The 144,179-nt window shown below is 31.2% G+C and overlaps 1 protein-coding gene across 1 annotated transcript; it reads right to left on the reverse strand.

The window, feature by feature from the left end:
• Positions 1–24,223: 24,223 nt before the first annotated feature.
• Positions 24,224–111,558, reverse strand: LOC142320972 (uncharacterized). Its single transcript, XM_075358969.1, has 4 exons — positions 111,439–111,558; positions 47,844–48,012; positions 42,091–42,296; positions 24,224–24,761 (listed from the first exon to the last, which is right to left on the reverse strand). Exons 3-4 carry the CDS (start codon positions 42,286–42,288, stop codon positions 24,648–24,650), a joined length of 312 nt encoding a protein of 103 aa, XP_075215084.1. The 5' UTR covers positions 42,289–42,296; positions 47,844–48,012; positions 111,439–111,558; the 3' UTR covers positions 24,224–24,647.
• Positions 111,559–144,179: the final 32,621 nt, after the last annotated feature.

Below are 144,179 nucleotides of genomic sequence, written 5' to 3' on the forward strand. Positions count from 1 at the left end.
GATCTTTTTTTGACAGAATGTAATTTTTATTACTAATGTACGCTTTTAACTTGCCCGCTGAAAGTTTTTCGACCTTAAATTGAGCGTAACTCAAGAACCACTTCATCAAAGTTTCATATGCACAACGTCAGATACATTACTAACAGCTTATCTAGATTTCAATGAAATTTATCCAGTAGTTTTGGAGATTTTTGAGCCACAACATTTTTAGATAGGCATATATATATAAAAGGAATCCCCATTTAAATATATCCCTTTTATATATATATATAAAAGGAATCTCCATTAAAAGTAAGTGACATTTTCGTACTCCTCATACCTCAAAACTTAAAGAAAATCCATTTTCACCCTCCCGCACTTCCACCATGCGACCGAAAGAAATACCGTACTTTTCTTCGAAAAGTCGGTAAAAAATAATATATTTAAGTACACAACGGGATAAAAAATTGTACTTGTATTTATACATTGAAACAAAAACGATAAATTAAAATATAATATACTCGCCGAGTCAAAATATAACTTGAAAGGTTGCAGTGAACATTTTTTTGGAGTCCTTTGAAAATGTTCCTTTATTCTTACTTAATTTTTTAAATTTGTATAAAATTATCAGTTATTTGTAATTTCAAATGAATTCAAATTTTTTAATGATAAGTATCACTATGCCTATGATAATGATGCTGATGAACAACCGAAAAGAGTTTCTGAAATATAGCTCAGTTAAACTGATTTAACAAACGTTCTTAAATACAAAATTACTGGGTACGATATATGCACGTGAAGTTCTGGGAACTCGGTATTTTCAGGTAAATCGACCTCATTTTCGTAATATAAGCTGCTTGGTTACATTAGGGAAGTCTTATCATAGACGAAGTAAATTTGTTCTGTCTCAAATACATATGCTAGGTTATACAGGAACAGGATATTATATAGCAGAATAATTTCACTGAAACATCGTCTACACCATAGTTCTGCACGTTACATACAGGTCTCTTGGTTAAGTATATTCCCTTATTATCATTAATTACGACTGTAATTCGGCCTTGATCCTTCCGCGTGGAAACACAATCCTTTAATGAATTGACCCTTTAATTAAACATCCACATCTGGCGCATATCAGAAAGTACTTGAGCAGTATTAGTATATTTCCCAGCAAACACAATTTTTAAGTAATAATTTTTACATCATTTCTATCATGCAATGGACCAATGGATCTTTATCGATAAATATTGGAAAATGAGACTTATTTTTAAATTTTTCGATTCTTAACATCGTAATTTGACTTTAATAAACATTAGATATATGTAATATCTCAATTATGATTTAAAAGTATCTTGATTAATTATTATCAATTGATGGTTATTTATATTTAAGCACTATTAAAAAATAACGAATTTACTACGATTAACTTGACTCCTTATTAATATATACTATTATTTGATTAAATGTAACGCTCATTAAATACATGCTGAAATACACATGACGAATTTAAAAAAAATTTATTTAATCTTCCCATTTTTATGCCTTTTATGGAAACGTGATATTTTGGCAACTACACCTTTTAGAAATATGGTTTCTTTATGTATTTAATTACAAATTAAATTGCCGACCACCGTGGCGGAATGGTAGCGTCTCGGTCTTTAATTCGGTGATCCCGGTCAGGTATTGGATTTTTCATAAGATGCAAAACTCAATTTCCATATCTCACGTAAAAACTTCAAGCTTATGTGGTAGAGATCATAAAAACGAAATTAAGTGAAGTTACAATGAGCAGACGTTTAGTTTCCTGACTGTTGAAAAATGTAATAGAGGAAACTTATGAGTATCATCTCAAAATACTATCATGATCCATAGAAATAAATGTACTTTGTAACTTATAAGATGAGGTACGTCGAGATGAAATAAATAAACAAACAAACATACAAATAAATGAAGAAAAATTGACAAGAAACATTTTCAACTTCGATAATCTCAAAAGTAAAAGCAGTTAGGGATTTTAGTTACAGGTAGAAATAAGAGACGACGAAATTTTAGACAGGAACTTTCAAGAAAAAAAACACATGAGTTTAAAGGATTTTTTAAAGTGACTCAAGACGGAAAAGGAAACAACAGGAGAATCACAAAACGCAGAGAAAAAATAAGAAAAATGATGACAGGGAGGTGGTGTATGATTACTTCAAAGAGGAAAAGAAAGTTTATTTCTACGGTCCAGCGAGGGCAATTCGAAAACGAATGTGAGTGTTTGAGTGTGTGTGTGTGTGTGTGTGTGTATGTGCGCGCGCATGCTGGTCATTAGTTTTGCTTAACATCTCGGTGATAACTTATATATATTGATTCCGATATTAATGGGTATTGATTTCATTAAATTAAAAAAAAAATTACCGAGTCGTTGAGAGACAAAATAATTTGAATATTAGATCTCGATAAAAATGTTAGATTTTTTATTTACTTATTTATTGTTTCTACTTTCGAAATATGTAACTAACCTCACAAAAAAAAAACACTTACAATTAAGCATCTAATAGAAGAGTGTACAATATATAAGGACCTCAGAAAGAGGTTCCATCTAACATTACTGCTGATCTGGATAATGGAAATAAAGAAAAGATAGTTTTGCTTATTTACACGCCAGTGGACTTCTTAGAAGTCTGTAAAAGTGAAAAAATTAAAGCTGTGTTAAAGAGTCTCTAAGAGGTAGTTTATTTGTATATGGGAGTCTCGAAGCGTGACACGTTTAGTGACGACGGGAGGTAGCCCTCTAGCCTAGGCCACCCTTGCTCGTCTGCATTCAAGAGCAGTGAGTCGGGGTGTGTCCAATGACGTCATGGGGGACCCTCAAGGGTGGACTGAGGGCGCGAGGCTATGGGTAAGCGCAATGGGTGCCTGTAGTCTATTAATAAGGAGGAGTCAACTGCTACGGCATCCTGGCGCGACTGATATACTGCTCAACGGCGGTTCTGGTCGCCCCGAGGGTGCTTACTAATTTAACTAATAAACGAGACAGGTAGAAGAAGGAAATGGTATTGTAGACATATATTTTTATTTTCATGTTCATTGAGAATTTTATCTCAATTTTTAATATCGGGGCCCTTTACACCCGTAAGTGTTGTGTTTGTCTGTTGTTTTTGTCTTAATATATTTTGTGAAGTTTATGCTTTTAAATAAAATGTAAGGGCCCTTTACACCCTTACATTTGACGATCCAGATGGTGATACTAATTTCTTTTAAAGAATGTTACGAGGGCTAATGACCTTAGTAGTCGATGCCGGTAAAAATACAAGGAAAAAAAGAAACTACTTTTTCACCATATATTTTGAATATATGAATTTCAATCAAAACAGGTTTTGTAAATGCTATTAAAATTGAATAGCTCATTATCAGTGTAAAATATGATTTCTGAGGTGCTAGATTTTAATTTGATGAATTTTAAAGGTAATTTTAAGGTAAAAAATTCATTTATTGCTGATGTCTCTGAATTTCGTTAATATAGAAACTTGAAGTTTGGTATCGCTAATTTTATATAAGAGACAACGGTATCATTAATTTTTAATTTAAAAGTAGTTTTGGTAGGACGGGAAAATTACCAAAGAAATTTGCAAAAGCAAAGCAAATTGTACGAGTAACTTTCATACGACTACTTTCAAGGAGTCTGGCAAAGTTGTTCTTATTCCCCGCTGCGCTTACCTTGCAGTAATGAATAAAAATAAAAATCTTCACATTATAATTTATCTTTTCATATTTTATTTAAAACAATAAATTCATAAGAAAGCTACGAGTAACAAATTGTTGATGTATCGGATATACTATCTCATATCTCAACAATCTGTAGTTAAGGGTATAATATAGAAATAAATTCAGAAAAAGTATGAAAGAAATGGTAAATTACACAAATTTGTAATTTAATATTGATCAGACTGATTGAAACGCAATGACGAATAATATTTAAAAATTTGGTAATCTATTTCGCGAGTTATAAGAGCTTGACGTCTGAAGGTTGTTTTTTTTAATTTACATAAGTATTCGCTTAAATAAAGTTAAATATTAGACAATGAATACCGGTGTACTTTAGTGGTTTAGGTTCAATTAATTACACGTCTCAGGAATGGTCGGCTTGAACATGTATAGGACTACATCTCATTTCATGGCATCCATATCATCCTCACCTTCTTGGGCCATGGGAGGGTTGTTTGTTGTATACTAGATGAACAGATTGCAACTTGAAAATAATAAGATAAAATAAATTTGCTTGAAAAATTTTAAAAGAAAACAAATGTAAAGCAAAACAGTCTTATAGATATTTTATCTGAACATATCTGATATGTATTAAAGTTAAGAGATCATTTTTGAGAGAGTTATCTAAATATCAAATGAATGTAACTGGGACAATGGATAGATTTAATTTGCTTTAATTTGATACTATACGACTGAAAGGTCGAATTTAGTTTGTTGGTTTTCGTAAGATCAATAACATTCATCTACCGATATAAAAGCGATCCAAACTTCTGATATTGAGTCAGTATAATACCGAAAAAAAAAATTTCGAAAGTTCTAAAATATCTGTATTCATATTATAATTGTTCATAAATTTTTTAGAATGTTATTTAATATACCGAAATGTAGAGAGCTTAAGTAAATTTTTGGTAAGATATTAGAAATAAAGTGGTATTTACTTTACCAAAACTGATTAAATTTCTCAAGAGGAAGCTCAAAAAATAACTTTCGTTAAACAAAGTTTCATTATAGATAAAACTGCTGCTAAAGAAACTTTCTTTTGCGTAAGAATCCAAAGCCAACCCTTCCGTTCTTTTTCATCCTGTGGCATAACAATATAAAGGCTGAAATTTCCTTTAATTTTCTGATAGCTGTAGCATTATTTAAACTAAGAATACTTTTTCGCTGTATGTAATGTTATCATAAAGTATTTTCGTAATTTAAAGTGTATAAAATCATTATCATTATAATTTGATGAATCTCTTAAGGTTCTAAATTAAACCCTTGGCGTTTTTGACGCCCTATAAAACTCATTTCTCTTCATTGTTACCTGAAATTGTGAATGTATTTCTGTAGTTACTTAAGAAAAGTAACATTGCGAATAACAACCAACATTGTATGTCAGAACTGAAGTTATTTTGAGAGTTTCAAATGATGCTGGAATTAATTGACTGATGTTAAAACTATGTATTCTAATTTATTTGAATTTTTAATCAGCTTTACTGAGTACATTTTAATAATACCATGCTGAAAGATGTAGCAAACAGCACTCGTATCTGCTTACGAGTGCTGTTTAGAGAAATAAGATTATAATATTATTCAGGGTTTTAAGGTTAATTATTATCATAAAATTAAATCTTTACTTGCTAGCTACTTATTTAAAAATTTACTATGTTGTGTTAATTGAAAATTTTCTTTAGTTTTTATCGACTTACATGGAGTAGTCTATCTAGATTACTAATTTCGTTTTTTTTTATTTACTAACTAAAAAAAGACTGCTAAAAATCTCTCATGTAGTACCCAGATTTATAAAATAAGATGTAACATATGAGAAATATTATACGAGTGTAAAATTATTCATTATTATCCAAGTGCCAAAAACTTTCAATATATGTCCAACCCCGATTAATATCAGATAATCTACACTGACATTTACTATTGTGAAATAATTAACTGTTAATGTAATTAACACTTATGGCGATCTCGGTGACGGTGTGGTGGTGTCCTTGGAGTCTTCATCCGGAGATCCCCGGTTCGAATCCCGATCAAGCATGGCATTCTTCATATGCTACAAAGATTTCCATTTCATATTCCCAATCACAAGCTTCCAATTTATATCGTGAATTAATAAACCAAATATAAAATTTATTATATACTGATATTTTTTCTGAACTTATCTATCAAATAATTCTAATAAACCAAATGAGTAGAAATTTTATTTTAATTTAAAGTGCAAGATGAACTAACATGGGAATGCTCGCTTAAAAGTCTATATATTTAAGCTCTGAAAATATGTTATATCTCCTATATCTTAATACCTTTCCTAACCCAACATTTTTATATTTCCAAGTGCTAAGCATTTTTTTTAAATTTGTGTTTTTTTTAAATACATAAAGGAAAGGAACTAAAAACTTATCTAAGAAGAATTGTGTGAACTTAAACGATAAAGAAAAAAGCCAATTTTATCAGTTTCCCAAGATATGAGTTTTTATAATACAAAACAATAAAGCAAAAATCATAATTTCTTTAATCACTATGTTTGCCAAAATATTTTAATGTCACATTCGTCTAATTCCAGACTATATTATAAACATTTTAGTTAATTTTTACTCAAAGCAACCCATTTCTAACTAAATTTGAGACTTTTACAAGGAAAAACAAGCAAAGAAAAAGATGTTAACTGTCGGCAGTATCGAGAAAACATGACAACTCACAAGTTTATTGTTCATAAGTACGTATCTTTCATATTCATATAAAAAGAACTTTTATATTTAAAGTTCAGGAGGCCGCAAAGGAAGAAGAAAGAGTAATCAGTCCCAAATGGTCAAACTATTAGCTGAAATACGATATTAGATGCAACTTTATTTTAATGTACGAGGGTTATTTTTTTTCAAGATCCGATCGGTCGCGAAATAAAAACCCGTGCAAAAATCGGATGAACCTTTGCGCATATGTGTTGCGCAGCGTCTCTAGTATGGTCTTCAATCACGTCGCGTCACTTCGTTTGGTTCTGAACATGCAGCTACCACGTAAACGTGTCTACAACAATAGCATCTCCCGCCAAGTGTGAAGTGAGTACGGTAATTCGATTTCTTCAGGCTGAGGGGTGTAATGCAGCTGAAATTCATCGACGAATAAGTAGTGCACAGTGAAACTTCAATGAGTGACAGCAAAGTGCGACAATGGTACAGGAATTTTAAAGCAGGACGTACAGATGTTCATGATGGAGGCGGTCAGGGAAGGAAGCGAGTGTTAACCGATGATCTCGTTGAGTGAGTGGATGAGGCAATTCGAGAAAATCGTCGGTTCACAATTTCTGTATCAAGTGATTCGTTTCCTGAAATTTCGAGGTCAGCTCTCTACACCATTGTGAGTGAGAGACTTCAGTACCGCAAACTGTGTGCGAAATGGGTTCCCAAGATGCTGTCCGACCATCACAAAAAAATGAGAATGGACGCCTTCCTAACGTTTCTCCAGCGCTACCACTATGAAGGAGAAGATTTTTTGAACAAAATTGTCACAGGGGACGAGACATGGGTCCATTTCGAAACTGAAGAAACAAAAGAACAATCCAAACAGTGGATGCATTCTCATTCTCCCAGTAAACCAAAGAAGTTCAAGCGAACCTTCTGCAACAGAAAGTGTATGGCTACTGTGTTCTGGGACCGGAATGGAGTTCTCTTGGTGAAATTCATAGAACGTGGCACGACCATCACTGGAGCCTCATACTGCGTGACTCTTCAACGTCTACGAAGGGCAATTCAGAATAAGCGGAGAGGAATGTTGTCATCAGGCATTGTCTTTCTCCATGACAATGCTCGGCCGCACACTGCAGCTGTAACAAAGAAGCTCCTGCAGCGTTTTCGTTGGGAAGTGTTTGATCATCCACCATACAGCCCGGACTTGGCCCCATCCGATTTTCACCTCTTTGCTCACATGAAACGCTGGCTAGGAGGACAACATTTTGGCATAGACATCGAGCTGCAGACCAGCGTAGAAACATCGCTGAAAACACAGGCGGCTCCGTTGTATGACGAGGGTATTGGAAAGTTAGTACCACGCTACGACAAATGTCTAAATCGGAGTGGCGACTATGTAGAGAAATAGCGTAACTATGTAAGTACTTGTTACAAATAAAACATTTTTTATTTTCACTGTGGTTTTAATTTCGTGACCGATCGGACCTTGAAAAAAAAATAACCCTCGTATAATGATTAGCTACCATCAGTGACAAAAAAAGGTCAAGTAACAGATGATAGGTAACGGGAAAATGGGTAAAGGTGAAACGTTCAAAATGTTACTTTAATTTATTAATCAAATGATATGGCAAAGTTTGATTTAAAAAAATCATTTAATCATTTTTACTTCCTTATACGAAGTAAAGGAAGTATTGTGATCGCGAAAAATTTCAGTTTTCAGATTTCAACGGAAATATCCATTTTGACCATCCCTGAATCCATTTTCACTCCTTTTGGCGTGACGTCTGTACGTACGTACGTATGTATGTATCTCACATAACTCAAAAACGATTAGCCGTAGGATGTTGAAATTTTGGAATTAGGGCTGTTGTAATATCTAGTTGTGCACCTCTCCTTTTGATTGCAATCGACTGGACCAAAAGTATTCAAAAAAGCCAAAGATTTTGAACTTTTTATTAACTGCAGTGATAAACCCTCATTGAGAGCCTTTCAATGATATTTCATAAGTACTGCTTATTTTCATTAGTTCCAGAGTTATAGCCAGATAAAACTTTAATTAATGAAATATTTGTATCTTACAAGGGGAAGGCACGTTGGTTCGAATCCGACTTCATCTCCTTTATTTAAAATTTTTTTTTTAGTTTAAATATATTGATTTATTAATAACCTGATTGTAACAAAAATTACAGTAAATAATAATTCAATAATAACAATAAAAAGAACAAAAATATGAAAAAATATCAGAAGTTATTAATGAAATAAAATTTTATGTACTTTTCATTTTATAAAAAATGTATATATGTAATTTAATAGGCGTACAAGGAAATCATGTAGTGTCTACATAAAAGTTTTTATATAAAAAACACATCGTTTGTATGGTTTTTTTTTATATTTGAGTGGTAAAAAATATTTTACGGAAAAGAATGTAATCGTTTGAATCCTTGAAACAACTTGATTGTGTTACTTCAAACATACTTTTAAATGTTTGTGTCTGAGTTGTGAAAGAAGTAAAAAAAGTGACTTTAACTAATAAAACTAAAGTTTATTATTGTGTAGTATTTCAATTGTAATACTATCTTATGACTACAAAATGTAGTTTTGAGTTAAAACACATTCTCGCTAAAGGATTTTATTCACTTTCTTCTAGTAATGAAGTAAAAACTTTAAAAGAAAACTAATCCACATTTCGGATCGGGTAATATGAGTATAAACTATATACATCTGCATTTTTTATAACAGCAACTAAAGATAAAAATTTTTACAACCGCTCCAGTTTTTTCCTTACGATTTATGCTTTTATATTTTCAGGAAAGCCTGTATTTCTAGAACTACTTCGATAAATTAAAAACCATTTGTATATTAATCGTAATATTGTATTAAAATACTTTTCGTTGTTAGAAATAACTGTAAACTCATGAAAAGAACATGTTTGTAAATATTTTATCGTAGTTTCCATACAAAGTCGCTCCCAAAAATGACATAGGCAACTCAAAAATAATAACCATTCTACGCAAGGATTATAAGAGAGACGAGTGGGCTTTCCCGTTGTCTTATTCATGAGCCATATATTCTGTTAATACAAAGAATATGTCAAATCCATTGAAATGCAGAAAAATATTTATTTGTAAAAACATTTTTTTCGGACTGATTGGTTACCAAAGTTTGGTGATTTCATAGAAAACGTACTGCATTCTTAAAACTTCATAAACATTTTAAGTTGTTTGATATTCTAAAACAATTCTAAATATTAGCTTTTCACTTTCCTCCTTTGTAATAATTAAATATCAGTAAAAAATATAATTTAAACATAACAAGGCAAAATAATAGAAATAATTACATGCATTTTGCACAGAAATAATTATAGATGCTGGGATATTTTCACCCAAACTCGTTTCATATTAATTTTAAAACACTTTTCCGTTACCTCAGTGAAGCGCGTTAAAAATTTAAAGCAGGGAGCAACCCCCTATTGGTTAAAAAATATCGTCCTACAAATCTCTCGTTATGAATGATTTTCTGTCTTTATACACGACTGCTTAAAAAGGAGTGTTGTACATTTTAATGTATTTAGGATGTATGTATGTCTGTTTGTTCCACCATTCCAGTTCAACAGCTGAACCGATTTAGATGTATGAGCCCGCGTTGGAATCCTTATGTTACCGGAGATGTCATAGGCTATTTATATATATGTAGTAGGGAAGATTTGCCGGTTGGAGCACAAATTTTAATGAAATGTGAACTGAGAGCCTCTATCACTGTGCGACCTGAGTTTGAAGTAAATGATTCGAATTATAAAAATATATTTTAAATCACACGTAATGTTAAGATAAATTATACCTATAAATCTTATTTTAAAATAAAACTCTACAATACAATAACATAATTATACCAAAAGAGCAACTAAATAATTTATATCAAGTTTACAATAGGAAAAATTGTATGTTATACAAAAGCTTTACACAGTTTCATTAAAAAAATTATAGATTACCACGATAAAAGTTTATTATTATTTTCTAATTATATTTCAGATAAAAATTGAACATATGTTACTTCAAAATACAAAAGTCATTTGTATCATTCAGTTTTTAATTTTTAATTACTAAATTTCATTTACATCGTCTATTAGAAAATTAGTAACAAAATTAGCTTGTAATATTCTACCTAATTTAATTACATGAAATATAATTAGATGTCTAATCGGTGATAGCATTTGAAATTTTTCTTTTACGATGGTGTTTCCTTGGTAAAAAAAAATTCCGTTAAATGGATTACAAAGTAAACCTTCTAAACTGGAGAGGAAAGGACTTTTGTAACAAGCAACTTATTTAATAATGTTTAACTATTCTGTTTTTTCAATTTCCAAATGACTAGTGACCTGAGAAGTGAACGTTGAAATAAATAGATTGCAATATTTATCTTAAGCTGTGTAATAGATTGTAGTAAGGCTTATAAGATGACAGATCGCACAATGGCATCATTCCAATATTTTCCCCTTAACCTTAAACCTGTGTAGATAGAATTTATTCGTTTCATGTACAAAATTTCAAGTATTTTCGTTGGAAGTGAAACGACATACTACTTTTATATTTATTTTTTACTATTTTTCGACAATTTGACTCTAATACAAAAATATTAGTTTCACCAATATTTTAAATGAAAATAATGTAAATTAATATTTTTAAATTTACATGCATAATCTGCATTTTATTACCTTCAAATAGTTCTGATTATTATTTGTAAAGATTTAAGGAGAATATGAGAAATTGCGATTATCATACAAGATTTGCTATTATATCCTACATATTATGGGGAGACCTTCCACAACAATTTGGAAGTAACAAGGTAATTTATATATCTCTTTCTAGTTTATTTTGAAACATCTCCACATAAACTATAATCTCTTTTTAAAATTCCTAATAAATTCAAAACAATAATGAGTGGCAGATTTAATGGACTTCTACACAAGGACTTCGACCACCTTGTGTAGACAATATTTTTCGAAATTCACCCAAAGATAATTTTCGTTCCTTTTGTGCAGATTATTATTATTTTTATTTCAAATTTTTACTTTCATTGTTTTTATTATTTCAAATTTACTTTTATTATTTACAATGGTTATCATTAAAGATTCAATAAGAAACTTGAGAACAACTTTGATAGAAATAAATTGCAAAAGTAAAAAAGAAAATAGCTTTGATAAAGATTTAATATTTTCTAAATATATTTCAGAATGCTATTTTTTAGCTAAAAAACACAGTTTAAACATAAAAAGAAAAATGCCTGGATTACTAAAGGAATTGTAAAATCTAGCTCTATTTAAAGAAATCTTCTTGAAATGTCTAAATATAATTGGTCTGATAACATCTAGAATTATTTAAAATGTTACTACTAAATTTACTGTAAAATTATTCTTATTGCTGAAAGGTTATATTATAACTAATTAAAATAATAAATCTAAATCTACGTGGTCAAAAGTGAAAGTGAATTTGAAAATAACACAGGTCAGTGACCAAAAATACAGAACTCAACTTCCGTTATCTCATTTCCTTTCATGTATTCGATGTGCTTTCCCCTTATTTCATTAATTAAAATTTTATTTTGCTATAACTCCAAAACCAATGAAAGTAAGTACCACTTTGATATATTGTTGAAAAGATCGCAATAAGGGCATATTTCTGCAGTTAAGAAAAAATACAAAATTCAAATTTTTTGTATTTTGAGCTTTTTTGGACACTTTTAGTTCAGTCAATTGCAATCTGAAGGGGAGGTGCACAACTAGCTGTTACAACAGTCCTAAATCCAAAATTTCAACATCCTATGGCTAATCGTTTTTGAGTTATGCGAGCTACATACATACGTACGTACAGACGTCACGCCGAAAATGGATTCAGGGATGGTCAAACTGAATATTTCCGTTGAAACATGAAAACTGACATTTTTCGCGATCACAATCCTTCCTTTACTTCAAACTAGGAAGTAAAAGTAAAACACAAATTTAATTTTAATATTTCATTTTTACTACACCGCATAAAGGGTTATACATATTTGACAACTTGTAAACACAAATGTATTTTTTTGGTTTGTTAAGTCTAGGATTTCTGGATTGGTAAACTTATGTCTGAAATTTTAAGTGAAATTGAGAAAACTGGTATTACTAAAAATCAATATAGGAGATTACATACGTTGTTTATTGTCATGTAGAAAAATCGTAAGTGTTTGAAATTAATCAAGTTGATTAAAAAATATATTATTTAAAAAGAAAATTTCAAATGTGTTTATATTTTTGAGCTTCCTTAAAATATTTATGTAACATAGTTACCACATCAGTGATCTTTCGTATCATGTCTGATAATTAGTCATATCCCTCTGACAATTTCCCGCCATAGCTCATGGTCCTCTCCCATTGGAATCAATGTACCTAACATTTTCCCGTCACATCTTCAAATTGATCCAACCATCTTTTCGGCAGTCTTAGATCGAGAACTTGCTGCTTTCGATGTTTCCCTGGTAAGACTAGTTTCTCAAGATTTTTGCCGGTCCTACGGACTATATGGCCGAAAAAGCGGAAGTTACGCTGGAAAAATACTGCGGGCAACCTCCTGTGCATACCCAGCTCGTTTATAATTGAATTACTCTTCCTCCCGGACATATGATGCGACGCATTCTTCTTTAAGCCCTCATTTCGAATACATCAATTCCGGTCTTCCTCCTTCATGATCCATGCCTGAAAGTCGTACACGACTACTGAAGCAGTCTCAAGTTAAAAAATAATTTATAAATTGAAATCATCTATCCAGAGGACTTCACTCCCTGGACCCCCGCACTGTACATTATCATCATGGTTGTGAGAATAATACTGATAACTAATAATTGTAGTAGTCAGGCTTTATAGAAACCTGAAAAAGAACTAAATTACAAAAGATAGAATAACAATAATCTTTTTTCCCTACACCCCTGGGCCAAATCTGCAGTCAAGATGACTAAGTCCAGGGACTTAGCGACTCTAACGGATCTCCCCGCCTGCCAGCAGTAGGTCCGGCCCACTAGTTGTGGATCTTCTTATTTTAATTTGCCTGCCTCTAACTTCAGAAGCGGGGGGTAACCGGGCCCGGCTATGACGTTCCCGGGACCCCCGTCCCATCTGCCGGGACTACGATTTTTCTCCATTTTCTTTTTGACCCAGGGTCGGGAGTCCTCACTGCCGCCCACCCGTGCAAGCACGGACGAACGGCAGCTCAGCAGGGGGCGGTCCTTCCCCCAACGTCTTTTACCCGGGCATTTATCTGCCCCCCATTCTCTGTAATCCTTTTCTTTCCTCTTTAGGATGTCTGCAATAAGCTTCTCCATGCTCAGCCATTTTCTTAAACCCTTCAACATGTATGGGACAGCGGTTTCGGATGATCCATCCGAGATTACAATTTAACTTGGTCCCATCCCACCGAGGACATTCAAAGAAGATATGGAAGGGGAGTATCCTGCAGCCCGTAATATATGCAATTCTGGAACATCCTTCTACCAAACCGGTAGAGATATTCCTCAAGTTCGCCGTGACCGAAGAGGAACTGTGTGACATATCCAACCACCCCATGTCCCCTCACCAGACACGGCTCTAACCTGGGTTTGAGTCTGCGCGTCCAGGCGCCATTCCTCGCCGTATTCCATGCCTCCTGCCATTCTTGAGTAATTAGTGCCGCCGCATCTTCTTTGGTCATTCCCTGATATTGCCTTTTTCTCTGCAAAACTCTCAGACGAATCGGGGAGACCCCAGCGAGTACCCCTACCACCTCTGCAGACACCGTTCTGTACGCACATGTAATTTTAGAATAACATTAACTATGGTAACTAAAGTAGGCACACCTTTGAGAATGAAAAATTCATAACTTATTTCTCTGTCATAGTTGCAGAAATATAAAAATGAAATAAAAGGATTAATTTTTTTTTTTACTTAATGAATATCTTCAATTCACAACTTCACCCTCCTTGGTGGCGAAGAAATAATGAATAATTTTAATATTTTAACCTTCAAGATTAAGGTTCAGCATAGAAAAGTGAAATTTAGCAAATTTTTCTACCTCCAAATAATTTTTTTTTGTATGAGACCACCACACTCAGGGGAATAGCACGGGGAGCAACTCAAATTGATTTAAAGTGAAATAATACGACAATGATACACCAATTTAAAGGACACTGGAACCCAATAATTTTGACATAAAACAATATCACATTACAACAACTAAAAGGATGGTCATTTAATATTTTCCACAGGTAATCTCAAAACAGATTATTACACCTTGGATATAAAATTATTGTTATCAAGAAATGGTCATAGAGAGATTACATCTTGAAACTAAACCTTGGTAATCTTGACGAACCATAAATATTAATTTTTTGTTATCAATGAAGTTGGTGTTCATATTTTTATCAGGCAGATATTGACCAGAATTTGAGCAGATTTTCATGATTTAGCTTCCCTTTAATAAGTTTCTGTTACATAGAGTTATATTAATTGTTTATGTATGTGTAGGTTTTAATATAAATACTACATCTGTATTATTACTACACATAAATTTAGGTTTAATTAATTTTACGATAATAAATGAGTAATGTTTGTATTAATAATTATTGTTTAGTTTTTTTTATTCATAGTCTTTGTATTATGTATTACAGTATTAGATGTTAAAAAAATTAGTGAAATGAAGAGTAATGAAGCTTTCTTGATTATGCTGGTGAAGATATGTTATATCCATATCATGGTTCAAACGGATATCAATATTGGCAGAATATGCCGAGGATAATGTTTTTCCACGTAACAGTATAGATTTTGATCGTAAATCATTAATTTATTTTTATTGATGTTTTCTGAGTTAATCCTTAAATTTGGATAATACTTTCTAGGACGCGCTACGCATATATTTATAGGAATGTTTGTACGTACTTATTTTATAAAGAAAAATTACTTTTGAAATTTTATTTTATTTTAATTACCTGACTGAAGCGAGATTCTATTAGTAATTTTTAGCATTTCATCTCTTTGTGTTTTATAATATAGAATTTTTTCATATGCAATTTGAAATTTTAACAGTAATCATCTTTGTTATTATTAACTACAATGATGTAAATACACGTGTAAGAAACTTTCATAAAATTGTTACAGCATGAGATTCATTAATCGGTGGTGACTAGAACAGATAATTTAAAAGATCATTTCTTAACGAATGAGAAGGTAAAATTCTTGAAGCTCATTTGTAAAATAGAGAACTACATTCCCTACAAAAAACGTATAATAAACATGTGTCCTTGATAGTCAACGGTCACTGATGAAATTGAAATTTTGGACTTTTTTAATTTGGAATTAATACAGTAAGATTATTTGTGGTATTGGCTAAATTTTACACTTTTAGTTTAAATCAATAATTCTGTTTTTTTGCAGTAATAATTAAATTTGTTAACCTGGAATAAATTTATTGACATCTACAACCACAAGAATGTATCCGCGAGTTAACATTTTAAACTTTTTTTTTCAAATTAAGGATAACTAATTTAAAATTGTTATTTTAAAACTTTTTTGGTTAATGATGTAGACAAAGGTTTTCAGTATCTGGACTAGATCAAAAACCAAATTTGCAATTATCTAGGGTAAGTACCTAAGTGCTTTATGTGAATAGTAAAACATGTATACTCTAAATAATAATATTAATTCAAAGTATTTACAATTAATGTAACTATGAAATCATTATAAAATCTGTTTCTTAGCAACAGTACAAAAATTTTGAAAGTACAAGACATTATACATAGTATATAACATGGGGAAGTATGGAAAATAAATTCGAAGACAGTGAATAACAGCGGATAGCAGTGTATAATTACATTTTCCAACATTTTAAGTTTTGGATACAGAAGCTAAAATAAGGTAAGTTTCAAAATCCTTTATTTTAATTTACAATATTTTCTTTCGATATTTTAAGTTTTTTTTCAGATATTTTTTTGATTATTTATAAAAAATATTTCTTGACGACATATATTTTTTAAAAAACAAAATTTATTTGTTTTTGTCTTTGATTATTTATTTTATTTATTTATCTTAATTTGCTGACAGAATTTCTTGTATTCCTCTATGATAAATATCTATATGATAATTATTTATTATTCCTTGCGATTCTTCTTCGTTGCTGATATCTAAAATTCTATTAGTACATATTACTACTAACTGCAATTGGTAACTCTTAAAATATTGGGTTATATTTATTGAAAATTTTTCAGAAAAATTATTTTCAAAATACAAACCATAGTTTACATTAGTAACTAAATATTGTTTTATAAAATAACACAAAAATTTTATTTTTAGATTTTTCTACTGTTAACCATTATTTTACTATTATCAAAAAAGTTTTGTGTTTTAAATTTATGTGGATTATTTTTTTACTAATTTTAATGTCTGTGATGAAGTGAATAAAAGTAGCAAATAAACAAACACTACATCTAGGTAGTTTAATCAACACTGCCAGGAGGGGTATCTGGAAAAACGGAAGGTACAACTATGGGTAGTTATAAAATACATTGCAGCAATAACTATCATTCATGTTGCAACTTGTTCCTCAATCCCTCTGCGTCCCACCACGCACTCCCACCTTGTCAATCTTAGCTCAGGGTGCAGCCTTAGCTCATAAGAGGAAGATTCATTTATTGTTCCAGAACACTCATCTTATTTTAATATGTTGTCAAGGGAAGATAAATGGGTTGTTACGAACGCTGTTGATAGATATTTATTCGTCAAATTACTAACAGAACACTCAGTGTTGTGGAAAAGTTAAGAGTGCCAAAAGTAATTAATGAAAAAGATACGGCGTAGGAAGAATGAAGCATATATCCCCAAGGTACTGGAAGTGAAATCTTAGCAGCCCAAATGAAGAAAATGCTATAAAATTTGAAGATCAAAATAAAAAAGAAAACTGATAAAAAAACAACGGGAAACAAAAAGATCAAACTTAATGATTGGCGAAAAATGTTTTTAATAATATCGGGTGTAAATTTGTAAAATAATAATTTTTATATTTCAACAAAAATTATTGGTACAATTGATATACCTTAACCAAAATAATAGGTTTGATTGAAAAATTTATTTATCATCTGTCAATAAATATTTAATGACTTATAATAATTTAATTATTAATTTACTTTAATTATTATTAATTTTTTCATTTGTAACAATTTATTCTTAAAAAATATCTGTAAATTACGTCTATATATATATAATACGGTAATTTTAAAATTTCATTAATTGAACAATACCAATTATAAATTAGTATATTCTTGCACCTAATTTGAACATCATTAAATATGATATAAAAGTTGCACTAAAACTTTTGTGTTAAATAAAATAGAATAATTATTATTCATATGTAAATATGATAAATTGTAAAGGAAGTTATTCGCAAAGAAGAACCACCCCATGGAGCAACGGATGTATGGAGAGAAATGACTCATCCGAGCCACTCAAGGATGGAGAGGACGCGACACACCGGAATTACACCAGGGCATTGTGGAGCAGACATATACAAGTCACAGAGTGAATGTGTGAGTGAATGGGTGCGACAGTGGGTGTGTGTATGAGTGAATGGGTGTGTGTATGAGTGAATGTGTGTGTAGTTGGGGGCGTGTATGTGTCAGTGAATGTGTGTGTGAATCTGTGGTTGTGTTTGTGTGAGTGAATGTGGGTGTGTGGGGGGTTGTATGAATGTGGGGTGCGTGAATGTGTCGTCGCTCGGGTGTGCCTCTTCCACTCTGTTTCTGGATGTTCTTCCGTGTGTGCCATTTCCGCTTTTTTCTTGGGTCGCTCGAGTGTGTTACAATCTGCTATTATTCACAACATCTTCAATTGCAATTTTCGACATGATCTGAAGACAGCATTTCAAGATTACGCTTTATTCTATCTACTAGTTCTAATACTATAATTTAGTGAATGCTATTACTAGTGATAATGACTTGTAATCACTGATGTTAAAACTAAACTGCTTAATTATATATTTTTTTTAATCAGTAAAAAAATAATTTTTATATTACATTTAAACTACTGGTACAATTCATTTACTTTAACAAAAATAACAGGTTTGATTGAAAACAATTATTTATTATCATGTGTCAATAAATATTTAATGACTTATAATAATTATTAATTAATTATTATTAATTTACTTGAATATTTAATAATCTTTCATTTATAACTATTTATTTTAAAAATATCAGTAAATTACTTCTATATATATGTATATACATATATATATACATGATACGGTAATTTTAATATTTCATTAACTGAACAATACTAATTATAAATTAGTATATTCTTGCACCTAATTAGAGCATCACTAAAAATGATATAAAACATGCACTAAAACTTCTGTGTTAAAATAAAATAGAATAATTATTATTCATATGTAAATATGATAAATTGTAAAGGAAGTTATTCGCAAAGAAGAACCACCCCATAGAGCAACGAAGTACGGAGAGAAATAACTCATCCGAGCCACTCAAGGATGGAGAGGACGCTAAACACCGGAATTACACAAGGGCATTGTGGATCAGACATATACGAGTCACAGAGTGAATGTGTGAGTGAATGGGTGCGAGTGGGGGTATGTGTGTATGAGTGAATGTGTGTGTGGCTGAAGGCGTGTATGTGTGAGTGAATGTGTGTGTGGTTGGGGGGTGTGTCTGTGTGTGTGTTTGTGTGAGTGAATGTGGGTGTGTGGGGGGTTGTATGAATGAGGGGTGCGTGAATGTGTGGTGGCTCGGGTATGCCTCTTCCACACTGTTTCTGGATGTTCTTCTGTGTGTGCCATTTCCGCATTTTTCTTGGGTCGCTCGAGTGTGTTACAATCTGCATATTATTCGCAACATCTTCAATTGCAATTTTCGACATGATCTGAAGACAGGATTTCAAGATTACTCTTTATTCTATCTACTAGTTCTAATAGTATAATTTAGTGAATGCTATTACTAGTGATAATGACTTGTAATCACTGCTGTAAAAACTAAACTACTTAATTATATTTTTTTTGTAAATTTGTAAAATAATAATTTTTATATTATTATATAAAATAGAATAATTATTATTCATGTGTAAATATGGTCAATTGTAAAGGAAGTTATTCGGAAAGAAGAACCACTACATGGAGCAACGGCAGTACGGAGAGAAATGACTCATCCGAGCCACTCAAGGATGGAGAGGATGCGACACGCCGGAATTACATCAGGGCATTGTGGATCCGACATATAAGAGTCACAGAGTGAATGTGTGAGTAACTGGATGTGTAATGCGTGTGACTGGGGTGAGTATGTATGAGTGAATGTGTGTGTGGTTGGGGGCATGTCTCTGTGTGTGGATCAGGGTGTGTGTGTGTGACTGAATGTGTGTGTGAATATGAGTGTGTGTTTGTGTGAGTGAATTTGGGTGCGGGTGTGTGGGGAGTTGGATGAATGTGGGGTACATGAATGAGTGGTGGCTCGGGTGGCCTCTTCCACTCTATTTCTGGATGTTCTTCCGCCTGTGCCATTTCCGCTTTTTCTTGGGTCGCTCGAGGGTGTTACAATCTGCATATTATTCGCAACATCTTCAATTACAAATTTCGACATGATCTGAAGACATCATTTCAAGATTACTCTTTATTCTATCTACTAGTTTTAATACTATAATTTAGTGAATGCTATTACTAGTGATAATGACTTGTAATCACAGCTGTTAAATCTAACTACTTAATTATATTGTTTTGTAAATTTGTAAAATAATAATTTTTATATTTTAACTTAAACTACTGGTACAATTGATTTACCTTAACAAAAATAATACGTCTGATTGAATCATTAGTATATTCTTGTACCTAATTTGAACATCATTAAATATGATATATAATTTATACTAAAACTAACGTGTTAAAATAAAATAGAATAATTATTATTCATATGTAAATATGGTAAATTGTAAAGGAAGTTATTCGCAAAGAAGAACCACCCTATGGAGCAACGGAAGTACAGAGAGAAATGACTCATCCGGGCCACTCAAGGATGGAGAGGACGCTACACACCGGAATTACACCAGGGCATTGTGGATCAGACATATACGAGTCACAGAGTGAATGTGTGAGTAAACGGGTGTGCGTGGGGTGTGTGTGTATGAGTGAATGGGTGTGAGTGGGGTGTGTGTGTATGAGTGAATGGGTGTGAGTGGGGGTGGTGTGTATGAGTGAATGTGTGTGGTTGGGGGTGTGTATGTGTGAGAGAATGTGTGTGTGGTTGGGGGCGTGTATGTGTGAGAGAATGTGTGTGTGGTTGGGGGGTGTGTCTGCGTGTGTGAATCTGAGTGTGTTTGTGAGTGAATGTGGGTATGTGAGGGGTTGTATGAATGAGGGGTGCGTGAATGAATGGTTGCTCGGGTGTGCCTGTTCCACTCTATTTCTGGATGTTCTTCCACCTGTGCCATTTCCGATTTTTCTTGGGTCGCTCGAGTGTGTTACGATCTGCATATTATTCGCTACATCTTCAATTACAATTTTCGACATGATCTGAAGACAGCATTTCAAGATTACTATTTATTCTATCTACTAGTTTTAATACTATAATTTAGTGAATGCTATTACTAGTGATAATGACTTGTAATCACAGCTGTTAAAACTAAACTACATAATTATATTGTTTTGTAAATTTGTAAAATAATAATTTTTATATTTCAGCTTAAACTACTGGTACAATTGATTTACCTTAACAAAAATAATAGGTCTGGTTGAATCATTAGTATATTCTTGCACCTAATTTGAACATCATTAAATATGATATATAATTTATACTAAAACTAACGTGTTAAAATAAAATAGAATAATTATTATTCATATGTAAATATGGTAAATTGTAAAGGAAGTTATTCGCAAAGAAGAACCACCCCATGGAGCAACGGAAGTACGGAGTGAAATGACTCATCCGAGCCACTCAAGGATGGAGAGGACGCGATACACCGGAATTACACCAGGGCATTGTGGATTAGACATATATGAGTCACAGAGTGAATGTGTGAGTGAATGGGTGTGAGTGGGGGTGTGTGTGTATGAGCAAATGGGGGTGAGTGGGGGTGTGTGTGTGTATGAGTGAATGGGTGTGAGTGTGGGTGTGTGTGTATGAGTAAATGGGTGTGAGTGGGGGTGTGTGTGTATGAGTGAATGTGTGTGTGGTTGGGGGTGTGTATGTGTGAGAGAATGTGTGTGTGGTTGGGGGGGGTGTCTGTGTGTGTGAATCTGAGTGTGTTTGTGAGTGAATGTGGGTGTGTGAGAGTTATATGAATGAGGGGTGCGTGAATGTGTGGTGGCTCGGGTGTGCCTCTTCCACTCTATTTCTGGATGTTCTTCCGCCTGTGCCATTTCCGATTATTCTTGGGTCGCTCGAGTGTGTTACAATTTGCATATTATTCGCTACATCTTCAATTACAATTTTCGACATGATCTGAAGACAGAATTTCAAGATTACTCTTTATTATATCTACTAGTTTAAATACTATATTTTAGTGAATGCTATTACTAGTGATAATGACTTGTAATCACTGCTGTGAAAACTAAACTACTTAATTATATTGTTTTGTAAATTTGTATAATAATAATTTTTATATTTCAACTCAAACTACTGGTACAATTGATTTACCTTAACAAAAATAATAGGTCTGATTGAATCAATTATTTATTATCATGTGTCAATAAATATTTAATGACTTATAAACAATTAATTATTAATTTCTTGAATATTTATTAATTTTTTCATTTGTAACAATTTATTCTTAAAAATATCAATTTACTTCTATATATATATAATGCAGTAATTTTAATATATCATTAACTGAACAATACCAATTATAAATTAGTATATTCTTGCACCTAATTTGACCATCATTAAATATGATATATAATATATACTAAAACTAACGTGTTAAAATAAAATAGAATAATTATTATTCATATGTAAATATGGTAACTTGTAAAGGAAGTTATTCGCAAAGAAGAACCACCCCATGGAGCAACGGAAGTACAGAGAGAAAGACTCATCCGGGCCACTCAAGGATGGAGAGGACGCTACACACCGGAATTACACCAGGGCATTGTGGATCAGACATACACGAGTCACAGAGTGAATGTGTGAGTGAATGGGTGTGAGTGGGGTGTGTGTGTATGAGTGAATGGGTGTGAGTGGGGTGTGTGTGTATGAGTGAATGGGTGTGAGTGTGGGTTTGTGTGTATGAGTGAATGGGTGTGAGTGGGTGTGGGTGTGTATGAGTGAATGTGTGTGTGGTTGGGGATGTGTGTGTATGAGTGAATGTGTGTGTGATTGGAGGCGTGTATGTGTGAGAGAATGTGTGTGTGGTTGGGGGTGTGTATGTGTGTGCAGTTAGGGGGTGTGTCTGTGTGTGTGAATCTGAGTGTGTTTGTGTGTGAATGTGGGTGTGTGAGGGGTTGTATGTATGAGGGGTGCGTGAATGAATGGTGGCTCGGGTGTGCCTCTTCCACTCTATTTCTGGATGTTCTTCCGCCTGTGCCATTTCCGATTTTTCTTGGGTCGCTCGTATGTGTTACGATCTGCATATTATTCGCTACATCTTCAATTACAATTTTCGACATCATCTGAAGACAGCATTTCAAGATTACTCTTTATTATATCTACTAGTTTTAAAACTATAATTTAGTGAATGCTATTACTAGTGATAATGACTTGTAATCACTGCTGTGAAAACTAAACTACTTAATTATATTGTTTTGTAAATTTGTAAAATAATTTTTATATTTCAACTCAAACTACTGGTACAATTGATTTACCTTAACAAAAATAATTGATCTGACTGAAACAATTATTTATTATCATGTGTCAATAAATATTTAATGACTTATCATTAATTTATTAATTTCCTTGAATCTTTATTAATTTTTTCATTTGTAACAATTTATTCTTAAAAATATCAATAATTTACTTCTATATATATATATATATATAATGCAGTAATTTTAATATATCATTAACTGAATAATACCAATTATAAATTAGTATATTCTTGCACCTAATTTGAACATCATTATATATCATATAAAAATTATACTTACTCTTCTGTTTTAAAATAAAATAGAATAATTATTATTCATATGTAAATATGGTAAATTGTAAAGGAAGTTATTCGCAAAGAAGATCCACCCTATGGAGCAATGGAAGTACGGAGAGAAATGACTCATTCGAGCCACTCAAGGATGGAGAGGACGCGACACACCGGAATTACACCAGGGCATTGTGGATTAGACATATACGAGTCACAGAGTGAATGTGTGAGTGAATGGGTGTGAGTGGGGGTGTGTGTGTATGAGTGAATGGGTGTGAGTGGGGGTGTGTGTGTATGAGTGAATGTGTGTGTGGTTGGGGGCATGTATGTGTGAGTGAATGTGTGTGTGGTTGGGGGCGTGTATGTGTGAGAGAATGTGTGTCTGGTTAGGGGGTATGTCTGTGTGTGTGAATCTTAGTGTTTTTGTGAGTGAATGTGGGTGTGTGAGGGATTGTATGAATGAGGGTTGCGTGAATGTGTGGTGGCTTGGGTGTGCCTAGCCACTCAATAATTTAATTATTAATTTACTTGCATATTTATTAATTTTTTCAGTTGTAACTATTTATTCTTAAAAAATACCAGTAAAAATATCATACTTCTATATATATATATTTAATACGGTAATTTTAATATTTCATTAATTGAACAATACCAATTATAAATTAGTATAACTTGCACCTAATTTGAGCATCATTAAATATCATATAAAAATTATACTAAAACTTTTGTGTTAAAATAAAATAGATTAATTATTATTCATACGTAAATGTGGTAAATTGTAAAGGAAGTTATTCGCAAAGAAGAAATACCCCATGGAGCAACGAATGAAAGGGGAGAAATGACTCATCCGAGCCACTCAAGGATGGAGAGGACGCGTCACAGCGGAATTACACCAGGGCAATTGTGGATCAGACATATACGAGTCACAGTGAATGTGTGAGTGAATGGGTGTGGGAGGGGTGTGTGTGTATGAGTGAATGTGTGATTGTTTGGGGACGTGTATGTGTGAGGGAATGTGTGTGTGAATCTGGGTGTGTGTTTGTGTGAGTGAATGTGGGTGTGTGGGGGGTTGTATAAATGTTGGGTGCGTGAATGTGTGGTGGGTTGGGTGTGCCTCTTTCACTCTATTTCTGGATGTTCTTCTGTGGGTGCCATTTCCGCTTTTTTCTTGGGTCGCTCGAGTGTGTTACAATCTGCATATTATTCACAACGTCTTCAATTGCAATTTTTGACATGATCTGAAGACAGAATTTCAAGATTACTCTTTACTGTATCTACTAGTTCTAATACTATAATTTAGTGAATGCTATTACTAGTGATAATGACTTGTAATCACAGCTGTTAAAACTAAACTACATAATTATATTGTTTTGTAAATTTGTAAAATAATAATTTTTATATTTCAACTTAAACTACTGGTACAATTGATTTACCTTAACAAAAATAATAGGTCTGATTGAATCATTAGTATATTCTTGCACCTAATTTGAACATCATTAAATATGATAAATAATTTATACTAAAACTAACGTGTTAAAATTTACCTTAACAAAAATAATAGGTTTGATTGGAAACAATTATTTATTATCATGTCTCAATAAATATCATGTGTCAAATAAAACCGCCGCCGATCCATGTCCGTCGTCGTCGGCGGCTTCGGTAGTCTCCGACACGGAGACCGGAAGCCTTACAGGCGACGACCTTCTCCGCGAACATGCTGCTGTTCGCAACATGGAGAAGAAGCAAAAAAAGGATGGCCGAAAGGAAAACCCAGACAATATTTTAATTAAAAATTAGTGAGTCGATAGTACAGTGGAACATCAATGGATGTTTTTCAAACATCCATGAGCTCCAACGCTTGGTACATGATGTAGACCCGATCTGTATATGTCTGCAAGAAACACATTTCCGCCGAAATGAAAATTTTAAATTAAAAGGATTCAATATATTTCGGCGAGATCAACCGCCAAATATAAGAGTTAGAGGTGGAGTAGCTATATTAACATCGACTAGAGCTACCACCGGTAGTTCTAAACACAAAACTACAAACGGTCGTCGTTAGAATGAAGCGTCCGCTCCAGGTCACTGTCTGCAGCATATACTTGCCGTATTTTGATTGGAATAAGGATGACATAGCAAGACTAATTTCCGAGCTTCTCCACCTGTTTCACTGGTGGGTGACTTTAATGCTCATAATTCTCTTTGGGGATCAGATCGAGTAGATCCCCGTGGAAGAGAACTGGAAGGGTTCCTGATGAATTCAGAACTTATTATTTTAAACGACGGATCAGGAACCTTTTTCAATGCCAGAGATGGATCGACGTCCTGTATAGATCTTGCACTTATAAGCGGATCGATAGCACCGAGGTACAGCTTCTATGTCATAGACGATCTGCATGGAAGCGATCATTTCCCGGTGCAAATTGTAACTGATGTTACAAGAACAATATATCCCATCCCTAAAAGATGGTTATTGGAAAAGGCAGACTGGACGAGCTTCACAGCTAGAACGATACTCCCAGAAACAACTGGAGTTATCGGAGACGATGTCGACGCCATAACAAATGCAATAATTGAGTCGGCATCGAGATATATTCCCAAAACATCTGGGAAACTTACGAAAACACCCGTTCCATGGTGGAACGATGAAATAAGTGAAGCTATTAAAAGAAAGAAAAGGGCGTATAACGCCTTTAAGAAGCGTCCTAGCATAGAAAATCTTGTTACCTTTAAGAAATACAGGGGGTATGCAAAACGTCTTATGATAGACTCGAAAAAACGATCCTGGCAGCAATACGTGTCATCCATCGACAAAACTACTACTGCATCAGATGTTTGGAGGAAAGTGAAGGCGATTTGTGGGCGTAATGATTTTGCTCCCATAACTAGCCTTCAAGATGAAGATGAAATAAAAGACACTCCATGTGAAATTGCAGAGCTGTTATCCAATCACTTCGAAAAGGCCAGCAGAACGGCCAACTACGAGGAAGGTTTTCGAACCAAAAAAGAACTCGAAAATCTACTAAATTTTAGAACCGAGTATAATTACTCATATAATGTACCATTTAAAATGGAAGAATTCGCGAAAGCGTTGGAAAAAGCAGGTAACACAGCTGCTGGTCCGGATGAAATCCATTATAATATGATCAGGCAGCTGAATACCACTGCAAACGCAGATTATTAGAACTTTATAATAAAATATGGCGGGATGGAACGTACCCGCGGCAGTGGAAAAAAACTCATGTTGTTCCAGTACCAAAGAAAAATAAAAATTTAACAGACCCCAATAGCTATCGTCCTATTTTTTTGACGTGTGCTATGGGAAAGATACTGGAAAAAATGATTAATAATCGACTCGTCTGGGTTTTGGAAAAAGAAAACCTGATATCACCGTATCAAGCAGGTTTTCGGCAATACCATTCTACCACTGATCAAATGATCAGCATAGAGGACATTATATATAACAGCTTTATTAAAAGGAAACATTGTGTCGGAGTCTTCTTTGATCTTCAGAAGGCTTTCGATATGACCTAGCGTCATGGTATAATGCTCCAGATACATGAATGGGACATTCGTGGCAATCTGCCTATACTGCTCAGCAACTCCATGAATGACCGTACCTTCCAAGTACGTGTCAACAATGAATATTCATGTGAAAGAATCTTGGAAAATGGCATACCGCAGGGTTCGCCGTTGAGCGGTACCTTGTTTACCATTGCCATTAATAAATTGATACTTGCCATTCCAGTAGAAATCAGCAAAAGCGTCTATGTTGATGATCTGGCAATTGTGTATGCCAGCAACATGACTGCTATGGTGAGGTACAAATTGCAACGAGCGATCAATGCTCTAAATGAGGTTGCAAGGAATAACGGATTCCAATTCTCACCAGAGAAAACGTGCGTAAGATATTTAGGACTAGTATTGGATAAATCCCTTACATGGGGATTACATATACAGGACTTGAGTGATAGATGCAAAAGAGCCCTAAACATTATAAAATGTTTATCGAATTTAAATTGGGGCTCAGCCCCAATTATTGAGATGTACATTATTGAGATTGTATAAAGCATTGGTTCAATCTAAACTAGACTACGGATGTATCGTATATTCATCCGCTAGAAAGTCGCACTTAAGAAAGTTAGACGTAGTACATAATAGCGGAATAAGATATGCAACAGGCGCTTTCCGCACAAGTCCGGCGGCTAGTCTGATGTCTGAAGCCGGAATAATGCCACTACATTATAGAAGAGGTATCCTTTTGTTAAGATATGCAGCAAATGTATGGGCTTTCCCTGCTCATATAAATAATAAATTGTTTACGAATCATCCTATGGCTGCAGTATATGAACATCGTGCTACCTATTCCAGACCAACCGGAATTAGGTACCACGAATTAAGAAGAAAATATGAAATTGCTATACCAGAGACACTAGCAATTTCTACTAGAGAAATACCGCCATGGCTCTTGCCAGCGGTAAATACAAGTTTGGATCTCTCTCAAGGAGAAATAAAAAAGAAACCAGCAGTGATCATCCAGCAGGAATTTTTAGCAACCGTCAGTAGTTACGAAGAACATATTAGAATTTATACTGACGGTTCTAAAACCGAACATGGTGTTGGATGCTCGATATATGTAAATGAAGAAGCCCACTTTTGGAGACTGCCAGATGTGGCCAGTGTCTACACGGCAGAACTCACTGCAATTCAGCAAGCTCTTCGCTACACTGAACACTATTGCGAAGAGAGAGACACTATTGCGAAGTGGTGCATTGCGAAGAGAGAGTGCTAATATGTTCCGATTCATTCAGTGCACTCGTCGCAATTCGGAACAAGAACATTAAGGATGTCTTAATTGCAAACATCCTGTCCATTTTATACGTACTAAAACAACGAGGACAGCGATGCGTATGTGTATGGACTCCAGGGCATGCTGGTATTACAGGTAATTAAATCGCAGACGAAGCTGCCAGAAAGGCAACAGTGTACCATATATGAGGACCTCAGAAAGAGGTTCCGTATTACAAATTATATTAGTGCTGATCTGGATAATGGAAATGAAGAAAATATAGTTGCATTTTTACACGCCAGTGGACTTCTTAAAAGTCTATAAAATGGAAGTTTAAAGCTGTGGTAAAAGATACTCTAAGCGGTAGTATTATATATACATATAAGGGAGTTCGAAGCGTGGCACGTATAGTGATGGGAGGTAGCCCTCTTGCCTAGGCCATTTTGGCTCACCTGCATTCAAGAGCAGTGAGTCGGGGTGTGTCCGATGATGGCATGGGGGACCCTCAAGGGTGGATTGAGGGCGCGAGGCTATGGGTGTACGCCGTGCATGCCTATGGCCTGATATAAGAAGGATTCAACTGCCACGGCACCCTGGCACGACTGATATACTGCTCAACGGCGGTTCTGGTCGCCCCGAGGGTGCTTAAACAAACTATAAATGAGACTTCGTAGAAGAAAGAAAGAAAGATATGGTATTGGGACCAAATTTTAATATTGGGACCCTTTACACCCCGTAAGTGTTTGTGATTGTCCTTGTCTTTTATGTTTTAATGTTTATTTTGAAGTTTGTGTTTTTAAATAAAATGTAAGGACCCTTTACACCCTTACATATGACGATCCTGATGGCGATAATAATTTCTTTTAAAGAATGTGACGAGGGCTAATGACCTTAGCAGTCGATGCCCATAAAAATTTAGTTAAAAAATAAATAAATAAATATTTAATGACTTATAATAATTTAATTATTAATTTACTTGAATATTTATTAATTTTTTCATTTGCAACTATTTATTCTTAAAAAATATCAGTATAATACTTTTATATATACTTTTATATATATATATATATATATATATATATACATGATACGGTAATTTTGATATTTCATTAATTGAACAATACCAATTATAAATTAGTATATTCTTGCACCCAATTTGAGCATCATTAAATATGATATAAAAATTATACTAAAACTTTTGTGTTAAAATAAAATAGAATAATTATTATTCATATGTAAATATGATAAATTGTAACGGAAGTTATTCGCAAAGAAGAACCTCCCCATGGAGCAACGGAAGTACGGAGAGAAATGACTCATCCGAGCCACTGAAGGATGGAGAGGATGCGACACAGCGGAATTACAACACCTGCGCATTGTGGATCAGACATATACGAGACACATAGTGAATGTGTGAGAGAATGGGTGTGAGTGGGGGTGTGTGGGGGTGTGTGGGGGTGTGTGCGTATGAGTGAATGTGTGTGTGGTTGGGTTCGTGTATGTGTGAGTGAATGTGTGTGTGGTTTGGGGGCGTGTCTGTGTGTGTGAATCTGGGTGTGTGTTTGTATGAGTGAATGTGGGTGTGTGGGGGGTTGTATAAATGTGGGGTTCGTGAATGTGTGGTGGCTCGGGTGTGCCTCTTCCACTCTGTTTCTGGATGTTCTTCCGTGTGTGCCATTTCCGCATTTTTCTTGGGTCGCTTGAGTGTGTTACAATCTGCATATTATTCACAACGTCTTTAATATCAATTTTTGACATGATCTGAAGACAACATTTCAAGATTACTCTTTTTTATTGTATCTACTAGTTCTAATACTATAATTTAGTGAATGCTATTACTAGTGATAATGACTTGTAACCACTGCTGTTAAAACTAAACTACTTAATATGTAAACATCCATATGTAAAATGGAATCATATGCAACATATTACATGTGTAATATTTGTGTATGGTCTTAACATGTAAACAAAATCACAACTGATTAAGTAACAAATTTCTTTAAATTATATTTAACAGCTAAAACATCTGTATTTTATTAAAACAAAAAAAAATACCAAAACAAAAAGAAAAGCCACCAAGAAGGATGACTTGCAGTAAATAAATTAGAACACCCAACTTTCTTACAGCCCAGATAGACTTAAGACTGTGCAAACAAAAAAAGTCGATCGTGCATTAATTAATTTTATGTGCCATCCATGCAACCACAATGTGCCACAGCGAAACGTGGTGGGTACAGCTAGTTTTATATATGGGTAAAAATCCTTACTTTGCATTTTGCTGATCGCCTAAATCCCATTAATCATAACGATAGTATTTCTGTTGCTCACAAAGCGAAATTTCTGGGTGTTTTATTATGTGAGAAGTACTGGTGGAATGATTAAATTGAGTTCTTTTCTGCGTTAATAAAACGCTAAGCTTATCATCATTATTAAATATATTTTATGCCTATATATATTTCCGCATAAAGTTTAACGAGTTTTTAAGATAAAAAAATTGGCTATATAAAATAATCTGGCGCTTATAATTATTAATCGTGTAGAACAGGGTTACTAGGCGTCCTGATTTCACTAGGAATGTTCCGATTTGGTAACTGTAATGTCGTGTCCTGATATTCAGTCTATAATCCCCGATTTGCAAAGAAAACTTTAAAATCTAACTACAGACGTTATTAATACGACTGCAGTTTTTGAATGCTTAGCATGTAAGAATGGAAGTAGGAGAATTTCAAAATGGTGCGCGTGACGTATTTACACTGTTTCGGGATTTCCTTGCCCGTAACAATTAGCAACTCATAAATTAATTAATTCGTGATGTTTATTAAATAATTATAACTCCGAAATATAATATTTTTTTACTTATGCAATTGGTTCATATTTAAAACTTTTTTTTTACAATTAAAAATTTGTAAATGACTGCAAGAAAAAGGGTCATTTTATTAAAATTATTTATAAATGAATTTAGTAAAAAGAAAAAATTAATAAAATTGTTAACCGAATGATGAAAAAACAACTTAAGATTTAATAGGAGGGAATAAAGGGAAATTTTGCAGCTCATAGGAATTTGATAGGTAGGTAAGTGGATATACTGTTTAGCAACGCATTTAGTGCGAGATGACGATTATTCCGCGTCGTACAGTAGTCCTGCACGGATAGTCATCCTTCTTTTTACAGCAAAACATTTTTTTTTGTTTTAAAATCCCGATCCGAAAGGAAGTATTCTAATCACGAAAAATTTCGGTTTTCAGATTTCAACAGAAATATCAATTTTGACTATCCCTGAATCCATTTTGACTAGTTTCGGCGTGACGTTTGTACGTACGTACGTACGTACGTATTTCGTGTAACTCAAAAACGATTAACCGTAGGATGTTGAAATTTTGGATTTAGGATTGTTGTAACATCTAGTTGTGCACCTTCCCTTTTAATTGTAATCGACTGAACCGAAAGCGTCCGAAAAACCCAAAAACCGAAGAAATTTGAATTTTGAACTTTTTCTTAACTGCAGTAATAAGCCCTCATTGAGAACTTTTTAACGATAAATCATAAATGGTACTTATTTTCATTGGTTTCAGAGTTATAGCCAAATTAAATTTTAATTAATGAAATATTTGAATCTATAGGGGGAAGGTACATCGGTTCGAATCGACTTCATCTCCTTTATTTTTTTTAAATTAATTAAATTTAACTTTTTTTTTAAATTAACATTTAAAAAAAAAATTTAAATTAATTTTTTAATAAAAATTAAGTATAATTTTTACTAATATATAAATAATAAATAATATATAAATAATTAATAATTATATATAAATAATATATACTTAGTAGGAATAACAAAGATGGACCACTGAATGTGAAAATAGGAGGAGAAAAAATTATGGAGGTAGAAGAATTTTGTTATTTGGGAAGTAGAATTACTAAAGATGGACGAAGCAGGAGCGATATAAAATGCCGAATAGCACAAGCGAAACGAGCCTTCAGTAAGAAATATAATTTGTTTACATCAAAAATTAATTTAAATGTCAGGAAAAGATTTTTGAAAGTATATGTTTGGAGTGTCGCTTTATATGGAAGTGAAACTTGGACAATCGGAGTATCTGAGAAGAAAGATTAGAAGCTTTTGAAATGTGGTGCATCAAACCAGTCAAATGACTGAAGACAAAAAAAAAATACAAAAAAAAATTAATTTATTAATAATTATTAACCCGTGATTGTAAACGAATTTTTACAATAAACAATTATTCAATGATAACAGAAAAAAATATGAAAAAATCAAAAGTTATATGTGAAGTAAAATTTTATGTACTTTTAAAAATGTGTATATGTAATTTAATAGGTATTACGTTAGTGTATATGTATCAGAACTGATGAAACATCTGATTATTTAATATTAATTGAAAATTATAATTTAGAATCGTATTACTTTTGGAAAGAATGCTTAACGATTGTAAATGAAAAAGAAAGTGTAACTTAAGTAATATACAAGGGATATATTTAATAAATTCAAACAATAGTCAAATATAGTAAAAGGATAGCCCACTACAGTTTATGATTACCGAGTTTATGGGTATCCAAAATTTTCTGTCGTAAATGAATTGAATATGGACGAAGTGCAACATTGAAATATCAATAGACCCTAAGACGTTAGAATTAAAAAATAAATAAACTTAAAAAATTTGTCCATGGTCAGGACAAAATAATAGGGTCACAGGTAATATATCGATTTGGGTAATAATATTATATTGTACATTAATTGTAATTGTTATTATTGTATTGTTAATTGAAATATTTATAATTTTATAAATAAAGTTCGTGCTTGATTTTAGATAATTATTAATCTCCGATTGTAAAAAAAAAAATATGATAAATTAGAATTCAATAAGTTATTAACGAAATAAAATTTTATGTACTTTTCATTTAAAAAAAAGGTGTGTCTGTAATTTAATAGTTACAAGGAAGTCATGTGATGTTCACATCAGATTGTTTTTGGCATTTCGGCATTTTTATTTTTCAGATAAGTTCAGATAGGAGCAGCTAGAATCTAAATTTGGGTTTAATTACTAATAATTGATGGAAATTTTCCGAATAAGTCAAGTACGCATTAAAATACATGAATTTCTAAGGGAATAAAATACTGGTGGTATTTTAATGGAAAATTATTTACTACAAAAAAACTTCCGAGGTGTTAAGTACACAATATAAAAACAAGATAAGGAAGTATAAGAAAATATGCTATTTTAAACTTCACTTGCTAAATGAATCCAGTTAATTAAGTAGAAATTTCGATAACTCTAGCTGAAATTAATACGACGAACGATTGAATAGTATAAAAAAATCGCAAATTAAAAGTTTCATGAGGATTTCCTATCACTAAAAAATTATTTCTTTCTACCTTTTGATATAATATGTTAAAATGAGAATTTTTCATGAAAAAATAAATAAAAATCTAATGGTGACACCGCATTACTTCCTTGTACGCCTATTAAATTACATACACATTTTTTTTAAAGTGAAAAGTACATGAAATGAAATTTTATGTACTTTTCACTTCTGATTTTTTCTTATTGTTATTATTGAATTATTATTTATCGTGAAAATCTTTTTACAATCAGAGGTTAATAATTATTAATAAATCAATATATTTAAATAAAAAATAAAAAAAAGAAGCTTAAGTTGGAATCGACAAATCGGTTCGATTCCTCTTGTAAGATCAAAATATTTCATTAATTAAAATTTTATTTGGTTATAACTCTGGAACCAATGAAAATATGCAACACTTATGATATATCGTTGTGTAAAGCTGTCAATCAGGGCTTATTACAGTATTTAAGAAAAAGTCCAAAATCCACATTTTTTTGGATTTTGGAATTCTCTGGTCCACACAGATCCACATAAAAAAGCCCTTAGTAAGGTAAGATAATTAAATATTCTCATAATGATTTAATTTTTTTCGAACAATTTTTTAAATTTATTTATTATCTTTATTTAAAGAAAGGAGCACATGATGTCAGACAAGTAATATAAAGGAGGTTTACATATTTGTTTACATTTTTACTCAGACTATTTTTCTGCCTAATTTCTGTGTCGCTGTTTCTTGTGTGAGACTTTGATTTTTAATTTGAATTGGAATTTAACTGGATTAAATTGAATTTACTTAAATATATTATGGTCAGGTGACCCATAGGACTTTTCATCGCACTCACGATTGGGATCTGCCATTCGGTCGGAAAGAACTACAAAGAAGGCTTCCCGTGATACTTTATGGAGCACTAGATGGGAAGTGATCGCTGAAACGTGTGGCACCGCACGCCTCTTCAGAAGAAAGTGGGAAGAAGAGACATGTGATCAAGAATACCCACTCTTGTCTCCGGAACCCAGGAGAGGGACTGAGGTGCAAGATACTTGCTCTCCCGCACTGCTGGGAGGTCATACATCAACATCGCCGAATGAGGAGAGCAACGCATGTGGAGGTCGGCAGATGGAACGGGAAAAAACCGTGAGGATCAATTACGATCTGAGAGGGCCAGTACATCACATAGCCACCCGGCGTCAGTCTAATCCTTGGAGGACTACGCTTCAGGAACGACCCCTGTCCTGATATCGAAATGGAGAATGATTTTGTAGAAGAAATCAAACAGAGTAATAAACGCCTTACATCAAGCTCTCCACCGTTGACGGGTCCCGGAAGCAACGGGCAATCGGAAGGGGTTTCGTGGAATCTGAGAGGGAGTCCGGAGCTTATTTAACCGAGGAAGTTGATCGAAGCTACATGACACTACGGGGCAAGAAGTGACCAGCATTAGAGGGCCCTGCAATCTTGCCTGCTCTCTTAGAACTATTTACTAGAGTGGAGAGTTTGGATGGATTAGTGAAAATATGCCCGACTACAAAATGGGAGATTAAAGACACTCTCGAACTGATAGTATCTTTACGAAGAAAAATGGAGAAGGTGACCTGGATGGATCTGCTGACAAAATCCCCAACGGGGAAGGGGGAAATCCCCTCCATGATAAAAGCTGCTACTCAAACCGCGCCGAGGGATCATAATTTGAAGAATATCCTGTCCCAGACTCTTACAGACGACGAGTTAATTGAGGCAGTGAGCAGAAACGGGCCGTGCTGTGTGATGGTACGAGTGGAACACATCACGCAAGGCTTGGCTGTGAAGGCAGATGTGTGGGTATTCATTGATCTAGCTTCAGTTAATTCCGGTGGGGGTCGAGGGATGTATTGCGGTGTCGCTGCTGGAGACGTCAGATAGTTCCAGGTTTCTTGGGTGAGATATGACTAAACTGCCCTCACGGCGATTTACTGTTTTCTTTGACTCCGAGGCCGAGGAAGTCGCATCTCTAGAGATGATATTGAGAGCCGTACGAGGTATTGAACAAGAAACATCTACGCCTGCATTTTTCTTGCCACACGACAAGTTTGGACGATGTGTGGAACGGTTAGTCCTGAATTTATTTAGACGGACGAGTACGGGGGTCAAGGTAGTAGACTTTAGAGGCATCACTGGGAAACGGGATATAGTGACTCCATCTACTCGGCGTTCTACCCCGGCGGAAGTGGAGAAAGTGGCGTTCTATCCCGGCGGAAGTGGTGGAAGTGGAGTGGCACGATGGTTGTGCGGAACTCTGGGCAATCGTACGACGATTTAGTAAAAACAGTTAAACAATCAGTAGAAGGCCAAGTTGGAAACATCCTATCCGTAAGACAAGGCAAGGCAATGGCGAGGAATTGTGCATTAGAGTGAGAGGTGCCGAGAAGACTGCTGCCTTGAAAAACGTAATTCGAGATAATGCATCTTGAAGGTTGTCCTAAATTCGAAGGACAACAGGCGCACGGTAATGCACATTCACGATATTGAGAATGATGAGCCCGCGGCTGAGGTTGCAACAGCAGACAAGCGATCGGGGCGGGCGTAGACTTCTGGGTATCCTCTCTCCGTCCAGCATTCGGGAAAACTCAGAACGCGACGGTCATTACGTTGTACGGTGCGGTCAAACAACTGGTAGCATGAGGAGTAAGGATCGGGTGGCTATGTGGCTGTTGGACACCTTATCAACTGCAGCGATTGGTTTTGTTAAGACTGGGGTACCGGTAGTGGCCAGTGGCTCAGGAAGAGGCTTTGTGTGGGCAAACATAGGAGTTCTAGCAGTTTTTCCTGTTGCTTCCCGAATACTGGTACTGAAGAATTTATGTCGTTTCTGGATGGTTTGTTCATGGAGCTCCACCGCCATTGAGCCGAAACTCTGGTAATTGCCAGAGATTTTAACACGAAAGCAACTGATTTTGCTGGGTCGCCTGTGGAACTGGTGACAGTTATTCAAGAACTGGTGGGCATGCACGGCAGCAGGCGTATTTATCGACTGCAACCCCTCTCGTCATGCCTACAGGTGGAACGATGGGATTGCCCGCCTCAGACGAGAAGCATGGGCAGCTAGACGATCCTTTCAGCGGACTATGAGGAGGGACTTACAGGACGCTCAGCTCCTAGCACGACGTAATTTCTTGGTGAAAAGGGCGGCGTACAAGGCAGCAATCAAAGAGGTCAAGAACAAATGCTGGAGAGACCTTAATAACATGGTCGACCAAGATCCTTGGGGCTAGGGATTTCGGATTGTGATAGTCGAACTTGGAAGACAGCTCCGTTCCTTACAGAACAAATTATGGAGAGTGTGCGGGAATTATTCTCGAGTGACGATGACCCTCCGAGAGAAGAGATAGTAATTGACACCTCTTCTCTATTCAACATGGAGGAATTGCTGCTGGCCTGTAAGAAACTTAAACCACGGACGAGCCCGGGACCAGATGGCATTCTCACGGATGTTGTGGGCATTTTAGCGGAGAAAGCCCCAGTAGAATTTCTCATCATGAATGGCATGCTCTTGTCCGATCATATTCTGCGGGAATGGAAGGTATCCCGCTTGATTTTACTGCGGAAGCTGGGTCGTCAACTCGCCAACGTTTACCTGCTGTTTTGCTTGACTAACTCTTTGTGCAAATTAAAGAAAAATTGATTAACGCAAGACTGAAGAATAACATCGACCTTCACGGAGGATTCTCCGAACATCAATACGGCTTCCGTAAGGGGAGACCAGCCCCCGGTGCGATAGATTGTGTATATCATCTAGTTACAGAGTACCTGGCGTACTAGACGTATCCTAATTGTTTTTTTACTTGATATCAGAAATTCTTTCAACACGGTACGATGGAGACCCGTGTTTGACGCCCTGCGGGAGAAGCAGATCGACAATGGAATACAGAGACTTATTCAACGGTTTTTAGAGGATAGACATCTGACGTACAACTGCACGGATACCCAACTCCAATTCCCAGTTAAGTGTGGGATGCCACAGGGATCGGTAATTAGTCCAACGTTGTGGAACCTAGTATTCGATGGTGTATTTCGATTACAATACCCAGCGGGAGTCATGCCAGTAGTCTTTGCAGATGATCTTGCACTCGTAGTTTCGGCGAAAGACGGAAACTAGGTAGTTGCAATCGCCAACGAGGCTATTGGGCGAGTACAGTGTTGACTACAGAGTAAAGGACTTTCTGTACCTTCAGAAAAAATATCATTTGTATGTATGGCAGGCAGACGCCCCTTACCTCCGCTACAGATCAAGGTTGAAGACATGTTGATTTCCGAAGTACGATCTGTGAAGCATTTAGGAATCTGGTTAGACCATCGGAGTATACTTGCCGTGCACGTCAAGGAAACAGCGGAGAAGGCAGGGACGATGGTCAAGGCCCTAAGTAGACTCCTGGGTAATATAACCTGACCGCAAGCTTCAAAACGGAAAGTGTACAGACACTTCATTAACTCAATGTGGAATCGGTGAATCGCAATGTGGTGCGGAATCATGAAATGCTGAAGGGTATGCTGCGGATCGCACTCCGCGACATTTCCGCATACTCTTCCGTCTCGACCGAGGCAGCACTTTTCATTGTAGGTGTTCCCCCATTTCAACAGTTAGCCAGGGAGAAAATTGGAATCATCCAGGGTGCTGATAGAAACGAGATGAATAGATGTCTCCTCCGAGAGTGGCAAGTCCGCTGGGATCAAGCTTCTACTGGCCGATGGACTCACCGTCTGATCCGGCAGATTGAGCCATGGGTCAACCGCAACTTCGGTGTGGTATCCTACTGGTTGACCCTCTTAATGACTGGCCATGGCGTGTTCCGGGTGTACGTACATGACAGGAGGAGGACAGACAACCCCGTCTGTTTATACTGTGGAGAGTTAGATACACCGGAACACGTCGTGTTCGACTGCCGGATGTGGGTCACCGGTCGCCACGGATGTGAAATGGTCACTGAGCCCCTTGCAGTCGAGAACATCGTCGAGCGTATGTTGTCCGGAGTGAAGGAGTTTTGGACAATAACCAGTTTTATCACAAGTATTCTTCAACAGAAAAGTCTAGACGACGGAGCCGCGAGAGGATGAGGTACAGCCCCCTGCGGAGCTGCCGTTCATCGGTCCTTGCACTGATGGACGGGAGTGATGAGACACTGGGACTCCCTTGTCCCTTAGTGAAGAAGACCGACACCCTATGTGGGTCCCCTTCACGGATGCCCACATTAGAGTCTAAGGCGTCAGGACCGAGTATCAGCAAGGAAGGTCCACTGAAAGGCCGGAGAACGTGACCTGTGTGTGGAAGGGGAAGTAAAGGACAGCTCCCTGTGCAGCCGTTGTTCATCCGCACTTGCGCAGGTAGGCGGCAGTGATGGTGTACGGAGACTCCGGATTCCCCCTTGCCCAAAGGCACATCTTGGGGCAGTGCAGTACTTGATCGCGGATCTGGCCCCAGGATGGGGAGTTGATGAGATGGTTAGGTTTAGTCGGTAGAGCGTAGGCATACATACGCACTTTAATAACAACTAAACCTGTTGTGAGTCCGACACTTTGTCCGTAAATGGGATTCCCCTCTCCAGAAAAAAAGTAATATAAAGGGAAAAATGATGTAACGAATATTTCTGCAATGGATTTATCTGGGATTCTGTTGCTTTTTGAACATTCCTTATCATGAGATAAAAATATTGGAAAATTAAAAATTTTATTCTGGAGTCAGAATAATCATTGATCAGCTATTCGCAGGGCTTTAGTTCAGCCCCAGATAAGTATATATACTTTTTGAATTTTACCTGTTGGCTATTCTATATTTAAACGTCCTACCGCAGAAGTGTTCGGGCTGAGCTAAAAATGGTCCACTACTGAACTCTAAACAAGCTTGCAGCCGTTTTCAGGGGGAAAAATCTTAAAATAATATACTGCATTTTGATGCCAAGATTTTTGTTTCAAGGACTAAATTGGGCCGTAAGCATATTAGTTTGATATTATACGTTATATAGCTATAACGTAAGGTAATATAGTTATATTACCTTACAAATCTTTGGACTCAAATAAGGGTTAGACTAATAAAATGAGACGATATAGTTTTCTTCAACAAGGTGGCAGGGATTAAATATAGGCAAATTCTAATCCTTTCATTCAACTTATACAACATCAATTTTCTTTTGTCCAAGCAGCTATAAGTGATAGAGTTCATTAACTAGACCTTTTCTGAGTTCTGTTTAATTGTAGTGCGATGTTTGTGTATTCGTTTTTCCATCTAATGTACATACTGTATATGAGATGATTTCGATTTAGTTGGAAGATAATGTAAGAATGCACAATATCTTCCATAATATACATTATTTTTTACGTATGATTATAATTTGTGTGCTCCTTGATATAATGATGGAGAATCTAGAATAATACATTTTCAAAAATATCCTATATAATCTAGTGAAAAAATTTAACAGACGTCCAAATTTTGGTCACTGATTAAATCTGCGATCGAATATTTAATACATTTATATTACTGACTAAAATGGTCATCCGGAATACAATTTTGAAGTGAATTATTATTTTTACTTACATATTATTGCTGTATCCTCAGTTTTGCCTCTGTATTTAAACCGAGAAGATGAGATAGGAAATAGGCGAAAAACATTGCCAGATCCTGGTTGAGAATCAAATTCAAGACCACTAGATTAGGTTAGGTTAGAGCTCTAATTTTTAATACAATTTGTTGATACAGGAAGGATTTGAATACATGGTTCATAAGATAGGAAAATAAGGGTTGACAGAACAAATGAAGTGCCGAAACGGTAGACTGCCAGATTTAAAAATAAAATATATGAATATTTGTACGACATTTGCTTCGAAGCGATTTAAGAACGGATTCTAGAAGATGAACATTTTTAATGGATATTTAAAAGTCGTGGCAGAAAAATAACGATTTAATGGTGGTTGGTAACAACTGGAATAAAAAAATAAATGGCGCATATAAATTTTAAGTGGTAAATCTCTATTATATACTAAAACGTTGCCTGTAAAACATGGATGCAGTTTTATTTTAATCTGGTAAAAAATGTTAGTTTTCTAACTAAAATAGTTAAATTTAAAATATTTTGTTCGTCCTTAATTTATGTACCAAGAAAAGTATTAAATATTTTTTTAAATTTCAGTACTTTCATTTTCTTTTTTTCCCAAACAGTTACAAGGAATCTAAGTTGAACGTTTAAAAATATAATGAAAATATTATGCCACAAAAATAAAGATTTACCGAAGTTTTTACATTTCAAACTTTTATAAAATCCTTGAACAAAACACCATACAGCATTTTTTAAAGTTAGCAGAATATTTTTTAAGTTCTGTAATTTAAAATCAGTTCTGATAAGATACAAGAAACTTAATGTCATTACTTCGGTCACATGGAAGAAATAAATTTATTTAAGATACACTCGAGGAATTTTATACTAAATCAATGCCTGTTTATTTAAGAATCTCTCTAAGCAGTTGCATAAGTATTTTTTCTCCTCCACTTTAAACAGTAGAAAAAGAACAAATAAATATTAGCAATGAGACCAAGTTTTAATAGCTGAACCCGAGTTTATATCAATCATAACGGCAGACACAATTATGGTTTAAAATTATTTTTCAATTACTTCTTTTCATTTTAATAACATTGTTAAGAGAAAAATATCTGATTTAAAAAGTCTTAATACATATTAAAATCTTACGTCCATTATGAGATTTTAAATCTATTTTACTTTTTTGCTATATTATACTGCCTCGCAACAGGATATAAGTCTTTCTTTTTCCTGTTTTGTGAATGAAGTGTAGTCTTGTATATTCTCAGTTTGACCATACCTGAGATGTGTGGATAATTGAAACCCAACCACCAAAGAACACCGTTATCCACGATCTAGTATTCAAATCCGTGTAAAAATAGATGGCTTTACTAGGACTTGAACGCTGGAACTCTCGACTTCCAAATCAGCTGATTTGAGGATATAAGTCTAAATAATTACAGTCCTCAGTTGATCTTGTCTAGTCTCATGCCAACTATTTTAGAGAAAGTACTGTTTAAATACTAAAAACTGAAATTATAAAACTAAACTGATATTGAAATCCACAACATTAAAACTCAAATCTGAAATTAAAGTTATACTATCATTATTTGAATTTTTTGAATTAGAATTTAACAAAATCAAAAAAATAACAGCTGATCGGAGGTGATTTTAACTTCTTTCCCAATTGGTCGTAATACTTACCTTTACCTTTCTATAGTCGATGAAAAAAATTAAGAGTGCCCAAATATAAGAGTACCTTCAGGTTTTACGAAAAGCTATAACACAATCTGAAAATATAATGTATATTAAGAGGGGAAATTATTTATGAAACATATCTTCTAATATACACTTAGATATTTTAAGTAAAATTTACTTACCCCTGTAACATTTTTATGAGCCTTCAAGGACTCATACCGTTGACCTCCCACAGGAGGGCTGAATAAAGGAGAATAATGCGATATAGTTACATTATAATACAAAGGCGCAGCTGGTGGTTTACCCCAGAAGATGAAAACGTCACACAAATGTTCATTATCTTTGTTCTTTACTGCATGAGCTGACAGCTTAGTCGGCATTTCAGGCGCTGAAATAATTAAACCAAAACTTTTGAAAAGGTTCAATATTAGTCTAATATTGTGTAAAATAAATATAGATTATCTGTATAACATTTACTGCCATTAATAAAAAAAGGGAGTATAAAGTTTGAAATATTTTAAACTCTCTCTCTCTCTCTGCTTGCGTTTGCGTCCGTTCGCGCCCGCGTGTTGTGTGTGTGTTCTGTTTTTAGAAAATTTTACTTACAAAATCAGTTTACACAACATAATAATGAGATCTTAAGAACTCGCATCCGCATGTCTGTCTGCGTGTTCATCCCCATTAGATTAGCACCGGTATGTACCGATTACTGCGAAAAATCCCGATTCGTTAATACATGTCTGGTAGCAGTCAGGTGTATACTTCTTATACTATAATATATATCGATATATAACGAAATACATATTAATGATATATATTTTTATTAATGTGACTGTTTTTCTTCATAAAATAATGAACTATAACCAAAAAGTACGCACCGGAATGTACCGATCATTAGCGGGAAATCCCGATTTGTTAGTATAATTTTCTAGTCAAATTTCTAATATAACTTTCGTTATAACAATTTTCATTATTAAAAAACATAAAAATGTTTTTACACAAGAAGTAATCAATTTTGGATACCTAATAATCCCATTCCAGGACGCCACCCGTCCGGAGGGCGTGTCTACGGCACGCCTCTGCAACTAGTATTAATTATAAATATTTGTAATATTCATTAACATAAATATTAATATAACAAGTATTATTGTTTATCTATCTTATGTTTACAGAATGTATCACGAAATTCTTGTGGGACTTTCATAATCTATTCTTCTTTGAAAATAATTGAAAAGTTTCATATAAAATATATGGCCTAAAATGCTTCGTTTGCGAGTTACGGCTAGTGAAAGATTTCGCTCAGATTTCCGCTATCCCGGTGAAATAAGGTCGTAATGAAATTTTTATGACGTTAATTATCAGAAAAAATTAGTAATTTCTTATGGTCTTTGACCTGAAATGTCGAATAAAATAGGTCGCAGAACCGTATCTGTGCAGTAGTTTTTGAGAAATCTGAAGTGAAAACCAATAAAACCCGGTTTTTTATGTTTGACGTACAATATTTAACTTTTTTAAATGGATAATAAACACTAAACTTTTAAACAAAACTTATGGAGAATTTAATTCTGAACAAAATGTAAGTTAAAATGAGTAAAACAAAGAAAAGTTAGAAAAATAAAAATTTCATTTAGAAACATCACACTAGACCAAATTGCATTATACGTACCAGTTTATCATAAATGTTCAAAAATGAACATTGTTGAAAATGAACCCCTCATTTTCAACACATTTCTTGGCAAGCTTCTGTAGTGGGTTTTTTTGCTCTTTTTAGTTCTTCAGGGCTTTCCTTAAGTTGAACAGCCGCATCCATTATGCAGACAATTAATTCCTCACGAGAATGTATTTTTGAATACAACATTTCTCATCCACCTCCAGACGCAAAAATCTAAAGTTGTTAGATCAGGTGATCTTGGTGGTCAGGAATGTGAACCTCTACGACCGATCCATTTCTCAGCGAAATGATGATTTAAGTGAGTGGAAACAGCACAAGCGAAGTGGGGAGGCGGGCTATCATACTGGAAGTATACTTTGCGTCTCAGTGCTAGAGAAACATCTTCAAGCAGCTGTAGCAATTTTTGAAAAAAATTGCAAGTAGGCCTCAGCATTTAAGCGGCCAAGTAATATGAACGGTAATATTAAAAATATTAGCGGTAATATTAGGTAATATTGAAAATGGTCTTCCACCGTTTCATGAGGATTTACTTCTGGCCACGTATGCTCATTGTGTAAGTTGTCGACGCCATCTCTAGTGAGATTTACCTCACCGTTAAACAAAACACTAATTTTAGAGTGTCTATCAGTTGTAAAACTCCTAGAAAAGCGGACCGTCTCCTGGATGTAGATGTAGAACTAGCTGTTTATGATAAGGATAAAACTCGTTTAAATGTCCTCCAAATTATCGAATGCGAAACTACGATTTGCTTAGAAAGACGATGGGTAATGACATCTGGACTGCGCTGAATTGCATCGATATCAATTTTATCAATAACAGCGTCATGTTGTTATCAATACCAGATCGTTCGTAGTTGTACGAATATTAGGTAGTGAACCCGTTTCCCGAAGATTGTGAAAAGTCGACTGTTTTAGAATCTGGAATCCTGCGATTCAGAAAACGTATTTAATATTCTTCTGCAGCACTTCCATTATACAAATCCAAAATGAATACCATATCAGCAAACTCCTCTGTTGAAAATAAGTGCGGCATTACTTCAATGGCAAACTGATCACGTTCTACCTAAAATTTCCAGGAAACCTTCCCTAACGACAACACAGTTCACAGTACCCGATATACTTTATGTACGTTACATAATGAACTAAATATTAATATAGTATTGCACATTGTTGATCAGCTGTTGTTATTTTGTTGCCAAATTTGATAATAATCTTTTAATTAGTTTATTGTATTTCGGTCATTAATAAAAAAATTATTATCTAAGTAATTTTTATTTATTTATTTCTATTTTACAGTTGTTTGTATTACCAATTTTTAAAGTAAATCTTGTAAAATAATTTGGTTTTTGGTTACATAAAATAAGTACTTTTCTCACAGTTATGAAAGGTTTGGGAGGACTTCATGATACACCTGTAAATAATTATAATAGAAAATAACAAAGTTTGGCATTCATTTTCATTGCGCATTAGAAAGAATAACATGAATATTGACGATCTAAAATGAATCTAAATAAGAAAAAAAAATTAATCGTATTTTCGGCTCGTAGCAGAAATTATTACATCGTACCAGAACTTATACAATTTTTGAGTTAGATGGCTTGTTTTTGTCTACCTTCTGATGGTATAAGCATGTGGTCTACGATAGTGTAAATGTAGGTCAGATAGAACGCGATAGTATTTGAATTATGTAATCCGCTAGCAATCTAGACAGTGTATAGGTTAGCAGAGCGCAGTACTGATGGGTTTTTCTTCAAAGATTCAATTTAAATAATAAATATACTTTTAATGTAATGTATATACTTTTATTTAAATAATAAATATTTTAGGAAACGAATTTTCATTAAAAGATGTCTAAGGATGGAGGGAAAGAAAACGATAATACTTTTTCTCTGTTAGGTACGATTTTTCAGTCAATTCTAGTTTTAACGAAAAATTTTAATTTTAACAAATTTTTAATTTTCTGTTAAACTATGATCTTAAATATATTCAAAAAGGTATTAAACCTAATTTAAAAAACTGAAACGATAATAATTGGATATTAAAAATACCTTTCGGCATGCCGGAAGGCGGAGGTAGATTTCAACGGTGCTAAGTAGGGGATAAAAAAGATTTCCACCTTAAATTTAAGAAAAACTTCAAATTTATTCAATACGACAATGACTGCATGTGAAAAATTTCACAAGTTTAGCATACGACAACCTTCACCTTCTTACAATTCCAGCAAAAGTTCGGTCATTTTTGCTATAAGGGTTGGTCATATCAAAAACTGTTTCAGACAAATGTTTTAGGTAATGTTTAGAGGACTAAAGACCACTTTAAACCGATGCTGTGCCTATTAAGGGAGGTACGATTTTCTGTCTTCGAAACCCATTTTTTCGACCCCCTGAGCCAATGGTTGGTGATATCAAAAAACTTTATCCAAAGAATAGGCCTTTATCCAAAGAATAGCAGGAACTTTAAAACGATTCGATATTTTACGTAATAGGAAAGTTACAGCAATATTTTGTTTTTTTCGAAAAAGCCCCTCCCCGATTTCCACCTTCATGGACTGATTTTACCCGTTAACGAGCTCAATCGAGATTTTGAGTCGTTATATTTTATGTATCAATTTGGTAGTAATTGGCACAAAATTACGGCAGTTATCGTGCCCAAAAGAAAGTGTAATATTTTATATATATATATATATATATATATATATATATATATATATATATATATATATATGTACGCGAAGATCTATCGAAATTTTCCGGAAGTAGAATCATGGTACGCATTACAATAAGGTAGCTTTCTACCTAATAACATATTCAAACGGTTCTATTTAATTAAAGTCTTATTCTCTTTTTATGAAATTGTTTTACTAATATGTATATATACATATGTATTTCTAAGGAAAATATTTGACTTAAAAAATAAATGCGATTTTTTAGTAATTAATATACGAGAAAACTCTTCTATAAAATACAATTTTTTTTTATAAAGCACAATTTACAATTTTTTTATGTTTAAAAAATGTATCTTATACATATATAAAGCCGAAAGTTTGTCCGTTTGTTCTTGCATCATGCTAGAACCAACTGACCGAAGTATACCAGGGAAGTTTGTAAGCTAGATGGAAGCCTTAGCCCCCTTGGGGATGAAGTTGTCAATTGAAAGATATTCATTATGAAGAAAAAATGAACAATTAACTAATAATTAAAAATTAAATTAATCTCTGTCCCATGGCAACAGAAATAAGTTGTGAGGTTTACCTCATCGAAGGTCTGTGTACTGCAGTTACCATCGTTACTACTATTTTGTCTTGTAATTTAGTTTCTTTTTCTATAAAGCCTGAATACTTTAACTGCTATTTATCAGTATTATTCTCACATCATGAGGGTAACTAGCAGTACGGGTGGGGAGGGGGAGTTCCATTCCCCATGCGGGAAATGGCTAGTGAAGCGAACTGTGCGACCCCGCGGCCGGCTCTGGGGACCCCTTGGATCAGCCCCGGGGCTCGCCTGCGGATGTCCAGGTGGCTCCGCCCCTTGGCTAGACGGCCAGGGGCTTGCTTCGCTCTCCCGATCGGCTAGTACATATAAAAGTGAAAAACAATCATAAATGTGACAAGAGTCACATTTATGTATATGGAAATTTCATTCAATACAGTCAGATTTAAAGCTTGAATAAGAGAAAATTTTACGTAATATTTTGGTAGAATATGGTTTTGCTGAAACCATAAGTTTCTGTCTGAAAAACATAAGTTCTAAGTTACCTATCCAATGAACTTATAAACATCAGTTAAGCAAAAAATTAATTCTATTGTTTTCTTTAACATGCTTCAGAAAAAAAATTTACCTTGAACTTTTTCTTTTTAATCTAACTTGTTTGTTTAGTTATAAAGATGAAAGCAAGAAAAAACTCAAAAATGACCTAATCAGCTACACTTCAATACTTAAACCATTATTTCTTTTTCCTAAACGTCTTTGTAAATTTGTTCTTTCCTTTCTTCTGTCATTTCCAGTCACTCTCTTGTTCTATCCATCTCAGGCTTCATTCACTGCTGCCCAGCAGAAATTTGTGCCAGAAAATCAAGGGATAAATAAAAAAGGGAGAATGTGTAAAGGAATATTTTTTTTAATAGATTTGTATGTATTTATAGTATATTAAAAGAATATATCTATAAATAGTAAACCATGTAACTTAGATAGTAGCCTACAAAATATTCATGTCAATATAATTTGCTATAATTAAATTAAATTTTCTTATAATTAAATTTACTTACCACATAATGAAAGATTCCAATGGTATTCTTGAAGACATGAAGGCGTCTGGAAGAATAACCAAAATTGTTCACTTTCTTTTGTCCCGTTATCGTTTTTTGCCCGAACTGCTACAGAGTAGTTAGTATCAAAAGAAAGCGACGGTAGTGTCACTTCAAAAAGTTTTCTGGGCTGTTAAAAAAAATCAAATATAAAACTATGTCTTTTTATTAAAAAGTATTCTGCATAAAAAACGTTTAATACAACATGCAAAATCTTAAGACAAAGCAAATCTAACAACTATTAAATATTTTTGTGAATTTTTACCGTGCAAGAAACAGAATATTTAAAATTAAAAAAGTATTATATTAATAAAACCAGTAAATAATATTTTGTAGAACAGTTGTATAATAAAATTATAAAATAAAGCCGTAATCTTCAGTTTTAGAATACATTTTGCCTGAAAAACAAAAATATGTAAATTTATGGTGGGATTATTAAACTGACTTAAATTTTACTGCAGTTTTATGAACACATAATTAGTTTAAAAAGTTCAAAATATATTATAATTTTGGATTTTGTTAACGTAAGTTTTCATACTGCACTAAAATAAGAAATATTGCTACTATATATACATATTTACTTCTCTTAAGCTTTATTCAGAATTTAAAATACAGCAATTATATTTGAGAAAAATTAAATTGACATTAAGAAGCTTTTAGAAGAGCATTATCCACTAACAGCATTAGAGCGGCGATTAAGGTTTAACTAATTTCGATAAACGAACGCCTATTTTAATGAGACATTTGTTTAATCTTTGAGTAGAGTTAGCCGGTAATTCGGATGAGCCTATTTTGAGAGACGGTAAGGGTTTCGATTTAGTTTATCCTTACATCCTATTTGTGCACGGTAAAATGTTCGTTGACATACGGAATTAGTCTAAATGCAGTGTTGCATTTGTTATACAAAAAGACCCACATTACCTTAGTAGTTTTAAATAAAACCATATGTTTTAAATATTACAGATGGTTTATAACTATAATAAGTTTACTATTATACCTAAATGAATTTTAAAAAGGATTTATAAACCTGGAGTAGAATTAATAGAATAGAATATCAATTTTATTGAATATAAAAGATAACCATAAATTAGATTATTTAAATATTAACGATATAAACATGACTTTTCTAGGTTGTCTATATCAGAGACAATAAATTGATAATCAATAACCAAGTAGAAATCTAATTAGATTTTAATTACAAAAATCGCTAACACTTGAACATGTTGCACTCAGATAATAATAACACGAGAACTAACGAGATATCAATCCAATAACATGTGGTTACAGAGGAGGTTATGCGAAGCACAATGCTGCCAGCCGCACGTCACCAAATATTTCCGTTGGCGCGTAATTATAAACTTCGGTGTTATTTTTAATAAACCTTGTATATACCAGTGAAGTCTTTTCTTAAAAAAAGTTGCTTTTTTAAAAAAAAACGTTTATTTTATTTATATATAAAATTTACGCATATAGATATTATTTCTATAATATTATTTTGAATATATCCTCTAAATACAAATTTATTATACAATGTTCTGCATACGTGCTAACAGTATAGGTTTGAGAGTGAAATTTTACATTAGATATTTCTTCTAAAGTAGCGAATCTAGACTGAATAATAATTATACAACAAATGTCTCAACGATAACATTTCCTAGAATACTGCATTTCCAAGAATACATTCCAGTAATAGTGCTTTTACGTGCTAAATACTATATTCCAACTTACATATTAAATTCATATATTATATATATATTTAAACACACTCGTATTTTAATAAACCAAATAGGTACAACAGTTAAAGTTCTAATGGGAAAACAAACAAATAATTTATGTCATCATTATACAATACACAAAGACAAATAAATATTAACTTAAGAAGCTCATGGAGTTAAATGAAAAGAGGCTAGGCCCCTCTAAGAGTCACTCAGATTCTCCCAAATCCAGCATAAGCAGGCATTTCAGTCGCCGTACATCCTTGAAGTTATCTAAGAGACTGACTATTAGAAGGTTTACATGATTATCTAACCGCTGTCTGTAATTTAAATCATACTGATTGACAACTTCGCGAAGACAAGGCAATTCTAGGTAGTAGTGAATTTCTTCGTTTCGTGTGAACCACGGTGCCTCTACAAAGGATTTTGCAAACTTACTCTGGAAACGTATAATCTCAATATTACTTTTGCTCGTGGTATGCCATACATCCAAATCGGTCTTAGAATAACCTTGCATATTAAGTATGGATGGCGGCAAGTGTAAATTCCTGCCTAATGAACAATAATGTTTCTTATACCACGTGTTTAACCGTTTCCTCTTTTCTTTTGCGTGGTAGTTCCACGTCAAACGACGATGAAGGTGGAGCCTGAGGTACCGACCTACATTCTGACCGGGTAGAAAATGTCGTCTAGGTGGATCCGGAGACAGTCACTCTTTCTCATCGCAAATGTAATATGACTCTTACTAATTCTGATTTACATTTATTCTCCATTTTGTTAACCATACGCTGATCAAGTCTAATACTGATTGGAGCATCGTTGAGGCCAATTCTGGGTCTTCGTCAACAGTTAAGATTGCTGTATCATCAGCAAACGAGGCGAAGATAACATGGTCCGGAGCCGGAAGATCCGCAATGAAAAATAAGTGCAGGACTGGTCCTAAAATGGAGCACTGTGGAAGTCCTAATCTAATATCAAGGAATGAAAATAATTCATCGTTACATCTGATCTGGGAGAAATGTGGACCGATTTAGATCCGCAAAACCAAGTAGAAGGGATGAGAAAGGCTGCATTTCAGCTTACGGAGCAGACCAGGCAGCCAGACCTTGTCAAAGGGCTGCTGAACATCCAAGAAAGCCACCGAACAACCCCTCTTCTATTTTAGGTTCTGCATGATAAAATTTCCAGCCTTATGTCTTTGTTCAATGATAGAATATCCACTTCTGAATCCAAATTGATGATCTGGTATAACCTTTTGCCGCTCCATGTCGGCCACAGTCTTCGAAAAAATAGTTTCTCTAACAACTTCAAAAAAATTGATAAAAGAAGTCAATACTTCTTTTATCAAGTTTTTAATAAAAGTCTTCCTACAGGCATTGGCCTGTAGGAAGTCACGTCGTGCGCAGGTTATCTGTTTTCGGGATAATCACTTCTTGAGACTCCTTTTACTCTGATGGTAAGTACGATATTCGAAGGAAGCCATTGGAAAGGTGAGTAATGTACTTGATGGCCTTGAATGGGAGCATAACTAGGATTTTATGAGTCATCAAGTCAAAACCTGGAGCGTTCTTTGACCGTTTCCTTTATTTGACTACCTGTAGTATTACATTCTCCACCACTAGTTAGTTTTAAACATGGCCACCTCCAAAGCAGCCAATGAATGAGCATTCTGAGGTCACATGACACAACAGCTGGAATGATGTTTTGTAAAATTATGTTTCGTTTTATTGCTGTGAAGTTGGCTCAGAAAATACGTCTATTGTTTTGATTAAAGCCTATAGTTTGGTTTAAAGTTATTTGAATTATAATATGGAAGAATCAGTAACAGCAGTTTCTCCAACGAAAGCCTGGAAGAGAATTCGTCAGTCTGAGAAGTGGAAGAGAAGTGTGGCAAAACAATTGAGGTTAGTTAGGCTGTTATTTTATTTTTGTGTTGCTTCAAAAATAACAATTAAGATGAATTTTTTAATCTTTTACAGTGGTCAAAATAAGGCGTGTTAGTACAAAATGGCTTGATATACCATAAGTAGGCCTTATTTTCTTTTTCTTTACAGGTACTCACCAGCATTCTTGCCTCAGTACTCGACGTGTAAACATGGGACCAACGCGTTCAACTGTTGTACTTTAACAATGAAAGACATTTTATAACCGTTTTTATAATACTAAAGACAGATCAGGATAATTTTTTAATTAAATACATTTATACACAAGATGTTAAAAGAAGGAGGACAAGACTCATTCCGGTTCCCTAGGAGTATACAGTTAAAATTTTATGTTAGAATAGTGAACAAAAAGCACACCCCTGTGTGTAAACCTACATTTCTTACTGTTCACAAAATTACATGAGCTACGGTCGATTATGTTGCTAAACAATTTGTTGCAACGCGCAATGTGGCTTCAGAAAAATATGGAGATGGTAGAAAAACAGCCATATAGCGACCTAAAAGGGATACTAATAAAAAGTTTATCTGCTCACTGACATGTATCGAGTTCCATTATTGCCGAGAACGCTCTGTAACAAAATATTTGTCATCAGATCTGAGCACAAACAAACTTTTTAAAATGTACGTTGCACAAGTATCTGAAGATTTAAAGACGAGTCCTGCTTACATCAGACACACATTTAACGGATGTTTTAAAAGTTCCAGGTCTGATATGTGTTCAATTTGTATTGTGATCATCGAGCAAATGAGGATGGAAAAAAATCCTAATAAGAAGAAAGAATTGATAAATACTAATATAGTCCATAAGTTTAGAGCCAAGGCTTTTTACAAGCTATTAAAGTATAGTGATCGCGATCTTCTTATTCTATCTTATGACCTACAGAAAACTCTGTAGGTAATTTTACGATTGTGGAAGGTCATTCGGAAAGTAAATTAAACCCTGAAAATTGTTCAAGCTACTGTTAGACGGAAGATACTTTTGCAAAAGACTCAAACCAGATTTTATCTACAGCATTTCATAAACTTTATAGATATGAGTCCGTATAAGCGAATAAGACTAGTAGGAGATACATATCGGGGACAGAACAATAATCGGATAATTTTTGTCTGTGCTCCAAATGGCTGCTTAATGCTCCACAAAACATTGAAATTGTCTTTCATGTCGGGGGCATTCATTTCTTCCCTCTGACAAAGTTCTTGGTAATATTGAAAAAGAAATTAAAATGAAGGATTTTTTCTCCATACCAATATAAAAATATAATCAGCATTTTTTCTTCCTTTCAAAAGTGTGGTAATGATTGTTTAGTAAATGACTGGATGAGGGTGTAAGAGTATTCAAGAACACTAGTTCATGGCAGTTTACGCTTTTTTCTGAAAAGGTCAAAGGTTTCACGTACAGTTTTAATTCTAGGTGAACAGTTTTATAACACATCATGTGGTCGGTACAAATCCATTTATAAGAAAGACTTGTCAACTGATGATATCCAGCCTAATGAAATAACTACAGGAAATTTAGAGAACATAAAACCTGCAAAGATCAAAGACGTGAAGAATCTGTGGAGACGCACTACGGGAAAATTGGCGAGAAATCGAAACACTTCAGTACTATGTTAATGTTGAAAAAATTATCTACTTCCTTCAGAAGAACAATTGTGTGAACCGTATAATGCAGATCATGAAGTAAATTGCCTTCATATTTAGATTCTTTACAATTAATTATTTCTCTTCCAGTATTAAGTTTTACTGTTAGTTTCTTGTTTTTCTTTGAATAAACAAACAAAATAAATCTCTTGAATATGTTGTTCCTGGTTTATTTTCCTGTGATTTTATTTGACAATAATTCACGGAATATAGAAAGTAACTCTTCCGTGGTGTAAATTGTGTTTAAGTATTATTAATAATATTAACTATTAATTTAAGTATTATTTGGTGTAAACCTTCTTTTGTTATTAAACAAATTTATTTTTTCAAAGTGATAAATTTGATGAACATTGATAAGGCGTACTGGTACTACATCTTCTTTTGGTAGTCTGATGAATTATTCTGTCTACCTGCTATTCTGGAGAATTTCTTCTATATTCCAAGAAAGTAGCCGTTAAACTAATGAAAGTAAGAAAGAAACATTTAATTTTAATCACATGTAATATTTTAAAACATATTTACTTAGTGACGAATTAGTATTATTGAAGCCATATGATTGGAACAAAGTTCAGATCAAACATGCGTAAATCCATGAGTGAGAATTAAACATGACTATGATTATTTTCATAACTTAATCTGTATTCCTACATTAACTTGTCAAACTAATTATGCAGATGTAGGTGATAAGTTATCAATGACCATAGGAAAAACTATGGCTAAAATTTCATTGTTTTGTATCAGCTGCTTAATAACTAAATAGTTTTTATGCTCTCCTGAAAAATTCACTTGGGTGGAGATAGCCAAGTTTGATAATAGTAGTCTCATTTTGGCTACGTCAAAAAGTTTTTTCAAAAAAAGAATTTCATAACTTGATTGACGTAGCCGGTAAAGGCTAATGTAAACTTTACGCTAGGCCTAGGCCTAGGCTAATCTAAATTTTAATTTTTTCTGAATTTTAATATTTCTCTCTCTCTCTCTCTCTCTGTGTGTGTGTGTGTGTGCGCGCGCGCACACACACACACACACACACACAGAGAGAGAAAGAATATACATATAAAATTTAATTTACCAATTACACTTTAATTACCACTCAGAGGAAATAAAAAATTGCATAATTGTTTTTACTAAAAAGAAAACACAATTACGAAAAAATTGTGTGTTTAATTAAATCAAATGGAATAAATAATTTTTCACCATATAATTCGGGTTTTAACTAACTAGTAGCACAAATAAAATGATCAGTAAAAAAATGTAGGAGATTTAAACGGTTGATGGATTTATTTTGAATTAAGAAATAAAATCAGACCTTAAAATTGTTATTAAATGATTAGTTTACCTTTAATACTAGTATAATTCAACATAGTTCAACGATTAAGTATGCTAATCATGGAACTAATGATGTACGATAAGACTGAACTGGAATTATATTGAAAATCTTGACAATATATATACTTTCAGAAAAATCCTAATCTTCATTTTAATTTAGAAAATAAAGAGGTTTGGGTATTTAAGTATGGAAATATGGTAAGTAAATATGCATACATTAGGTGGCGATTATAAAAGCTGTGTTTGATACAGACATAAAGGTATTAACACGATAGTGAATCGATCGGCTTATTTCTTTTTCGGATAAAAGAGTCGAGTCATGATTATATATGTAAAATAATTAAGAAAGTAGATTTCCGACTTCACAATCATACAAGTGTTAAATATGTTGTTTGGATATTAAAATGTCATACTCTAATGTGTATGTATATGTATATATATATATATATATATATATATATGTATGTATATATATTTTTTGGGAGAAAAAACGTATATAAAAATAAGTCCGGTAATGCAACTTATTATTTTCAAATTTTTTTTATAAAAGACAGATATAAAAATTTATGGTTAGGGATACCAATATATATATAGGAGTGGCTGGTGTAATATTCTTCTATAACATCAAAAGTATTTTGCTACCTAAAAAAAGTATAGGTACACAACCTCTATGAAGACTATGAAATTGTGTACTGTAGTGAAAAATTCTTTAAGAGTATTTTTTACGGGCTTCCTGTAAATTAGATAGCAACCTAATAACACAGGGTAGTACCATAAACAGGTAAAAATAGTAAAAAAAAAAAAAAAACTCAACTCTTATTATAGTAAAAAGAACCTGAATAACAGCATAGCAACAAGCTGTTTTATTCAAATAACTCAACATCAAAACACAATATCTCGTTAGTTGACTTGACATAACAGTAACAATAATATCTGTTAAGTGCAAACAACATTCTGTATGAATACTGACAAAACATCTATGTGAAATTACAATGGCTGTATTACGGTCCAGATTTTACTGAATAATTAATCAATAAGTGACCATATTTTAGTTTATTTCATTTATAAGATGGATTTCATTACAAAATATTATGAAATTCCAAATACAGTATATTATTTTAGGTTCAGTTCATTGCTAAGGGGATATCTAAAATAAAAGTTAAGATACAATATTTGTAAACATTAACATTTTATCTTATTTATTATTATTACTATTATATTTTTTATTGAATATACAGCATAGTTGCCATGATCTATGTTATGTACTGATAAATTAAAGAATTGATACGTTTATTGGAGATCGAATTGTTAAGAAATGCCTATGAATTACGGTAACTTAGCGTTACTGTTTAACAATGGTGTTATTTTTCTAGTAATACTATTTTCATACTCAAATTCTTACTCATCTAAACGTATCAAGAACTTGAATCGTTTCTTAAAGAAGACATTCTATTTTTTGGCTAAACAGAAATATAAAACATTGCTATGAATCATCTAATGAATTTAACAATGTGTCTTAAGTCACTATAATATAGCCTTATTGTTAATCTTTATTTTATTTGAAGATCACCGATTCAATCAATGAGCAAACGAAGATTTTATAAAAAAAAAAATAAATGAATAAAAAAATAACTAAATAAACAAAAATTTTCTTTTCCTACTTTAATCTATGACTATAATACATTAGACAGACACCAAATTTGTATCAATTATTACAAATGTCTCAAGAAATACTATATTGATACTGCCATTTTTTTAAAAAACAGAACCAAGAATAAATTTTTCAAAAGAGAAATTTTCTATGAAGTAATTTATGTTTAGTCACAATGACTCCAATATTACTGTCACCCGCTACTGCTGATCCCTCCATGCAAGACTAGTTAGTTTGAGACCTACTAAAATGGTTTAAAAAGTTTAAAAAACTAATAAAAAATGAAACTAGATTAGTCGACTACACTTAGTAGGGGATCACGAGGATGATCGCCCCTAAACCAGATTGTATTTGATAATTTGTTTATTATAAATCCATAAAATTAAAACATCTTCTTTTTTAAGAATATAATGGAAGGTTAGTTCTTTTTCGAATACATAAAAAAGTGTGTAAGGGTCAGTAACACTAATGTTCTTAGTTGTAAACGATTAATTCCTACATATTGCTGCTGAACAATTCAAAGTATGCATCGGCGACGGGAAAGAAAACAGAACTCGAATGCTGGATAATGGTCTACCTCAGGGTGGAGATACTTTTTCCATTACTTTATAACCTGCAAGTCAGATCTGTTTAGAAACAGAAGCTCGTAAGGTCCCACATGCAGACTACATAGATCTAGTACCAAATCAGCGAAACAAATTCTCAGTATAGAGAAGGTCGTAGAAAATGACTTGGAAACAAAAGCTACGTACTTCGCTACAAATGAACTTTACTAAGACAGTCTTAACGTGTTTCCACCTGCCAAATAGCAAAAACGAAATTGCACGTTAGAATCAACGGCAGATTTTCAAGCAGGAAGAAAATCCAAAATACCTAGGAGTCACATTAGATCGACACTGACCTAATCGCAAGCATATAGTAAACATGACCGCCAAAATCTGAACACGAACAAATATCATGAAGAATTTGGCAGGAACAACATTGATCATCTACTACAAAGCACCTGAACCTTGGCTACGTTTTCTCCGCGGTAGTTTTTACGCAGCCCCCGTATGTAATAACAGCGCACGCACTGAATAGATAGACGGTGAACTAAACTCCACAACGCGAAAATATCGGGAGCGACAAATCCATCCCAGTGGACTGGCTACCAGTACTAGCCAGAATTACGCCCGCACATCTACGTCGAAAGGAAGCCCTTATCAAAAAATGGAAAAAATGTAGAATTACCAATAAGCGTGGACATGGTGGCCCCAGAAAGACTAAAGTCAAGGAAATCGGCGCATAAGATTGCGATAGGCCTCATAACGAAAAAATTTGGTAAAATATGAACATGGCAACAGGATGGAAGAAACAGAATCCAGATAAGATGAAGATAATAGAATTACCGGATAGCAAACCATTGGGCTTTTACCTATCTAGAAAAGCACCGGTGCGATTAAATCGAGTGAGAACAGGACAGGGTCGAAACGGTAAAATGAGGATGAAATGGGGATTCCGCAAGGATTCCAAATATGATTGTGAAACCGAGGAACAGAGTGTTGAGCTCATTCTGAACGAATGTCTCAGTAGGGCGCTCAAAGATGAAACGAAAGAAATCAGAACCGTCTCAACAGCTGCAAAGGAGAGGCTGATTAACCTGGTTTTTAAAATCTAGTCAAACTATAAATTTTCAAAATTTTTGATTTATTGCGTTGTTTTGTTACTTTGATATTAATCGTTAATCATTACTGAGTAATTATTTGCATACATTATAATGTTAACTGTACATATACGAATAAAAATTCCTACTATTCGTAGAATAGTGAATCTATCTAAAATAGAAAACAGTTGACTAGTTTACATTAGAAAATGTTAATGTTTATGACTGTAATTTGTAAACTTACTGAAGCTTATGAAAACACTTATACTTTATGTAAAGGAGTATAATAGCATAATATATATATATATATATATATATATATATATATATATATATATATATCCGATTATGTTGTTTCTCAAACGTTTTAATTTATTGATTAGCTGAAAAACTCCAGGTATATAGAAATATCATTTTACTTGTATCAATTCGTTTAAACACCCTCAATATCCCAAAGTTGAATGTAATTTCTGGAAAGAAGTGCAACTATTCTTTGAAATTATAATAAAAAATTTCAATTCAGTGTATCATATATTACTAGATTCGTGTATAGCGCAATCCAATTTATAATTACACTGACGGAAATCTAATTTTTTTACAATTGATATAAATTTTCGGATTTCTGTCTGTTATACTTTTCTATATATCTAAAAAAGTTGTCGAGTCTTATTCTTTTCTTTTCATTTACACACTTTTAAACGGCGAGACTTTTTTTTGTTAAATTTCATTCATCAATTACTACATTTCAGATATAATCTACATTTTTACTTTTCTTACTCCGCCACTCAGTCAACCTCCTTAGCGGAGAGACAGCATCTTTCCACTCATTTGGAAGGTTCTGGGTTCGAATGCCGGTCAAGCTTGGCATTTTTCATAAGATATAAAATTCATCTTACATAATTAACTGTAGTAGGGTATTTATAAGCTTGCTGCTCCTGAAATTAATAAACAAATAAATTTATAAATATTACTATAAAATCATTTGTCATATTTTACTGATTTTGATAAGTGTAAGTTTTTACGAACTAAAAATCGCTTTGACAAATGGCCACTTTCAGATTCAAGGATTATTCGTTTTCGTTTACACAGTATAGTGTTTACTTTTTGCAGTCAGTGCAAAATTAAAAAAAAAAATGCTATTCGGATAACATCTAATATTTTCTGATATCATTTGTTGTAATAGTATACTAACATTTATTCTTTAACAGACGAATATTTAAAGTTAAATGAAAAGTAAAAATGTTAAGGAAAATATTAGTATGCTATCCTAGTAGCTTTTTTCAATTTGCGTTGACTGCTAAATGTAAAAATAAATAATGTAAATGAAAACGAATAATCCTTGAATCTGGAAGTGGTTGTTGGTCAAACAGTTTTTTATTATAAAATTAGATTAATCCAAATCCGCGGAGAAATATAATAAATCAATATTTCTTACAAAAATTCTGATTAAAAAAAGTAGATTATTTAAAATAATTTCTCTATACCTATTATTAACTTTTGCCAAATTTTTATTAGTATATAATATAGATTATTTTCATTCAAATTTACTTTTATGTAGATATTTAGAATACTAAAAAGTGAATGGATTCATCTATCCTTTTCCATGAGAATTCCGGAAGTGTTTATAAAACACTCATCTTTTTTCTTGACTATCTTTCATCTTCAAATTGAAGATGAACCGAATTCCACAAGAATTAACGATTAAGCATGCATGATACATTCATTATAAAGCATATTAAAACGTCAGTGATTTAGAAAGTTAGTTTAGAAAATGCCTTTAAAACACATAAAAGAGTCTCATTTTATATATAAAATATATATATATATATTTAAAATAATATTTAAAATAATATATATATAAAATGTCCACCCGATATTTGTTACTACGTCGTAGTAGAAGTCAACAATTTCATTGAACAAGTACAGTTTTTCCTTTCCAATTCTTTTTTAACATCAAATTTACCTTACACCTGAAGGCTTATGCGTAGTAATTCATATATATTGATATTTTTTGTGAGTAAGACTGCACTTAATGGGATTTGAACTTCGATCCTTCCAGATGAAAGTGTTTGCGTTCAAGCTTGGATGTAATGGATAAAACTCGATCTTCTTCCACTTTCGCCTACTTATATATATATATATATATATATATATATTATAGATCAGAAAGGGCTAAGAGCTTAAATCAATCAGAGAAAATGGGACGGTAGACCTAAACTAAGTTGAATCGTCTGGATCTAAAGATTTTTATAACTCGGTATTTAATACAATTATCTCATGTTTAGCAAAGCTTGACGATTTTATTTCTCGTAAAGTCAACTGGAAACCGCTCAATGTTAAGCTTTTTCATAGATATGTCAAACTCAAATTTCTTTGTTTTCTATAGATAAAAAACAGAAAAAAATCCTCAACTTACAAAACGAAGGTCACTGACCTTTGTACCAGAGAAGTAAGTGTTTATTTTTTATTCAGAATTTATCGAGTCTGAATTCCGGTCACTAACACTAATTATTATTAACAGTATTACATACCAAAACCACATCGATTGTAGGCGAGTCTAAATATTAAGAAATAGTGTATTTTAAAAATTGTAGTATGTTTTATGTTCCATATACTTTTCCATACTATATTGTTGTTACGTGCACGAGTTAAACCTGATCGATGAATTAATTATTAATTAGATGCAGAATTAAGTAAAAAAAGAGAAATCACTAACGATTTTAAAATGTTAAGAAATCTTTAATAGGGTTAGGAGAGTTTATTCCGGAAAAATCTTCTCCCAGCATATACATGCTCCAGATACTTTAACTATCATAATTTCTTCGTTCAAACCTTCTTAAGAAAAAAAAAATTATAATTAATAATTCTATTTCTCTCACTCCAGACAGTTATATATTAATATAATTAGCACATCATCTGATTGATATGGTTATTTTATGTATCACCATATTCTCACATTTATTAATTACTGTACACAATGTAAGCGTTACTTAGTTTTCGTAACGAAAAAAAAATTAAACCAGTAAATGAAATGGTTTATGAATTATGCAAATGAAAATGATAAAAAGTGAAATTACATTTTAATTTACGTCACGTAATGGAAAAACACAATTTTCTTAATTAAACTTTTGTAAAACTTTAAATGAAAATAAATAAAAAACAAAATATAAATAGATAATACTAGATTTTTTTCTAATTGTTCCCCTTCGTTTATCCCCCCTCCTACCCCACTGAAGCCGGATCCGCAACTGAGCTTGGACACAGCTCCAGGGGGTGCCATCGCCTCAAACTGCCACGGTAGGAATTAAGGTTTCCCCCCTAGGTAACTGGGACTCGGTCTTTAATCATTCGCCATGCCTCTAATGAGGGAACCCAAGGGGGTCCTTCCACCGGGACTCCGGTCTTGACGCCACGCTTCTAATAGGTAACCCAGAGGGATCTTCCACCAGGACTATTCTTATTATTACTATTGTTATTATAATTATTATTATTACAATAGTTTTAATGGATTTAACAATAAGTTTAATGGACATTAACAATTCTGGTAGATTATAAACAGAGTATGTTTAAAAGAAACCAGATTCATTTATTAATGGTAGTTTTACTGATGACAAGTAGTGATTGTTTAATTACTTTCAAATCCAAAATTCTTTGTTGAATTTTTGATAATATTTCCGGTCCTTCCAATAAAAATCGGTAAATTAATAAATAAAAATTAAAGTATTTACAACTTAACTTACAATAATTTTTAAGGATTCAGTTTTAAGTTCGATTGGGGTCTACGAAACTTTAAAGGTCCTTTTCTATGATTTCACGCATTTAGAAAAAAAAATTAAAGAACACAAATTTTCATACAATTTATGTAAAAACGTTTATTAATTTATAATTGGGATTTGTATTTTCTTGTCCAAACAGTTTCTTTAGCGGTTTACTCGTTCAGAAAGGAATTTATTAAACAAAGGATTATAAATAGCCAAATCTAATTATCAAATACATAGATTTTCCAATAATTTTTGTTTAAGTAAAGCAGTCATTAAATCTAATTTTACGTTAAGTAATACAAAATAGACATAATATTTTTGAATTCTAAATGTTGTTTTAATTTTTTACTTCTTTTATTAATAGTTTGTCGTAGTTTCCAATTAATCGAATCATTTAGCAATGTTTTATTATTTATTTTAAGTACAGGCTTGACAAAAAATTATAATTAGTGTAATAAAGGTCTGGATTCTGGTTGTACTCATAATTCTGTTCTGGTCTATCCGCCTCATACATAATTATCAACTAAAAACATCTGTAATACACCAAAAATTAATATCAGACAATTACCATCATCCTTAGATGTAAAATATAAATTTTGTTTACAAAACATTTCACTGTCATTGCTGGGGAGAAAAAAACAATACTTATTACAGCGTAAAAAAGCAGACATCCTAATTTTTTTACTTTCCTGAAATTAGTTATTTATTCTTATATAATGGAAAAATAATTATGCGTAAAAAATCTTAAAGAAATCAAAAAATCTATATTTTAAAAATTTAATAGGCTCCCCCGGCTCCAATATGGCCCAAGAGTATTTTTTAGGGCCACTTGCACTGCTACTACGTTTAGGCAGACAAAAGAAATTTGGTTAAAAATGAGCAATATATTAGAAGATATATTAGAAGATAGCTTTATTCGATTTTTGGGGAAGGGATGAAATTGAGGGCAATTTTTTTTTTATTTGTAAGAAAAGCATGTACGTATGTACTGAGCTCATATAAAGTTGGGTTATGTTTCCAAAATTCTAAGAAAATTGACCCCAGAAAACATACCCCACCCTATGGGGAGATTGACTCCCCATATACAATCTGTCCCATATACACGAATCTCTGTGCCAAATTTGATCAAAATTGGTTTATCCAATCAAAAGTTATTAAACTTAAAACACTCCAAAACATGTAGATACTTACGTACGAACATTACCCCCTTTTTTGTTTTTTGGGGGTCACTAGGTCATGAAAATTTGTAAAATGCAAAAAACCCATACTCCATTTTTTGACTGATTACCATAATTTCCATCTTGCAGCATAGCTGTAGATGCCAGGAGTGTAAAATGAAAGTTCCTAAAAAGTGATTATAGAAATATTTTTATGGTTTTTATGTTTATGAAACATACGTTAGGAAATACGAAATACATCATTCTGTGCCGCTTATAAAAAATTTAAAGGTAGTTTCTACATTTTTATTCACTTATACATTTTTTTTTGAAAGTAAATTTTGTTCTCAAACGATAAGTTTTCATATAAGGTATTTATAAAAAAAAATTGTGTTACTTTATTACAATAATACACCAAATAGAAAAATTAAACAAAATTAAATGGGACAATTAATAGCAAAAAGAGACATATTTTGATTTTTAACTGGGGCCTAATCACACAAAATAAAAAGTTACCTTTAAAATTTCAAATATTATTAAAAATAACGAAATTTATTAAGTTAGATAAAATTATTTTTAGCAGCATTTTATTAATTAAAAAAAAAAATTCTTCCTCATAATTGCATTAGCTTATACCTCCTGACCTAAAAACGTTTTAAAGAAATTATTTATGTTTTTTATTTTATATTGTTACTTCTTTTTATTTAATTTTTATAAATTAAAATGGTTTGTTTTCTAATGTAAATTATTAGAAATAATCCAGTAATAATTGTAACTACTGCAATTACGTTTGTATGTATTTTATAAATATTTTTACCATAAAAATAAGTAAGAAAAATAAATTGCCTTAATTTTTTTTTCAACTAGCTTCACAAGAAAAGCTGAAAGATGAGAAACAGTTTTCGAAAATTAATTTTCATAATTAAGGGTAAAAACCCCATAAATCACGAAATTTTAACTTTTAGCATTTATTAAATATGAATGGTTAGAAACCATTGATAGAATGTGAATAAATATAAAAAAATTGAAACTTAATGCCAATAAACGAAAAACTAAAGAAATTTCAATACTTTTCATAAAATTTATTGAGATATAAATATCTGAAGCTTGTAGATAAAGTATGAAGAAAACAAATAGGGTGCATTTAAAAAAAATAATCATTTTTTCTACATAACATTTGCTGTGCGTTTTCAAGAGATCTTAAATAAAAGCTTCTGAAATGCCATAAAATCCAGAAAATTATAAATATTATTTAATTTCTTTACCGTAAGGATGTTTAAATTACACATTCCTTCCTAAAAACAACGTGAAACTGTTTGGAGAAATAAAACTAACAAACTGCGATATAAAATAACAATATTATTTATTGTAAATAGATGCATTTAATGTTATGACTAAAAACCCACTGGGTTAGTTTAGTGGTGAACGCGTCTTCCGAAATCAGCTGATTTGGAAGTCGAGAGTTCCAGCGTTCAAGTCCTAGTAAAGGCAGTTACTTTACCGGTGTTCTTTGGTGGTTGGGTTTCAATTAACCACAAATCTCAGGAATGGTCGAACTGAGACTGTACAAGACTACATTTCATTTGCATTCATACATATAATCCTCATTCATTCCCTGAAGTAATACCTGAACGGTAATTCCCGGAGGCTGAACAGGAAAAAAGAAAGAATGTTATGACTAAACCAATTTACAAATAATTTTCTTTTAATATTTATTTTAAGTTAGAATATTTTACTTCCACTTCAAAACACAATGAAATAGTTTAAATGAACATATAATTCTGACTTTAGTTCTATTCCGTCTGAAGTTCAATTTCTTTATAATGCTACCGTGTTGGAATAAAAATCTGTTTTTTTTTTAGAGCTATACGTTAATACATTCTCTTTCCAAATGTACATTAAATTAATTTAGCTTGAAACAATAATTTTTCACTTGATAAATTTTTAATAATTATTTAAATCTTAATTTATTATTACTAATCGGAAGTGATGTACATCAGGAAACATTAAATTCTATATTTTATTGATGACTGGTTTGTATGTTTTTATAATGAAGTATTACTTATAAGAAAAAAAGTTATTCAAAAAACACTACGTAAAGACTTCTGATAATTTTATAGGAATCATTTTCGAGTAAGAAATTTGTAATCGTACTATTGTATTATTCTAATTAACATTCAGAAAAGACCGCGGTTTTCCATTACAGTTTGAAGGTAAATTGATAAATTCAGTCGTATATTTAGGTTTCCCTTTCCGCTGATTATAGACATGGGGTTCTCTAAATTTTAGCATCTTTTTATCAATAAGATAAAGAATTAATTTTTTCTAACTTTTCAGAAAAATGTAAAAGCTAAAATTTTACATGAGTACATCATGTAATTTATAGCAACATATGGAGGGAATGTAAATGTTGGAATACAATAAAGCTCTTTAAAAAAATGTAAAGTAGGTGAAACGTCTGTTTGTTTTAAACAATACAAAATAAACAATAAATAAAGGTATATAAAATAAATGTTTTTAGAAGCCATAAAATAATATTAACAATCGTTATTTGGTGTAGATGAAGGGTCTTTTGTATGATATTGTGTAAGCTACTCCATATTAATGTTCATTCCTCCCTTCGGGTCTGTGGATGTTCAAGTTATTTCCTGACGTTGATGTATCGTGCAACGGAGTTAACTTTCACAATAATTTACAAGTGTGTGTGTCTGTGCGCGCGCGTGTGTATAGGAAGCTCTAATGAGAAAATTGTCAGTTTTATTAGGTCAAACAAAAAATAATAGCAATCTACTTTCATTTTAATCATAATACAATACCCATAGGCTGAACTGACCTAAAAAAGAGTTGACCAACAGTATTTTTAATTTTAGATTAATAAAGTTGATAAGCTGATTTTGAAATAAAATTATTTCATTCGTAAAACAAAACATAATAAAAAAAAAATTACCCACCGGGGTAGTCTACTGGCAAATAAATCTGCTGATTTCGAAGTCGAAGTTCACAAGTTCAAATCCTAATAAAGGTTACTTTTATTCAGATTTGAATACTAGTTCATGGATACCGGTGTTCTTTAGTGGTTGGGTTTCAATTAACCACACATCTCAGGAGTAGTCGACCTCAGTTTGTTCAAGAATACAAATTTACCGGTACAGTTATACTACACTAATAAATCGCTAATGACTTTTAATTGTTGATGCGACTATAAATAAAAGTATTAAAAAAAAAATCTCTAGTAAGATAAAACCTTATTATGTATAGATAGAATGTGAATCAACTTAATGATAATTGTTTTGTTAATAGTGTAGTAAGATTTGTACCACTTATCAATAAAATAAATGTGGAACAAGTTGTTTTACGATAATAAAAAAAAAGACATATAACCCTTTTCTAGGCGAAGTAAAGAAATCATCACTACAAAAACGTAAATTATATAGAAAGACTAAATATAAATTTACGATAGTCAATCCCATCTAGTATATACGAGTATAACAATATTAAGGTTAGTAATCGACGAAATGGAAATTTATTTTTCAAGCTTGTCACAAGGTATTTTTACTTTTTTCAGGGAATGTAGAAGTGAACAACACATGAAAAAATAAGATATGTGTCAGTTTTAATAAAATAATTAAGTGACATTTTATAAAATTATGGAATATTTTACTACTATATTATAGCAGTTAATTATAATTAAAATAGTAATTATAAAAGTTATTTAAAAGTAATGATGAGTAATTAGTTAAAGTAAAATATTTCGTTATAAAACATATTTTAATTCAGGTAAAATTAAAATTTGAAAGGTGAAATAAATCATATAAATGAGTAAGTGTAGACATTTTTTTTCTAATCACAACTTTATAAAAGTACTGAATATACAAATACCAAAATCTTAAGTCCGTTAAAAATCACAATCCCATCACTACTTGTTTTCATAATAAGTACTGTTACCAGAACACTACTTGTTATCTTTATAAGCAGTTTACATTATCTATGAACAGTTTTGGCTTTTACCTTAAAGCTGTTAATTTCATTTTTTAATCGTTTTAATCCAAGCACATTTTGGGAGGTTAAAACTTTAGCAAGTACCTTCGGCGATTAAAAGTGTTTTATCAATTTTCAAATTTGTTTCTCCAATCTTTGTACTTGTTTTACTAAGTCAAAAGCATAATAATTTCCGAAACCCATTTGATACTCTATCTTTATATGTGTAGATCAATTTTCTGAATCATTGTCACATTTGTACATATTTAATTTTGCCGATCAAGAGTAAAATTATCTTTTATACAAATATTCATTTTTCGAAAAAAATAGCAACTAATATGTATTGTAAATTGCTGAATGCATCCTATAAAATGTTACAAAATAACCTTACATAAAAGCCCTTTAAAAGAATAGCCTTTTCCAAAATGAAAAACAGAATTAATTTATAACAGAATTTTATATATATATATATATAAAATTAAATAAGTTAGAAAATTATCCAAATTAATAGACAATTTTCTAATACAATTCATTAAGTCAACAACCAAACAAGCAAAACAACAAAAAAAGCAGAAAACCTCGACGTTGTTTTCGGTGTTGTTATTTGTCAATTGTGGTTTGTCTTGATAAAGAATATCAAGACAAACCACAAATGACAAAAAACAACACCAGCAAACACCTTAGGAAGTTTACTTACATAAAGAATTTCTGCGCTTGTTGAGTTAAATGTATGAGTATTTACCTGTAAATATTGTTGAGCAATTTGTAGTTTGTGAAGAACATAAATATGAAACAATATTTAGAGGTATTAAAAATAGTAATACCTTGAAATGGGAAATGATTTATAATAGTACGAAGAAGCTCCATTTTGATTTTAATGAAGATTGGGTAAAAAATTTATCAACTGTAATGATTCCTGATTTTGTGAAGCGGACTGTGGGTTTAGGCCCTAGGTTTGCTTTGCCTGTTTATGGGGTGTGTGATGAAAATAAAAAGAGGATTATTTGTAAGCCTTTTTCGATTAATCAAATAATAGCAAACATTGAAAATGATATTAGAAATTTGGCTGATTAGGCGGAAAAGAATAAAACCCGAAGGAATGTTTGTAGAATTGTTCAAAGTTTTAAAAAATATTCTGGAGATTTGTTTGTCTAGAAATTATATCTAAATAAATTTGAAATTGTTCAGACAAGGTGGGAGATTGAGGGGATTGTTGATGATGCGTTGAGGACTAGGAGGTTTTTGAAGCAAAATAAGGATGTTTTGGTCATTAATGCAGATAAGAGTAAATAAAGTGTTATAACGGATTCTAACCAATATAGAGAAAAAATGAATGATTTGTTGGGAGATCAGGAGACTTAAAGACTTATTAGGTCTAACTGTAATAGTAAATTAATTACAAAAGGAAAATAATATACTAATAAAAAAATTATTAAAAAATAAATATGTATCGAAAGTAGAAGAACGTAGATTATGCATTAATAATGCAAAACCACTAAAGATTTATGGTTTAATTAAGTTGCATAAGGTTAGTTGCCCGATGAGGCCTATATTTAGTCATTCAATTACCTTCATACGGATTGTCGAAATTTTTAGTTGAAATTTTAGAAAATGTTGTTGGTATTATGAACTTACTCTTAAAGATTCGTGGTGTTTCCATAGGTTTATTGTGGAACAAAATGTTCCAGATGGTTGTTGCTTGGTGTCTTTCGATGTTGTTTCTTTGTGTACCAGTATTCCCGTTGAGTTAGTTCGGGTTGTGATATGTGAGCTTTCGGAAGACATCAGGCGATATACTAAAATTAATAAAAATGATTTTTTTTGAGATTACTGAATTTTGTATTTCTAATATGTATTTTCAATTTGAAGAAAGTTCTTATGAACAAAAGCATTGTTTGGAAATGGGTGCGTCTGTGTCGGCATGCTTGGCAAATTTAGTAATGGAATATATTGAGGTTGGGATTTTAGGGAAATTAAATATGAATATTCCAATTTGTAAAATATATGTTGATAATTTTTTGTGTTTGCCTGAAGACAAAATTGAATATGTTTTTCATGAGTTTAATAAATTTAATAAATCTATTCAATTTACAATAGAAAAGGAAAAAAATAATGAACTAAATTTTTTGGATATAACTGTAAGGCATTGTGATAGCATAATTAATACTATTTGGTATAATAAGCCATCGGCTTCTGGAAGGTATTTGAATTATTTGTCTGCCCAGCCGATTATTCATAAAAAGGCTGTAGTGGTTGGTTTGGTAGATAGAGCTTTGTGTTTTACGGATACTAAAGAAAGACCGATAATAATTAAAAAAGTTAGAGTTACTTTTGGAAAATAAAGTTTTATTGATAAAATTGTGAAGTCTAGAATTCATAAGCGTTTTCAATACGTTTTCTTATAAAAATAAGAGAATATAAAAAATAATATTTGGCGCTTCCATATGTTCTCCTGATATGTCTGAAAATATTCAAAAAGTTTTTAAAAATAGACTGATGGTAGCTCATAGTAGGTACAATACGATTGGTAACATTTTTCTAAAATTAAAGGCGCCAACAAAGAAGCAAAATCAGTCTAATGTTGTGTACAATGTACCGTGTAGCGGTTGTTCAGCATGTTATATTGGACAAACACGCCAATATTTAAAAAAAAAAGAATTGAGGCATGCATATCAATATAATAAATATAGGAAAAATGAAATTACTGGATTGAATAACCATCAAAAGGCCAAAAAACATAAATTTGATTTTGATAAAATAAAAATTTTAGAAAGGGAACCTAATTTCGTAAAAAGAAATATATTGGAGATGATCCACATTAAAAAGTATATAAATTCTATAAATAATAGAACGGGCATATCTGATTTAAGTATTATTTATGCTAAAGTGGTTTAAATTAATAGATAAAAATGGGTTATGTATTTTTGGTTATTTTTTTGGTTTTACTTTTATTTTGTGTAGTTTAGGTTTATTAATTTACGATTAGTATTTTTGTTTGGATTGTAACTTTATGTTATCATTGGAATGGTGGTGGGAGTATCTATGATAACATTTTTAGTAAAGGGGGGGGTTATTGGTTTTTATTAGGTTAGGTGGTGGGGGATTTATATGTGTTTGCTGGTGTTGTTTTTTGTCATTTGTGGTTTGTCTTGATAAAGTCCTACGTCTTGGACGAAACGTCGAGGTTTTTGCTTTTGTTTGTTTGGTTGTTGACCTAATGAATTGTATTAGAAAATTTTCTATTAATTTGGATAATTTTCTAACTTATTTATTTTTTTTTATTTTTGTCTAACCAAAGAATAGAGTTTAGTTATTATATATATATAACATTCAAAGTTACTGACTTGAAAGTAATCAGCAACTGAAATAGCCAAGATAAATGCAAATATTTTTTGAATTTATAGTTAAAGTTTTAGGACATTTGATAATCGATGTTTTAATTTTAATTTAAATATTACAAATTTTCCTTTCATGATCCTTCAATGGTCAAATAAATAATATCCAGCTTACAGCTCTTAAACTTCTATTATTTCAATTTGAACTCGTCTATGTTTATAGTAAAACTTTTAAAATGGCTAAAGTTTGGTAATGTTTTTAATATCTTTCAATAACGACAAATGCAACATTGATCGATCGATTAATTTTCTTACGGAAACTAAGTCAATGAAGTGTTTTCATCTTTATTCAATGTAGTCAGTTGCCACTGTTTTTGTCTCTTCTACAGGACATACTGAAAGAGAATTTTGGTCTCCTTCTGATGATATTAATTTACTACATCAGCCAAAGTTTTACGTTCAAATAAGGTATGAAAATCTTTCAACGTATATAAATATGAATCCTGACTGGTATTAGAATCCGGGGCCATTCTTATGAAATACTGCGATACTAGCTAATCGCCATAAAAAAAATACCAAAATATCTTCACAGGCGCTAAGAAGACTATACAGAGAAGTTATAAAATAAAAAAAACGTTAATATAAATATTTTTTTGCAGTTTTATTTTGCTTCTATATGAGAAAAATATAATAATTTGGTGTTTTAAGTGATTACTCGAAACTGTAAGATACAAGAGGTTTTATGAACTCTAAGACTGGAAGGATGTTATATCTGCGACAAAATATTTATGACAGATATCTAATATTTTTTAAATTATTTTGGTTGTATTTTCGTCTGTTATTGAAAGAAAAAGACCGAATTTACGTACTGTTTTTTGATGCCAGTCGACCTTGAAACCCCGAAGCTCATGAGGTTTTTGGTGATAAAAAGTTTCTTTGGATTATACATTATGGATTTTTTTTTAGTATTTTAGCTAAAGTCACTGTTAATAGAGGTTCACGAATTTGATATCTTTTTAATAAAATTATTATTATGTTTCAAACAAAATGAGCAAATTAAAGTCGACTAAAAAAGGGAATAAAAACATACGGGCAAACTTTTTATTTATTAACAGGTAAAAAGTGTCTCCGTACTCCGTGGTACGAGTATTGCAAAAAATTAAGATAATAACAAACTTTAAAAATCCAGTAAATAAAATTTTTGTGACCTCTCGCTGATGAAATAACGACTTCAAAGTTAGATTTCATTTTTCATGTCTGCAGTTTAATTTAATCTCATTAACAATTTTTACGTTAATGAAATTTTTAAGTTATTTCATAAAAGCGTCATTGTATTTCTTTCCAAAAGTCTTTAAATTTATTTCCAATATACAAAATTTGTTTAATATTAACTTAATTAATTTGTACCTAAATACTCTTCTAACTTGTGTCAGCTTTCTTCTGACATTATGTTTACGTATTCCATCCTTTGTATTTTCATAATTTTACTACTTAAATAAAACACTTACCTCATAATATTTAACTCATCAATTACCTACTTGCCTTTTCATTATGTTTGTTTTACTTTTATTTATACTTTTTTACTTTTGTTTCATATTTATTTTATATTTGTTTTGAAATTAAGTTTTCTTCTCCAACCGTGAAATTACATTGTTCATTTTTCTGACAATTCCCAAACATTTACTTTGCTCTCATATTTTTTCGTTATTCTACTACTTTTTTCATACACACGTTAAAAAAAATGAGGTTACATCCTTTTTTCCTTCTTTTCAGGACTGACACATTCCTCTCTTTTTTATATTATAGCAACTATATTTTAGTAAAATTTAGGATTTGGTACTATTTTTTAAATTCTTAAAAATTTCACTTCTTTCTACATTGTCTGATACTTTATAAATACTGCCATCTACATCATTCTAGTTTTCTTTACCCGGTCTTCAAAAATTAGTGTGAGAACTTAAATTTCTCCTGCCCGTGTTTTTGAAAATAAAATTTTCAACTGGTACATTTTCTATATCTCGTCCTTCTTTTTTATCCAAATATCCTTTGTGTTCATAAACAATCACAATTATATTTTTATATAAACTATTCTATAGTACTCGTATAATTTGGAAATGAGTTATTTTATATTAACAATGCTTTAATTTTCACTTTATTCATGTCTTGTTTTATTTTTGTATAGTAGATAATTTAATACTTTTACTGGAATTGAGGTACTTATTATAATATTTTCATAATATTATCTTTCATAATACTGTGCATAATGGTTTCACTGGTAATTTATTTTAAAATTATTGTAATTTAGATGGTAACTTATGAAATCCAAATGTCTTACTCATTCTTGTTAAAATATTTTAGATCTCTGTTATGTTCAGACGGTAGTGTTAAGTACACTCTGAAATCATCAATCACTTTTATCATATAATTTTTTCCTATACGCACCGTTACATTATACAAGTGTTACTCATATTACTTCTAATAATCCAAAGATGAGTTGTAAAGAATTAAAACAAAAAGTGTGCTTAATATAAAATAAGGCTTTAAGTATTCGAATCCTCCAACAAATGTTTTTAATGTCCAAAATAAATTTACTTGGTGAATAATATGTTAAAATATCAGAAATCTACTACAAATAATACCGTATTAAAATTTCCAGTTATCTCTTAGTGGAATAAATAGATAGATATGCATTTTGCAGAACTAATTCCTCTACATTAATCCGTTATATTTTGTAATATAAAGAAAGAGAAAACTTGAAAACTAGAGAACGTGTACACAAATTAAGATCAGAAGAATTATATCAAACCAAAGATCGATTAAATGATCGGCAACAAAAAAGAAATATACGAAATGGTGACCAACTCCGACTTATTATTGTCCAACAATTTCAGAGGAGTAATGAACTAAAAGATAAGAAATTTTGCAATTATCAAAGATCGGGCATGCATGCCTCAGTGTATATGGTGTTCTTGTGAGGATCTATTAATCATCAGTCACTGTGTAACTAACTATAATGTAGGTAAAATTAAACAGAAATTACAGAATAATTATATAAAATTAAACAGAAATGAAATTAGAGAACCCAAGAATAATACAATTCTAAATTATAATTTTCAATTAATATTAAATAATCAGATGTTTCACTGTTTCACCAAATCTATTACGTATACACATATGTAATAATGCCTATTAGATTACAAATACACATTTTTTAAAGTAGTAATTTTGTTTCATTAATAACTTCTGATATTTTTCTTTTTTTTACCGTTATTATTGAATAAATATTTATTGTAATTTTTTTTACAATCTCGGTTTAATAATAATTAACAAATCAATATATTTAATTGAAAAAATAAATTTAAAAAAATAAAAAGGAGATGAAGTCCGATTCGAACTGATTGCCTTCCCCTTATAGATACAAACATTTCATTAATTAAAATTTTATTTGGTTATAACTCTGGCACCAATTATGATATACGAGTACATCGTTGAAAAGCTTTCAGTGAGGGCATATTACTGAAGTGAAGAAAAAGGGAAGCTTTATCTTAAAAGTCAAGTAAAGGGGGCTTTTTTGGACACTTTTGGTTCAGTCGATTGCAATCAAAAAGGGAGGTGCACAATTAGATGTTACAACAGTCCTAAATCCAAAATTTCGACATCCTACGGCTAGTCATTTTTGTTATGAAAAATACGTACATACGTACGTACAGACGTCACGCCGAAACTAGTAAAAATGGATTCAGGGATGGTCAAAATGGATATTTCCGTTGAAATCCGAAATTTTTCACGATTACAATTAAATTTTTACGATTCCTTGTACTTCGTACAAGAAAGTAAAAATAGTTGTTTCTCGGCGAAGTGGAAAACTGGTTTTTAGAACAATGGATTAAAATTCTGAAAATATCTTGGATTACGCTTTACCTCAAGATTATATTTAAAAAAAAAAACTTAGGGAAGAAAGAAACCAAAAGAAAGTTTTAAGTTAATTCTTTCAACAATAATATTTATAATAATTTGATTATTTTTTCAACTAATTTCAGTATTTTTAATGGAGTCGTAAGAGAAATTAATATGTTACAATGCCCAGACAGGGGCTATAGAATTTATGACATGCTGGAGTTTGTAAGGGTTTCTTTAAAAAAAAAAAATAATTTTCCAAATTACTCACTTGATTAATTGAAGTTCATGGAATTAATTTGCAACTTTCTTTTGTTTTTATATTTAAAATGGATCTAAATTATTTACAAAGATATTTTTAATTTATTAGAGAACGGTTATCATAAAATTATGTTGATAGATATTTTCGAAGTCGAACTGAGACTGTACAAGACTACACTTCATTTACACTCATACATATCATCCTCTGAAGTAACACCTGAACAGTAATTCGCGGAGGCTAAACAGGCAAAAGAAAGAAAATGAAATAAACTGCACGTACGAGTGTTCAGGCGGCTGATTCACAAGCATCTCCAGTAAATCCTGATATGTATAAAAGAAACTCTGCGCCGTTAATATTCAGTAACCACGCACATACACCTTAAATTATTGTATATATTTTAAATTTAAATTAATTAGGACATTTTATTTGAGTTTTTTAAGAGTTATGCAGTTGTTAATTGTCTACAAACAGTAAAATTTCACTATTATGTTACATTAAATTTCTCTGATGATAATAAACAAATAATAAATTCAGTTCAGTTTTCGTTATCTGATTACGTGAAATCCGTAGTGCTGTCAGTATTAAGAGATACAATGGGAGACTTAATTTTGTTTTCTATTATATTATCCAGTTCCCGATGATTTGGTTCAATAGTATCCGTTGCATGTTTTATTCAGTTTTCCATTCCTGTTGGCCTGTTTTATTGATGGATTTTAAGCATACATTTTTAACATCAGATCTTTTTAAAGCAGTATTTTCTGAGGCTACATAACTTTTAATTTGTCCCCAAATTATTTTAACTAGGTTGAGTTCACAATGATAGGGAGGTAATCAAAGCACAATTTGCCACTGGATCTTATTAACTCGTCAATTTTATACAAATTAAAATTTTATTTCAATATACGAAACCCTTTGCAATATTCGGATCTTCAGTTTATCCCCTTCAAAAATCACTCCTTTTCAACAATCAACAATTTGATAACATTCTTTTTCTAAGACACGGCTGGAATTCTTTCCGTTTTACATGTTACGGGGACATTGTCTAAGAAAATAACAGAATTATCTACCACAGGCGGTAACACACCGCTAAATCTATTATATTTCTCAATAATAAAATGTGTGTACTTTTTATGAATCGCGTTTTCATCGAAATCAAATTTTTCTTCAATTGACCTGCGGGTTTTTGTTTCTTTAGGAAACCGTAATTCACTAGTATATTTATACTCTAGAATCACATTGTACACTGAAGCAGCACAACTTCCAGTTATGTTAGCAATTTATTAACGACATCCGAAATCAACGTCGTTGGATTACTCTCTAATTAAATTTTGTAAGCATTTAAAATATGTTTTTCCACACGACTTAAGGACTGTTTTTTAGGTCTTTTTTTATGCACTATTGTCAGTTGAATCGGTATCAGACATGGTGTCAAAGTAATGGTATAACTCAAGTCGTGCAGACACAAATCTAGGAATATAATACAATTAGGTTTCAGTATACTTAAAAAAATTGCAAAGTACATTAAAATAAATACATAAGAAACAGAAACACAAAAACTGAACATGACAACAAAAGAGTGATCATGTGAAAAGATTAAGGGTTTTGATACAACTGAGAAGACATAGATTATATAAACTTTTAATTTCATTGATTACTGTATGATAAATTAATTTTGTGGTGACTAAGTGAGTACCGATTATAGTGTTGTATATAGATATGGCCACGTTGTGAATCGGCACTGTTGCAAGGAACATAACTCGGCAGATTATGACGAATTCACTCACACAAACGCAACGTTTGTTTATTCTTCATTCTATAAGCTAATTGAATAGCTATAGGACTTGATAATACTGTACGAAGTAAAGGAAGAATTGTGATCGCGAAAAGTTTCGGTTTTCATATTTCAACTGAAATATCCTTTTTGACCATCCCCGAATCCATTTTGACTAGTTTCGGCGTGACGTCTGTACATACGTATGTTTCTCGCATAACTAAAAAACGATTAGCCATAGGATGTTGAAATTTCGAATTTAGAACTGTAGTAACATCTAGTTGTGCAGCTTCCATTTTGATCGTAATAGATTGGACCAAAAATGGCCACAAAGCCCAAAATCCCCCCAAAAAATGTATTTTGAACTTTTTCTTAACTGCATTAATAAGCCTTCATTGAGAGCGTTTCAACGATATTTCATAAGTGGTACATTTTTCATTAATTCCAGAGTTACAGGCAAATAAAATTGTATTTAATGAAATATTTGGATCTTACAAGGGATTCAAATCTGACTTAATATCCGACTTTTTTTAAAAATTTAAATGTATTGATTTATTAATAACCCCTGATTTTTTATTAATCTCTGATTATAAAAAAATATCATAAATAATTAATCAATAAAAAAAAAATCGGAAGTTGTTAGTGAAATAAAATTTTATATATTTTTAAAAATTCGTATGTGTAATTTAATAGGCGTACAAGGAAGTCATGTAGTATCCACATCAGATTTGGTGAAGCATCTGATTATATTAATTGAAAATTGTAATTTAGAATCGTATTATTTTTAATTATGCATTTGTTTTAGCCAAAGTCAGTTTGTTGACGGTGGCATTATAATTTAAAAATCATAGTTTAGATATATATAAGATTTACATTTATTTAAAGAGTATAAAAGAAACTTTTATTCTAACTTAATATTTCAGATAAGATTGTTGAATTAATAATTTTATAAATATTTGATTTTAATAAAAACTAATATCTTAGCAGTTACGTAACTGTCCACTTTTATTAAAGAATTGGAGAATCGTATCTCAATTTAATATGAAATAATTTTAAATGAAGTGCAGCAAAAATATGTATATGCAACTTTTTTTTTCTTTTTTTTTTATTCCCTTCTCCCCCCAACCGGATATCCAATTAAGTATAACTTAGTTGGGGAGAGTGTCCATTTACTCTAAGGAGGCGTCCCCCGCCCACCGGTAGTACGCCCGGCACGACAGGTGGCTAACCTGTCGTGCTTAACCTGTCGTGTTAGGTTGCTGTCGTCACCGGGGAGGCTATCCCCGGTCTCGGATCTTTACTTCTTTGTTTGCCTGCCTCAAATTTCCCGCCTCAGAGATGAAGTCTGGCTACACCGCCCCCCACCCCCTCAGCAGGGAACCGGGTCTCGGTTCTTTATGCCACGCCTCAAACCGACGGCACCGACCCCACCGATTGCCAGGGCACCCGCAGGGCCGACACCGCCGGCCGGGACTCGGTCTTTCTTTTACCCAACTTCTCCCTTCTCAAGAACCCGCATACCTCGGCATACGGGCCCTCCACGGAGGGACTGTCCTCCCATCCCTACCACATTCCCCGTCTTCTAGCTTCTTCTTCCTTGAAGACGGGGAATGTAGTAGGGATGCAACTTAGTAGGCGTACAAGGAAATCATGTCGTGTCCACATCGGTTTTTTTTCATAAGTTATACAACTTGCAATCAACAAATTTCTCTATTTTTAAGAAAAATGATCTCGTATGTCCAGAATTTAAGCTATTTCATAATATTCAAATTGTAAACCTTAAAATATTGTGTTTAATTTAGTTCTGTTTTTAGTTACATAATCCCAGTTTTATTTTTCAGAGATTTGAAGATATTAAGAACATAACTGAATTAACAAGAACATTTAGGTTCCTGTTTTATATCTAATTGACTTATGCATAAACTTTTTCCATTATTTTCAATATTAAAGAATCTTTTTTGAATCTAGCAATGCCAACAATTTTCTAAATCATAGTCGTCACAAGTAAATATGTATTGTAAATTATATAATAAAAATTCAGGGAATTTATATGTGTGCATATGTTGATATTATTACTGAAAATATCAATTCATCAAACAGTTTAATAGGAGAATTTTTGCGCATAACCTATTAATTATTACCACCTGACCTTAGAAGAAATAATAGCAAATTTGAAAAAAATTAAGTTCAATGGAAAGTAACATAAAACTAAATAAAGTATAATCGGGATTATATACTTTAATCTGAAGAATAGGAAGGTATTTCATACACTAATTGGCCATTAGTCTGTGGAATAATGATAGCCAATTAATGATATTTTACAATACGTATCAAAAAGACAGGTATATTTTCAGTATAACGTTTTTAAAAAGTCGGAATAACATATTTTCCAAATCTTCTCATTATTTATTTGTTGTAGCTACAAAAAATAACTGGAAAAAATATCATTAACCAAAAAAAAACTCAAGGTATTTATTTTTAAGATAAAAGTATGTCATCTTTTATCTTAAAAATGAATACCTTGAATATTTTTGTTGCCATATATCTAGAAAAAAACAAAATTTACATTCAGCGTATTTTTTAAAATATTTTATTTATGTAAAATAATTTATAATACTCATGACATATTTTTATATTTATTCTGTTAAGTAACATTAATCCACGAAGTTTCAATATGTTACTAATAAATAACGAACATGTGTATTATTTAAGTACGTACATGTAAAATGAAATTTACTTTGACAGATTTCATTTAATACTCAATATTTCCCAGTATGGAACATATGAACATACAATATGAAGAGAATATTATCACTACAAAAAAAATTGATGTGCACATGAAATGACTTCCTTGTACGTCTATTAAATTACATATACACATTTTTTGCTCCACTTCATATAAACTTATTTCATTTGAAAGTGAGATACGACCCTCTAATTCTTTAATAAAGTGGACGGTTTCACAATTGCATTCTGGGGGACACCACATTGAATCACATTTTTTGTGGTATCCTTATCAGCATTTTATATTAGTTTATATATTAATTTTTTTTTCACGTTTTATGTAGTTATGTGGTGTAACTGAGAATGTGACAGATCCGTATCCATGGACATATCGATTCGAATCAGACTTCGTATACGTATATTTTTTTTAACTTTTTTTAATTTAAATACATTGATTTATTAATAATTATTAACATTTTTGAGTTAACATGAAAAGTACATAAAATGTTACTTCACTAACAACTTCTGATTTTTTTATTGTTATTATTGCATTATTATTTATTGTAATTATTGAATTATTATTTATTGCAATTTTTTTTACAATCAGAAGTTAATAATTATAAATAAATTAATTTAAAAAATATATGTATATGAAGTCGGAATCGAACCGATGTGCCTTCCTCTTGTAAGATCCAAATATTTCATTAATTAAAATTTTATTTGGCTATAACTATGGAACCAATGAAAATAAGAACCACTTATGATATATCGTTGAAAATCACTCAATGAGGGCTTATTATTACTGCAGTTAAGAAAAAGTTCAAAATTTAAATGTTTTGGATTTTGGGCTTTTGGTCCAGTCGATTGCAATAAAAAGGGAAGGTATAACTGGATATTACGACAGTACTAAAACTAAAATTTCAACATTCTACGACTCGTTTTTGAGTATGTGAGATACATACGTTTACGTACGTATAGACGTCACGCCGAAACTAGTCAAAATGGATTAAGGAAAAGTCAAAAAGCATTTCCGTTGAAATCTGAAAACCGAGATTTTTGCGATTACAGTACTCCTTTACTTCGTACAAGGAAGAAAAAATAAAAAAATAATTTTTTTTTTAATATATTATAATTCTTTCTATGGTTGACGGACGCAATTTTGACTAGATTTTAACATTCGAAATTTGATTTACTACTCGCAGAATATTTAATTTATAACATATTATTAATACTACATATAAAGATAAAAATTAAGTGCTGAAAGCGAATGTGGGTCAAGCGCACAGTCGTTTGAATTATACATACCGCCATGAGTGAAGCTTGTAAATTTTTTTGGCTTTTAGGTTTTTCTTTATGTGGAGCAGATTGTATCTTTGTTGGACGCGGCTATTAATGTTAATTAATGTGGTCAAAAACTATTTCTGATGTGGTTTAATCCCGATTATAGTAAATTATTAGTATTATATAGATATGATAGTTGTCTCAATCATTCAAAATGGAGAATTTTTCACAATATTTCAAATTTTGTTAAAAAAAATTGAATCAATCAACTTCATCAAGTATTTTATACAATAAAACATGCCTGATTTGGTTTTTCAAACAGATAAAGAATGTAAATCATTAAAATTGGCTCCATGGTTATAGAAGTAAAGGAAAAAAAAAATAATTTTTCCCAAAAAGTATGATTGGTAAATAACTCGAACCAGTAAAATTAGTTCAACGGTTATCAAGATATTCGATAAAGCTAAAAATATAGGGAATTTCTTTAACAAAATTACCTGATTGGAGCAATTTCCGCACTACGCTGCTAAGTTCACTATTAATTGTTTTCTCAAACGTTCCTAAGAAGATAAGACGATAGACTTTGCCTTGTGCTCAGTATTTTATACAGAGAAGTTTGTTAACAAATCTTTTCTGCAAAAATGTATAAAATGAATTAACCGTTTGTCACCAGAATTTTACCATCTAAGCTCCGAAAAATTGATGTTTTTCAATCGATTAGTGGTTTTAGAATTTAGGCTCACGACTTTTAAAATTTACAGTTATAAAGATCGGTGCCGTTGGACATTGCAAGTATTCATTGGTTATTAATATCAACCTATCAGGTTAAGAAATAGACTACTATTATTATTCTTTGTGTTTTCTTTGGTTTAAATTAGTCAATATCAAGCCAGCGAATAAGCTTTATAATATAAATGGTAAAAACTTGCTTTATCATTCAGCGATAAACGTTTTACGAGTGTTCTTATTGGTGGGAATTCTGAAATGTATCTTTCTATCTTTTTTGAATATTATTTGTATTACAACACCGTAATTTTGATTCAATATTTTTTTTGCATATTTCATACTATAAATATTCTGATAAAAAAATATTAATTTGATACTACGTCACGTGAACTACATTTCTAGTTTCTGTTAACTTTAAACCTCTACGAAATTTTCTGATTAATCTGTTTGCTCATCGTTGGAGTACTGTGAATATTTTGTGGTTTTTTTTAACATCAATCTTTCATTTTGGGACGATTCTTCCACCTCATTCGTATTCCTAACCTTCATTATTTCGATCTGTTAATACTTTTTTCTTTTGAATATATTTAGCTGATCCTTCTGTAAAACCGATGCAGGCATATCACTGTTATCAAACAATAACTGCAGTGTAAATAAGCAACTACATAGTGTAACAACAATAACCTCATCAAGTTATTGAAGTTAACGTACTCCAACAATTTTTACTGCTCGTATAGTTTTAAAATTTCTGATAAATCACACCATTTCTATTATGACCGGATCATTAGTTAACCATTTAGATAAGCACGTAAATAAAAGTATTGAAAAATCTTCGTTAAAATAGTATTTGCCTAATACATAATTAGAAAAACGCTTTGGGTTTTTTGTTCAACTCGAAGTAAATAGGAAAACTTTAAGGGCCGCTCACAACAGCTAAAATACTTTTTTCCATTCTTTTTATCATAGAATTGCATAATTTTCTTTCATGTATTCATAAATATTTACACTTTTTTAAATATAAAAAGAAATAACACGAAATTGTTAACACCTTATGGAAAGAAATTTTTCATAAACGCTATCTGTTTCAGACATTATCAACATTAGTACTATTACAAAGCATAATATTATGCAAACAATTCAAGTACTTGATATTATACTTGAAATTTTTGATAAAAAATGTGATGTGGACACTACATGACTTCCTTGTACACCGATTAAATTACATATACACATTTTACTGAAATGAAAAGAACATAAAATTTTATTTAATTAATAACTTATATTTTTTCGTATTTTTTTTTTATTCTTATTATTGAATTATTATTTACCGTAAACAATTTTTTTTGTAATCAGAGGTTAATAATTATTAATAAATCAATATATTTAAATAATGAATGACTAAATTTAAACAAAAAATCTTAAATGGAGGAATACCTCATTAACATAAATATTTTATGTTAATGATAGGATAAAATATAAAGGTAATATTTCTACATGATTAAGATGTACTCCGTATCTGTTTTACGAGAGTACAATAATAACAGATACAATGACAGAAAATGTGACAATGTGACACAAATAAGTTTGCTTGAACATTAAAATTAAACATTAAAATATGAAAAGGCTGTATGACGATTGTATATATATGTAAAGTTAGATATAGTATTCCAGTATATGTAAACATTATTATACAGGATATTGCAGGATATATTTAGTCCTGCAATCATTAACTTAGTATGAACATATTTTTTTTTCTGTTTAGTCTCTGGAACCACCGTCAGGATTACTTCAGAGGATGATATGTGGGAATGTAAATGAAGTGTAGTCTTCTACAGTTTCAGGTCGACCATATCTAAGATGTGTGGTTAATTGAAACCCAACCACCAAAGAACACCGATATCCACGATCTAGTGTTCAAATCCGTATAAAAGTAACTGTTTTACTAGGATTTGAACCTTAGAACTCTCGCATGTGTATATATACACACACACAGCTGTCTTCGAAATCAGCTGATTCGCGAAGACGCGTTCACTATTAGACCAACTCGGTGGTTTAGTATGAACATCTTAGTTTTATACTGGAAGGAAATAGGAAATCCAATAAGTTAATAGAAGAAATATTTACATGTAAAATTGATATTTATAATACATAAAAATTGTTTTTATTTTATAAATTATTATTCTTTAAGAGACAACTTTGTAATATCTTTGTAGAGCCAGGCCCAAAACACTTCAATAACGATATTTTTACTCTTATCTCTGTAGAAGTTTTGAAAAAGAATGAGGTTAAAATCAAAATGTTTCAGTCATCATGAATAATTATAAGCGATTCACACGGGAAAAGGAACGGAAACTATTTGATACCATTAAGTTATTTACGTATCATTTATAATAAAATGTACTTTTAAAAAAAATGTTTGAATTTTGCAAAAGAGTTTTGTCCATTATCGAAGTGTTTTACTTGCTCCTAGAAGCAGGTAAAGGGAGGTCCTTTAATTAAAGAGACCAGAGGTCTTAGGAGACAAGGGATAAACCCCAAAAAATATTGATCTTCTTTTTTAAGTTGTACATGCCTGTTCTAATAAACATTTTCCAAAATAGGAAGAATTCAGATTAACCAGAAAAAATACTTGAATAAATTTCACGACTTAACTTAAAGATATTTAAAAAAATAAAAATCTACATAGAGAACATAGAGCTAAAATTTAACAGCTGAGCAACGTAATCCTATTAAAACCCTCTATTGATCGGATACAAAGGTAATATTGTATTTCTAAAAGGAGTAAATTATTTACTGCTATCAAATCCCAGTTTTTCTTACGGTTGTGATGCGCGTATAGCACCTGAGATACAAAACGCATAATAAAGGCTTTCTCCATAATAAACCGACTCTGAGATTCAACACCATTTATCTTAATTAAGTATATTGTGCATTCAGTACCTGTAGTGAATAAATATAGATGTAACTCTTACAGCTGAATTTCACGTATATTCTTTGGTTAAAATTCAGATTAGTAGGATTTAGATCTTGTTATTAAAAATTAATTGTTAGGAATCGTTTTTGAGCATAGAAAAAAGTACCCAATGAATTGGGTATATACAAAAAAGTACGTGGTCTGACATTTCTTTCTGAAATTTGTTAAAAATTTTTGCTTTTAATAACTCGATTCATCTATAACATACTTTATTCAAATTAGAGATAATTAATATCAAAAAAGGGACTTATTGAAAAATGTTTTTTAAATGTTGATTTGATTGGAAAAGGTCTTTTGAATGAGAATAAACGTGTATTTACTTTAGGGTTCTGTCGTCTATGTTCAATAATAATTGATTAATAAGACAATATTGAATAACAATAACAATTCCGGAACTAAAAATTTGTTAATATTCAACAAATTTTACCAGTTTTTGTTAGAAAGATTTTGTTTCATTCGCGATTTTTGGATTTTCTTCAGACACTACGGCCGTACAGTAAAAAAAATATCGAAAGGTTATTTCAATTATCAAACTCTCGATTACTTTTTTTTGGTAATGTCTATTATTAAAGTTTAAAAAAATATTTAGTTTTTATTGTTTGTATGTAAAGAAAATTTTTGTGTGGGATTATTTTTCTTATAACATATATTTATATGAAAACAATAAGTTTCCATAAAATCAAAAAGCGAATTTGTTTTCCTAAAATTCTTTTTTTCGTTATTTTACCATGAAAATTGATACAGACCGACTAGTTATTTGTAAGTTCTCTTTCATTTTACGTAATACAATACCAAACGGGATTTTAAATTTTCTTAGAAAATAAAACATGTAAAAAATGGTTTGTAAAGGATCAAAATCAATTTGATAGCTTTTAATTCGTTATTCTCCTTTAACTATTACATTTTTACTGACATTTTTTTCTCCCTCTATGAATCATGAGACCTTGCCGATGGTGAAGGGGCTTGAGTGCTCAGTGATGCAGAGTAGCTGGAGTGAAGGTGCAACTATATCGAAAGGTATATGTTGAGAGCCAGACTAAGGAATGATTCCTGAAAGAGGCAGCACCTATTTCAGTAGTTGTTAAGGGCATAGGTTAGGAGGACTTAAACGGCCACATCATCACTCAATCTTCTGAGTACTGCGCAGCTGAAAGCAATGGTAAACTTCAGCCGCTTTTTTCCAAGAAAATGTAACTGTCTGAATTTTCATGTAACAAAGATGGAGATGCCTTCCTTGATAAAATATTCCAGAGGTAAACCAGTCCCCCATTCGGATCCCCGGGTGGAGACTACTAAGAAAAGGGTCACCAGAAAATTAAAAAATAATATTTTACTAGTTGGAGCGTGGAATGTTAGAAGTCTAAAAAAGGTTGGTAGGTTAGAAAATTTAAAGAGTGAAATAGGCAGATTAAATGTAGTTGCAGTAGGAATTAGCGAGGTTTGGTAAGAAGAGGAAAACAACTTTTGGTCAGGTGATTTTAGAATAATTAACACAGCTTCAAATAAAGGGCAGGCAGAAGTAGGTTTCGTAATGAACAAGAAGATAGGGAAGACAGAAGAGTATTTCAAAATGCATAGCGGCAGAATCACTGTTATAAGGATTAAATGAAAACCTAAGTAGACAACGATTGCTATGTCTATATGCCTACAAGTGCCCATGATGATGATGAGATAGAGTGTGTACACAAAGAAATTGATGAAGCAAATAAACCCATAAAAGCGGGATGAAAATTAATTAATAGTTTGAGACTGGAATGCAAGCATTGGAAAAAGCAAGGAACGGAATATTGTGGGTGAATATGGGCTGGGCAAAAGGAATGAAAGAGGGGACCAACTTATTGAGTTTTGCATGAAGTATAATTTAGTAATTATACATCATCACTCAATCTTCTGAGTACTGCGCAGCTGAAAGCAATGGTAAACTTCAGCCGCTTTTTTCCAAGAAAATGTAACTGTCTGAATTTTCATGTAACAAAGATGGAGATGCCTTCCTTGATAAAATATTCCAGAGGTTAACCAGTCCCCCATTCGGATCCCCGGGTGGAGACTACTAAGAAAAGGGTCACCAGAAAATTAAAAAATAATATTTTACTAGTTGGAGTGTGGAATGTTAGAAGTCTAAAAAAGGTTGGTAGGTTAGAAAATTTAAAGAGTGAAATAGGCAGATTAAATGTAGTTGTAGTAGGAATTAGCGAGGTTTGGTAAGAAGAGGAAAACAACTTTTGGTCAGGTGATTTTAGAATAATTAACACAGCTTCAAATAAAGGGCAGGCAGAAGTAGGTTTCGTAATGAACAAGAAGATAGGGAAGACAGAAGAGTATTTCAAAATGCATAGCGGCAGAATCACTGTTATAAGGATTAAATGAAAACCTAAGTAGACAACGATTGCTATGTCTATATGCCTACAAGTGCCCATGATGATGATGAGATAGAGTGTGTACACAAAGAAATTGATGAAGCAAATAAACCCATAAAAGAGGGATGAAAATTAATTAATAGTTTGAGACTGGAATGCAAGCATTGGAAAAAGCAAGGAACGGAATATTGTGGGTGAATATGGGCTGGGCAAAAGGAATGAAAGAGGGGACCAACTTATTGAGTTTTGCATGAAGTATAATTTAGTAATTGCCAACTCCCAGTTTAAAAATCATAATAGAAGATATACACATGAAAAAAGCAAGGTGATACTGCAAGGTATCAGATAGGTTATATCATAGTTAAGCAAAGATTTAGAAATCAACTTGACTGCAAAGCTTACCTTGGAGCAGACATTGATAGTGACCATAATTTAGTGGTAATGAAATGTACATTTGAGGAAGAGGAGGTAAAGAAGATTTTTGAGGAGGACATTGCAAGAGGTCTGATTAAAAAAACATAAGGTAGAAAATGTAGAAGAATGGGAAAATGTTAAAAAGGAAATTCTTAAATCAGCAGAAGCAAACTTAGGCGAAAAGCAAAGAGAAATGATAGAAAACCTTGGATGTCAGAGGATGTATTGCAGCTTATGGATGAACATAGAAAATATAAGTGGAAAGAGAAATGAACACTGGTAGAATAGACGAAACATACGGAAAAGTTAAGGAAAATTTTGTGGTACATAAAATTTACATAAAGATGGTACATGAATTTATAATATAAAAGGAAAAGTCGTTAATAAATTGAAGTGATACTTAAATTGATAATAAATTGAAATTGATAATTAATTGGGTGTAATAAACTGAGATCTGAATTTCAGAGAGCGTTAAAAGATTTGAATGGCAGAAAGGCTCCTGGAATAGTCAGGATACCTGCAGAATTACTGCGCAGTGCAGGTGATGAAGCAATTGATAGATTATACAAACTGGTGTATAATATTTATGAAAAAGATGAAGTCCTGTCAGATTTCAAAAAGAGTGTTATAGTTATGATACCAAAGAAAGCAGGAGAAGTTAAATGTGAAGAATACAGAATAATCAGCTTAACTAGCCATGTAACAAAAATCTTAACTAGAACTCTGTACAGAAGAATTGAGAGGAGAGTGGAAGAAGTGTTAGGAGAAGACCAATTTGGTTTTAGGAAAAGTATACGGACAAGGTAAGCAATTTTAGCACTCAGATTAATAGTTAAAGGAAGATTAAAGAAAAACAAATCACTTAATTGGCATTTATAAACTTTTGCATTCAATAACATAGACTGGAATAAAATGTTCAGTATTTAAAAAAAAATTAGGGTTGAAATACAGAAATAGAAGAACAATTGCTAACATTTACAGGAACCAAACAGCAACAGTAATAATTGAAGAACATAAGAAAGAAGCTGTAATAAGAAAAAATGTTCGACAAGGAAGTTCCCTGTTACTTTTTAATCTTTACATAGAGCTAGCAGTTAATGATGTTAAAGAACAATTTAGATCCAGAGTAACAGTACAAGGTGAAAAGATAAGATGCTAAAATTTGCTGATAATATTAGTAATTCTAGCTGATAGTGAAAAAGATTTAGAAGAAACAATGAACGGCATGGATGAAGTACAACGCAAGAACTGCCGCATGAAAATAAATAAGAATAAAATGAATGTAATGAAATCTAGTAGAAATAATGAAGAAATAATAATTAAGGCATCCTGGAATAGTCGCTTTAATATTGGAGGGACAGACAGAAGGCAAAAACTGTGCAGGTAGGCAACGTTTGGTATATATAAAACAAATTATTAGGATTGTAGAAGGTACACCGAAATGAAACAACTAACACTAGATAGGTAATCTTGGAGAGCTGCATCAAACCAGTCAAATGACTGAAGCCAAAACAAAAAAAAAACATACAATTTATAAATAATACCCATTTTCTAAAACTTTGAACATTTTTAAAATGTGTATTTATAGAATAATACATTTTATGTAAATATATGTTTATACCTTTACAGCAACTTATAAAAACTGACTGATAGATTTATCAACGCCCAGCAAAAACTACTGAAGATAAATTGATGAAAATTTGAAAACATATTCTTCTTATGATTGAAATATACACTAAGAAAGGATTTTTGAAATTCCAAGTTTAAAGGGTTAAAATGTAGTAACAATGAAATTTACTATTTCTTTAATTTCTCAGTAAACAATGATTGAAGATAACAACTTGATTTTTAGTATAGTCTTCATGTGATTTAAAAAGTAATCTCTATAATTTTTTGAAATTCATAGTTTAAAGGGTTAAAATGGATTTTGAATTTCTTGTGAAACCCGGCTATATTTTTTAATTTGTCAGTATCAGTGAAAATATCAACTTGATTGTTGAAGTGGGTAATTTTTATATAAATATCTAAAAACTAATTTCTAGATTTTTCTAAATTCGACCTTGAAAGGGATGAAGAAAAGTAAGAATATCTGCACAATGATTGCAAATTTTCCCCACTTCCTACTATAATAAACAAGATATTCACTAGAATGGGGCTTGCAAATACTCTTCATATAAATATCTAAAAAACCATTTTCAAAATTTTTTGAATTTTGATTTTTTAAGGAGTGTGACTGTGTACAATGCGACGGCTCAGCCAACACAAAACACAGCCATTGTTACTGTATGTGCAACGCGACTGGCTGCATCTGCCTCTGGTTACTTCACTAAGAAACATAAAATAAAAGTAACTGAAAAATTATTAAAAAAAAAATTAGAAAAGAAGTACGTCCTTCCTAGTGGTGTTTGTTGGGGAACGCCTAAGAACCGAGCAAAATACATTTTTACCCATACAAAGTATGGGTAACCAGTTACAATTACCATGTAACAATATCGTTAAGATGGAGGCCGATTGTTTCGAAACCCACATTCTTATGTCACTCAGAGTTTCGGGTCCTGTACTCACCAAACTGTTGCTCTGAAAAAAATAGTATACTAATATTTTTTTTAATTTAACAGGCTTTAATTTTTATTTATCATTACTATCCGCACAAGCATTTGTTTAATGAACAAAGAACACAAAAATATCTGCCAAAGTAGTTTACAAGCAACTCCTGAAATAAAAATATATTAAAAACAACTCTTTTTAGTGCTACATTCTAAGTCAGGCCTTATTGGGGCCAATTATATTTAAGCGTTAGGTAATAATTTGTTATTTATCTATATCCCTTCTATATTATTAAAAAAGACTTTTATTTACTGTTTTATCATGATTTAATGAAAATCTAAAAACAATATTAAAAAATAATATTAACAAACTTTATTAATAAACTTATAAGTTTATTGATAAAAAAAAAAATTATATATATATAAATATAACATGTCGATAGTCATTCATAATTAACGCCCAGCAAAATGTGCTGAAGATAAATCAATGGAGATTTTACGCATGTTCTTTTTATGATATATCTGTTTGTCTGAAGTCACTGTTCAGTGTATCATTTACTCATTATTATTACTTTTAAAAAAAAATTTTTTAACCTCTGGGCCCACTGTTAGGTATTACTTCAGAGGATGAGGTAGATGATTTGTAGTGTGTGAAAATGCCTTGCCTGACTGGGATTTGAACCCAGGATCTCCAGATGAAAGGCCAAGACGCTACTACTCGCGCCACAGAGGCTGGCTCCTTATTATTTATAATCAAAGAAACTGCTCTCCTCTTATTCATTAATGTATATTAATTGTTACAACTCAGTTTATAATAATATAAATAAAAATATTACTATAATATAAATAATAAGTAGTAATATTATTAGATTACTAATAATATTATTATTATATGATTGAATACAGCTAACATATACATACAGAAAATTACTTATAACATTTAACAATGTACACTTTATAATCTTTGTATCAATCATTATTAAAACATTAAAGGATTCTACATATATACTAGTGAATGTAGTGTATATTTATTTAGTGTTATGAACAACACTGTTTATTACTAATCGAGCATACATATTTTTTGGTTCTCCGATGGCGGATATTGAAGGTTCTACAATACATAATTAATAACAGAGAAAGAAATTATTGAAGATTCAGATAGCATTCAATATTGGAATTTGGTCTGCAACATTTCATATTATTATTTTAATTCATGTATAATTTATTTTCATTAATATTATTGTCATCAAAAAGTAATTACTATACAGAGAGGAGGTACCTTCATTAACTTAATTTAATTCTGAAATAAGCAAAGAACGATACTGTAAAACTTAACATTATTTCAACTATTTTATCAAAGTGTTATTCATCAAAGGGATATTTCTAATTAATTGCCCTTTTTACAATAGTAATTTATGCCATCATAATTATTGTCATGTCAGACATTGTATAACGGAAACAAATATTTCTTGTTATAATCACATTAAATAGTAACTCAAAACAAACTAATTTACTGACTTACTCAAACAAACTTACTGAAACAGGTCTTCTTGCATGAAACAGAAAGGAGCTCACATCAAAATGAAATCAGGTGTATTGAGAATATTATGTTGGGTAAATTACAAAAATTAAACATAGCTCGTTTGCCAAAGTATTGGACTTTAATTTATTACTTAAATGGATTTTTGGTTTCTCTTCAAAACTTAAAGATTAGTAACCTTACATTGATTAAAGAAAATTCAATATCATGCAACATAATGTTATAACATAATACAGTAATATAATAATATTGTAACATAATGCAATTCATCATGTTATAATGATTTTATAAACATGAAATCATAATATTAGTACACTGAATTTATCACTACATTTTTCACAATTAAGATATATAAAAAGCAAAGCTAATACAGTTCTTAATGAAATCTATAAAATTGACAAAGCTTTGAATGAAACTGATTTAGATTATTTAAAAACTAAATCTGAATATATAAAACACAATATTAGATACACAACATGTAATGATATGGAACTTGATTTAGATGTAGACACTATATTATTTTCTTATGAAAATGTTTTTGACGCATTACATAAATGTTCACTAAACATACCCATTTTCCATGTATTTTTGTGAAAAATTATGCTTCAAAATAGAAGTAACATCAGTAATCTTTGAAAACTACTAAAAACAAAATCTTGGTCAAAATTAATGAAATATACCCAATCTTTGGGATTAGAATGGGATTATGTATGTGCATATTGTTTACAGAACAATATGATTTTCAGTATCAAAGATGCAATTGATTTGTTAGTTAATTACTAACACATTACGTATTAACTGGACTATGAACCACATTATATTTCTTTCAGTAAATAATAATAGTAGTGAATAATTGTTAACAATAACAGTTCATATTTTTACTGAAGTATACCAACATTAATAAATTACAGTCTTTAACTCAAACACTAATTTTTAAACAATACATTAATTATTTCAGTATCGTAGCAGATGATAAGAAGAAGGGGAAGCAACACTAGGCCGTAGATAGAAGAGTATGTGTGTTGACGACAACAGGTAGTGTGCAAGTGTTAGTGCTGGAAAGAAACAGCATAAATGGGAAGTTTGGGAACGATTAGAGAAACGTGGGGAATTCGGGAACAAAAACATAACACTGATATTTTTTTTTATAAACAAGCAGACCATTAAAAAAATTACCTAAGACTGATATGATAGTTTCTGAATACGAACAAGTTGAGGAATGACATCATCGCAGATAAAGATAATTAGACTTTTAGAAACTTTGACAACAGCATTAAAATTGGTGAGAACAAAAACAGTTATTTAATTTGGCTAAATAGGAATTGTTTTTATAAATCATTACGACCACAGCAGACAAAATAGAAAATTACGGTGAACTTGACACTACGAAAAGACCTTGAATTTATTGGATTAAAGCTACTTTACATTCTTTGGAAACTCAATATGGGCAAAAGAAAACAGCTATAATGAATTAACAATAAGGCCAACAATTAATGATAAAGTTTGACTATTAAGGTTAGAAATGAGTCTAAACACATATAACCCTGATCTAGAAATAAAATGCATTTATAATTTGAGTGAAAGCTATAGTTTGTACAATGGTAAACCAATCATTTTTAAAAAAAAAAGAATTGTAACAGTCATTGTCTGGGTTACAGTGCAATGACCTAACAAGTATACTCTAATATATACAAGATTTTGTCAGGTTATTTTAGTATTCAATAAAAATTTATAATAGTTTTATTGAAACTATGTCAAATGACTATGTTAAAGGTAAAGATGTTCACATCAATCTGATTTAAAATGTGAAATAGGTACTGTATTTGAAGACATGAAATTTTTGCAACGTAGCTTGAATTGCAATTTAATGATTTTTCAAGAAAAATACTGAGCTTTAAATCAATCCCAAATCAGAGTTTAAATGAGTTAAATATTAAAACAACAGCTCCAAAATCAATGCTTTATTTTAAAACAAATAACACACTATGATGAAAAAAGAAGTTAAAACAAACAAAGCAGTTGTTAAAAATACCAATAAAAATATTTAAGATAATAGATTTAAATTTATCAAGAATATTTGTTCATCTATTAAGCAACGTATATTTAATAACTTTTCAGAAATTGAAAATAATAAATAAAAATCATGATTTGAAACTGGCAATACATCGGGTTGAATGTAGAAAGAAATCTACGTGGAATTATTTAGATCTAAAAGAAAATGGTCATTTTAATAAAGGTTATTTTATTTCAAATACCAGTAAGAATATAAATCCAAATGCATATTTAGATATCAGAGATGAAAAGTGGTTACCAAATTTGAATAGATCATATTTAATTAATAATAAACAAAAAAAATATTCTGTTTTACTTGTGAATTAATTATATAGAATCTCTTTGGGAGAATTATGTATATAGTATCTCTGATAATAATAGCAATGAAAAAGATAAGTTGAGTTGCAAAAATAATGTAGTAGAAACATCAGGTTGGATTTATATATTAATCATTTGTACTATTAATATTCACATTCATCATAGCATACTCAGGTTAAATAAACATAAACAATAAATGAACTGGAATCATTAATTCAATCAATTTAAACTGTTTGTAACGGTTCAAACTGCTTGTGACCAATAAATTAATTACTGAATTTGTCCAATTGCAATTTGATGAACATAAATAGCATAGAAGAATCATTTACACTACATTTCTGTTCAGTTAACTCAAGACTTATTATAAATTGAAATTCTCTTATTAGCCTTCCTAATTTGATCAACTACCTGATTGTCAATTCTTATGGTGCTTCTAAAAATTATACATCAGATAAATACAAAAACAAGGGTGATTATCATGTTGATTCATTGATTATGTTAACAGGATATCAAATAATTGTAAATTTTAGATTAGAGTTAATGATTGATGGTAAACAATTAAATTGCCAAAAATCATCAAAGAATCTTTAATAGTATAAAGAGATAGCAAATGTTTTATAATAAAACTGTTACTGTAATCTGATTATAAATGTTATATTTCACTACAATATTGCAATAAGATTCTGATTTGTATAAAATTAAAATGATTTGTATTTTGGTAAATCTGGAGGTTTACTACGTACTTCTCATTTATAAATATTACTGTGATTCAATCTGTCCAATTATGATTCTTATTGGTGGGCATAGGTCAGAACCCAAGTTCAACAATTTGGTCAGTTACCATCTTTAGAATGATTCCTTACTGAACTTGTGCAATAGACCATGGCGGCTCAATATGATTTATCATGGCAAGCAGAGGTTTAAAACCCATAAAAGCATAACATAAAAAAATTTTTATGTTATGCTTTTTATCATTACTAAGGCTTATCTCATACTTTATATGTCTTGCTTACAAAGCTATTCATATGGAATAAGTATATGACTTGACTTAAGTCATTTAATGCAACTTTTAAAAAATCCATATCAATTAGGGATATATTTTTTTAAACCTCCGATTCCACAGTTAAGTATTGCTTCAGAGGATGAGGTTAATGATTTGTAGCATGTGCTAAAATGCCCCATCCCCCGACCGGGATTCGAACCCAGGATCTCCGGGTGAAAGGCTGAGATGCTACCACTCGTGCCACAGAGGCCGGCCAATTAGGAGTATACCTACTCAAGTATTTTCTCAACAGTTCAGACAAAAATATTGTTAATAATTTAACTTTTAATTTGAGTCATTATCTTTGGGACATTTCATTGGATTACATTCACGTCTTGCCTGAAACTAATTTCCAAAACATTCCAATTAATCACTTAGGTCATTGCAATTACTTCAAAAATAGATTTACTGTTGCTAATATAATTTCATTGATTTGTTTTCTCAATTTCTCAAAAATATGATTATTAATGTATTCATAACTATTGTATCATTGTTTATAACTAATTTGTATATTTATATCATATTAATTTGTTTTCACATTCATGTTATTTACACTCTTGGACATTCTGATTACTATACATATATATCCACCTTTTATCATGTACTTATATACATGAGGAGTAGGTATATGTATACAACATTGTATACATAAACATTAAGAGTACTTACTATTCATTAAAATTCTTGGACTTTTGTATGCGGAATGTCCCACTTTTCATTACAATGTATGCAGACTTCCCGATTGTATGTGGAATATCCGAAGATTTATTACTAGACTATTTATCATTTACTCAAAGTGCATACAGCACCAGAGTATTTAATCATTTATTTTCAATGCCCAATACATTGCATAGGTATGATACAACGCTACATTATTTATTCTATCATTAAATATATTGACTGAGATTTTTTACATATTAAGAAGATACACATGGGCTTTATGACCATTATTCTACTATATGTGAAATGAATATGTATGCAGTTTTAAGCCAAGCATTATTATTTAATATCATTACTATACATAAACATTATAAGTATTACTATATTTAACTGATATCACATTTAATTTTATTTCTTGTTGTGTAATATGGCATAAACTACACAGCATTGTATATTATATTATTTATTCAATGACATAATTGTATAATACATTCAATACAATTACACTGCTGTGTGTGACATACTGAGATAACAAATCAAGCATCATTATTATTTTCATTATGTTATTATAACATTTCTTTTTAATATAAAAAAAAAAAAATCATCTGATTTTTGCGAGTAATATATTCAAACTCTTCAATCATTTTTGTTTTTTGTTTTTTTTTCTGTTTAACCTTTGGGACCACAATTAGATATTGCTTGAGAGGATGTGATGAATGATTCTGTAGCATGTGTGAAAATGCCATGCCTGACCGGGATTCAAACCCAGGACAATCATTTATAATCAAAGAAACTGATTGCCTTCATCTTATTCATTAAAGTATAGAAATTGTTGCAACTCAGTCGGCCTAAGTGACCAGCTGACATTTAGCTATACTTAATACAGATAACATATACATACAGAAAATTACTTATAATATTCATAGATAAATTAATCATTTATATATTCATGTACAATTTATAATCTTTGTATCAATCATTCATTAAAGGATCCAACATAAATACAGTGAATGTTGTGTATATTTATTTAGTGTTATGAACTAGCACCACTTATAAATTAATCACTTGCTGAGAAATGATTTATTTAAATTAAGAGTTTTAAAAGATTTAAAATGGAATTTTTATTTTTTTTTAATTTCACAGTAGCAAACAAAGATACCAACTTTATTTTTTGTGTGTCTAATTAATAATGTGAAAATATAAATACCTGTTTCTATATTTTCTGAAATTCGATCTTGAATGTGGTAAAGAAGGCAAATTAATTTTGAACAACGATTGAAAATTTTCCCCATTTCCAGCTACATAACCAACACAGCTTTTATGACAAATGTTTAGAATGATGAAAGAAATCTTAACTATATGAATGTTCTTTAATATGAGAATTGTTTTTTAGGAAAGAAAATTAAAAAAATGTCAGAGGTGGAAACAGGAAGAGGAAGAAAGCGCTTAACAAGATTTCCTGTTGATCAAAAAAGTTTATATTGGAAACTTTTCTTTAGTTTTACTAAAGAAAACTGAATCATCTTTGTATTTATTTTCTACACACATTTTGATTGAAAGAGTATGTTTAACATTTTCCAAATCTGTTATTTCCAAATGATTGCACACATTATTTCTTTTCTGAATTTTCAAAACAAAGATCGTTTTGTCATATGAGTTAGATAGACAAATAATTTATCACTGCCAAGAAACTGAAGTATATGTAATCAGAGAGCAGTTTCTTTTGGTGTCTAATAAGACCACAAGTAAAAATTGAGTGATTAGATTATTCTACGTTAACAAGAACGAGATATGTTATTTTTTTTTACTATGGTCAATGAAAATAGAGTAACTAATGTGAATTTGTACACCCTTCAGCCTTCATTTACTGTTAAAATGGTACGAGTATAGAGTTCAAATTATATTCGATTGTAAACTTCAAAACATCCATGTAATATGATTTTTAGAATTTTTAAAGTGGCTTTTTCCTTTTCCTTAAGTACAGTCTTAAGTACAGTTTTCCTTATGTACAGTCACGTACTGTACATTTCTAGAGGTGAATATTCTGTTGTAAGATAACATAGTGCAATTCTACAGTTGTTCTGCATCAAAGACGTTGAACAATTCTCAACTTCCGTTTGTTTAGGTGTTTATAATTGTGGGATCTTCTATCCACATACCTATTTGTTGTAATTAATCCTGCACAACATTTGGAATTTACAGTTGATTTATTATGAAATGGCTTTCATTGACAATCAGAACTTCAAAGTATTAATTAATATAGAATAATTAGATAGCTTTACTAATCATTACTGTCCTGATTTAGTCCTCATTCAACATCCTAACTCTGACAGAATTTATATATTCTCTTTGATCCACAGTTACAGTTTAACAATATATAACTACTACATCATTTATAAATGACTCAGAAACTACAGAATAAATTAATATCGTCTCTAATCTCTCTGGTTTTTATTTATATCCTTAAAGTTTCTTTCTTCTAAATATAGTTTTATCTTTTAAAACAAATTTGCCCCCTTTCAGTTAGTTTTCATCTAAACTTTGACAGATTTTTTCCATTTAAAAAAGAAAAATTCAATTTGGATTATAATAAACTTTTGGTATTTTTATTTATTCAGTTTTAAATGTATTCAGTAATATAATCCTCTCAGTATTTAGTTGACATAACATGTACCTCAGTTTGTAGGTTGAACATACTTTAAAACTGAAACTTTAGATTTTTAATTTTATCTCTTTGAGCTTAACTGTATTTTACTACATTTAACTATAATTTTACGATAAAATAATAAAATAAATCCTTATTGTTGTAATAATAATTTGCTCTACAGAAAAGGTTTTTTGACAAAAGTTATTAAGTCTGGAAGTAATACGCACAATTCCCTTCATTGTAAATAAATTTTGTAGCATTACTCTTTGCCAATTTATTTAATTAAAGACCGTTAAAAAATGCACTTATCAATAAACAAACTGCAGCAAAAATTAGAGTTTTCTATAAATATGAAAAAAGCGTTAGATTTTTTCGATCATTATATCCAATGTAAAGACAAACATACTTGAAATAAATATTTATTGACATACTTATCCAAAACTCATCTAATCCTCTCATAAGAAAATACGGACCTTTACACACGTTCTGTATCAGATTTTACACAACGTCCATGTTGGCTGAAAACTGTAATAAAATATCCAGCAGAAGTTTAGCGGCAACCGCTCCCAACTGAAAAGATTGTTATTTTATGAAAAACATTATCAACATCTTCAAATCCCTTCGATGTAACTTGAAATACATTCAAAGAAATACAAAACGTACCTCATAAAATTAACGAGCTAAATGAACTTACACAACGAATATGATCACAACGAATTTGATTAAAAGAGAAACAATTTCTTTTCTGATGAAACTTAACTAGCTGCATGCTAAACGTACTTACTGCACGTTTCAATGTAAGATCGTTTACATCAACGCCATCCATTACATTATTACTTACGAATGAGTTGCATCATAGTTGTAAAAATATATTCGAGAAGTACAGTTTTGTCATGCCGATCAATTATTTATTTAAAAAAAAAATAATCTGAGATCAATCTACCTAATTATTTTTCAGTAAACTCAATCTTTTTAGCGTAAATTTGAAAACCCACATTTCTTATCTTTTGTGATTTCCCTTTTTACAAGGTTTTTTTGACAAAGGTTGATTAGCATAGAATGTAAAGAAATATAAATTACTTTTTACAGAATAGCTGAAATGCAGAGAATGCTCAAATGCAGTCTTTGAAATATCTGTGGAGTAGGAAAGTTTCATAATTTTACCTATCACATTACATTATATTTTAGCCGTAATATTTAATTTCAACCTAATCTAAACATTAATTATAACATCAATATTTATAATACATATTATAAGTTTTAGATGTTCTCCTAATGCTATACAAATAATTTATTTTGTTTAGAAATAATTCCGTCATTCAATGCACGGTATCTCACAAAGCATCTGGATTCATAATATTTATCGATAAGTTTTTTTCGCGATTCTATCAAACAGTTGTCTATTTTTTTTTTCTTTTTGTAATAGAATAAAGAAGACAATATTGATATCAGGGTTAAACACAATATTTTTACGCTTTCAGTGACTGTTAATAGATAGATAGCTTCTACTAGTGGGGATGCCTAATAGAAAATTCTGTATCAGAACTTAAACTGGTAATATTTTCGTTGACTGTCCCAAATAGAAGTAAAGATTAATCGTAAATAAAAATTACTTTTTTCCAACTGCTTCAAAATAAAATTAAATAAGCTTATGCACTCTCTTTTGTATTTTGATTTTTAATGGTTGTGTATGAAATTAATTATCCTTAAACGAGCCTATAATGAGATAGCCATTAATGCACAGATGCAAAGTAAGTTACGACACGACCCTTGACAAATGGCGTAAACTTGGGTAGAGTGCACACCAAATTTTTTCTATGGCTGAGAAAATATTGAGATTATTGATTTAAATCAATGTCGAAACACATCGTTTATGGTTTTTTTATTAAAAAAAAAAAAAACAAACAATTATACAATACATTTCTGTGGCAATAGGTTATTAGTCATAAGTTCTTCCTTTTCCTTAATTTCGATCGGTGTTAACAGATATTTCTTCCTCAGAATCCAACATAATTAACAAAAGGATAGACAGTGTAATATAGAAACATAAGTTACCTATTTTGGTGTACTTTCAAATTAAACCCTCTGCTTGCTAACTACTAAACTGAATAAAATCAAAGTAAAAAAAAAAAAAATAGCTGATACATTAGACTATACCTACTTATGATTGTTCAATGGCTGAAAAGAGTAAGCTTTTTATTATCATAATGAAAATCTGTTTAATAATGACCCTCATTACGAACATATTCCAGCCGCGTAATTCAAACGTTATAATATAGTGTAGTCGTACAAAAAAAAATTATTATGTTAAGACCACATATATAATCAACCAATAAAGTAAATAAATTGATTGAATAAATAAAAGCGATGTTAAAAGAATATGGTGTAATTATTAATTTTGTCAGTATGCTTCTATGACAGTGTAATGCTGTATGCTTCTAAACGCTGTCATTTTTAGATACTATGTATCTCTCTTCTTTTTTTTGTGGGGGAAAATTAAACATTTTTCATCGAAAATTAATTTTATTTACAATCGCCAATTAAAGACTTGGCTATAATTAAATATTAGGAAAAGATATTTATAACAGGAAATTAGTACCCATTATACCGAAATTGATTTCAGTAAAAGAGTATTCTATAGATGTTTTTTTATAAAAAGAATGAATGAATAATTAGATGATATTAGAATAAATGAACTGCTATTGATAAGAGTAAACAATACAAATGATAAAAAAATAAATTTACAAAATCGTGGAATATGTGTGACAGAAAAGTAATTTAATAATTAATTTATCGTACTGAACAGACGGTCAAGTATTCTTTTTAATCTGAACTAGTCTGGTAGGGTGAACTCTAAATTATAGTTAAAATAACATGTTAACCAGTTAGTTTAATGTTTAATGCTTTAAAATTGAATTATTTTTTTGTACTGTTTTTGTTCTCTACACACATGATGATACCTGACACTTGTTTAATGAATCAATTTTAATGTACCATGGGTCAATTGTGATCATTTAAAAAATTTCGAATGAAATCATTGGATAATTTTAATATTTGATTTAAATGGATAATTTAAATAAATTTATTATTTTTCGATTTTTGTAAAAGATTAAGTAAAATTTGTTATATGAACACATGTCATGCTATATAACATAATTCCCTCAATAAGTAGTTTAATAATTTTACTATTTTAGTTAATATTACTACGCCATCCTCAGGAACGAGTAATATAATTTATAAATGTTTACTTCACATATCTATAATTTTAATGAAACAAATTTTAAAGTAAATATAACAATTGATCGTCAAGGGGTTAAAATAAATACAAATTAATTAGTAAGAAGGTCACAATTGTTTTGCAGAATGTTAATCAAGACTTACTTAATCACGCCTAACACATTTCTTTGATGTAATTTAACGAAAAGGGAATCTAGATTTATTTATTAGACAGAGAATATTGACAATATTAAACATAGAAGGTGTGTGAGAAAAGTAATGAGATTAGTTACACTGCGAGCGATCTGGCAACCCTGTGTCTACCATTCTGTGCTAGACCGGTTTGTTCATCCCTTCCACATGCTCAGTACGAGTTGGTTGCAACTCCGTTCAACCAACACATTATTTTTGACAGCGCCATCAGTGAAATTGTGTTTTCGTTGTGTGCTACGAAAATGGAGCATCGGAATTTAGAGTAACGTTGTACAATCAAGTTTTGTGTTAAACTTGGGGAATCCGCGAGTGTGACCTTTGAAAATTTTAAACAGGTCTATGGGGAACATTGCTTATCAACAGCACAAGTTTTCCGCGGGCACAAATCATTTTTGGAAGGCCGAGAACACGTTGAAGGTCAACCTCGCTCGCTCAAGGAGACCTTCAACTTCAAAATTTGACGAAAACGTTGAGCGTGTGAGAGTTATTGTGAGATCAGACCGTCGTTTAACAATAAGGATGATGAGTGAACAGTTAAATTTAAACATTTTCACCGTACATCAAATTTTGACAGACGAAAGGTTTATGCGAAATTGGTGTCGAAAAACCTCACAATGGAACAGAAGGACAATTGAAGAAACGTGTGCATTGAGCTTCTTGAGAGGATTGACAATGACCAAGAATTCTTCAATCGTGTGATGAATCCTGAATATTTGAGTACGATCCTGAAACAAAGCGGCAAAGCGAAGAGTGGCACATTCCATCATCCCCTCGACCGAAAAAATGTCGAATAAGTATATCAAAGATCAAAACCATGATGATTTACTTTTTTGACAGTAGGGATATCGTGCATATAGAATTTGTTCCTCCAGGGCAAACTGTCAACCAAGTATTTTATAAAGGTGTCCTTGAAAGGCTCAGGAAAAGAGCGATTCGCGTGAGATCAGATATTGCAGACAAGTGGATACTTCATCATGACAACGCCCCGTGTCACACGGTCATCTCCATCAGGTAATTTTTTACTTCAAAATGCATTCCTACGAGTCCTCAACCCCCATATTCACCTGATTTTAGTCTTTGTGACTTTTTCCTTTTCCCGAAATTGAAACATGTCTTAAAAGGACGTCATTTTGGAACTCTGGAGAACATTCAAAAGACTGTGACGGCCCAGTTAAAAGTCCTATCAGTTGAAGCCTGCCAGCGTTGCTACCAGTAGTGGGAACAACGACACCGCCTGTGTATAGCTACCCATGGGAACTACTTTGAAGGGGATAATATTGTTGTTTGAAAAAATAATAACTTTGGTAAGTAAAAAGTCAGTCTTATTACTTTTCTCACACACCTCGTATGTATTATATTTATATATAAATTATATTTCAATTATATTTATTATATAAATATATTGATATTTATTAAACAGAGAATATATATATAAAACCTTTATTTAAGTAATATTAATACATAACTTAGATAATATATTACACAGAACGTAATCATAGGTAACATTTTTTATGCACTACGAATTTCTTTCTATTGATCATAAATGAAATAAAGAATTATAACCCTTTAGCGAATGTAACCTTGCCTGAAGAAAAATATTTATTTTAATTACGTACCGTAAATTTATCTAGAGGTTAAAGAACATAGAAAGGATAATAATCAATCGGTGTAGAAACTAACACATTTTACTTTTATTCATTTACCAATTTTTAAATTTTTAAATTGTGCTGCTATTTTTGGTTCCCTTAGAGATCAAAGTCTGCTTCGTGTTCCAGTTGCTACCTCTAGCATTGGACAATAACGACACGTTTAATGAATTCATGTAGATAAACTAGCACTAACTTACATGTTCTTTTATTTTATATTTCTTCCAACTGCATGTACAGGTTCTTCATCGAAACCGAGTTTCCCACTTCTACTGGTCAAAGTAGTTTTACAAATTCTACCCTTCAATTGTGTTTTTGCATTGAATAATATGTAAACCAATACTGAAATAAAATGTAACAGTATGTATCTGACCACTTCAAAATGGACTCTTTCCAGGACTCTAAGTCCTGGACCATTTCATTTACTGGACTATAAGTGGGTTACTAATTTTGACGATTTGATATCAGATTATGTTAATTATTATACATTAATTAATATATATATATATATATATATATATATTAATTACTATATATTAATCAGTATGTGTATATCGCATTATACAGAACGATCGGAAAGTTGCTGTGCCCTGGAATTATCGAATTTTCTTTATTATTAATTTGTATTTTTATTTCATTATTTTATAGAAATGGATACTACAATAACTTGAATAGTTTCTAATAGGTGTTGGAAATGACCTCCTCTAACATCAATACTAAACTGCACATGTTCTTGTTCGTTTTCAAACACTTTAACCAGCTGATCTGCTGGAATGTCTCGTACGTATGTCGTTATTGCAATCTTTAGTTCGTCAATGTTGCGTAGTCTGTAGCGATACCCTGCTTGTTTCGCTACCACCCATAGAAAGTAATCTGGAGAAGTCAGATCGGACAATCATGTAGGCCACAAAATGATTCGTTCACCAGACATTTCGTAAAAAAGTTATTACCTGTTAATTGTGTGCGCTGTGGTACCATCTTGTTGTACTAACCGTGATCGATTTCCACTTATGTTAACTGACTAATTAAGTTTGTTAAAACAGCACAGTAACGATCACTATTAAGTGTATTTTCAAAAGAGATTGGACTTGGAATGCGCTTTCTACTCGCATCGACCCAGACTGCAATTTTCGCTTCGTGTAAAGACTGTTCGTGTAATTCATGGGGGTTAGTTTTAGACCAGTCGTGTATTTTTTGAATTAATATATCCTCCCAGATGAAATCACGCTTCATCTGTAAAAAACGCAATATCAAGAATACCTACGAAATGTTGGTCAATAAAACGTTTAAACTTTGACAATAATTTAGTCTTTTGACACGATCTGTAGGTTTCATTACACACGTGCGTGCGCGCGAACACACACATTTAATTTTAGGAGAAAAGTTGCAGTTCGTTTCTTAGAACTTAAAGTGCGCTAGTGTGTCCGATATCTTGCTGCTGTGCTAACTTACGTATTGAATTACTTGGAATTTTGGTTATAGTATACGAAATATCAAGCAGTTTCTCTTGTTAGTTTAATTTAGGCGGTCTTTTTCTTCTTCGATAAGTGTCTTCAACAGAGCCTATTGCCCTAAAGTTTTCGACAAGAGTTCGAACTGCTTTTCAGTGAGGAACGGAAAATGAAATGACAGTTTGAAAACTTTTTAGAAAATCTGTGCTTCACTAAATCAGTGTACTTGTCATTTTTACGAAAGGCGTGTTTAACGAGAAAAATGCGTTTCCCTACCGAAAAAACCGTTACTTTCTCGCAAATATTGATTCCAATAAACGAAACAACACGAAATAAAACGAAGTACGTTCAATCACAACTCAACTAACATCTTGTTTTATTATTGAGCAACCCCTAAAAAAGAACCCACAGGATAATCAACCTGACGCCGAAAGAACAGAATGCACCACATACTTCTAAAGCATAATAATGCACAGCGACTTTTCGAACGCTTTGTATTATTATATATACTATTCTATATTATATTTTTAATATACAGAAAAATTCACGAAGAATGTAACATTCTTTCTAGACATGTTCTAGTGGTGAAAATAAAGAAGAAACAAACGTAATTTTGTAAACGCTTCGTTAGCGAGTGTCGGCTGGTAAAATATTTCACCTTGATTTCTTCAGCTTCAGAAAACTAAAAAAACTGTAATTCTTTGGAACCAAATTAAGTGGTAAATGTAGTAGTTTTAAATGGAATCTTACCTGAAAAATTGAAAAAAAAAAATAGGTCCAAGAACTCTATCTTTCGAATTATTTGAGAAAATTGAGCTAAAATATTGGGTTCGAAAAACACACAATTTTATGTTTGGCGTAAAATACCATTGTTTAATGGGTGAGAAACACATAAAAGCCTTAAAAATAACTTATAGAAAATCTGGTCTGAGTAAAATGGAATGAATGAAAGAGTCCTGAAAAAAATGAATAGTAAATAACTAGTAAGAATTTCGAAGTTTATTAAAAACAAAACATACTAAAATGTGGCAGATTTTATGTAGCAAAGCAAGAAATTCATCAAAGAATTTCAAATTGGAATACTTCAGGACAGAACCTTTACTTCAGTATTTCAGTGCTTTCATATCACTGAATCATTGCCTTCTTATTCATATACTGCTAAAAGGCAAGAACATCCTGTCGAGGAAAAAAACGTAATTCAGCACACTGATCAAAGCCCGGATATCAGTACCAAAATAATTTCTTACCGCACTGGTTTAACACAATGTAAGGTATGGCGGATACTTCAGAAGATAAACTCCATTCTTTTAAATTGCAAAAGGTACAAAATTTACTTCGTAGAGGTCTTGCACTTTAAATTTTTGACAATAGATTCTGGACAATGTAAATAACGTAGATTCTACTTTGTTTACCGATGAAGCTACATTTACTCTAAATAGAATTTTTAATAACAAAACAGTCACATATGAAATTACGAAAATCCACCAGGCACCATCAAAACCGGTTACCAGCACAGGTTCTACGTAAAACCTTTTGTGCAGTATCACAGGCAACAGAATTCTGAGACAAATTATTTTCACTGAAAATATTTCGTTCGAGTTGCAGAATAATTTGTCAGATATCGTATTGGAAGATATTCCTTTGATACCAGGAAGGCAGATGATTTTCCAGCAAAATTGGACAACTCTACACTTTTCTCTAGTTAGAAAACACATAAAGGCGCAACACAACTGGCCTCCAAGGTCGCCTGACTTAACATTTATGTATACTACCTGTGGGGCCATTTGAAATCATTAATACATGAACAAAAGTGTAATAAAATATAAAAGTTAGTTATTTGAATTCTCAGTGCGGTACAACCAATACAAAACAATCCTGCTGGAATACAGAAATCCACCAAGAACAGTGTTCGTCAGAGTACTATATCCACAGTGGCGGAGGACATTTTTAGCAATTTATCTAATTGTTTGTAGGATTTGTTATTTTGTTTGTACTTGAATTTTTATTTTTTTAATCTATTAAATTCTCTTGTTTTGTAATATTGTAAATTTTGTTTCATTTCATACCTAGTTAATATTTGCAACATTTTGATAAGTTTTTTTTTAATTAACTTAAAAATTCTTACATTTAGTTTCTCTGAACTTTATTCACATGATTTTGTTCAGAATCTAATTTTCTTTAAGTCTGTTAAAAGTTTCATGGGTTTGTTATCCATTTACCAATGCTATCTTATGTCAAACATAAAAAAGTGTGTTTTTCGACAGCAATTGTTTGTATTTTAACCCAGATTTCTCAAAAATACAGTTCTGAGACAAATTATTTTCAGTTGCTCACGTCATATTTCATATAAAACCACTAAAATCACTCCTTAATTTGGATCCAAGAATTACAGTCTTACTTAACTTTACCCGAGATGCATAAATCAGGGCAAAATCACTCAACAACCGACCTCGCTAACGAAGCGTTCTGAACCTATTTTTATATGAACTTTTATTTCCTTATTAGAACATGTCCTGAAAATTTATTACATTCTTCATAAATTATCCTTCAATGTTTAAAGAATGTAATTGAATGTATTTAATTTCTTTTATCTATGGTTTTGCTTTTCCTCTCTTAAATTATGATGTAAGATAATCTTACTATAAGCAACTCATTTTAAAGGAATTTTATGATAAAAATCTGGATTAACGTCTAATAGAAAGTACTTGTTGTTTTTCCTGTTTAGCCTCCCGTAACTACCGTTCAGATAATACTTCAGAGGATGAATGAGGATGATATGTATGAGTGTAAATGTAGTGTAGTCTTGTACATTCTCAGTTCGACCATTCCTGAGATATGGTTAATTGAAATGTGGTTAATTGAAACCCAACCCACCAAAGAACACCGGTATCTTCGAGCTAGTATTCAAATCCGTGTAAAAATAACTGGCTTTACTAGGACTTGAACGCTGGAACTCTCGACTTCCAAATCAGCTGATTTGGGAAGACGCGTTCACCACTAGACCAACCCGGTGGGCTAATAGAAAATACATAAGTGGAGTTTACCGAACTTGAGTCGTAAATTGAAAAGATACTCGTAAATAGTCATAAATTCATTTTCCCATTGAAAAATATATTTACATTATCAGAATTATTTTCTCATAAAATATTAAGGTAAATTAAATATAACAATGTTTAAGTGAATGTTTATAACAGGCTATAAAGTAAATCAGATAAGAGTAGACTTTTCCAACCACTTGTCTTGGAGAAAGCTTATTCTACTGTATCATAATTTAAAGAACAGGAAAAATAAATTTATGAGAATTTATGAATGACGTTTTATGATAATTAAATTGAAGCAAATTTTATGTTTGGATTTTTGCCAATTAAATCGATTTAATACATTTTTATGCATTTATACATTTTTATTTTAGGATACATCCGAAAACAATAAGATAGACATGATGTATTTTGTACAAAATTAAGGGAAAAAGTTGAAAATCAGTTACCATTAAATCACGCCTACCAGACAGCTTAGGATGACGTCCATGTAATCCACTTGATCAAGAATGTTTTGATAAACCAAATTAAATTCTTATATTCTCTAGCGTGTATGATTTTTTTCGTTAAAATAAACAGAATGATCTTTAATGATTTAATTACACTCAAGAGTTTATGAACTCTTACAGAATATTTTACCCATCCGCTCTCAGTAGTATCCGTGGGGTGATAATATTTTCAAGTGCCCCCGGGGCACCGCTCGGAAATTGGGGAGGAGGTGCGATGTGGTTCCACCATAATATCTCGGCAACCGCTCGTTTGATTTTCATGATTTCAACGGCGTACTTATCAACAGGTCAAGCGCTAACTGTTTAACACACCGGGTACACTCTTGAACGACCGGATCTTGGTTATCCAGAAATCGTTTAGCCGTATGTTTTGATTGCATTCACCCACCGTAAAAAGTACCAATCCGATCTTTCGCTAAATACACTCAAACCTGTGCGCTAACGCAGCTGTAAAGTATAAAAATATGAAGACTAAAAAGTAGAAAATAAAAAATATGTAAAAAATATTAAAACGTCACTAAATTACACGCACTAACATGTAACAAATAATTTTAGAACGGTATCTCAGAATGGATTTGACAACAAGCTTTGATGGTAATACGTAAGATTATATGAAAATCATCAGATTAAAGTTGGATGTTCTTGCCAATTTTATCATAAGCGTGATGAATGGCCTAAAGAGTGGGGTCCCGCGGCATCCCACTTGAAGCTATGACTTTTACATAATCTTACACATCACAATCAAAGCTTGTTATCAAATCCATTCTTAGATACCGTCCTAAAATTAGTTTTTACATCTTAGTGCCTTTAATTTAATGATGTTTTAAAATCTTTTTTTACATATTTTTTATTTACTTATGTGATTGTTTTTCTTCATAAAATAATGAACTATAACTAAAACGTAGGCACTGGAATGTCCCGATCACTAGCGGAGAATACAGATTCGTTTGTATTAAATTCCAGAGTTAAATTTCTAATTTAACTTTTGTTATATCAATTTTCATCTAAAAAAAAAAATATTTTTACACAAGAAGTAATTAATTTTGGACACCTAATAATCCCATTCCGAGACGCTACCAGCCAGAGCAAACCGTCCGGAGGGCCTAGCTGCGAAGGTGTGTCGTAGGCCCGTCCTAAAGCTAGTACTTTAATAAATAAATAGTTCAATAGAGAAGAAAATAATATAAATTAAATTTTCATATTTAAAATAATATGATAATAAAATAATAATAATAAATAAATAAAATGATATGATAATTTATAAAATATGTATCCGACTACTTTGTAAAGAGCAATTCTAGAGGCAATTATTTTTTTAAATTTTTTGATGGCGCGTCAAGTAAAAAGGTTTGTCAGTCGGACAGAGGGGGATGGTGAATAGAACGGCCAGCTGTCTTCCTTCGCTTCTGATTGGCTACTGTCGGACAGTACTGATCACGCGATGGTACAATTTAAATACAATCCTAAACGTAACTGTCATTGCTAGTAACAATATTAATCGCCTTATTTCTTTTACAGACGTTCCATATAATTAAATTAGATGAAGATTTGTCTGTTATTTTATATTTATTAAATTTTATTTAAAATAATAAATTTCCTTTAATTTTAATAAATATATTAAAACTATTCGAATAATTTTTATCCGTTTGTTATGGTAATTTATAAACACAAATTTTAATATTACGTAACAGAACAAATTTTTCCAGTTTTATTTACATACGCCAATTTTTACAGATTATTACGCACTTACTAGTCTCACAACAGTCTTAGTTTTTAATATGATAGAATATTATAAACTTATTTATAAAATAAAAAAGTGTTTAAAAATAAAACAATTACTCAAAACGTTTAATTAACTCGGATTATATTTAAGTTTATAATAATAAAAGTAACAAAAGGCCAGATAAATGAAATAATGTTGCCTTAGATGCAATAAACAACCCACATTTGTGTAAATCTTTTATCTTTATAAGAACAAAATATATAATGTTATACTTCAACACGCATCAAGTAAACCGTTTGTCGACCGACCTCCTACATCGAATAACTACATTTCGTCCGAAAGGTCCCGGGTTTGAATCTCATCTTATCATAATTCTCTTAAATATTATAAGAAAACAATTAAAGGAATAAATATAGCCAAATCAAACTTAATTCTTATTTCTGTTATATTTTTTATGTACTATCCACTGATTCTATGAAATTAAATTATTTCATAAAGTAATAAAAATTATTTCTCACTTTGAGAGAAGAGTAATCCCATCTACATTTTTTAAATGTTCATCACCGCATCGAATTTGTAATGTTAATGTTGTTACAACTTTTAATTGAGAAAATAACTTATAAATGATGGAAAATGTTAAAAAAATAATAATTTTATAAAATTTAATCTCTCTCTCTCTCTCACTCTCTCTCTCTCTCTCTCTATATATATATATATATATATAATGATAAAGGAGGAAAAGGACATAATTTGGGAACTGATTCTAGAGTTTGATATGAGGAAAAAGTTAATACAAACACATGTTCGAAAAGCTTTGTTATTGATTTACGTCTACCAAATTGCTAACGAGAGTGAGGAATGAAGCCGTTTTCCGTTACACACTTCACTTAGCTAAATAGTACACGTTTTTGTATAACAATGTACTAACTTACTGAAATGGAAATGGTGTTCAGTAGTACAATTGATATTTTCATTTCAGAGAGAGAACAGTTCTTATTAGTGCCATCTATACCACAGACGGTTAAAATTTATCACAATCATAAGAAAAAATGCGACAAATTAATGTGCTCTTCTTCAGGAAACGATGTATTGTATACAGTTTCCAGTCTGTATGGAATGTATAGTAATTAGGTCTGTTGAGTTATTCTACCAAAAGATTATTTCTTTCTTAAACAGCACTTTTACAAAATTAATAACAAATGTTATATTTTAATCTTCCTTTTTTTCATAAAATGAACAACAATTTTGTAGAAAAAATTGAACTAGAGAGTTACAAATTAAAGATTATACATTTTAAGTATGTAAAATTAGAATGAATTACTTGTAAATTATGCATATGTAAATTGCATATTATTTTTATGACTAATTCCAGCGTAGACCTTTCTTTATACGTCCGATAATGATGCTTTTTCCTCATAAATTTGTTTTATTACTTAAAAAATGACAGTTTTTATGAACGAAAGAAAAAAAAATCAAGGAAAAGTGCAAAAAGAGGTTTGATATTGCTCCAGTAGTAATAGACGAAGAAAAATGTAACGCTGCCTCTCTACTTTTTAAGTATTATGTTGGGTTATATGAATAGTCTGGTTTGATTAAGGTAGATTTGTTTTTTTTTTTTTTTAGTAGTATCTTTGTAAATAAAAAGTGAAAATAAATAAAAATATCTAAAAAAAAGAATAACTTCTGTAGTCTATTGTACGGTTAAATTAAAAAAATGTAGTGGCATGAACTTGACATTTTTGAATAAATTATTTTTCTAGGTTAGAAACGCAATATTATTTTATAAACTACAAATATTGCTTGGAAATTGAAATTAGTAAAACTAAAAATTAATTTAATTTATCATCGCATCGATGATAAAGGCGTACTTGTCTTTTATATCTAAGTTCTGAGGTTCGATTCTCGGCTTGGGCCCAGAAAGTGTGTAACGGATTGGTCTCTAACTGATGATTTAAGACTAAAGATTTTTAGATTATCTAAAATATTAATTTTATATTAAAATAATTATTTTTAACACATTAACCGTACTTTGCTTACCTCAGTATATAATACCTTAGTGTGTGCAATAAATTTTGACTTACCACTTAATTATTTATTGCCCGATTAACGTAAAATATAACCAAGCATGTAACTTGTTTCATTTTTGTTTGTTTACTTTCACGATTCTACTTGGCTAGTAATAGAAACAGTAAACAATATTAGAAACGTTTGCATATGATATAAAGAAATAGATGAATATTAATTTATTTTGTAAAAATAAGCGGGTGCAAATAGTATTCTAACCAAAAAATTGTTTTCATTACGTGGTAAATATGGTTAAATCAGGCAAGCAAAAATAATAACACGAATTATAACTACAAACAGTTATATTAAAATAATATTAATGTAAAACAGACTTACCTCAATCAATAATGGAATCACGTACCTAAATTAAAAACGTGTAAGACATAATGAAACTAATTAAACAAAAGTAGCCGTTAGCACGAGGCCCTAACTCAAACTGCGTACGTTGCGCCATCTATAATTTCTTCCAACCCGAGACCGACTGCAGGATTCGATTAAATTCGTTATGTTGTCACGTAATTTCTCTGTCGCTCCCCATCCCAGCAATGACCGTCCAAATAAACAACCGATATAGTCTACAGTCTCAGCAAAATAAATTATGATAATAATCGCGCCCTCTAAAATTATTTCCAATAGTTTCACCTCTCATAATATTAATGACAACCGATCGACCAACAACTACAGGTTGTTGGTCAAATTAATAAAAAATTATTAAAAAAATAAAAAATTATATATTATTAAAAAATAAATATTTTTCAAATTTGATAATTTATAACTATACAAAATAATAAATAAAACCTAATTTTAATTTTAATTTATTTTCACGTTAACAAAAGAACGTAACCAACGATACCCAATCGGGTAATGATGAGGTTTTCAATTATTTCTTTTTACCTAAAATTCAATTTACAGATATAATTAAACCAACGCATACTTTATAATTGCACTTAGACGTAAAAAACCACTCGTTCATAATTTTTTTCCTTAATAAATATTGTTTTTTTTCTTTTAATATAAAATCAGCAGTTTAAAAGACTTAATAGCAAAATTAAAAATAAAAATTTCACCACTTTAATGTCACAGAAAGTACCGTGCTTGTCTGGTACACCAATGGTCTCGGGTTTGACCCCCTGCTAGGATCTGAACACATTGCACAACAACGTAGACCCTACCGTCTTTAGTAACTAATCAGTAAGAAAAAACACAGCAGGATCATTTGTTTTAATACAGGTAATAAAAAATATTGAGTAGTTCATAAGGGGGTTATGATACATAAGATTATATAATATGACTATTTTTAAATTTATCTCATCAAGCTGATTATCATATTTCACAGTACAGCCCATCCCGTGTACAGTACAAATATGCGCGCGAATGCGTTAAAAAACGATTAATGTAATAAAGATCTGGATGTTAGATTCTTGGCTTTAAGAACACTTATTCGAGTAATACATATTAAAAAAAAAAAACTAACAAGCTGAAATTCACGGTTTCGATTCTCCGTTTCAGCACAAAATCTTAATGTTATAATAAATATTAAATAACGTTAAAGAAACAACTTGATCTACCCTCATAACACAGTTTTATTTTACTTAACACAGTTTCATTCATAAATACTGTGCATTCATGATGAAAAATAATATTTAAAAAAATCGAAGTATGCTGAACGGTTTCGGTTCGATTCACGGCTTGGATAGTAAGTAGTTCGATTGGTTATGTATTCCAAGTATTACTATTAAAAAAAAAATAACCCGGGTTCGATTCTCATCTTCAAAACATAATCACATGCACAATATTTAAAAAAAAAAAATACTTCGTTTAGAATCAATTTGGTCTCCATACAGTTAAATTTATTTATTTAGACCAAAATAAAAAAAAAATCTTACATGTTGAAGATCTAAGGTTCGATATTATCGGCTTCGACACACATCTTATATCCATGGTGTTTAAAAGTGTATTTAAAATATAAGATGAAACATTATAAAATACAATAAAACAAAATATAAAAAAAAGTAAAATAAAACAGACGGAGCGTGTGATGAAAAAGAAGCCGATTTATTTTATACAGTATTATAAATTCGTTAATTTTTGTTTAAGAAAATATGCTTACGCAATGCGTGTACGAGACGGCAATAGTGCGTCTTCTAACCTTGAAAACCGAATGTTGTGTTTGTGTTAGTGTTAGGGAGGCGGTAACTCGCATAGCAAGGAGTTGTTGACAGCGCGTCGGCAAGCAGTCACGTCATTGAATGCACCATAATTTATAACTTATTCACTAATATTAAAAGCATATTTATAACCAGTTCTTTTTTTTATTAATTTAGTTTATTTGTATTGACAACAAAGTATTCACTTTTTTTCTAGCCACGAGGATCATGCTTAGTTATTGCTTCCGAGGATGAGATGAAAAGGTACTTTTGTAGCGTGTAAAAATACCATGCCTGAGCGGGATTCGAACCCGGGACCTCCGGTTGAAAGGCCGAAACGCTACCACTCGTGTCACGAAGGCCGGAAAAAGTCTCATACTAGTCACGCATTTTTTTCACATTGTTTTTTTCATTTTTTCATGTTATGAATTTTGATAATAATGTAAGATAATGGCCAAGCATAACCGGAAATGTAACCCAGAACCTTTTATCCGCTATCCTCTCACGACTATTATTTTCATACTGTTTACTATAGTAAAATTAATACTACCCTATAATTTATCAATCCGTTTATTTTGTATATTACAATAATCGAACTAAATATATAATACTGTACCAATTTTATAGAAAAATATGTGAACTATTTAGTGTACAAAAAGAACTGAATACAGACAAACTTCAGATGCTACATCATCCTCACTGTTAACAATATATATGAGTTAAATAAAAGCTTTGCGTGTGGATGTATGCGCGCCCCCCCATTATTATTTAATTACGCAACAGATTCAAAACTTAATAAAATATGTTTTGTACATCACGGAACTATTCTTTTGATTTCAGTTCTGCAATTATTTATCTTTCTCTTAGATTTGTCATTGCTTTTCGAGGTATGGAGGTACGAATAATCGACGTTTTAATAAACATTAATCTCAGAGATTATATTTAATTTGAATCAGAATTAATTTCTGAATTTTGTTACAAGAAAATCTCTGAAAATTCAAATAATTAAAACAAGCAATAATTTATGTAAATTTTACGGATTAATGAAACATGTAAGTCCGCTTAACTGGGAGGTCGGATATATAAAATCAGTGATTATTTTACTAACTGAATTATACAATTTAAAAAATTAAAATAAACAAAAGATTTATTGAAAATTTGTCAAAGTTCTCGTAGATTTGTCATCGCTTTTTGGTCATAAAATGTTTGAGATATGGAGTCCGAATAATCAACTACTTTATAACCATTAATCTCAAATTATATTTAATTTGAATCAAAATTAATTTCTGAATTTTGTTACAAGGAAATCTCTTTGAAGATTCGAGTACTTAAGAGAATATGTAACATCAATGATGAGAATATGAATAGGTCTTCCACTTTTAGGAGGTAAGCTGGTTCGATCCTTCTTTTCTAGAAATATAAACTCTTCTTTGTCGCTAAACTCAACTCCTTTATTCCTCTTCGCATCCGATAAAAGAGGTTCTCCAGGACGAGGGTTTTTAGGTGGATCCTCTGCCACAGAAGATCTGAATGAAAAGTTATCCATAATCCTATAATTACACCAGCCATGATATCACAAGGTGCGCCTTGTTAACTATAAGAAAACTCTAAAAATTAAACAAAAAGAATCTTTACAAAAAAAAGACAGGTAAATAATAATGAATTTTCCTCCACTTATGTCTCATGTCCATACCAGCTGTTTCTCTCATTTACGTTTCTTGCAAACGGATTATTTTTTGTACAGGTATTGCTTTGACAATTTTTCGATATTTTAAATAACGGTAAAAACTAAAATATACAAAAAAAATATTAATCTGCCATATTAAAAGAGCATTAAAAGAGAGAGAGAAAAAATTAAATAAAAAAATTAATAATTGGCCATTTTTTTCACATCATTAAATTTGACGTTATGAAGCTAAAATCAGATTAATAATGAGTAAATTGTAAGATCAATCAATAGATGGATGTTTTGATATTATTCTAATTTAAAACGTAAAATTTAAAAGAATTGCTAAAATATCATTTATTACTTTGTAGAGCATTTTTTAAAGTGATTTATTATAATAATTTTTAAAGTGATACAGGGAAACCAAAACATTTTGTATACGATATAAAACAAAAAAAAAGATGACGGACTAAACAATCCAAACAAAGTAACTGTAATACGAGTAAATAGATGACAAAACAAAATGATTCAAAGCAGCTTGTAAACACACGCACAAATTTATATATATATATATATATATATATATATATATATATATATATATATAATTCTATAATAACTTAAAAGTTTTATTCAGAAATGAAATGGGGAATTTCTACAGATCTACTTTAAGATAATCCATTAAAATTTTAACGTACTTTTCATGTCAGAACCCAACATTAGTACTGTGCCTAACACTCCACTCAGTTGTCAGAAACTTTAAAATTAGAGCTGATGTAAATCTCTGGTAAAAAGTAAAGTAATACTCAGGTTAATTATTTAATTTTGATTTTCTAATTCTGACATTTTTTTTATACATAAAAATCTCAAGTTTATGATGATAGTTTTAATAAACATGAAAATAACGATTTAAACTTGATATTTTCAATTCTGTGTTACTAAACTAGGTTATAGAACATGTTTCTTTTTTCTTTTTCTAAAATGTTTCTTTTTTAAAAATGATAATATAGATATGTTTATTTACAATACACATACTGTTATCCGATGTTTCTCTAATCAATATATCACAATGGCGACGACTGTTCTGGTGCTAGTACATATATTATTATGAAATTATTTATAGTTGTAAGTCCGCAGCAAACCGCACATAAAAACAACAATAAAGGTCACCGGGTAATTAGGTAAGTAAAGCAAGATTCATCTCAAGACAAAGAAAAGTGACTTCAAAGAGATTGTATTTTAATTAATTTAAAATAAATATAAATAAATTTATAAAAGAAGTAACAAAGTAGATTATAATTAACCTGATGTCTTTTCTAAGGTTGTTCATTAATTAAATATTGTAACGAATAACATAGTTTAAAGTGTTTTTTTATCATAGTACAAGTATTTTATTGTATCCATCATGATAGCCATGAACCATCATGCCTCTGGTCTGCTGATAAACTCAGTACCCAGATATAGAATGACACTAACTTAAGGGTGAGCAATTTTCTATCTAACACCACTTTCGAAATCACCACAGCTTGAGATTAATATTATCTAACTTAATTTAGTTTTTGTTTTTATATTTAAAAAGTGGGTTACGATAAATTGTATAAAGATATTATTTTATTGTACGAGAAGTTTATAATTAAGACATTTTATTAGATTACGCAACGCAAATAGAAATAGGAGCTTAGACATGTTGACTTAGGTATTTTTCTTCATTATTTATTCCATTATTAATTGTTAGATTGTATTGTGAGAGGATCAATTTCACAAAAAATCAAAACGGTAAGTATTTACGAAATTTTACCTAATCGGCTGCTAACAACCAAAACTAACATAAAAAAATATAATTATTTAAGGTTAAATTTGAAGTATTTACTTCATTTTATGTGTTAAATAAAATTTTCACGTAAATTTTTTTAAATTTAGTCTTGAAATTTATTAAATTTATTGTTTATCAAAATAATCCATATGACTGTAATATAAGAATTTCGAACCTGTACTGGAATTATTTAAGAAAAAATAATAATAATGAAATAGTTTGAGTTTCTGAATATAGATTTTTAAATGCTGACTGAAAAAAATATAGCAGTTTTACTTTACAAGTAATATAAAAATAAAACAGAAAATTCTTAGCCAACTACTTCAAGAGTAAAATTAATCAATAAAAAATAACTTCATTGTATCTAGATTAACTGAATTACCCACCGATACTTATTTCGAGCATTAAAGAAGAAGTTTATAACATTTCCACCAATATATTAGCAAATTAAAAAAAAAAAAAATACAAATTAAGAAGCACTAAATCTCTTAAACAACATCGACGTACCTTATAGATTACGTTTAGTGCCAAATCCAACAAGTTTATTTTATAAAAAAACACAAAACTATACAATTCAATATCAAAATTACGAAAAAATTAAGTTAAGGTATACTCAATTTTTGAATAAAAATTAATAACAGAAAGCTCATTTCGTCCAGTACGTATTTTTTATTTATGTTCAACCCATCATTGGTGGATTACCCATTGCAATCGACCGATTACAGTTATTTATTTTGTAGAGGAATGTTCCCATAATGCTATCCGAAAATTATCTTCCACTTAAATAAGAGGAGAAATTACATTTTCTACGTACATGATTTTTTCTTCTTTTTTTATAATACTAAATCGTTACTAGTATACTAAATCACTGTTTAGTCTATAAGCCGGACATTTTTTTTTTAACTTCCGAGTCCACAGTTAAGCATTACTTCAGAGGATGAGATGAATGATTTGTAGCGTGGGTGAAAATGCCATGCCTGACCGGGATTCGAACCTGGGACCTCTGGGTGAAAGGCCGAGACGCTACCACTCGCGCCACAGAGGCCGGGGCAAGCCGGACATTCTTACATTTAAAGTACAAAAAAAATGAGTCGTACAAAACGCGTTTCGTAGACCAGATAGCTTTCTCTCACTCGGTAGAAAATACATTGTTTCTCTGCGTGATCTGCGTAGGTAAATTTCTTTTATACTTTTATACTAAAAATGAGATAAAAGAAATTAAGAATAGGAAAAACAATACTAAAAATGTAAAAAAAAGAACCATTATTTAAAATCGTTTCCTTTATTCAACTGTTTGCGAAATTGATGCTAAATTCTATTAGTAGTAAGTTGTAAGATGTATATTTTTTATTAATTGTTTTTATGTTCCACCTAAGCTCTGAAAATTATTTCTCAAATAAGCTGATTCCAAAGTCGAGAGTTTTAAGGTTGAAATTTTATTAAAGGTAGTATAAGAGAGTTTATAAAAGTTACAAAGGCAGTTACTTTTAAACGGATTTGAATACTAGGTCGTGGACACCGGTGTCTTTGTTGGTTGGGTTTCAATTAACCACACGTCTTAAGAATAATCGATTTGAGACTGTACAAGACTACGCTTCATTTACATTCATACATATCATCCTCTGAAGTAATACTTTACGGTGGTTCCAGAGGCCACACAGAAAAAAGAGAACCCTTAAAATTTAAAGAGTACTTGTAAAAGGTTATTTTTGTTCTTCTAAAATAGTAAAATTTGTTTACAGAAAGCTCATATTAAAAATAATCCTAATTAGTGCAGATACATACATAACTTAGGTAGACAAACAGGAAATTTCACTGTATTTTGAGAATGATATCTGAAAATGTGAATTTTTTTGTGCAGATATATCTTAAAAATATGACATGACGAAAAAATATGATATAAAAGGAAGCAAATTCTGAGGAAAAAATCCTACAATCAGCTGCTGTTGATTTTTAATATAGGTGACTATATAAATACTTCAGATATAAAAATAATACTATTTAACAAAAATATAAATATGTAAAAAAAATTTAAAAATAGTCATTTTTATATCCTGAAAAAAATTTTGCTTTGTTACTGAAAAACATGACTTTTAATCAAATCGAAAAAAGAATGCCTAGTGTTTACACCATAATCCTCCATTCATGTCGTCAGCTTATGTTAAGTTTTAAAAAACAAAATTGTGATGAAGGCGGGGTACTAAACGACGTCATTACCAAACCAAGCCAATTTCATGGCTTGAGTTTAGGGTCCATTAAGTGGAAATAAGATCCAGTGTTAAGAATGAATATTAGAGTTCTTACAAAACGAAAAAAATATTTGAGTCTGCAAAACTAAATTGAACATTTAGAAAATATTATTATATTTCTACTTTTCTCATTTCTCTCTCATGAACTACAGTTATAAAAATTTTGTTACTTATTTAAAATTATTTGTACATATATATTTTATCCATGTATTCTGTATATGGACATATTGCTTTACTAAAAATTCGACATTCAGAGATTACATTAATACGAAGTCCATCTAATCAGTAGTTCTAAATAGAATTTCAGTGAAAAAAGTATTTTAATTTTACGAAAATTGGTTGGAAACAGTAAAAATTATAAACATAATAACATTTTTTTAAAAACTTAAAAAGCATTTTTGTGAAATTCAACTTAGACATTTTGCAAAATGGTAAAACCATCTATAGCCCTGTTGATCAAAAACTGTAACTTTTGTATTAACGATTGCCAAAAACATCTCTAATTTAATAGGTTTTATTTTGGTGGTAAATTAAAAATATTTATTGTTAATATAAAATTATATATTGAAACATATTTTAATTTTCATAAAGCAGATGACGGCAATTTAAAAAGCACCTGTATATAAAACCTTAAAAATGCAGAAAAGGGAAGTTAATTTTTAAATTACTTTCAAAACAGAAACCCTGCAGTTATTATAAAGTTAAGACTAAAAATGAATGTTATTCATAACAATATTATTTTGTACAATCACTTAATAAATATAGAAAATTATGTATAATTTTAGGAATTTACGTCAAAAGTTAGGAATAAAAAATATAATTTTGTTTTCGCCATAGGGTTGAATCAAAATTTTCTGGTCTGATCCCAGGTGGTCAAGAGAGTAGAACAGTTTCTCGCGTACACAATGCAACATATTGAGGCAGAAAAAACGTCTTATCTGAAATTAAATTACTGTATACATATCACTTCGTAACTTTAATTTTTCCTTTAACTAATATTTCAAATTGTTATTTAAACTCCTGTTTCCATATTTTTCACCCAGAAACCCCGATTTTACGAGAAATATATCCCAAGAACGTAAAATTGAAGTAATCCGAAGTTGAAATATTGTTATACTTTCAGTTGTATTTAAATTTAATTTAACAAAATTAATTTTGCAGAAAGAAAAGAAGAGAAATTAATAATAATCAGTGTAATATGAAAAAAAATCTTTTATTTGAGGAAAAACATAGTGCCTTAAAACGTTTAAAAAAGTTCACATAAATATTTTCCTTTGAAAATGTTCCTATAGATCGGACAAGGTACAAAAGGAATTGATTGTTACCGAGCAGTTCCTTTTCTATAGTAGTTTTTGGGGGTGTTGAACTAACCAATAGTAATAACGGGCTTAAAAACAGGAATTTTAAGATGTATTTTTATTTAACGCTCTATTTTCAGAAAAATGTTGTTTTTTTTTAAATTAATGTTACATTTTTTGAAGTAATCGTCTTTAAAAGAAACGGTTCACTAACTCAAAATTAGAACACAAATTTTTGGGTCCTCTTATTACACTGGCACCGACCTCATTCATTTTTGCCCATAAAAATTGAGTAAAGAGAGCTATCTCCAATGTCAATGTTCTTTCTATCGATCTAAACTCAGAGCTACCTTAATACTAACACAAAAGTTATTTGTATTATTTAAGCAGAATCGGTTCATAGAAAAGAAATAACCTGTTTGCTACGCTTCCTACTCTGGATGCTTTTAGAATATAATTATTTGCCTATATTTTAGTTTTTCATGCTTTAAAAGACGATGTATTCACAGATGTTGTAAATTCTTTTATCATCTTACGAAATCCAATAGTCAACTGTTAGTACGTCCTCGCCTTATTACAAGATTGTAAACGGAAAAACAAGAAAGAAGATATAAGTACGGAAATAAATATATATCAGGAATATGAATCGTAAGCAATCGTATTCACAGTTATCTAATTCGAGATAAATTAATGCCGCTATTTAATTGTTATAGTTGTAATTTCGAATCAACAAAAAAATTTTAACAGAAAATTGTAATCTTTAAATATTTTTACATTATTAATTCTTAAAATTTTAACGAATTTTTAAATACAGTTTTGGTTGCAATATTTTAAGATACTTAAATAGTTACATTGGTTCCTTTATTAATTATAAGAAACACCATATCCAAGATAACGGCCGAAATATTATAGTCAGTTTTTAACCAAATGGGTTATTTCTATCATGTGTGTTTTTTTATATTATTACATTAATTTCATTTTGGTGCAATATTATACTTCACTAATAAGATTTTTGGATTAGTATTTAACCAGTTAGTTTTTAAGTTCCATTTGCGTGTTTGACTATATCTATTCAAACTTTGTAATCATTAAACTAAAGAAAATGTTATTTTCACGGTACAAGGCACGCACATAAAATGTTATTTTCACGCTACAAGGCACGCACATATATACAGTATACATAAGGACACACCCAGCCTTTGGTTGTTAGCCGTTATTCTGTGTTATAAATGCGTAGAATTAATCAGAATGTTTCCTAAGGATATTATGAGTATATCAAACAAACCACCGTTTAATTAAGGAACCATAGATTTAAAGAGTTATCTTTTTCTAAATGTTTTTTTTTTTTGTACTTATTTACTTGAACAGGATTCCTATATAATAAGTATAAAAGATATTTCCTTAATTAATTTTTAAATAACTCCCTTCTCCATATTTATTTACTAATTGCTATAGTATGATTCAAGGTAACTCTTATTTTCTTTTGTTAACCACTGCCTTTTTTAACCTCTTTCATTATCAGTCTAATTTTAAAATTTTTTAACAAATTATTTCTTCCAACTCCATGTTATACGAGTATGTCGTTTGGTTTTTCCTTTTTGAACGTACTTTATTAATTTTTTTTTACACTAAAAATTTTCTTTCTTTGACTTGTCAATCATTTTTTTCTAAGGTTTCAGTTTCTTAGAACGAGAAAATCGGCTTAGTAATAGAATCTTAATTAAAAATACTAATGAAACTACTCTAAAAATGTGTTGAATAAGAGAAAAATGAATTATCTTTCTTTATAATTTTTAATTTTAAAATGAAAAAAACTAAAAATGAGTGAAGAAAAATGGAACCAGAAAATATCCTTTCGTTAAGAAAAATTGTAATAGAAAACAATCTGATAAAATAATTAAGTAATAAATGAAGGAATTCAATTATTTATTTCATATAAATTCCTTATTTCTTCTAACATTTTTTCTTATTTATTAAAATAAGCACAAATACTTAATCCTTCAGAAACTTCATTCAATTTTAATTTGTTTTAATGCCCAGGAGGTTTTTTATTTTAATGAAGAATTGTTTAATGTAAGACACAAATGGAGATTGTTCGAATTTTCTATATTATTCGTACTTAACGTACGTTAAGTATATATAAATATATATACATATATATATCATATTACTGAAATATTATATTAATTAAACGTTTTTAAGCTGCAGCTTGAGGAAATATAAAGAATGTTTTGAATACTGCGACATTAAGGTGTAAAACATTTATACGACCCAATTTTGTTTTAAAAACAAGTCTTATTTTTAGAAGAAGCTACTTTACTCTTAAACAGCCACGTTAGTAACCAAAAATTTCGATCTGGTCTATTACACCCATTAGTTAATACACTGCATTCTCAAAACTGAATTAGGGGCAGTTTGGGCAGGAATTGTTGGTAATCAGAGTGTATGATCTTTTATTTTGAATGGAAATTTGACAGATATAGTTTTTCGTGATATTTTAATAAATAAAATTGCACCAGCCATTCAAAAAAAAGTTAGACAAAATTTATTAATAATAATTAGAAGTTATACCCCCCACATGACATGTTTTCACCTTTAATAATCCGAAGTATCTGAAAAACAAGTTTGGCTTTCACAGATAAGTACGTTCGTTCATCCCGATTCCACTGCGGTGTTTTTTCCCCTTAACCACGCTTGTTGGTCTTGCTTTTCTAAAGCATTGCACAACCTGGGCAGGCGTCATGGACTCTAACCCTCCGAGACCTCACGAGATCCGTTCACGTGAGATCAGTTCACGCGAGAGGGCCGGGACTCGATCCTTTATTGCCATGCCTTTAACTGGGGCCTCCAAGGAGGACCCGAGCCGGGTCTCGGTCTTTTGTATCCAAGAAAAAGGGTGCCCAGTCACTCATTAACTGCAGCCCATCCAGACAAGCCCGAACGAGCCAAAGAATCCTGATCGGGGCTTCCCTCAAAGTCCCTAACCGTTTCTATGTTCCGTGCCATTCACGTGCATCCTGTTCTTTTATTCTAAGTATCCTGGTCGCAAGAGTTACGACCAGGTTCCACACTCGTCTTCCCTTATGCATGAATGGTACTCTCCCTTCCGGCGTAAGCCCCATTAGACAAAGACTCAGACGAATTCCGTCCCACCTATGGCAAATGTAGACAGTATGTTCTACGGTGTCTTGCTCGCCACAGTACCTGCACGATGGCGAGTCTCGTTTTTGAAACCGGTGGAGGTAGGCCTCAAACTCACCATGTCCGGTGAGCAGCTGGGCGAGGTAGAAGCCTACCTCACCAAAACACCGCTGTACCCAGCAATCCAGTTATGGGTCTTTTCGTTCAGCCTCCTGTCCTTAAATTCTCCCATTCAGTTTGCCACTCTTCTATTAGTAGCTCTTAGGCCTCCGACTTGGACACATGCCATTAAATGTCCTCCACAGCATAGTGGCCCTCAGTTTAACTGGCGGAATGACAGCTACCACTTCCACAACGCTTTGTGAGACTGTTTTATAGGAAGATGTAACACCTATTACTACCCTCCTCTGCAACGCAGCTATCTTATTAACGTTTTTCTTCTTGTCAGAGGCAGCAACCCACGCTGGTACGGCATAGAAAACAATAACCGTCACCACAGTCTTAATAATTCTTCTTTTTAGATGACCTCGGGCCCCGGTGGTTACTCATCATGTTCAGTTTATTGATAACCTTCTCGACACGCCCAGTAACATAACCCAGATGAGCATTAAAAAACCTGTTCTTGGATTAGCATTATAAATGACTTAGCTAGCATGGCTTGGCTTAGCCTAGCTTGGCTTACCTGTCATTAAAAAGCCTGTTATAGGGATTCACCTGTCTTTGTCAATTGTCATGGCCAACATCTGACAAGATCTCGAGATTGTCCAACGTATAAGGAATTCAGATGATAAAAATCATTCAAAAGGTCAGCTACTTCGAAGCAAGGAAAATTGTAAATAGCAGGTCGCCAAAGGTAACAGCATCGTTTGTGCAGTTTTCTGGAATTCCAGCAACTTCTTTCTAACCGAAAGACGTAATCTCTGAACTAGTGCCAACCTTACGTATTATGGTTGAACGCCTTAATAATGAAAAATTGAAAAGTCGACTAACCAGAGAAAGCAGTCCAAACCCGGTACAAAAAAAAATGCAGCTTACCAAAAGAGTTCTTTTTTCAAGAATGAACCTTGGACTAGCCAAGAGATGAAGGATAATGTAGTAAAAATACAGAAGAAGTCTGAACCTAATGTAACGCAGTTTGAAGTTCAAATAGAGAAAATCACCAGTCAGGAAACCCTGATAATGATTTTATATAAAGAGACTGTTGGCCGAGCAGTTGTGAAGGCTTCAAAAGCACAGAGGACTCCAAAAAGAGAGGGTGAGTATTTTTGCCGCTCCAAAAATTTCAGAGGGGATTGCATTCAGTCTAGACTTGAAAGCAATACTCCCTGCTTCACGTGGGCCGGTATCATTTCATATCGGCCGTAATACATCCTATCAACCAACATCGATGGTTTTGAAAATGGATGAAGATTCCATTTCCGAGGCCTGAGACAACAATTTTTTTATGTCTTCAGAGGTGTAGATCATCAGGAATATGGTGAAAAGAGATAGAAAAGATTGCTCTAAAGGAAAACCTAGGCGATAAAGCTTTAGTGAAGAAAGTTTTCTACGTTACTGATGAATTTATTTAAAAGATATTCTTATAATAATTACGGGCCATTTATACCGGTTTTAACAAAATTTCTTTAGATAAAGATTGTGTATTTTTAATGCTAGGGATCGATACACCTTTGTCATCATGTTTCTTTTAAGGTTTTAATGTTCTATGACAAGTCTATTTTAAGGATGAGCTGTTTCATAAGACTGATCTTCTAACTCGGTCTTATATGCTATTTTTGCTAAGGATGGAAAAGTTTTAGCTTTGGACAAGGACTAATAACCATAATAGTTTATGCCAGCTATCCCAAAAAAATAGATAAATAAATAAAATAGTTACAATAAAATGGAACGCCATCTGACTGCTTTATTTAGGTACAAGTTTTAAGTAATACATTTCTAGATAGTTGGATAAATCGTAAGGAAGCAGTAGAGCAGAGATATTTACTTATATCTCCATTGAATTATTTATATTAGATGTACCTACAACTTAATATTTACAAAACAAAATCCGTAGTCACTTGTGATCTGAAAAAACGTATAACTGATCAAGTTTTTCTCATCATACGAAATGTTCTAAACGGATGTCACTTGAAATCAATCCGTTATCAAGTAGAAAAAGGAAAGCTCTTTGGGTATTTACTCCAAAGTAATGGCTTAAAAATTTAGTCTTCTAGAATCGTTAATAAAAAAGAAGTTTCATCTGAAAATAAAACTTTTTTTAAAAAAAATTGTCAATATAAAATTTTCACTCTTCAATGTAATGTTATTTTATAGAAAGATAAGCTCCAACATTTATTTTATTATATCATTTAAGATATAACATTTTCATAAATTTTTAAGTCTTGAAATAATCTACTCTCTTGTGCTGATTAAAAAAAATTATCAGCACATCTAACGAAGTTAGTAAATTACTAATATTGTTATTATCGGCAATTATACACATTATTGCTAAGTTTCTGAATGTAAACATTTAATAAAGTTTGAGTTGTTTTCCTACAATGACTATTACCAGTATGATACTGAATTCGATTTGAAAATAAATCGCTATGGATAGAATTATTAAATGAATTTCTCGCCTTTCATTTCTTGGTTTATTTTTTGGAATTTTTGTGGTTTAGTCTTAAAAAAATGTAGTTGTGAAACAGTCTTAATCACCATTATGGAAAGAAATTACATTCAAAATTATCTGTAAAAATAATATTTTAGTGAATGTACGTACGTATCTATATCTATTTCTATTGTGCAGTAATACTCACTTTTGTAATATGAATCGATTTCACATATACTAAAATTATTTATTTACTAAATTATTTCATTAGTAAATTAACTAACCAACTAATTTTGTTAAAACTATTCGGAATAACAATCTCAAAAACGTAATATTTAAATCCTTCTTTTAAAAGAAATTTAATTTTTTCCATCACAATTTTTTTTTTCTTTAAACTATGAAATAAATTTATTAATTTCGTTCAGAAACAATACTCGGTGAAAACATCAATATTCTGGCTTAGCGACTTGTATCGCTAAGTCATTATTTCGTGTCTTTTTTTAAAATTAATAAGAAATTGACTACACGGATTTGAATACTAGATAGTGGATACCGGTGTGCTTTGGTGGTTGGGCTTCAATTAACCACACATCTCAGGAATGGTTGAACTGAGAATGTACAAGACTACACTTCATTTACACTCATACATATCATCCTCATTCATCCTCTGAAGAATTATCTAAATGGTAGTTACCGGAGGCTAAACAGGAAAAAGAAAGAATAAGAAATAGAACCATCAGTAATCCTAAACGGACCCATTCTAAAAGGATGAGTACGCTTTGTTTAAAAATTAATAATTAAAAGAGAATAAATTAAAAATAAATTTGTATTTGATCTTACTGGATAACGGTACGGCTGTATTATTTTTACATTAAAATATAACGGATATAGTCCAACAAAATTTAATATACTACGTATGATGAATATTCAGTCAGATTGTATCCCAAGGCAATCAATCTTAACTGAACTTTGTTCTAATATTCTCAATTAACATTATTATAAAAATTATTAAACCTTTAAATCAACAATCTAACTTATTGAAACTCGTAAGAATTTTATTTCCATAAGGTCTGTAAATTACATATAAAAATGTTTATTTGAATAAATATCAGTGTGGAATGATTTAGAAATGACGTTTTGGCGGTGAAATCGTTTTTTTCCTGTAAACTATTTTACCTTTGTTTTAAAATTAAGTTTTCAAAAAAAATTCGCCGCTTGTGATTGGCCAATTTTCCCCTTGACCTCTAAGTTTCAGGGTGGCCCGGTATCTGCCTCCCCTCTCCCCAAGAGCACGGCAATCAAACATCAGGTGTTCATTTGACTGGACCTCCCCGCAGAAGCAAAGCTCATCAGCTGCCAGGCGGAACCGAAACAGATATTGGTTTCAGTTAACATGGCTGGTGAGCACCTGGGCACCCGTTGCCTTTAAAAACGAGCTCGAGGCATACCATACCCCCAGATCCTGTATAAAAATATACAAGGATCTTCCCCCTAGTTGTGGTGTGCCATTCCAGCTGCCATGCATCCATCGCAAGGCTCTGCAGTCTCTTCCGCAGGCGGGAAATGAGCAACTGAATGAAATTTAGATTCGGTGCGTTGTAATCACCGTTCCGGTCCGGTACTGGCCCGGCTCAATTATAGTATGCGCAACCTTAAAAACAAGCGGAAAGTGCTTAAGCAAAAAAAAAAAAAAATAAAAAAAAAAAAATAAACAATTAAGAAATTTAAGAGCTAAATTATTCTTAGGAGAGCTCATACTGATAATTGAATTATTTTAACACCAATAAAAATAATTTCTTTTCTCTCTAATAATGATGAATTTTTCTTTAGAAACCAAATTAAAATTTAGGATGTCTAAAACAAGATAGAGTTCTCTCTATCCTCTCCATAAATTTTAACAAAAGTATATTCAAACAAAGATATTTTCTTCGAATGATATTTTTATCGAAACCATACATTTCATTCAACAATTTATCCCCGATTTTTTTATCGTTCTTATCGGGATAACAGTTCTCGTCTGAGATTTAAACTCAAAATCTAAAAAGATTTAGATTTAGATTTCAAAATCTAAAAAAAATATTCAGTAAAATGTACTAATTGTCATCACTAGCTAAATCGTTTATGGTATTACCCGGATAATCATTTTTTAAATTAAAAAAAGAACGATTCGGTCAAACAACAGAAAAATTTCACGATCCATTTCTTCACAAAATCATTGCTCAAATCCAAAAAAATATATAGTTAAGAAGAAAAACAGAATAGAATAAGAGAAGAAAGAGAAAAAATAAATAAAAAAGAGACAGATAATAAGTCATATTAAGGTAGAAAATCGTGTATTTGTCATGTGTACAAAGAAAAATGCTTTAAACGTCGAGTTATAATGTAAATTAAACTAAATGAAGAATATTAACCTAAAATGTTTTCATCGATGAGCTGAAAGTTTTATTTTTCTTATTGTTGTAGCATCTTATTAGGAAACAGACAATTATTTAAAAGTGAAGAGTCACGGTACAATTTTTGATTAGAGTTTTGTCTTGCTGAATGATCTTGAGCTAGAGTGGTTTATTTACATTTATTACAGATGTAAATGATACAAAAGTTATTCTGAAAATATTTTCAAAGAAATTAAAAAATAATATATAACTTTGTAATTTAAGATGCAATTTAATGCCAATAGATTTTTTTCAGTTTCCATTACCAATAAATAGCTTTATATATACTTTGTTTTATTATGAAACACTTTAACTCCAGAGAAATGAAACAAACCACCTAGGAATGAAGTTAGTTAAAGTTTTAGTAATATTGGACAAGCTTTAATAGAACATTAATCATGATATAATTCAGTTATGAAAAAAAACTACTACAATAACTGATATTCTATTTCTATTTTAAAACCGGAAAGTATCAGCGTTAAAAACAGATGGCTAAGTTACTTTTTCGGAAATTTAATAAAATAAATATAGTTAATTAAAATCGGATATAGAAATTAAAATTTATTTCGTTGGGAAATATCCTTTTTTTAAATATAACATACTAGCAGGTTATTCACAGAAATGTAGACATATCACAGTAATTTTTAGTTATATATAATTTGGTTTTTGTTCGATCCATTTTGATATATGCTTCTTTATTTTATGAATAGATTTTTTTAAATTAAAGTAAAACAGAATTTATTTTTACATCAGTATAATAAATTCCATTACTCGTTGCATGAAAAATACTTTTTAAAGTTAATTGTTATTGAAAGACACAAAAAAATTCTTGTTTATTATTTCAGATATTATTTATTCTCTTGGGCTATCAATCTGGCTGAAGATGGAAAGAGGCTGATTTAAATGCTGTACTGCAACGATGCGAGCGCCGAATGGTACCATAACCACAGCAAATACGAAAGAGTGGTACATTTTATTTTTATTTATTGCTCATAAAATAGTGACATTTTAGATAGTGGTGCTTTATTTGTTGACTCATGTTGAATATTTCATTCATATGCAGACGACCTTGTGCCAATAAATAGTTTAAAAAAATTATTGTTTATAATTGAAAATAAGTAATACACTAATAATTCTTTAATATTTTATACGATTTTACTTGTGACTGATTTTTTTTAAGGGTGAACAACTTGAAAAATTATTGTATCCTGCATTTAAAACCTAATATTGCGCTGAAGAGATTAACGTACCCAAATACTTCAGATAAAGCAGAGTAATGCCCACAAAGGTGGGAAAAATGTGAAAAATTCAAAGTAGCATACTATAAGAAAGAATAAAATAGCTGCGACACCGTTTATCTAAGAATGTCAAAATTATACGAGGACAATGCTTGTGTATTATACATTTCAGAGAAAATTTTTCAAAAAACAATTACACGTTTCACAAGAACAAAGTTATAGTACTTAAGGAAATGTTGTAAATATTCTAAATAGAGGAGATTCTTATGTATCTGTTCAGTTTTTCAAAATACAAATTTCAATATACATTATTGCATGCATTAACTCTAATGATTGTAGGTGGCCTGACAATAGTAAACTTTAACTTCGACAAATGTCATATCTTTTCTCAAGGATAACAAGTTTCAATGCCAGGTTTATTAGTAAATGTCCATAAGCGCGCGCGCGGCATTATTAATATGAAGATTTTTGACCTCCAGATAAAAAATTTTGATTTCCAGATATCAACCCAAATAAATAACAATTATCAACAGACGTGCGCGCGCGTTAGCTCAAAAAACGAAAGGATTTACCCACTTTTCTCATTTCTAAACGTTTCAACAGCCTAAAAAAGTAATAAAGTAATTTGGCAAGATTTTCATATTTTCTCCTAATATATTATTCTATAACAAACGTAAAAGTAAAAATAATAAAAGCTGTTAGGGCTAATGACCACGGTAGTCGATACCATTAACCCTCAAAAAAAAGAAAACCGCCTTTTAGTGATATCTTTTTAAACAAATGGTACTATTAGCAGAATTGCAAGTATGGATACATTGTTCATTCAGTTGTAACAAAACACAGTGCTTTAAGTTATAAGTTAGCTTGTATTACTAAATGATGAAAAATTAATAATAAAATGTATGTTTTATGTATGTATGAAAAAAACAATTTCAAAAAATTTTGAATTTAATAACATTTTATTTTTGTAGTATTTTACAACTTTTGAGTTGAATTTAACTGAGTAAAGCCTTACTTAATATACAGAAAATTACAAATCGGTAGCAGGAACTATTTTAATATTTATGATGCTGTTTAATAAATAATGCCACATATCACAAGGTTCGATGTCCTTACAGATTTTATTGCTCATGCTGAATAAGAACATAGAAGAACTGATGTTTCCGCTTTAATTTTGTCAATATTCTGGAATTATTGACTTTTGTGTTTTATTACTGTTCGAGGAAGACGCGTTTACGTATTTTTTTGAGTTAAATTTATCGTTGAAGCGTTTTCCTGATCAAGTATGCCGTTTTATTTTTTCAAGTGACACTTTTAAGCAATATGTTTTATTCATAGATTGAAAATGTCGTATATCTTCATGGTTTGTTTTGTGTAGTACGTTAAGAAACTTATATAAAAAAAAATTATAATATAGTGACAAATATTTACATACGATGTTTGTGAACACAATAATAACTTCGTATAAAAATAAAACAAGACCTATGGCATAAGCAAAAAATACTTATTTATTTTCACTTCATACAATAAGGAACAAATTTTATTTTATTTCACTATAGGGAAACATACATATTATCTTGAAAATACAGAACATTTTGTGTGTGTGTGTGTGTGTGTGTGTGTGTGTGTGTGTGTGTGTATATATATATATATATATATATATATATACAACATTCTATCTTTCGATTTCTATTGAAAAATGAATAAATAAAACTGAAAATGTAAAAAGTTTATGAAAGGACCAAAAAAGATAACTTTTCAACCAGTTGTAATGAATTTGAAATACTTCACAACTTAAGCGGTTTAAAAATGAACTTACTTGAACTTTAGCTTTAACTAGTACCTCTACCAAACAATAACTTTGAGGAAGTTAAAGGTGTGAAAGAGTTCTATTTATGGTGTATGTGAATTAAGCTCAAAAGCTAAAATAGAATCATTACAAAAAATTCGTTATATAATTCAAATTTATATAATTCATTATTTGTGTTTCATGAGTTATTGTGATTATAAAAACGTCGTTCTTAACAACATATTTACTATAATTAATTTAAAAATCTATGAATCAATAACTTTAACAGATGAATTTCGTAGAATTTTGTAATATTTTTCATGAATATGTTGAAGATAAAATATTTTTAGGGGTATGTTTGTAACAAGAGAATAAATTAGCCAATTATCATGAAACCAATAAACGATTCAAATCAAAGGAATAAATTATACGGATTTATTACGTGCTGTAAAACAAACTGATAAGACACTAGACGCTATTTATGCAAACAAAAAAACTAAATTCTGAAATCCATAAGGTGTTTATCTAATAAAAGTTTATCAATAAAAGGATGATAGGAAAAATACAAAAAAACCCAAAAAAATAGTACTATTTAATACATTAAAAATTCATTATGAGAATTAAAAATTTCATAGTCAAATAAATTAAGAAAATATTAATTAGCTCAGACGACTGTTTTTCATCAGTTGCAACCGCATAATTTATGAAATGAAATAAATTATCAGTAATTCCACCATGGAGTTTATCTAGTCAAATTTTTTATTAATTTTAAAATCTTACGTCTTCCTACTATTTCAATTTAAAATATTTAAGATATAATGCAAAATTTGTATTAATTGTATTTAGGAAAATATTTCTTTGTCAATTAGTCAACTACATTTTTCAGCAAGTTGCAATATTCTAAGAGAAGCAAAACCAGAAATTTAAAAACTGAAACAGAGATTTCTCTTTTATCAACCACAAAAAAGTTGAATATTTATAATATTTTCAACAGGCATTACTTCCTTACATTTCTTTTTCAAATTTGGTACATACAAGTAAATTGTCACTTTTTTAAAATTTCGAAAAAAATCATTGATTTGAACGTTTCAATTTTTTACAACTGAAAATCGTAATAACTTTTAATTTTTTATATTCTTAACTCTAGAAAAATCATAAAAAGCAATGATTTGCTCTTTTAACACTTATCCAAGAAACAGTTTTTTTAAGTCTGATCAAATTGGTTTATGAAAGTCAAACTACTGATATTGTCAGCACCATAAAAACTTACAATAATGTTACTGAAATTTAATAGAAAAGAAATACCTCCCAAATTATTAAAAAAAAAAACGTCAGATAAAGTGCAATATTTCAATATTTATCTTTTCAGGTGTCGAATTTGCTGGATTTTAAATGAAACTTTAAAGACGTCTTACTGTTTTTTTTACTATTTAAAACAATATAAATATTACAATTCATCTAAAAAGCAAAGTAGAGGCCTTCATATTACGATATTGAAACGGGAAAACATAACAATATCTATGACGTACTGAAAATTACTTTTGTAAATTCATATATTAATTATTGTATAAAATGATTAAAATGAAGCAAAAATCTGTGTGCGATGATTTTGTCAAAATATCTCAATTACTGTCATACTGAACTTTAACTGAAACAGAGTTGATTTCAAATTCTTTAGTTACATCTTCAATAAGTAACAGTGACTTCTCATCAGTGCAGAAAATACCGAATTCAAAGCTAATCAAAAGTCTCAAGCAGCGATGAGAATAAATGCAATATATATATTTTTTTATTTTACTTATCAATATTTTTTAGCATTTTGTGATTCACTTGAAAGAATAAAGATAAATTGATTAAGTGTAATCGTTTTTATTCTGTTTCTTTTAAGTTGTTTTTAAACTTTATTCATATTTAAGACAGGATTTTGTAAAGAAATTGTAAAAAATATAAACCGTATTTAAATGTCCATCAAAAAAAATATTGCTCTCTATATGAATCAAATTAATTTTTTACCAATCATTATTATTACTACTATTATATTTATTATAAATTATATTTTGTGTCGAAAAAATAAATGAATATTGGAGTAACTGAATAATAGATGTTAAACATTTCAGTCTTTAAAATAATAAAAGCTCACCAATTATTATTAAATTATAAAATGTCAGACATTTTTCCTTTATAATTTAACAGTTTATTATTCTTCATACATCATTCAACATAAATAAAAGTTAAACACAAAAATGCCGACCTTTGAAAAGAGTGGTTGCTTATTTGTCTTTCACCGAGATGCTCGGTATTTAAATTCAATTTAGGGATAGCATTTATCAGCCGCTTAAAATATACAACATAATCCCTCATAATTAGAGATGAGTTTAGAAAGATTATTGACCTCAAAAATCTTCCAAATCTCAAATTCGTAAGACTAAAAATTAAGTGTAAAATAAAACAACTATATTATAACAAAAAATGCAGACTTTTTAAAATTTTTATGTACAATGTAATTGATTTAATGTCAAATCTGTTTTAAGTTTTTTCAGCGGATAAATTTAAAAAAACAGACTCAGGAATTCATTAACTTCTTCCATCATTATCGTCGTCCAAATTTTAAAATGAAAATTTTATTTTATACTTATTTTTAAAGTTAACTAAACGTATAGTCTACGTGATCAGAATAATTTATTAACAGTAAAATTAATATATCTATTCTTTAGAAATTAATAACAAACTAATTAGTTTCTTATTAATTATCTACAACTGTAATTTTTTATTTATTACTAGCGACACCAAATTATTATAAAATTAGAGTACAGTAAGTGCCAAGGTTAGAAAAATCTAAATTAGAGTTTATTTTACACAAAATACATTTTCTGAAAAATCTTATTCGAATGGAAAAGTTAAAACATTCTTTGATTTAGTTGAATTTAATGACTAAACTGTTGTTTTTTTACTTTTTTGATATAGTTGAGTGATCCAAAAAATTTACACATCACGTTTATTTATATTCTTAAAATTATTAATGTATAATATTAAGGTCGTTGGTATTTTGTTTGAATTCTTTCCTCAAACTACTTCATTTGACTTTTTCCCTATTAATTTTTTTTTTTTTTAATAGAATAAAAAGCTTTATTTACCGTAACTTCTAGCCTTCATCCAGGTCTCAAATTTGTATTTTGAAAAGAAATATTTGACCAAATGAAACCCTAATCTTTTTTTATATAAAGTAGAATTATTAAATTATAGCTACTATATTTTTTATTTTTTATGGATTGCAATTGGTGCAAGTATTGTTTACTTAAACAGAAATCTTTGTACGTTTTTTAACTGATTTCGACAGTGATGAGGTAAAATGAATAAATCTGCCAGTCTTTTTGGAAAATCGAATCCACCATTCCTGTAGTCAAAAAGGTGCTATCTACTATACTAGTTAAGATTACCAGTTAATCTAACTGGTTCATTAACTAAAATTTGAGTAAAACTTTTTAAATATGGAAAGTAAAGAAGTAGCTTACCGGAAGTTTAATTAATATTTAAGAAAATAATAAAAATTAAGTTTTATTTCTGACGGATTTCATGTCTTTATTTTTCTCATGAAAATTTACGTGGTGTTGAAGAGAAAAGTTTTTATAAGAGCGACAGAAGCTTTAGAGTTAAATTTCGATAGGTTGTAACTGAAAGCTTCTCATTTAAAACATAGAATGACGATATAAATCAAAGACTTGTATAAATCGTATGTAAATCTACACATTATTTTCAAATCTTTTGAAAAAACCTCGTATTTAACCTTAGATATTCTTCTACCTAAAATTTACAAAAAAAAAGAAATTAATTTACTCAAGAATTCTTCTTACTTTTCCATTAGTGAAAGTTTCTTATTTCCGTTTTTTATTTAAATACAATTCAATAATTATTTAAGTTAGAGATAAGATATCCTTAAAAAACTATTAATTTTAATAATTACGCATTGGCGTAAAGATAAGATAGGATTATTTTTTAGTCTGATTCACACCAGTGTTAATAGTATTTTTAATCAGTTGAGGTACGTAACAAAATCGTAGCGCGGTACGTTTATTTTTACATTAATAATCATCCTTTATTCTATTTTTCATGCTTTCTACCTTTTAATTATATTAAATTAGTTTTCTAAATTTTTTATCAATATTTAGTTTTTAAAGCCATATATGTGCGTCCATAAGGCCATTTAAGAGTATGTAAAGAACTGATTGATTATAGAAACATGTCTGATGGAACGATGCACTGGAAAGCCAAAAATTTAATGACATTTTATCAATAGATTGAACATTGAATAAATAAAATAAATCATTTATTAAAACCACTGAAAATATTATTGTCATACTATAAAGCTAGTAAAGTATTGGGTGACTTCCCAGGCTACGTAGATCAAAAATACAAAACTTTTTTTTGTTTTTTTGATTCTTCTAAAATTGGGAACTCTCAAATCAAGGGAACTTTTTTAATTACTTTAATATGCTTTAAAATTGGGATTTTAAATTAAAATCGAAATCGCTCAAATTTTTTTTAAACTTTTAAAAAATTAGAGGCCCCGCACTAATGGAGGCTTTTTTGAGGCTTTTATGCTTATAAAAATAAGTTTAAGGCAATGATAGTTCGGAATTGTGTCAAGAAAAAATATTTTGGGGCTCCCTTACTCCAGGAGGAGTAATTGAGTAAAGTAATGTTCAAAATATTTGCTCCAAAGTGGCAATATTAAATTAAAAAAAAAAAAAAAAAAAAAAAAAAACAGTTAAAAAAACCAGCAATACTTTTAAATAAATTCAAATGTGATTTTTTTTAGGAAGGGCGTGAATATTTTTTGCCAATTTTTTTATACTAGACATTTGGAAATAATGAAATAAATATCAATACTTTCATTAAGCTTTTAAACTTTTAAAAGATTCAAAAAAACAATTTTTCATTGCTACAGACTATGGGAATAGAATAGGGAAAAATTTTTGTAACCATTTAAAGGCCCATTGATGTAAAAAACAGTCGTGTTTTGGTTATCTCAAAATAACTCCTTTTCTGAAGTAAGAAATATATAAAGAAGAAAAAAATTCAATTTCTTAGTAAATATTATTATCTTTTTCTCTTATTTCATAATTACCTGCATAATTTATTACTTTTTTTCTTTTATCCGACGTTTATGGTGTGAACATCACATCATTCTCATCTGCTCCAACAATGATTTAAATGAATTAAATATAAAAAATTACGGCGTCTGTTATTATAATTATGGTAGACTATACCATAAAACTCATCCATTATTTAAAAATACGCAATATTTTTACGTAGTTAAACACAGCGACAGAATGAAGGAACTGGACATAAAAAATGCGTTCGGGTTGGTGCCATGGGAGGCCATCATAACAGCGCTTGGACAAATGAACATAACCGACTACTTATTGAATCAGGTAGACAACTATCTGGCACAGAGATGGACGGAGGTCCGTACAGTGGAAGGAGTGGAGAAATTTCAAGTCTTTGGAGGTGTCCCGCAGGGGTCCGTTTTAGGGCCTCTGTTGTGGAACATTTTCTATGATCAAGTGCTACGGTTACCGTATCCGGGAGGAGTCGACGTGGTTACCTACGCCGATGATATTGCAATACTTGTGAAAGACAAAGAGTTGGATGATGTGGAGAACAAGGCAAACCGCTCTCTACAGCTTATAGATGCATGGCTTACTAGCAACAACATGGAGGTGTCCCCGGCCAAAAGCAGGTGTATCTTCTTCACGGGCAGAAGAAGACTTCGTAGCGTTCGAGTTGCGATCCGTGGAGAGGATATAACAGAGGTCAGCAGCACAAAATACCTTGGAGTAACCATAGATAAGAGCCTCAAGTTTGGTGGGCACATTGATAAGGTGTGCAAGAGAGTTGTACCTACTATCAAAGCTATAAGAAGGTTATTTACAGAGCTTACAGTACCGGGGGCATCTAAAAGGAGGCTGATAACATCTGCAGTGGTGTCTGCAGCGCTGTACGCGGCGCCTGTCTGGGCAGAGGCAATTAGAGTGCAAAGGAACAAAGAGAAGCTAAGAAGTATGTATCGAACGGCATTACTAGGAGTGGTGGCTGGCTATAGAACATTGTCATATGAGGCATCGTGCCTCAGAGTCTATTCGTGCATCAGAGGTCTATTGGCGTCGGTTCCGCCGATAGACCTGCAGGTCAGAAGTAGGAAACTAAGAGTGGAAGGGCGCAGTAGGGCTGAGGCTGAAGCAATGACCAGACAGTGGTGGAAGGAGGCCAATGTGGCGGCCTGGACCAGAAGGCTCATACACAATCTGGATACTTGGTTGGACCGCCAACATGGTGAAGTAAATTTTTATATTACACAACTTATGTCCGGTCATGGGTGTTTTGGACACTACCTTAAAAGATTTGGCAGAAGAGATACGCCTTATTGCGACTACTGCCAGGAGGTGGACGATGTCACACGGTGTTTGACTGCTGGAGGTGGGGACAATATAGACAATTTATTGTAGACAACAATTTGGATGCTAACAATATAATTGAGTGGGCGCTAGTCAACGAGCAAAATTGGAATGTTTTCAAAAACTTTGCTAGCACAGTTCTTCGAACCAAAGAAGAGGAGTCAAGACGGGGGAACCGTGGGCGTATTCGGTGATAGGGAAGAGTGGATAGCCCCGTCTCTGAGAGCCTGCATGCCTTGGTGTGCGGGTTTCAATGAGGGGACGGGGACTCCAGGGGAGAAATCGCGGGGAAAGAAAAGACCTAGACCCGGCCGGCGGGGCTGGTTCTGGGGGTGCGTGCGCCCCCTGTGCTGGTCACGCCGGTTAGAGGCGAAAAGGCATAAAGACCGAGACCCGGTTTCCGTCGGGGGGGGGGGGGTTGGGAAGGGCATAGCCGGGCTTGGCCCCCCTTGGTGGGAATTAGAGACAGGCAAACAAAAGATCTGTACCGGGGCGGTTGACCTGGCGTACCGGGTGTAAAACAGGCGGGTGGGAAGACCGCCTTAGAGTCAAAGACACGACCCTGGGCCGAGTATACTTAACTGGATGTCCGGCCCAGGGATGTAGGGGAAAAAAATAAAAAAGTAACTTTTCCTAGACCTTTTGTTTATCATTGCCTCCAACAGTTAAAATGTGAGGTAGTTGCATAACGCATAGATATTAAAACAGTTAAGAATACTAAATTTATTTGGGTATGTTTTGTTTTAAAGCTTAAAACTATCAAATAATGTTGTTCAAATAGGTTTTTAATTTTAACTATTTAATTCATTGTAAAGAAGAATGAATGAATTATATTTAATTGTTGATGTTTTGTTCTGAACTGTCATTTACAGAATCACAATCTATTTCCTTGCATAAATTAACATTTTTGGTAAAATTGTTATGTTAAGAATTTATCAAAAAGATCTAACACTCCGTTCTTTATATCATCTTCATATGTCTATTACAAATTAAGATAGGTTAAGTATTGATAGCACGTTCATTCTTTTATATATGATTTTCCCAAGTTTACTAATAATGTGATCCGTAGGGAAGGGGTTACTAAGCCAGGGGTATTAAGGGAAATAGTCTTTACACAATACTACAACAAAGTTACCCAGTTTTACTCAATAATCAAAAAGTTATTGAAACGAAGACTGTTTATTTTATTACCCGTATTAACGTAAAACTACGTCCTTCCCAGAGCCTGGTTTAGGGGATATGTATGAGTTTTCAGGTGTCTCAAAAATGACAAAAATGAAACTTTTATAGCACAGAAACTATAAAATTTGTCTTATTGCTTTATTTACTGTTGGCTAAAAGACAGACATCACTTCCTATTAAAATATAAACCGGTTGGAATATATGGATAGAAAGCCAGAGGGCGCGTCAGAAATGAACATCTTAGGGACCATGGCGAGGCGCAGCGTTATGAGTCAGGGAATAAAAAGTAGGTTATGCTGGAAGCCGAACGACAACAAGAGTACAAAGCTCAGTTGAAGGCTCTGGTCGAGATTATAAATTCGCCGGACCCAAATTCGCTGGAAAGATTAGGGAGTTGGAAAGTGGCCTTTTGGAGTAGCTATTTATGAAACGAATGAAGCAAGTACTATGCCATTTCGTTAAATATTGATGAAGGTTCTGGAGGAGGTATGAAGTAAAAACTGTTTCAGAACAGAAAGCTGGAGTTGTCTATGCGATTGACTTGAACATATAGACTTGACAGTAGATGTCTTCTCATGGTGATCTAAGTAAGAAGACCGTTACTAATGATACAGTTCTTTCTCTCTTATTTCCTTACCCTACATATTTTGAAAATCTGTCTGTTTAAACTGTAATTGGCCGATAAGATAATAAAAGGACATGTCTATCACACTCACGGTCGATTTCAGTTTGGAGTTCATGGTTCATTTTTTATAGTTCTGGTCTAGGTTAACTACCAATAAAATAAAGTTTAAAACAGAAGAGAATAATATTATTAGGAATAAACATTTGAATCTTCTCAAACATTATTAGTTCGACTTCCAAACTGAGAAGCGGGCAAGATAAGTGGTAAATTAATAAATTCGAAAATAACATTCAAATATTTTACATTGGATATATTTTTGCCAATTTAATTCTATGGTATCAAAGTTACAGTACTGCATTAGCAATATTGAAATATTGATATTTTTCAACTTTGATGAGTTTTTTTTACGTAGATTCTAAATGAAATAAAATACAAAGATTCACATACAAAGTTTTAGTTTCACGTTCGAGTGATGCTATACGGTAGTAAAATTCTTAAATAATATTTTACCAAAAGGCGAATTTGATCGCTATCTTGAATACTAATATATCAAAATAAAAACATAAATATTTACAAAGAATAGGTATAAACATTACAGGATATTGTTGATATTGTTTTTTTTTTGTTTTTTTTTGTGCCGCCTATAGATTTACAAGCAAAAATGAGACCTTTAATACTGGCCGGACGGGACAAAATAGTAGTCTGGTAATTTCTCGAGTCATTACCATCATCAGAGTTTCTAAAAGTAATCTGGGAGAAGTAGGATTCGCAGAAGGTCTCAGGTTTTGACTTAATTATAAACAAAATGCTACATGTGCTTCCTTTCAAAGCCATTCTGCACATAACAAACCTCTTTAATGGCATCCTACACGCAACATATTTCCCGATCGAGTAGAAAGTTTCAAAAAACGTTATGATCCGTATAGGCTAAAAATGTCTGGTATAATACTTGGTAAGGCTAATAAGTCTATTACCCCTTTTGTTAAAACTTTATGACAGATTTTTTCTTCAGAGATTGTGGCCTATGTTTGAACACTGTCATGTCGTTGTGCTATAGACATGTGATTTTTTATTAAAGAAATCAAATTTAAAGATAGAGAATACTTTCAGAAATCAATATTGGGTCGGATGAAGAAATTAAAAACTAGGTTAGCCTATCTTAATCAATTCTACTGGTGCACTTATTCAATAAGTTATAATAAAAATAAACGTAGAGGAAACAATTTTTTTTTACCTGGATACTGTACTCGTATTCTTATTCATAGTGCTTTTTTATAGTCGATGTTTCAATTTTTTTTTTACGTGAAAAATTGGTCCTAACACAGATCGAACGTTTGTTTAATTGTTTTGTTCGTTATTATTTTAAATTATTCTCATTGTCTCTTTCCAAAACTATACATTAAATAATAAGATTCACAATTTGAAATGAAATAAACTGATGTGCAACTTACATCTTTAACTTCAATCATGTTAACTTCATCTGAATTAGGTAACCAAGTTATTACTTCATAATTGCAAGGCATATCTGAAAACCAAACATAAATGTTCAAATACATCGAGAAAAATTCTCTATTTTAACAAAAATGCTTTTAATTTAAAACAAGTAACATTTTTATTAATAACGTGGTTGGTAATTACTTAGTTTACTAAAATGATAATAAACTTTGCTGGTAAAAAATATAATGCTGGGATACATAAATTCGTCCAATGTCTACAATCACTTTCTTTATGTTTACATGACTTAGAAAGAAGTAAGAAGCCTGGCTTTATTAATAATATCATTTCAATGATCTCCAGATCTTTGAACTATCTGAAAATTCTATTTTCAGAGCTCCAGATAGAAAATAGGGTTCTCCGACACATCATTAGGCATAGGCATCCCACTGGTAACATTCCTTATTCAACAGGAATTTTTATATTTACTCTTAAGTATCTATCAGAATTATCGATGAGAAGAGATGAATTTTGTAGCGTGTGACAAAAATCAACTCTCATTGGGACTTCAACCAAGCACCATTCAGATGAAAGCCCAGAAATGCTACTTTAAGCCACGGAGATCGGATTTAATGGGCAAAAGGCCAAAACCTACAGTACACTCTGAAAAAGAAAAAATCACGTATAATGGATAACTAGTATAAAGAAAATGATAAGCCATAGTAGGAGAATGAACTACGAGTACCGTTAGAGGGTATCTTAATGTAGGTTTGAAGTAACACATTATTGAAGAATAGCTTTGCATTAATAAACTTAGCTGACATGTTTCAATGAATTACTTTACCACCTGATATAAAAATAAAATTTAGCGAGAACGGGCACTTAATTTCAGTTGGAAAATATGCATTCCCAGAATTGTGTTTTTTGTAGATGAAACGACCAGAAAAATAAACCTACCAGCCAGACACTGATATAAACCTACTTTCCTTACTAATGTTTATGGAAAATAACTCTATTACCAGTCACATTATACGAATAGTATTTAAGACTGGTTTATATCTATAACAGCTAGTCAATAACGGAAATGGACTTTAAATACGAATGTACTGATTTTTACAAATATTACGGTAAAAAAACAACTCATAATATCGGCATGAAGTGGCAATTTGTTTTTACGCAATTATACCTCATTTTTGAAATATATAAATAATTAATTATGGATAACTACGCAAAACTTTATTTTATTTTCCACTCTGACGATATAGGAAATGTAAGCTAAACATACACCTATCTTTCTAAATACTGTTCAATTATAGGCTTATCGCTTGTTTAATGTTGATGTTATATTTTTCTCTTTGCAAGAGAATCTGTGATATTACTTTATAAGGTTGCCATTTTTTAACAAGAACTTGGAATATAATTACAAATCTGAGTCTTGTACAACTGAAGATTATTTTTCTACAAATAAAGTAAAAATTATATAAATATTTACTAATAATTAAAGGCGACAACATCATTTAGTTACATTTTAAAAAGAAGTACTGTACCAATAATATTAGGATTGCAGTTGAGATACGATACGTGAAACAATTTTATGTGATGTATTTTTTAAACTATTAATCGTACGATGGATGGAAAATTATGAATTCAAAATACTGTAATAAAAGTTTAGAAAAAAAATTAAGGAAAATTAAATAAATAATTATTGGTGAGAAGAAACTTTTATGTTGTATGTACGTAGGCCTAGAATTTCATCATTTACATTTAAACTAAAGAAAATTGTTTTTAATTCCAATTTGTAATTGACAATTAATATTAAAATCATTTAATGCATTGATATGCAATAAATCGATGTATAGATTATTTATGAACACCTAGAATACGATTATTTATTAATAATCAAATTATTGTAATAATACTTTAAAAATTCCAGTACATCATGATACAGCAGAATGATATAAACGCAGATTTACATTTGTTTCTCAACCACGGACTATATGATATTTAAGATTAAATCGTCATCACTTACGTTTTAAATTAGCACGTTATCGCCACAATTCATTTGCATGTTTGTTTAACGCTATTCGAAAGTTTTAAATTGTTTTGAAGCTTTGAAATTCGGTGAGATTGAATTAACAGAGTGAATTTCTGCTATTTAACAATGACAATTGCCATTAGGTAACACCACACAATTAGGAGTTATATCCTACGCTACTAAATGGCATTTCTATGTGGGTCTGTGTGGGTATGTGTGTCCGTCCCCCTTATCATAGCATCGGATGTACTGATCACTAGCGAAAAATCCCGATTCGTTAGTACATGTCTCGTGGTGGTCAGGTGTACATTTATTGCCGGCTTCCGTGGCGTGACTGGTAACGACTCGGCTATTCATTCGGAGCTCCCGGGTTCGAATCCTGGTCAGGCATACTATTTTCACACGCTACAAAAATTGACATTCATCTCATCCTCTGAAGTAATACCTAACGGTGGTACCGGTTAAAAAAAAGTTGTATACTTGTTACATTATTATATATCGATATATCGCAAGTATATCCATATATATATATATATATTTCCTTCCTTGGAAAAAATTTAATCAGAAAAAATTTCTTTTTTCAGATTTTAACGGAAATATCCATTTACCATCTTGACTCGTTTTGGCGCGACGTCCGTACGTATTTATCTCGCATAACTCAATAACTATTAGCCGTAAAATGTTGAAATTTTGGATTTAGAACTGTTGTTACATTTAGTTGTGCATTTCCTCTTTTGGCTACAAGCGACTGAACCCAAAGTGTCACAAAAAAACCCAAAATCTAAAAAATATGGATTTTGGACTTTTTTTAACTTCAGTAATAAGCCTCATTATGAGTTTTTCAACGATATATCATAAGTGGTACATATTTTCATTGGTTCCTGAGTTATAGCCCAATAAAATTTTAATTAATGAAATATTTGGTTCTTGCAAGAGGAAAACAATCGGTTCGAATTCGACTTCATTTCCTTTTTTAATTTTTTTTT

The sequence above is a fragment of the Lycorma delicatula genome, chromosome 3 (genome assembly GCF_047948215.1).
Source record: "Lycorma delicatula isolate Av1 chromosome 3, ASM4794821v1, whole genome shotgun sequence".
NCBI lineage: Eukaryota > Metazoa > Arthropoda > Insecta > Hemiptera > Fulgoridae > Lycorma > Lycorma delicatula.

What these genes read in the sequence shown, in the direction of transcription:
- LOC142320972 (XM_075358969.1), bottom strand. Translation starts at nt 42,288, where the DNA reads ATGCCGACTAAGCTGTCAGCTCATGCAGTAAAGAACAAAGATAATGAA. An exon ending in CTCATAAAAATGTTACAGGG is followed by an intron (nt 24,762 to 42,090) that starts GTAAGTAAATTT and finishes TTCTGTCTTCAG; the next exon opens with ATCATGTCAAAAATTGCAAT.